Below are 144,179 nucleotides of genomic sequence, written 5' to 3'. Positions count from 1 at the left end.
GAGAAATGGAGAAAGGAAGGAAAGGAGAAATGGAGGAATGGAGAAAAGGAGAATTGGAGGAATGCAGAAATAGAGAAATGGAGAAATAATGGAGAAATGGAGGAATGGAGGAATGGAGAAATAATGGAGCAATGGAGAAATAATGGAACAATGGAGAAATGGAGAAATAATGGAGAAATGAAGAAATGGAGAAATGGAGTAAAGGAGAAATAATGGAGGAATGGAGAAATGGAGAAATAAAGAAATAGAGAAAAGGAGAAATCGGGAAATGGAGAAATGGAGAAATAATGGAGAAAACGAGAAATGGAAGAAAGGAAAAATGGAGAAATGAAGAAATGGAGAAAGGGAGGAAAGGAGAAATGGAGAAAAGGAGGAATGGAGGAATGGAGAAAGAAATGGAGAAATGGAGACAATTCCAACAATCCTGGAGCTTTCCTCTCCCTGCTCACAGGAGACTGGGGACAGAGAGGGCAAGAAATCCTCCTGAGGAAATTCCTTAATTTTTAATGTAAACCCGGTGCAGAAGAGTTTAAAACCAGTGCAGCACTTCCATTTCTAATTAGGAGGCATTCGAGTGATGATGGGAGGAACCGTTCCAACCATCCCGTATTTCCAGAACCTCCTTGGCAGCTTCAAAACCTTTCCTATGGTGTGGGGCAACAAGGGCAGCACCAAAGGACACCACAAGGAGAATCTAAACCCCACAGTTTTGCTGTTTCCTGGAATTCCAAAATTCCAGGAAATTTCAAAATTCCTGGATTTGAAGGGACCTTGAAGCCCATCTCATTCCACCCCATTCCATGGGCAGGGACACTTCCACCTTTGTCCTTGTCCTCCAAGAACGTGGAACCTTCTGTTATCACGGATAGCATTAAATATAAAAATAAGGAATATAAATGAAATATTAAAATAAAGAATTTGGTTCCTTCAGAAGCTGATGGATGTACGAGGGAGTGACACCAGGAACTCTGGATTTTGGGAGCTCAGTCTCCCCAGGAATAAATCTCCACCTCAGCTCCTGTTTTTCTGAATTTGGGTGATGGCTGTGCTCATGCTCTGATCCTCCTACCCTGTCAAGGCTGGGGGAGCTCCAGGATGAAGGTTGAGGGAGGAATGTCATTTGGAAATGTTTCTGTCACTGTTTCTTCTCTAAAAAAATAAAAAAAAAAAAAAAGGAAAAAAAGGCAAATAACAAAAAAACCCAACCCACACAGCCTCTTCTCCTCCTCCCAACTCATTGGAAGGAGATATCAAAAATAGGAAAGTTTTGGTGAAGAGGTGCCATCAGTCACCTCCAGTCCCCAGATGGGAACATTTCAGTTCCAAGACACTCCAGCCTCTCACCCAGGCAGAGCTGAACTCTGAGTTAACAAACACGCAGAGTTTCCTTCAGATCAGGTGGAAAAAACCCCAATTAAATTATTTCCTTTTCCCCTTCTCCTTGCCTGAAAAACATGGAGCAGTATCTAAATGTGGATCTGGCTCAGGCTGAGCAAAAATTCTATTTTTCTCCTATTTTTCCCCCTATTTTTCTCCTATTTTTTCTCCTATTTTTTTCTCCTATTTTCCCCTCAACCTTTCCCTGCCTCTTGCAGCAAAGTGGGATGGTGGCTGTGCTGGGCCAGGCTGAAGGTGCAGAGACCCCAAGGTCACCCCTCAGTCTGGGTGGATGTTTTAGGGAAAAACACAACCATGGATTCCTTCTTTCCAATTTCCATAGAAACAGCGATGTGTAGCTTTTCCAAACCAGAAGATCTCACACTATCAGCTGTGTTTATTGTCCCTCGAGGCTGTTCTTTTGGAAGTGCATCTTATTTTCTCGCCGAAATAACTTCAATTTTTGCCCTCTCCAACGCCCTGTGGCAACGAGCTCCGCCGCTGGATAACACAGGGAAAAATAACCCCAAAACTTCCTTTTTTTATTTTTTTATTTTTCTTTATTTTTATAACCTGCTGATGAGCTTTAAAAGACCACTGCACCAGGCCCTGCAGGTTTGATAGAGGAATAAGTGCCAAATCATCATTCCTACCTGTGGGGCCGAATTTGAGTCAGTTCAGACTTAATTTCCATAAAACTGCACCGGTGTTGTTTTTCCTTAAGTGCCACTTCCAGAAGGAAGAAAGAGCTGATAATGGATCAATTTGTGCTGTGGTATCAACGTAAATCCACAGCAATCCCATCACCTTGTTAAACCATAAATTTAACCAGGCATTAGTTGGAATAAATTTGGGGTTTTGCAGCTCATTGGGTTCTGCCTTCCAAACCCTCTCCATGTTTTCCAGGAGCATCTCCTGTTTTATAACCAGATTATTTACCTGCAGATGCACGTGATGGGTTTCACCATGGAATTATGGACTGAAAGTTTTATTTCTGAAAGTTTACAGTGTAAAGGAAAAGGCAGCAAAAGCCTAAAGAAACTGAAATTTGCCTTTTAAGCACCCCCATCCAGGCAAAACCACCACCAAAAAGAGAGGAATTTTAAACTGAATAATGTTTATTACAATATTTATAAACAATATTTATAAACAATCTGAATAATGCCACTGGTTTTCATTGTTTTACCTTCCTGGTTCCTAACCTTGTATTTCCTAAAGATGCCCAAGGAGAAAACTCTTTTCGATTTCTGTTCCCACTCTTCCAGGTAAGAATTCCATGGGGTTTTGACCATGTTAAATTCCCAGGCAAGATTTTATGATTCAGGTTCTCCCCATGGCCATTCCTCTGCCATCTCCCAAAGGACACAACATCAATAAAAATGATGATAAAAATGGGATAAAAATGAATCCAGAGTTAACAAACACACCGAGTTTCCTTCAAATAACGTGAAAAAAAAAAATTAAATTATTTCCTTTTCTCCTTCTTGCCTGAAAAACATGGAGCATTATCTAAATGTGGATCTGGCTCAGGCAGAGCAAAAATTTCAATTTTTCTCCTATTCAACTGATTTCTATTTTTCTCTGATTAAACTGAGACCCCCCCATAAGATATTACAGGTGTGAATCCATGCTCTGTAAATCCAGGAGAAATTCAAAGCGCCCATGGGGACAACCAGAATTCTGAATTCTCATTTCAGAACCCACCGGGTGTTTTTATATCCCAAAGACATCACTGGGGAGGGCTGCTGGCTCTGAGGCTGGAAAAGTCATTTTAGTGTCAATTCCGCCACGAAATACAGCTCCTCCTGTTAGCAGGGGGGTCAGGAGAAGTGTTTTCATAAAATATTCCTTTCTGCTGACACCATCCCTGGTCAAGTGCTGGGGCTGATCTCAGCGTTCCCTCCTTGGGTTGGTGGCTGGGACGTGACAAGCTCATAAAAAATTCTAAAGGTCAGGCCTGAGCTCCAAGGAACCCATGAGCGAGGAGCTCAGGGCTGAGCTAAATCACAAGTGGCTGCACAAACATTAAATATGAAATGAATGCTGAGCAGCTGTGTCTGCACGGAGACGAGCCACGCCAAGGTGACCCATTCCAGGAGATGAACACTTCCCACCTCCCTCCTCTTCTCCCTCCTTTTCTCCCTCCTCAAGGCATCACTGTGGCCTCTGGGTGCTGCTGCCATCAACAGCTGGAGGCAATTCCGAGATGATAATTAAGAAAAAATTAATTTTTGGAATTGCCAAAAAGTATTTAAGGCTTAGATTAACACCGCTGTCCTGTAACTGGCTAATTCTACTTTATTTCATCCCGGGGATGCTGCTGATCTTGTTTTGGATCTGAAATCCCACCCTGATTCAGAGTTACACACTCAGCTTTAAGTGACTTCTGCCTCGTGCGGAGTCGGAGATGATTTGTCTGAGTGTTTCAACAAGTGCCTCAGATCCAACATCCATCCTCTGTGGTATCAAAGGGCTCTGAGCTCCCTGCAAGCTTTGGATGAAGACAAAAAGGAAGCCCCACAAAGCCACAACAGCCTCCCCAACCTTTGCTCTGCCACTACCCCGTCCTTATTCGCTGGCCCCAAGGGTCTCATCCCACCCGTGGTCCGTGAGAAGGATCTGAGAGCAGGGTCAGCCTCATTACTGCATCCTCCACGAGCATCTCCTGCCCTCCAAGGTCAGCCAGGTTCTCCTTGTTGTGGCTCTCCACAGTTTATTGGGATGAGGCTGAGGAGGAGCACAAAAGCCACACAAAAAACCGACCCAAGGGCGTGTTGTGCTCTCTCCTCTGAAGTGACAACCCTCAGAACCTCAACTTTCAGGTTCTCTCTGTTGTGGCCTCTTCAAGGCCTCTTTTTGGGCCTTTTCATCCAAGTCAGACAGTCACAGCTCCTTGTGTGGGTGGCTTTGAAGGCTCTGCTGAAGCAGGAGGAAAAGCTCCCCTTCTTCAGGCCCTGTTTCATTTATTGTGCCTGGGAACAGCAGCACAGCACCCAGTTTTGTCAGGCAGGTCAGGAGGTTAAGGAAAAGGTCCAAGGAAAAAAACTTAACCTCCCCAAGATAGAAATTAGTGCTCACAAAGACGAGTGGGGGAAAAGGAATATTGGAGGATAAAAGTGGCCACTTGTATTCCAAGGGCTGCTTTTAGTACAAGACTCACTGCAACTGAATTAGGAGTCCATGACCTGAAGAAAAGGCAAGAGTTTGCCTTTAAATAGTGAAAGTGGGGACTAAAATCAGCACAACCCATAAACATGATCTCCAACACAACAGAAAAAAGCATACTTCTTTTTGTACAAGGCACACTGCAACTGAATTAGGATTCCACAAACCTGAAGAAAAGGCAAGAATTTGCAATTTAAATAGTGAAAGTGGGGACTAAAATCAGCACAACCCATAAACATGACCTCCAACAAAACAGAAAACAGCAGATCTTGGGGAGGAAACCAAAGATGCTGGGTTGGGATGTAGCAAAAGTCATCCTGAGTACCCAGAGTGACTCACAACGACTTCTGTGGGCTTCAGTCTGACTGAGCATTATCCCCATTTCTAAAATAAACTTATTCCTTCATCCCCTATCCTTATATCCTTATCCTCTTTTCTATGGTGTGGGCAACAAGGGCAGCACCGAAGGATACCACAAGGAAAATCCAAACCCCACAGTTTTGCTGTTTCCTGGAATCCCAAAATTGGATTTGAAGGGACTTTGAAGCCCATCCCATTCCACCCCATTCCATGGGCAGGGACACTTCCACCTTTGTCCTTGTCCTCCAAGAACGTGGCTGCACTGTTATCAGAGCATTAAATATAAAAATACAGAATATAAATCTAATATAAAAATAAGGAATTTGGTTCCTTCAGAAGCTGATGGACATACAAGGGAGTAACACCAGGAACTCTGGAGTTTGGGAGATCATTCTCTCCAGGAATAAATCTCCACCTCAGCCCCTGTTTTTCTGAAGTTTGTGTTCATATCCTCTGGTCCTCCTACCCTGTCAAGGCTGGGGGAGCTCCAGGATGAAGCTGAGGGAGGAATGTCATTTGGAAATGTTTCTGTCACCGTTTCTTCTCCAAAAAACGCAGCAAAAAAAGGCAAATAACAAAAAAACCCCATGTAGCAAAAAGCATCCCGAGTGCCCAGAGTGACTCACCTACAACTTCTGAGGGCTTCACTCTGACTGAGCATTACCCCCATCTCTAAAACAAAGTTATTAATTCACTCCCCTATCCTCATCCCTGCAAATGATTCATCCAGGCACCTAAAAATCAAGATTTTAGGCCTCGTTTCCCTCAGTCCCTGCTCTCCACCTGGTGCTTCCTTTCAGGCCGCGCCAGCGCCCGAGGCCTCGCTGCTCGGAAAAGGTCAGGCAGGATTTACAGAGCCTGAACACAGCCCTGGAGGCACAGCCCTCCCCAAACCTCTGAGAAGCTCCAGCTGCAGCACAAACCAGCAGCAGCAGCGCTGGAAATCAGGTCAGACTTGTAGAGCCTGAGAGTTGTGAGCAGGTTGCAGAGTGAGAGAGGGAGAGAGGAGCTCTGCTGAAGGGCTCGCACATCAAGATGAATTAATTTCCTCCAGCTTTGCCATGTTGGGGCTGGTGTTACAGCCCTGGGAGCAATCCCTTCTTTTCAGGGCTCTGGGGGATGGCAGGAGGTCATTTTTTGTCACTTTTCCTCCTTTTCATGTGGCAGCAGCTCTGTGGAATGTTAATGCTGGCAGACACTCGGTTCCTGGGAACTTCAGTGAGGCGCTGGGTGAGGAGGATCAAGCGCTGCTGCTCTGCAAGTGACAAGGAGCCCAGGTTGACACGCAGGGATTACAACCCCAGGCACTGATTCCTGGCGTGGAAATCAGCTCTGAGATCAGATGTGTGACAGAGACAGCTTGGAAAATGTGAGATACCAGAGCAGGAGGGGAAGTGTGGCGGTGCTCACAGGGGTTCTTGGAGTGGAGAAGAGACGAGGATCTGACTCCGTGTTTCTGAAGGCTTGATTTATTATTTTATGATATATATTACATTAAAACTATACTAAAAGAATAGAAGAAAAGGTTTCACAGAAGGCTGGATAAGAATAGAAAAAGAAAGAATTATAACAAAGGTTTGTGACTCGGACTCTCTGTCTGAGCCAGCTGACTGTGGTTGGCCATTAATTAGAAACAACCCCATGAGACCAATCACAGATGCACCTGTTGCATCCCACAGCAGCAGATAACCATTGTTTGCATTTTGTTCCTGAGGCCTCCCAGCTTCTCAAGAGGAAAAATCCTGAGGAAAGGATTTTCCATAAAAGATGTCTGCGACAGGGAAGAAAGGGGCATCAGGGGAGATAAAAATTCAGTGCCACAGCACAAATACAGATTTCACCACGAGGATCCTACTTAACTTTTTGTCTTGGCCACAGTGAGGGTTGTGTTCTCTGTATGGCCAGCCGTGCTGAAAACGAGGAGGCAGGAGAAGAATTCATTCATAACCAGGAGACCACTCGCCCCATCTGCTGCTGCCTCTCCTGCCCAGGCTCTGGCAGAAGCTGAGCACAGGAGGGGAGATGAAATCCTGCTCTCTCCCAGCCCGGTCCAAGAGTGAAACCATCTGCAGCAGCAGCAGCAGCAGCAATCACAGCTTGCCTTTAACTTCTTGTGTGCCAAGGGCTCCGTTTATTCGGGCATCGCTACCACATCAGCCTGAAGGAGCCCAAAAGGGTTTGGGGAAGGGGTGGAAGAGCATGAGAGGGGATTAAAATGTCCATATTTTAACAGATCTTTCATTATCTGCACCCTCTGAGGTGCAGTGAAGCTGTGAGGGTTGCAGGGATTGAGGATTAACCTGGCTGCTGATAGGAATCAGCCAGGTGCAACATTTCCAACTGCAGCAGCCCCAAAATTTCTGTAAAAACACGGGAGAGCCACAGCAGCCACAGAGGCAGCTGAGGAGGTGACATGGGGCTGTCAAAATTCAGCTTACAGCAGGTCAAAGAGTCACAGAACTCAATTTATTTGAGTCTAACTACAGCCACGGACGTGATGCTTGCCCATATTTACACAAGAGAATGTTGCACGGGAGAGCTCAAGGCTCAAATAATCAAAACTGGCTGAATTCCCCTTGGATCTGACAAAACGTGATTGTTTAATAAACCCAGAGATGGTTTTGGAAGGTGTTACTCTGCATCCACAATGCAGGTACGCAAAATTCCACTTGGCCAAAGGATCTTTCCTGAAAATTCCAGCCTTTAAATCAAACTAAACTAAGGCTGGTTCCCAATCTACAAATCCCATGTTCCACACAATGGATAGGGATGAGTTTTAGGGGGATTTTAAAGGCATCTAAAAATTGATTCTGAACTCTGCAGCAATTCCCAAGTTTTTTCTTGGAGGGGTTGAAGTTTGGTGCTTTGTTTTCAGACACACTTGTAGAAAGCTTGAAGATTATGAGGAGAAGGGGGATTTAAAATCCAGCTGTGCCCAGCTCAAACACACAGCCCAGTGACTGCAGGGGCAGAAAATACACAGAGAGGAGGAGCAGGGCTTGTGTGGGCTCTGTGTGTTTAAATCTGGTGGGAAAAGCAAGAGTAAGATATATAAAATATAAAATATAAAATATAAAATATAATATATAATATATAATATATAATATATTATATATAATATATTATATAATATATTATATATATAATATTATATTATATATAATATATATGTTATGTTATGTTATGTTATGTTATGTTATGTTATGTTATATTATATTATATTATATTATATTATATTATATTATATTATATTATATTATATTATATTATATTGTATTATATTATATTATGAAATGCTATACTAAGAGACAACTTCACTGGGATGGGAATGGTGGGAGGAGCTCCTGCAGCAAGAGAAGGAGTTTTCCCCTCAATTTTTTAAAATAATAATAATAATTATTATTATTACTATTACTATTATTACTATTTAAAAGATCAGGAGGTCTTACCTCAAAACACTCCAATTAAAATTTCCCTCCAGGCCTTTTGGGTGCAGAAGTTCTGGGGAAAGAAGGGACTAAAATACAGTCTGGTTAAAGTGACACTGATTGCAGTAATTTGATTTTTGGGGGTGAAGAGGTTGGAGGAAACAACAGTAAAATATTTTATTTGGACAAGTGCAATTGAGATATCCCAGCGTTTTTCCTTTAAGTTCTTTTTAACTGCATTAGAAGAAATCAAACACGACAAAACTACAGAAATATGGTTTTGCTTTTTATTTTATGTGGAAAAATAGCAAATAAAGCAAATATTTTGCTTTTAATTTTATGAGAAAAAACAGCAAATAAAGCAAATATTTTGCTTTTTTTAAATGAGAAAAATATCAATTTTCCTTGTTTGCTCCCAAAATGTGTTTCTGAGAGGCAAGCCCTGTGCACCAGCAGGTTTTGTGTTGGGAAAAGGAAAACACCTCCCTGGGTGTGTGAGGATGTGCACAGGAGACAGCAAAACTCCCTCTAAAAGCCCTGGGAAAGACTCAGGGAACATCTCAAGGCATCCGAGGCCAAACACCTCCAGCTCCCAGCAAAATTTATCACAAGTGAGAACGCGGCAAGAGCCAAAATTTGCTTTGCAAGGCGGCAATTTATAGCCGGGCTGGGGCCCGGGCGCCGAGTTTCGCACATTCCCCGTGCCCCAGGCGCTCCTTCCCCTTCCCCACCTGAGGATTCCTGTCTGCCACCTCCCACCCACACGGAAAAAACAAAATTTCCCTGCTGCAAATCCCTCCCAGACTGTTGTGTAAGCAGAGCTGAAGCACAGAAATTGCTGAGCTCCCTCAGTGGAGGAATGACAGGGTGGGATGGTTGGGATGTCTCAGGTTGCTGTGGTTGAGATGATCTCCAAGGCATTAAAAAAACCCTCTTTTTTCCTAGCCCTTAGACCAAAGAAGAAGTCAAGGCAATTTTATATCTTGAAATAAACTTATAAAATTTTTTATATTTAAAAAAATAAACCTCCAAATAACCTGCTTTTCAAGGTTTATTTTTTAAAATATATTTTTATTATATGTTTATTAAAAAATATTATTTATAATATATAATTATATTTATAATTTTATCTATAAATATATATTATTTATTAAAATATTTAATACCTTTATTAAAAATAAAATGTTTATTTTCTCTTATCTATTACATTTTTTCCCTGACGTGCTGACATCTGTCCAGCAGGTCGGGTTGTGGCACAGCCCCTGCCCTTTGGGTGATGTTGGCTTTTTATACTAAGAACTATGTTTAAGTTTATTCACAATATGACTAAATTTATTTTATTTAAATTTATTTTGTTTAAATTTATTTTATTTAAATTTATTTACAATACTACTAAATTTATTTACAATAATTTTCCAAAACCTATCACCTGTGTTAGACAGTCTGTCTCTATTCTAAACCAATCCAGAAGTGTCACCATCACAGCAGAAGATGGAGGACAAGAAGAAGGAGAAGGAGGATAGGACACACCAGATTCCTCCATCTTGCCTCTTGAACCCCCATTCTAAAACCCCAAAATTCTACTTTTTCACCCTGTGATAAATTCACTCTCATCCTACTCAAACTCTTGTGGCTTGTAAATCTCCACACAAAGTTGGTAATTGTTTCCATGGGTTAAAATCAAAGGCACAGGTGGTTTTGGTGTTTTTGATTCCATGCCAAGGTCTCTGAGCTCCCTCCAGGGTCTGGAATCACCCAGGGCAGCCAGAGGAATGTTCTGGGTCTCGACAGGGACAAATGGAGATGAGAGATTTTTGAATCCAGGTTGTGGAATTTGGGGTTTATTGCAAAGGGCCTGGGTGCAGGGCCCTGTTGGGAGCTGCCAGCCACAGCTCAGAGGAGGCCCAAAAGAATTAAGAGAGTGGTAAAGAGAAAGAAGGCAAGAGAGTGGTAAAGAGGAGGAGAGTGAGGTTCCCGTTACAATATAATAAATCTTCTTCTGGTCGTGGAATTTGGGGTTTATTGCAAAGGGCCAAGTGCAGGGGCCTTGTTTGGAGTTGCAGCCACAGCTCAGAGCAGGCCCAAAAGAAGTAAAGAGTAAATGTCAGAATCCAGGACAATATTCTAATTCTCACTAACCAATCTAGTACAAGATACAAATCCTACAGCATTTACATACAGCCTATAAGAATCATTACATTCCCATCCTGTGTTACATTTTGAACCCTACAAACTCCTCTTTGGGCCCTTCTGCCAAGCTGTAGGGTCTGCTCTGAGCCTTGGAGCTGTCTGCAAGCAGAGGGTGTTGTTCCATCAAAAGGGGATCACCTCCAGCCAGCCACACCATTGTTTTCCAGTTGTTCAGTATCTGAGGGATCTCAAAGCTTGCTTTCATTTCAACCTCACTTATAGTTTCCATATTCTCCAAATCTTTTGCCAGGCAATCATATTTATATGTCATATTTATCTTTCCTGTTTCATTTTCCCCAACCCTGCAGTCCTGGAGCCTCCATCCCAAATCCTGGGATATTCCCAGAGCAGCCCTGCCAGGCTGGCTCTGCAGGCACACACCCACTGCTGCACAGAGCCCTCCAAGCTGCTCTAATCCAATTTATGCCCACTCTGTGTTTGCCACCAGCTCTGCAAACCCACAGCACCTCCTCCCTGCTCCCACACACATCTGGTCACCAGCACTTCCCTTCCCAAACAAATTCCAGCCAGCAAAGCCAACTTTCCCAGCTTTTGGGGTTTATTTATTGATTTTTCCTGCCATCTCTGTGCTCCAGCTGCCTCATATCCCCAAAATTGTGGCACTTCCACTGTGGGATTTGCCCTGTCAGGGGTAGGAAGTGCTCCTGAGGGCTCAGCAGGGCTCAGCCTCTGTGTTTGGCACTGGATTCCCACCCCAAACCTGTGGCAGCTTCAATGAACCCCCACTCCAGCTCCAAAGGGAATCCCAGGCCCTTGCAGGATACACACACCAAGGGGATTTAAGGAGTTACCAGCCGAAAACGGAACTGGGAAAGCAGCAGCTCACACTGAGTATGGAATTCAGAGTTACACACTAAAGAACTGCAGGATTACAAATAAATGGAAAATAGAAAAGCTGAAATTCTAAGAAATCACTGGCCCCAATATTCCTAAATCCCCTCCACGATGCAGCTCCAGTGTCTTTGGCAGGATCAGCCCCTGGAGGGAAACAAATGTTTGGTCCAACCCCATAAATGTTTGGTCCTGAGAGGAATATTGGATTTGTCTTTCCAAACCAGCTGGGAGATAAAACCAGCACTGGGAGATAAAAGAAACCATGGGAAGGATTCCACTGATTGATGAATGGAAGAAGATATTTGCTTTTACAAATGATGTTTAAGGCTGATGATAAATGAAATTAGACATTGAGAGATGAAAGAAACAATGGGGAAGAAAACCCCCTAAATTCCATAAGAATTAAAAATTAAAAGAGAGGGTTATACCTTAGAGGGGAATCTTTGGGATCAGGTGTTCTGGGGAGTCTGGACCTCTCAAGTACCTCAGAAATGGGGAAAGAGAGAAGGGAAATGTGGCTGGAAATTGGGATAAAAAGGGAGGCTGCATCCTTCAAAAATTGGAGAGACCCCAGGGGAATGCCTTGATTGGAATAAAATAAAAAATTACTCCTTTGTCTCCTTTTTAGACATAAGCCTCTGGTGTTTGTGGATTAATTTTCCTGGGAGTCCCAACCCCGTAAATGTTTGCTCCAACCCCATAAATCTGCACGTGGATGTTCCAGCCTCCCCTCGGGGTGCTCACGTTGGTGTCCCAGCAGTGCCAAAGCCCCTCAGCTCTGCACCACGAGGATCAAGAGATTCTCAGATGACAATTCTTGTGACCATCCACTGCAGGGAGGTGGGTGAATGTTATCAGCCTCTCTTCCACACACAAAATGTGCTGGGATTTCTTATCAGCTCTCATTTTTTGCTCTCTGCTTGTGCAAAAATACTGGATTCCATCAAGCCCTAGCTTCTGTGGGAAACCTCGCCTAAAAATCCCAACCAAGCACTCAATAACAGTTGTGAAAACTGAAAACCACCCTAAATTCATTTTGAGCAAGAGCTACAAGTGCAGAGCTCGCCCTCGGAGACAGCGGGCAGGCGAAAACCAGAAAAGGGACATGGGGAAAACTAAATGGATTTGGAGTGATCATAAAATCACTTTATCAAGCCTTGGCCTGTGGGGTTTAGCTGCTGTCAGGTTGGTCACAGAGCTCTGCTGTGTGGGAGGGTGGGATTTTATTTCACCTGCTCGTTGCAGGTGTTTTTAGAGCCTGGTCAACATCAAAGCTGAGACAGATGTGGGGTTCCAACAAAAACAATTCCATCATGGGTAACCAACAAATCCCCGGAGTTTTTTGGGGGAAAATCCCTCCTCTGTCCAGGTACAGCATCAAACACAAGCACAGAGTCACAGGGAATTTAATCAGTGCCATTTCTGCAGCACAACAGCCCTGAGGGGTGGGAGGGGATGGGAGGCACATTTGGTGCACCCAAAGCACAGCAATTGCTGTTTATAATTCCTGTGCCCCTCAGTGAGCACCAGGGGAATGCTCAGCACAGCAGAAGGAATGAGGAAAGGCCCAAGCCCAGGCTTATCTCTGCTTTTGAGAGCAACCCCACTGATTTCAGAGTCAAATCTGCGTGGCTGTGTCATCAACATTCCTAAAAAGCCAGGCTGGGTACAGAACTGAACCTGCACACCCCAAAAATCCCAAAGCCCTGGAATTATGGTTTATGCAGCACCACAGGCTGTGGCACGGCAACTCAACCCTGAACTCCAGTGGTTTTTCTACCAGAATCAGCCCAGTTCCTCTTCTTTGGGTGCTGCTCTTGCATTTCTGGGGCTGACCAGGGTGTGCAGATGAGCCTTGTGCCCACCCCACTGATCTCTTGGTGATTTGGGGCTGACCAGGGGTTTCAGGAGGCGCACACAACTCTTGTGCCAACCCCACTGATCCCAAACCTTTGGCTTATCTCTCCTTTTGAGAGCAACCCCACTGATTTCAGAGTCAAATCTTCCTGGTTGTGTCATCAACATCCCTAAAAATCCAGGTTGGGTACAGAACTGAGCTGTTTAACCCCTGCACACCCCAAAAATCCCAAAGCCCTGGAATGATGGTTTAAATCCCCTCCTACATCATTTCTCTCCCCCTCCTCAGAACCCAAACCTCCCACAGTTCTAAATTTAGGCACAACTCACCCCGTGTCAGCGTCCTGAGCAGCCCAGCAGTGTCACCAAAGGCTCCAGCTGAGCCCTGTGGGTGCCATCCCCACTTTGTTTTCCAGGAATTCAACATTCCCAGGCAAACGCTTCCCTCCCAAAGCACTCCCTGTGCTCTCCAGGGCTATGGAAACGCTTCCCTCCAGGGAGCAGGTGCCATATGGGTGTGTAGGCTCAATTAGCACATGCTGACAGATAGCAAGACACTTCAAAAAAAAAAAAAAAGAGAAAAAAATATCTCGAGCCTTGGCAAGCTGGGAAAGTTTCTGTATTGATTATGTCATGTTGCATCTTGTGGTGCCTTAACTTAAGAGTTTTGCTGGGAAGGAAAGGGAAAAGAAATCAGAGAGAAGGAAAGGAAAAGATGGAGAGGGCTCCTGAAGGAGGCAGAGGGATGGTGACACCAGCCAGGGGCTGTGTACAAATCCCAAACAGGACAGGCCTGCTGGGAACGTGCCTTGAGCTGTTTGATTTTCCAACATCAGCTTCATTCCATGGTTATTGCAATGGGAAGATGCCAGCAGCTCACATCTCAGCCAGCAGACCAAGAATTTATGTCACAACTCACTTTATAAGTTTTTTGACCGATCACACAAAGCAAAAGCACGTTGACAGTATTTATATCTGTATATTTATATTCTATATTGACAGTAGTTCCATCCAACCACTAGAAGCACAGGTACCTTTGGTTAAACAAGGCTTGCATATTTCAAATACAATTCCTGCTTGTAAGCCTTAAAACACAACGCACAGAGCTCCATTATTAAGCTTCAAACTTCCTAATATCTCTCTAGATAAACTTTCTGCAGCTTAGGGAGTTATTCTAGACAAGCATTAATACGCAGGCCATTGTTCTATTTGTCCTTGCTTTTCTACTTTTTAAATAATTTTTCTGCTGACCAATCTCATGGCTGCTGCTCGGCTCTGCTCACAGTTCTGCTGTCTCTGAGGCCTTGTGCAGCTTTCCCAAACCCTCTGATTTTGTGGATTCCCACAGATGGGAAGGAGCAGCAAAGCTGGGGAGGAGCTCCTTGCCAGGCTCCCCTGCCAAGGGTGGGCAAAGGCCCTCCTGGAGCAGACGTTTCATTACTCACACGTCTCTGACTGCCCAAAGTGATCCTGAAGCGCTCTGGCACGTCCCGAGGGTCCTCAGGGATGGCTTCCTCCCTGCAGCCACAATGGAACAGCTCTGAACCCAAATTAAACCGGAATGGCTTACTGGCTTCTGAAAATTGACAGATCTGAAGGAGCTGGTTTCTTATTCCCCTCCTGCCTGTGTGATTAGAACAGGATGAAAACAGCAAAGTTTTCTCTCTGAAGTGCTGAGGAAACATCATAACTTCTCCAGGAGGCAGAAAAGAGCAGAATCCCCTCCCTGCATCCTCCGAAAATTTGAGAGACTCCAGGGGCCCCTCCCTTTATTGGAATAAAGTAAAAGGACTCCTCTGTCTCCTCTTTGGACATAAACCTCTGGTGTTTGTGGATTAATTTTCCTAACAAGAATTAGAAATTAAAAGAAGGGTTTTACAGTAGAGGGGAATCTTCGGTATCAGGTGGATCGGGAGGTCTGAACCTCTCAAGTACCTCAGAAATGGGGAAAAAAATTAAAAGGGAGGGTTAAGAATTAGAGGGAAATCTTTGGGATCAGGTGTATTGGGAAGTTTCAACCTCTCAAGTACCTCAGAAACGGGGAAAGAGAGAAGGGAAATGTGGCTGGAAATTGGGATAAAAACGAGGCTGCATCCTCCAAAACTTGGAGACGCCCCAGGGGATGTCCCATGGCCTCTGCCTTGATTGGAATAAAGTCAAAGGATTCCTCTGTCTCCTTTTTGGACATAAACCTCTGGTGTTTGTGGATTAATTTTCGTGACAATGTGAATTCAGAGTTGGTGGGCAGGGAGCAGCTGATGCAGGGCAGAGCACGGGCACTGCAGAGCTCAGGGCTCTGCATTCCTGACTCATCCAGCGCAGCAAATGGAGGAACTCACTGTGAGCACCCAGGAGCAATCAAACACCCGGCAGTGATCTGACAGGCACAGCTTCCCTTCCCTTCCCTTCCCTTCCCTTCCCTTCCCTTCCCTTCCCTTCCCTTCCCTTCCCTTCCCTTCCCTTCCCTTCCCTTCCCTTCCCTTCCCTTCCCTTCCCTTCCCTTCCCTTCCCTTCCCTTCCCTTCCCTTCCCTTCCCTTCCCTTCCCTTCCCTTCCCTTCTCCATCCCCAGGGTTTTTCCATGGAATCTGCTCCTGCTCTGTCCACACCACACGTGGCACCTGCACAGGTGAGAATTGGAGGGTGACTGTCACAGACACATTTTATGAAAAATCCTTTTGTTAGGATTTTTTTCTCCTGAGAAGCTGAGGTGCCTCAGAAATGAAATTTACTAATTACAATAATTATCTGCAGCTGTGGAATGCAACAGGTGCATCTGTGATTTGTCTATGTTAGTTGTTTCTCATTAATGGCCAATCACAGGCCAGCTGTGTCAGACTCTCTGAGAGTCACAAGATTTTATTATCATTCCTTTCTCTTTCTTTCAAGCCTTCTGATGAAATCCTTTCTTCTATTCTTTTAGTATAGTTTTAATATATAATTTTTATAGTTTTAATACATAATTTTCTTTCAATATAATATATATCATAAAAGAATAAATCAGCCTTCTGAAACATGGAGTCAAAATTCTTTTTTCTTCCCTGTCCTGAGACCCCTGACAACACAACCACAGGTGACAAAAATCATTTTCCACTCCTGCCTCTCTGTCAAAATTAAAGGATGAAACCCATGCTGGCCATGGAAATGCTGAACGTGCCTAGGAAGGAAAACAACAGCCCTGGCTGGCCCATACTGTGGTGCAGAGCCTGCAGGGGCTGGGAAATGCCAGAATAAATAAACAAACACTCGGAGGTGTTCATGGCCTTGTGTGCAGCACAAGGGAGCACGGGGGGATTTGGATGTGGGAGAGGCACGTGCAGCCTCTTGTGAAAAACACGTTCACTCTGCTGTGAAAATTTAAAGAGTTTAATAAAGGGCAATGGGAGACAAGGACAGCAAAGCAAAGATTATGATCCTGTTTGCCCCATAGATGCTGAAATCCTGCCCCACACATTCCTTCTGCCCCATAGATCCTGCCCTATAGATCTCCTGTGCCCCATAGATCCCGAAGAGATTCAGAGGCAGAAGCTGACACTGCCCAGACAGAATCCTGTGTTTGAATGGAATTTATGCATCATGGATGAGGTGTATGAATATGCAACAGGCTGTTGCTTTTAAGGGTTAATCCTCTGTTAACGTGGGTCCTTTTTCGGGCTTATTTTGCCCAGAAAGAGGTACCTGGACTGTCCCTAAATCTTTGTTTTTATTGTCTCATATTGTCCTAATCCAAATTGTCCAAATTGTTATTATTCTAATCATATCACTATTTTTACAACTATTTTATTATTATTAAACCTCTAAAATTCTAAAAACAAGTGATTGGTGTTTTTCACATGCCAGAAGCTCTCCCACCTGGTGCTCACCCCCTTCCCTGCTGCCTCACTGCTGGGAAATGCTCAGACTGGAGCAGTTGTTTGTCCCTGAGCCTGGATTCCCTGGCAGCTCCTTCCCCCTGTGGTTTCCGTGCTGCACAGATGTTCCAGGGACGCCTCTTTGCCTCCTCGAGTGCCTCTGTGCACAGCTGGTCCCCGCATGGGCTCTGTCCCCAGGCTCTCCTGCTGTCACCAGCACAAGGGGCCTGCTCTCCTTCTCACCCACTCAATGCCAAACTCCCAAAATTAAAGTTATTTAATGCCAAATTCTCAAAATTAAGGTGATTTTCCTCCTGGTCCCTGCATGGGCTTTGTCCCCTGATTCTCCTGTTCTCCTTTTCACCCACTTAATGCCAAATTCCCAAAATTAAAGTTATTTCCCTCCTGGTCCCTGCATGGGCTTTGTCCCCCAGCTCTCCTGTTCTCCTCACCCACTTAATGTCAAACACTCAAAATTAAGGTTATTTCCCTCCCTCCCCTGTCTCTGTGGGGTTTTTTTGCCCCACATTTCCCACACAGACGGCAGAGCCTTCACCCCATTCCTGCTGGTGCAAACTCCATCGATTTCAAAAAACAGAACAAAAAAAAATTCCAAAAAAGCTCCGAAGTTCCAAAAATTCCAAAATTAAAAAAATTCCAAAATTCAAACTCCCCCCCCCAAAAAATAATCCCCCAAAAAACCAAACAAACAACAAAAAAAAAGCCCCCAAGAAACCAAACAAAAACCAAAAACAAACCCAGAACAAAATCATTAAATATGGAGTGGAAAACAACAGTTTTAGACTAATACGGAGAAAAGAGAACACAATGATTGCTTTGTTTTTGATGAAGACACAAGTTGTTGAAAGCAAACCCAAATCTCCTAAAACCCTAATATTCTCTTTATACCCTTTTTAGTTTCTCCAGTAAATTTATCATGTTGTTATTTTGATTGTAATGATGTTTTATTATTCCATTGAGTTAATTAAGAAAATCTTTCTGTTAAGATTGATTTTTGTTTTGTCGATTCCACTCGCCCGGAGAGGCTGGGGGGAGAAACTTCCAGAAGATTTTGGGGGAGAAACTTCCAGAAGATTTTGGGGGAAAAACTTCCAGAAGATTTTGGTGCAACGGCCTGGAGTAAAACTCCATCAGGGCTGAGATGCAGCAGAACACCGGAATTCCAGTGATTTCCATAAAAAAACAGCCATGGGGAGCTCAGCAAGCACCAAGGAGATAATTCACCTCCTCCTGCTAGGTCTGACCTGAAACACTTCAAAAACTGATGTCAAACCAAACCAAGTTTGGATGGGATCAATTGTTTCCTTTCCCTGGGAGAATGTTAACTGAGATGTAAAGTGAAATTGTTGATTTAAGCAGCTGTGAGCAAACCTTTGTGCTCTGCTGCAGCAGAAACTCTGGGATAAACCTCTGCCACATTCAGTTACATTTCAATCATATCCCCAAAATACCAAATTCCTTCAATTTGATTACAATTGAAGAGAAATCTGTAACAGAGAGGTATTTTTCTGACATTCAGTTCCAGGGTAGTAGATTTTTTAATGGATTTAATTATTCCAGCTCCTCATCACAGAACAAAATGTTTTTTTGTTTTGATTTCTTTTAGGGATGTAATTATTCCAGTTCCTCATCACACAAATCCAACCTTCAAAACTTATCCCAGCACAAGGCTCATGGAATCCAGCTGATATTAAAGATCAGCAGGGCTCCATTATCAGTTTTTGGATCTGAACATGGTAATATCAGCAATTCTTCTTTTATATTAAAGCTGGATCTTCGGGAGAGAATTCCTCCCCTTGGCAACGCTGGTAAATGTGAACTCCCTGGAATTTTTCAGTCCCACATCCATAATGGATGAGATTATTATCAACAATAACAGGGAAAACCAGAGAGAGACACAAAAAGATTTGTTTTGGGGAAAGACTTCTTGTTCTCAGGGAAAAAAACACACAATAGATATGAAAAATTATACTTGGAATAACACATCAAGCCATCTTCCATGGGATGCAAGAATCTGGTTTGGTTTTTAGGGAAGAACTGAATTTTTGCACAGCAAAACAACACCAAAATATTCCTGATTTGCGTACCTGTGAGCAGCCCTCCCTTGAAAAATGTAAATTATAAATTTCCCTGCTTTCCCAGCAAGCAGAGTTCTGTAAACCAGGCTCACCTTCGGCTTTAAATGAATGTTTACATTGATAAGTAAATTGAAAATTACATCTCCTGCATGCATTACCCACGCTAATTCCACAGCCCTGGCTGCAAATATTGACAGAGCTCGAGCTCATTCATTAGCCCAGATACTTACAAATCATTTGGATACTCCCAGTTTATGTCAGCTCCATTTTCCACGCTGGGATCAGGCACAAAAGGGCAGCAAAACACCAAAACTTCACATTTCTGCCTCAGATTCCCAGGGCAGGAAGGTGGTTGTGGGTGTTAAGGCTGAAGATGGAGATTTAACTAATTCTGGCAGGTTTTGGAGCTGCTGTTTTCTACCTTCCCCTAAAGCAGCTGCTCCTTCCCATTGCTGGCCTTTCCCCAGTGCATTTGCAGCTGGATTCACCAGCGGGGAGCACAAACAGGGAATTTGGGGCAATACACTGGGAAATTGCTTGGTTTAGGCTGGGGTTTGTATTCAATTCCCACCTGTTAGAGGTGGGGCAGATTTCTGTTCTTCGGGCAGTTTTATTTATCTCGTCCTTACCCAATCCTCACTCCAGATCTCTGCTGTTAATGAGCCATTAATTATTAATTATCTCCTGTTCATGGCCAGTGAGTGTCCCTGCATGGCTGATAAAATCCCATAATCCCATGGGGAGATGCTCCACCCAGGGGGAGGAGCCAAACATTCCTGCCTGGATACAATCTGAGGTTTCAAACATTCCTACCTGGATACAATCTGAGGTTTCAAACATTCCTACCTGGATACAATCTGAGGTTTCAAACATTCCTGCCTGGATACAATCTGAGGTTTCAAACATTCCTACCTGGATACAATCTGAGGTTTCAAACATTCCTACCCGGATATAATCTGAGGTTTCAAACATTGCTACCCGGATACAATCTGAGCTTTGGGAACACCCCAGCAGCCTTTGCCCACTGCATTCCCAGAGGAGCAGCTTTCTTTTCTTCTCCTCTGCATTCCCAGAGGAATTCCAGGCCCATCTCCAGCAGCCCTGGAGCTGCAGAGGAAAACTCCCCCCTTGTGCAGGATCCCTGCTCCAGCAGAACCACAGCTGGCACTGCAGGAGGGCTGAGCCACCATGGCATGGGGCTGTGCCACCACCCTGGCACACAGGGGGGCAGCTCCTCTTCTGACTCTCTCAGTGGTTTATTTTCTTTTTTTGTACTATTACATCTGCATTTTTAATTTTCCAACTGTTATTCCTACTCCCATATCTTTGCCTGAGGGCCCCTTAATTTCAAAATTATAATAATTCAGAGGGAGGGGGTTTGCATTTTCCATTTCAAGGAAGACTCCTGCCTTCCTTAGCAGACACCTGGATTATCAAACCAACACAAGCACAAACCAGGAACAGATCCAGCTCTGGACAGAACCAGGACTGTGAACACCCAGGCCTGGCCCCAACCTGAGCAGGAATTCCAGCCCAAGCCCCTTGAGCCTGGGGCTGGAGAGAAAGTGAACTGTAAATCATTCCCAAGGCACTTGCAGATAAGGCCTAAACTAATTAATATCAGAATTATTGATGCACAGCAAATATTTTGCAACGAATTTATCTGAAACTCTGCCACCACTTCCCCATTCCCAGCATTGATTTATAAATCATTGAACAAACAGTGGCATGTCCAATAAATACTTTATGAATGTTTGCCAGCCATTTATCTTACATAATATGATATAAATACATTGCAAATACCACAATGTTTGAGGAGACTGTTTATAAATTACAACTTGAATATCATCAACAGTTTATTGGAGTGCTGCTCCCTTTGTCCAACACGAGGAATTTAAACGGGATTTTCTAACCCAGGCCCTTTCTAGGATTTTATGACAAGGTTTTATGATGTATTTTGCTCTAAATTATTGTGACCACATTTTCCATCCCAGCGGGACCCTGACATCACTGTATTTTCCAACCTGCCCTCTCTTTCAACCCTAAATTCCCAGAAGGATTTGGGAGGAAAATGCTTTCTTTTCCCTCCCTCATCAGGCTCTCAAGATCCTTGGATCCTGCTGTTCTGAGCACACCCTTTTAGCAACGAGAGCCCTCCAGAGCACTGGGGAGCCCGAGGAGCTGATTGAAAGTCACGAGCTGCTGCAGTTTGTGCCTTATCAACTTGATTTTCCTCTGCCTTTTTAGTACACAAAATATCACTGGGGGGTAGCAGGGGAGGGTGAGGCGGGGACCGAGTCCTGGTTTGACTTTGTCACTGATTTTTGTCTTATTCACACCAAAAGCTGAGAGCGAGCTTGCAAAGAGCTGGGTTTAATCACGGAATGACCAGGTTGGAAGAGACCTTCAAGATCATCCAGTCCAACTCAACACCACAACCAAACCATGGCACCCACGGGGAAAAAAGGGGGGAGAAAAAGGAAAAAGGCTTTTTTTTGCCATGTAAATGAATCCCATTTCTGGCACTGAATTAAGAGAATTCACAGAATTCACAAAATCAGAGAATTCACAGAATTCACAGAGCCACTGGGTTGGAAGAGTCCTTCAAGATCATGGAGTCCAACCCAAGCCCCAACACCTCAACTCAACCATGGCACCCAAGGGGAAAAAAGGGGGGAGAAAAAGGCTTTTTTTGGCATGTAAATGAATCCCATTTTTGGCACTGAATTCACAGAACCAGAGAGTTGGAAGAGACCTTCAAGACCACGGAGTCCAATCCAAGCCACAACATCTCAACTGAACCCTGACACCCAGTGCCACATCCAGGCTTTGTTAAACACACCCAGGGATGGTGACTCCACCACCTCCCCAGGCAGAACATTCCAGAATTTTATCCGCCTTTCTGTAAAAAACCTTTTCCTAATATCCAACCTATATTTTTTCCTAATATCCTGATTAGGTTTTTCCTAATATCTTATAGGATAGGATCTCACCGACTTCCTAATATCCAATCTATATTTTTTTCTGCTTAACTCTTTTACAGAATGGGGTCAGGCTGGGGAGCTTTTATCAGAGAATTATGGAATGGTTTTTAATCAGAGAATTATGGAATGGTTTGGGTTGGAAGGGGCCTGAAAAATCCATTTCCAGCACCTTGTAGGGACACCTGTCACTGTCCCAGGTTGCTCCAAACCCCACCCAACCTGGCCTTGGACACTTCCAGGCATGGGCCAGCCACAGCTTCTCCTCCAAAAGAGGCAGATTTATTCTTATTTTTAATTTATTCTTATCTTTATCATGTCACTTTTTAAAATCAAGATAATCAAACCTCATCTCAGTGATGAGCAGGATGTCTGGGGATCAGAACATTTCCTGCTCCTGCCCTGAGGAATGGGTGGTCTGTCCCTGAAATTTGCTTTCCTCCATTTTCTGGGGATCAAGGAAGGTTTTTCATTCCTGCCCTCCAACAAACCCAAACTCCAAGTCAGTCTGAGCCTTCTTTATTGCTCTCACCCTTATGAGGAAGGCATTAATATCAGGCAGGTAATTTATTTTTCTTAATTTAAGGCAAGGTTCCAGCTTGATGGACTCACCAATCCCCCCCTTCCTTTCTACAGCTTTAAAAAAGTGACAAGTGACATTTAAAGGAGCCAAAACCACCTAAAAATTAATAACTTTCAATACACACTACATTAGAGCCTTAAATCTTCATGCAGCTTGAAAATATCTATAAAAGCACTAGATTTGCCATGGCCATCGTGCCAAATTCCTTCAGGGACTTTTTTCCAGTGGGGATGAAATTGTGTTTATCAATCTTGGGAACACTTGCAATTCATTACTGAAAAGGGCAGCTCGTTCCAAAAAGATTTTTTAAAATCTCACAGCAAAATATTGCCAGCCTTGGAAATAACTGGGAGCAGGAGAAGTGCTGGGATGGGCTGTGGGATGCAGATCCCACCCCAGCATTCCCAGGATGGGGGAATTTCACCTCCTCATGGACATCCGAAAGGTGAATATGAGCCAGGGAGAAAAGCAGCATCTGGTTTTCCCCAAAATCTTGGAGAATCTGTTATTTAGACCCATCAGTTTTTGGTTTTTTTGTTGGGTTTTTTTGCAGAGCACGAAGTTCACAGCTTTGGTTGGAAGCTCAGCAGCTCCAAGATGCCACCAAGGCCACCATTCACTAACGAGGTCCTTTCATTAATGCTCCTTTTCTGGGAGAGGAATCCCTGGGAACACCATCAACGTTTAAATTTTTAATTTTTGGGTCTTACCTGGAAAGCTGTTGAGTTTCTCCACTCTCCCTTGCAGAGCAGGAACTTCACTCACCAGAAATGTGTGAAGAGGAGCAGAAAGGCCTGGACTAAAGATAGTCACAGTCTGAGGCTGAAGGTGCAACAGAATCACCTGTGAATGCAGGAACTGAGACTTCAAAAAGAGCACAACAAATATAAAACTCATAACAAAAGGCTGGGGATCAACACATTAATCATGGTTTCCGGTATTATGAATGGAGAGCAAAATTTACATAAATTTAATGTAAATTTTATATAAATTTTATATAAATGTTATAAATTTTATAGAAATTTATTTGGCTTTAATTGCAGGCAGGAGAATAAAAATTCTGATTTTTGTAAAATCTGGAGCCCCACATCACCTTGCAAAGAGACCTTTTGGCCTGATCACTTGAGCTGAGCCCAATATCTTCTGCTTTGGTCCAAAGCAATCCAAATTTTTTGCTCTTCCAGACCTTTAGCACTTGAGGAAGGTTTAACTTCATGCCATCATTCTTGGAGCATTTTCTCCTTTATTTTTAAGGATGCAAACAGAAATTTTGGGCTTCTTATCCAGACTGGCATCAGGGTATAAACAGAGGAAACCCAGCAACATTTCAGGCAGAAAAACAGGAATTTACCCAGAGATTGTGCCCACAGGAGTTTATTTTGTTCCCACAATTCCCACTAATTGCCAAGAAAATCTGTAATCTAATGTCAGTTCCAAACACCCTCCAAATCAATGCTAAAATTAGGTTATTTTGAAATAAGGAAATAAAGAAGGGGGAGTTTGTTTAATTTTACCTTCTCTTTCAGTAGCTTTTCCCAGAGCACAGGAGGAAGTTGCATTCAAGACGATTATAAATGAAATTTAAAAAAATAAACAATATATTCTCCAATATCCACATGCCCAGCAGGTGGAGGGGCTAAGGAAAAAAAACAAACCAAGACAAGAAATATTTCTGGGTGACATTTCCTTTTTCAGTCCTGGCAGACGCAGAGTGATCCTCTCAAAAATGACACCAGGATTATTAAATTGCCATTAACGATCCTTAAAATAAAAATACTTCCATCCTCATCCTTCAGGAGCACGGGAATGTTGTTCCACTCTGGATTTTTTTTGGAATATTTTTTCTGGATATTTTTTTGTTCTTCGACTCTGGATATTTTTTGGAATATTTGTTCTGGATAGTTTTGTTGCTCCACTCTGGATATTTTTTGGAATGCATCCTCCTGCTGACCTGGAGCTGACAGGAATATCTGGGAGCTCTTCCATTTTCAACTTCTTGGGTCAGTGTTTTAAACTCGTTGCTTTTTCCCTCCATCCATGGCTCTGCCAAGGCTGACAGATCTCAGGAGATCTGATCTGGAAACTCCTCACCTGGATTTTCACTCCATTTTCTTTTCATTTCCTGCCCAACACTTAATTCTAAATGCATTACCTTCCGTGCTTCGGGTTCATTCTCTGTGTCCACGTTTCCCTGCCTAGCCCAGCACATCCATCCCCATCCTTCCCTGCCTTCCAGGGAAAAATAAATCAGTTTTCCAGGTGAGAAACGCAGGAGACAATAGAACAGTGTGTCTGTGAGACAGCACTCAGCACTTGCAGGAATTCATTAAGCCTTGTGGCCAAGATTTTGCATAACACACCCAAATAAATACCAAATTCATTCTGCCTAAACTTTGTCAATGTGTCATTCCCCCTCCAGATAAAAACTCATCCCTTGTGTTCTAATCAGAGCTGCTTTAGCTCCAGCTCAATTTTGCAGATGAAAAACCTCCCTTCTGATTAAAACCCAACTTTTAGTTTAAAAAAAACATTGTTTTCCCTTTTTCCCCCTCCCCTAGCCCCCAAACCACCTCTTTTTTTAGCCAAACCAAATAAACTGAGCTTCTTCAGACTCAGGTTGTTTAAATTTAGAACAATTCCCTGATTTCCTTCCAAGAGGGGAGGAACAGGACCCAGCATTGTCCCCGTGTCACACACCCAGAGAAATCATTCAAACAGTGCCGTGGCTGTGGTGTCCCAACCACAAAATAATATGTTTATTTTTTTTTCCACCACTTCTTTTTTTTTTTTTCTGTTTGTTTGTTGTTGTCATTTTATTGATAAAAACTACACAAAAACTAACTGATCATAATAATTAATAAAAAAACAAAACCAAAACCCAAACCAAAAAAACAACGTTACACATTCTGCCGTGTTTTAGAAATTGTGTCAGCCAGTGAGTTGCACTAAATGCTCTTTAAAAGATTCTCCTTCTGATCCATTTCAAGCACTTCGCTTCCATTTTGGTTCCCAAACGTCCACGAATTTTGTTTAACAAGCACCACTGGCCTGGAAATCTGAGTTGTGATTCCATTGCAGTATTTCCCCCCTTTTTTTTTTTGTTTTAGAGCCCAAAAAGGAATTAGAGTGTCAACAATGAAGCACAATGAAGATAAAAAAAATCAAAAGCCCCCTCCATAGTGTACAGCCTGTGTCTTAAATGTACATGCACCCAAGTTTCTTTGTTTCTGCTGCATCAATTGCCAAGGTCCTTTTGGTTCAACATAAGCTTTAATGCCCATGTCTGAAGGTTGAAATATTAATGCTCAACCACTTAAAAAACAACCCCCCCAAAAAAAATAACCCAACCCCCAAAAGGAAAAAAAGAAAATATAGAGCTATATTTTGTTGGTTTAAAAAGAACAAAAATAGTCAACGGATCTTTGTAATAAACACTTAATAAGGGAACATGGCTGACCCTCCCCAGAGCCTCGCCCTCCCCACCCCATTTATTTTTTACCTGTGGTTCTCCTTCCCTGGAACCGTGCAATGTAGAAAAATCAAATATACAAACAAAACTCTTAATCCATCCCTTTATGTAGCTAGAGTGAAATCTATTTGTTGTCGCCGCCGTCGCTGTCGTTCTTTTTAATAAGAACTCGACAATCTCTCTCTCTCTCTCTCTCTTTAATATTTACACCGAGGAATTTGTTTGAAAGTTTAAAGCGAAGGGAAAAAATCCTGAAGTTTCTCCGCGCCGCGAGTTCCGCGCCGCCACCTCCTTGCCCTCGGGAGCGTTTCCCCGCTGGAACGGCGGCGTTGGAACAACCTTGCCTGGTCTCCCGCAGGACCAAAGGTCCCTCCCAGAGCTGTCCCCAAGAGGCGGTTGGCCAACGTTAGTTGGGTATTCTCTCGATGTAGATGGCGGGGGCGGCGGAGCGCGCGATGGTGGCGATGAAGCTGTGCTCGCGGCCCAGGTCCAGCGTGGAGGGCTCCGCCGGCTCCCTGGACACCGTCTCGTAGCCCTTGTTGACGTGGAGGGGCTTGTGGGCCTGGCAGTAGCCGATCACGGGCTGGTCGTAGCTGTAGTAGGGTAAGGTCTTCATGTGGTGAGGGACCTGCATGAGGAACGGGAGCAAAGAGCAGCAGATGAGCATCGTGGTGGTGCAGCATCACCAGAAATCCCAACGCGGCCCCAGCCACCAGAAATCCCAACGCGGCCCCAGCCACCAGAAATCCCAACGCGGCCTCAGTCACCAGAAATCACAACGCGGCCTCAGTCACCAGAAATCCCAACGCGGCCTCAGTCACCAGAAATCCCAACGCGGCCTCAGTCACCAGAAATCCCAACGCAGCCCCAGTCACCAGAAATCCCAACGCGGCCTCAGTCACCAGAAATCCCAACGCGGCCTCAAACCCCCTGGGATCAGCCCACAGGAGAAAGCCCTGAGGGCTCCCAGCTCCCTGCAGCACCTTCAGGTCCCTCTGGGGCAGCGCTGCCAGGCTGGGAGAGCTGTGGGAGGAGGAAATGCTCCAGGGGGATCTGAGAGCCTCTCTTAGAGTGATAAAAGGGAAGGAGAAGGATTTTTTATATGGACAGTGGTTTTGCACTGCCTGAGGGATATTGGGATGGAATTACTTCCTGGGATGGAATTCCCAGAGCAGCTGTGGCTGCCCCTGGATCCCTGGAAGTGCCCAAGGCCAGTCTGGAGCACCCTGGTCTATGGAAGGTGTGGGACCCATGGTGGGCCTGGATGGGCTTTGAGGTCTCCTCCAACCCCAAACCATTCCCGGATTCCCTGGGCTGGTTTGGATGGGATTTTGAGAAGAAATATTGGGAGAGGGGCTGGGATGGAATTCCCAGAGGAGCTTGAGATCTCTGGCAGTGCCCAAGGCCAGGTTGGAGCCACCTGGGACAGTGGAAAGTGTGGGACCCGTGGTGGCGCTGGAATGGGATGATTTTAAGGTCCCTCCCACCCCAAACAATTCCAGGATTCCATGAGTGTCCCCCCTCCTGGATGCATCCTGCCTGGCAGTGCTGGAGCCAGAGCAGAGGGAGCTGCTCTCCCTCCCTCCCTCTCTCCCTTTCCCCAGTTTGTGGGCAGATGCTCAAACTGCTCCGTTCTGGCTCTTCTGGATGACCCAGCTCTGAAAAAACAAACCAAGGGGTTTGTAAACCCAGCAGCTTCCAAAAGCGCCTGGAAAGGTGCTGAGTGTTTCCAGAGCAGCCTGGGAATGTGAAAGGCAGAGGCAGCTGGCAGCAGGGGTGGTGCCAGCACAGCTGGAACATCTGTTTCTTGCTTCCAGGACAAAGCTGCTCACCCAAGGTCACGGTTCCCCGCGTTCTTTATCTCCCAACCTCCCCAAGATAAACCCTGTCAAAGCAGCTCCACTGCTGCTCACCAGAGCTGAGCACCTCCACACCCTGTACAAATGGATTTCCAAACCCTGAATGCCAACTCTTCCTTATGTAAATCCTCAGAAACTGCCAGCTCCCCACCTGCTTTTTTTGATTTTTTTCTTCTTTTTTTTTTTTCCCCTTCCATAAATATTCCACGCTTGCAAATGTTAATCCTACGACTAAATATGATTTATGGCACAACATCAGATACAAATCTTTGCAGATAATTTTATCATCTGCAAGAGATGAGCTGATCAAGTCGAAAGAAATATGCTCTGAGGGAGAAAAACACATGTGGCAGGAGAGAGAGAGAGGCGAGAGTTGATTCTAACGCTGCCAGCAAACCTGAGCTCATTATAGCTGCAGATATCCTACACATAATCCAATCTTGGAACAAATGCCTTTTGATTTTCCAGGCTGAACTTTAAGTGAAGACCAGCAGAGCTAATTTCTCCGAAATTTTCATTGCTCCGTGCACTTCATCCCCCAAAAACCAGCATGGAAAAAGCAAAGGCGTTAAAGCTAATTGGGAAACTTTGCAGGGTCAGAGTTCCTCTTGATGTGGATCCCCTGCAGAAGGCTGGAGAGATCCCAAAAACCCTTCCAAGAGCTGGAATTCAGTTGCAGATTTGATCTGACGCGGCAGCTGAGTGGCAGGGACGCAGAGGACAAGCTGCCGGGTGGAATTTGATGGGACAACTGAGCTCACTTGTGGAGCCACAGGAACACAGATCTCCCCTGGATAGAGCAATATCCGTGCCAGTCCCTGTCTCAGCTTTAAGGCAGCTTTTTATGATCCCATAAAAGCCAAGGACTGTTTGTGTTCCGGAGAGCTGAGGGATGGAGGTCCTGGCTGCAATAACGCACAGCTCATTGAGCACCTGAGGCCGGGCTGCAGGCTCCAAACTGAGGCAGGGTGTTGCAGATATAAATTACAATGTTGGCTTTTTGCAAATATTAACATGGATTTTCTGTGCGTGGTGTTCAAGGGACTTTGTTACAGAGATATAGTTTTTATTTCAGATATATATGTATCTGAAATAGATATATATTTAAGGTATATTATAGTTATATTTATTATCTGAAATATATATCTATTTCAGATATATATTATAATATGCAGATATATATTATAATATTGGCTTTTTGCAAATATGGAAATGGATCTTATGTGTGTGGTGTTAAATAACTTTGTTATGGAGATATAGTTTTTATGTCAGATATATATATATGAAATATATATATATTTCAGTTATACTATATTTATATTTATTATCTGAAATATATATATTTAAGATATATTGTATTTATTATCTGAAATATATATATATTTCAGATATATATTATAATATTGGCTCATCGGAAATATTAAAATAGATTTTATGTGCGTGGTGTTAAAGTGACTTTGTTATAGAGATATAGTTTTTATTTCAGATATATATATCTGAAAAACATATATATTTATATATTATATATATTTATATATATATAATATATATATTATATATTTATATTTATCATCATTATCTGAAATATATATATTCAATATACATTATATTTATATGTATTATCTGAAATATAGATATATATTTCAGATATATATTTCTGAAATATATATATATTTAAGATATATTACATTTACATTTACATTTACAGTTAAATGTGTATATTTATATTTATAACCTGAAATATCTATATATTTCAGATATATATATTATAATATTGGCTTTTTGCAAATATGGAAATGGATTTTATGTGCGTGGTGTTAAAGTGACTCTGTTATAGAGATATAGTTTTTATTTCTGTTGTTAATTAAGCTTAGACATCGTGGTGGAATGGCTGTTTGTGTTAAAATTCCTGCTGGGATGGGATAACACCCAATGGACACAGGATGAGCACACCTGCACAGATCTGCCATCAGCACCCACCCTCTGAAGGCAGCGTGCACAAAGGCCCAAAAACTGGAGGTGATAATAAAAAATGCACTAAAACCTGTCCTTGCCTGGAGAACAGCTCTGCATTTGCTGGGACACACAAGGGCTCAGTTTTTATTTACTCTGAGGTGACTCCAGGTGACACCTGAGCCCCAAAAAGCCTTTCCAGGACACAGCCTTGCTGCAGTTGTGGGGACAATTGTGCCAGCACTCATCCAGGAAAATGATGGAAAACACTGGGGATGCTGTTCACAGCACAGAAAGCTGTTACTATTCTGTTTTTACAGATCCAGAGATCAACAAAACACATTCAATATCATCTAAGTTGCAGAGAATTAATTTTAGAAGTGTTTTTGTTCTAGGTTCTGAGGTAATTTATTTTTTTTTCCCCACTCCTGCTATGGAACTAATACCTGAGATGCTCAGATATAACCTTGCACAAGTCATTTTATGAGCTGTAAAATGAGAAGCTTCAGCCCTGCCCCTGCTTGTCCTTGGAGTCTGGAGCTCTTTGAGGTGAGGACTGTTTGTGCAGAGACTGAAACAACCCAGCTGTGACCTGAGCTGGGCCTGTTCAGCTGCTTTGGCCTCCAAGAAGACAAAAAATTAAAAAAAAAAAAATCAGAACAAATTCCAGTCAGGTAAAATTTTAAAAAATCCAGACAAATAAATACAGCCCTGGGATCGTGGGGCTGGAGTCTCCATCCCTGGGGGGATTTAAAATGGAATCATGGAATGGTTTGGGTTGAAAAGGACCTTAAAGTCCATCCAGTGCCATGGGCAGGGACATTTTCCACTGTCCCAGGTGGCTCCAACCTGGCCTTGGGTACTGCCAGAGATGGGGCAGTCACAATGCTCTGATTTGTTGTGATCCTGCACAGCATTTTCTGAAAAATTTCTCTTTAATTTTTCTCTTTTCATTTCCCTTTTCATTTCTAAAACCAGCACTGCTCAATTCTTACCTGAAGCCCTGAAAATTTTTGCAGCAGGAAAACAGAAATCAGCAGGAGAACGAGCCCCAGAATCAGACTCACAATGAACATTTTGGGTTTGGACCTTATGGTAGAACTCTCATCCTCCCTGGGAGGGTGGAGAGGGGCTGGGATGGAATTCCCAGGGGATCTGGGGCTGCCCTGGATCCCTGGAAATGTCCAAGTCCAGGTTGAAGAACCTTGGGACACTGGGACATGTCCTTGTCATGGCAGGGGTTGCACTCGATGGGCTTTGAGGTCTTTTCCCGCCCAAACCATTCCATGGAGATTTCATTATTCTATCCAAAATTATTTCATTATTCTATCGAAAATTGCAACCAGCTAATTAAGCAAAGCTTGGAGCTGTTCCCCTGTGAGAGGTGGAAGTTTTCAGCAAGTTTAGGCCTGGATTAGTTTCCCAGTACTGAGTTCTCAAGCCCACACCCCACAGATCTCCGCTCTAAACGTAATAAATGTTGCACCCAAGCAGCCACACACTTCAAACAGGGCTCCTGCGAGGAGCACAATTTACACAAATCCCCAGCTACAGGAGGAAGACAAAAGGTTTAGCGGTGGGAGTTTAAGGAATGCAAATCCTCCTTGTCAAAGCCCAAGTGACACTGGAGAGGTTCCCAGCTCAGCAGCTTTGCTGCAGCACAAGTGCTCCCCTCAAAAACAGCTGGAGCAGCTGGAGATGCCCAAAATTCAGGGAGATTCTGGCCTGAATGAAAAGGTGTTAACCAAAATTCAGGTTGATTCTGGCCTGCATTGAAAAGATGTTACCTGAAATTGAGGGAGAATGTGGCCTATATAAAAAAGGTGTTACCCAAAATTCAGGGAGATTCTGGCCTACAAGAAAAGGTGTTAACCAAAATTCAGGGAGAATCTGGCCTGCATGAAAAGGTGTTACCTGGAATTTAGGGAGAATCTGGCCTGCATCAAAATGGTGCTACCCAAAATTCAGGTTGATTTGGACCTGCATTGAAAAGCTGTTACCTGAAATTTAGGGAGATTCTGACTTGAATGAAAAGCTGCTACCCAAAATTCAGGTTGATTCTGTTCTGCATTGAAAAGGTGTTACCCAAAATTCCAAATGGTGTTACCCAAAATCCAGGTTGATTTGGGCCTACATCAAAAAGGTGCTACCCAAAACTCAGGTTCATTCAGGCCGCCATTGAAAAGCTGTTACCTGAAATTTAAGGAGATTCTGGCCTGAATGAAAAGGTGTTAACCAAAATTTAGGGAGAATCTGTTCTGCACTGAAAGGTGTTACCTGAAATTCAGGTTGATTTGGGCCTAAATGAAAAGGTGTTACCCAAAATTCAAAATGGTGTTACCCAAAATTCAGGTTGATTCTGGCTGGCATCAAAATGGTGTCACCCAAAATTCAGGTTCATTCAAGCCTGCATGAAAAGGTGTTACCCAAAATTCAGGTTGATTTGGGCCTGCATGACAAAGGTGTTACCCAAAATTCAAAATGGTGTTACCCAAAATTCAGGTTGATTCTGTTCTGTATTGAAAAGGTGTTACCCAAAATTCCAAATGGTGTTACCCAAAATTCAGGTTGATTCTGGCCTGCATTCAAAGGTGTTTTCCAGCATGCCCTGCCCACCTGTCCTCTGACAGCCTCCACTGATGTTCAGCTCAACCCTCAGGCATCCAAACATGCAAATGCAGGGACCCACACTGCAATCTGCATTCTTTGTCTTGTATGTTTCTTTGACACAACACTGAATTCCATCAGCTTTACTTAGGTTGAAAATGTCTGGGAGTGTGATTACCACACATAAAAGTTCTATTAAAAATAGTCAGAGTTTAGAATTCAGCCTGGACTTCTGTTTGTTGTAGGTGCAGCCATCAAAACCTAGATTTTTAGCCAAACATCAGTAAAAATCCTTATTCTGGAACTTGGGAAGCACAGAAGTATTACAGGGATGTAACCTCTCCATATTCCCACTGGATTCAGGGAGCTTTCAAGGATTTGGACTGGGGTCTGAGTGATGCTGAGTGACCTCATTTCCAGAGTGCTTTTCTCTCTCTCTCTCACCTCTCCTGTGTTGTTAAACACTCACACATTCTTAATTCCTTGCTCTGCCTCCCAACAGGACACCTCAGACAAGCTGGAATCCAGCCCAACACGATCTCCAGGATGTGACACCTCCCTACCAAGCAATTCCAGGAGGGAAATACCAACTTCTGTGCCCAGCTGCAGCTCCTGCTCGGGTATTTCCCTCTGTGCTCACAGCAGCAGCCTCATTGCAGGGCATCAGGCAGGCACGACCTCTTTCCTTCACTTCAATCAGATGAAATCACCCATTCTTAGCTTGAAACGATTCCCTGGAGTTTGTTAAATCAAACTTTGGCTGCCCAGGTTTTGGGAACACGTTGTATTTTGTTGGAAATATGATGAGTTTGTTCTTTGTGCTCATTTTGGAGGATGGATTTCTCAGCATCCATCATCCAGCAGAGCAGGAAAACTCCTTGTGGAGGCTCAGGAATGGCCGTGGCTGTCTGGGTGACTCAGTGCCAGAATTCCCAACACTGCCAGAATTCCCAATAGGAGACAGGGATGGAATCTGTGGAGGGGATCAGGCAGGCACGACCTCCCTGACTCACTTCAACCAGATGAAATCACCCATTCTCAGGTTGAAACAATTCCCTGGAGTTTTTTAAATCAAACTTTGGCCACCCAGATTTTGGGAACAGGTCTGAATTGTGCTGGAAATACGATGAGTTTGTTCTTTGTGCTCATTTTCCCTCAGCATCCATCATCCTGCAGAGCAGGAAAAGTCCTTGTGGAGGCTCAGGAATGGCCGTGGCTGTCTGGGTGACTCAGCGCCAGAATTCCCAACAGGAGACAGGGAAATGGAATCCATGGAAGGACTGGCAAGCCCAGCAGTCTCTGGGGAGAAGTTTGGATGGAGTGGAGTTTGTTTTATCCCTGAAAGGAGACGGTGCAAAGGCTGACGCTGTCACTGGAGCCACAGACAAATGACTGCTCCAGAAGGAGCCTAAACCCGGATCCTGGCAGGGAAAATGATGCATTTCTGAGTCCCAGGCTGTCTCAGCTGCCTCAGTCTGGACACCTGGACTTTATCCAGGCACTGTTCAGACACTGCAGCTCAACTCCTTCCATTCTGGTGTCTCTGTTTTCCAAGAGGAGGAACACCCTGGTTTGAAATCTCAACACCTGCTCTGTCCCTGCTGATGGAGACTGTCAGGGCACAACTAGCCCTGCCCTGCAGGGGACATATTTCCCTTTTTAAACAATAAAAACACAGCATGAACATTGCCTGGTAGTTGAACATCATCTGGTTTGACATTTGCTGGTAATCTCTAATCCAGGTAAACTGATTCTTGTGGAAATGCTTGCCCAGTTAATGATTAGATGAATTAATTACACACAACTTTAGGAGCTATGGAAATTCAGAGTTGCTAAACATGGCAGCGATGTTTTCTCATTAGCGCTAATATTTAGCATCATGACTTCATTGGTGAATTAGGGGGACACATTTCCCTTTATAAACAATAAAAACTCAGCATGAATATTCCTGGTAGCTGAACATCATCTGGTTTGACATTTGCTGGTAAACTGATTCTTGTGGAAATGCTTGTCCCGTTAATGATTCCATGAATTAATTACACCCAACTTTAGGACCTGTGGAAACTCAGGGTTACAAAATGTGGCAGCGATTTTCTCTTTAATGCTAATATTTAGTCTCAGAGCACCATGACTTCATTGGTGAATTAGAGGGATACATTTCCCCCTTTAAACAGCATGAATATTCCCTGGTAGCTCAACATCATCTGGTTTGACATTTGCTGGTAATCTGTAATCCAGGTAAACTGATTCTTGTGGAAATGCTTGCCCAGTTAATGATTCGATGAATTAATTACCCACAACTTCAGGAGCTGTGGAAACTCGGAGTTACAAAACGTGGAAGCGATGTTTTCTCATTAGCGCTAATATTTAGTCTCAGAGCACCATGACTTCATTGGTGAATTAGCATCGGAGCTGTTGATAAATCAAATTCAGAGTTCATTTCCAAGCCGATCATAATTTAGAGTAAAAATAAGCAAGATGTTCTGTGGTAGCGCGGTGATTAGCGGAGCACGCGGCTTCACCTCAGAGACAGATTGATTGGGCACATTAGGCAGACAGAGCTGGGATAAACAATTCCAGCGCATTTCATGCCGCTGAAAAATCACAGGCAACGGCCCTGGAACATCCCTTTGGAGGCAGAGCAGAAAAATATCCCTATTCAGGAAAATGCCCCATCAAACATTCCCATCAAACACGTTCCGAAGGACAAGCGCGGGCGCTGAGCTCAGCGCTGAAATATGAGCAGGTCTGCGTGCTCTGCTTCCACTTGGAACAGACACAAAAGTGCCTGGCTGCTGTTTGGAGCAGGCCTTTTGTTCTGCAGTTCATGTTTCCTCAGGTAATTCTCATTGATTAAAACAAAAGAATCCAAAATCTCGTTTATTAAAACATTTAGCGCGTGCTTGGCTCTGAGGAGGGTTGGTGAGCTCTGCTGTCACTGAGCTGGGCCCTGGGGCACCTGAGCAGCTCAGGAAAGAAGCAAAAGGAAATCTACCAGCTGCAGTTTTGCAGTTTTAGGTGAAGGTCTTCAAGGTCCTTAATTAGCCCAGGATTTCTGAGAGTTGCAGATCCCACTGGGCTTGGTGCCTCTGTTAGGCCAGAATCTCCCTGAATTTCGGGTAACCCCAAAAGCTGGGCTTGGAGGTGCAATTCCCACAGTCAGTCTCCTGCAATTTCAGTAAATTTCCAATTTACTTCCCACTGTAGACAGAATCCATCCTAGATTCTCTCTTCTTTCCTCCCAAATCACATCCATGGTCTTATCAGCTGTCCTCAGGGTTGAGGGAGGAGTTGGCAGCCTCAGGCTGGAGGAAAGGTCCCACAGGGCATTGAGCCACTGCCCCAAAATCAGGAGTTCCAGAAAAAAACCCACCAACTATCTGTTGGTTTTCTGCAGGAAATCCAGGACAACCTGCTGAACATCCACCAAGGGCTGGCATTCCATGGGGATGTGGCAGATTTGGATCCTAAATTCTACAAAATTATCATTCTACAAAATTATAATTAATCTTGTTAATTCTTGTATTTCTATGGGAATGGGACCCCAAAATTGGCATGGACTGACAGAAGAGAGGTCTTGGTATGAAAAATGTAGAGAAACATTTTCTCTGTATGGGACAAAGATGCTGCAGCCCCCAGTTCCTTCTCCAGATCCTGTTAGAAGTCTATTTGTAGCTCATAAAAAGCCAACTGATAATTAGTAACTACAGGAATTAAACAAACATCATTGTGTTAGATGTGATTAGAGGCACATTAACCTAAGAAATTGCACATCTTGGTAATAAGCAATTTAGGAATCTATGGGATTATATAATACTGCATAGAATTGGTCAATTTAATACAAACAGAATTAAAATACAGCTATTAATTTCTAATTTGAGATGAAAGCATTCACCGACTTCTAAACCATCCTCAGGCCAGCCTGGGTGCAGCAAAGAGAGAACTTTTATGATTTATTGGGTCGCCCTTGCCGAGTGCATCCCAGGTTTTAAAGCCCTGTAACATCACACTGACAGTTCCACTGACACTGTGAACTGAATTTGAAGATTTCCTCGCCTTCCCTACAGATAAATTCCTAATCCTTCTCTCCAATCACACAAATGCCTTCCCCTTTAAAGCAGAACCTCTCCACGGACTCTTTAGCTGAGTGTGTTTTTCTAGAGATCAGGAGAAAAATCATCCACACCCCACTGCTCCCTCCATGGGCAGATTTGATCTTTCAATCAGGAAATGAAAAGGTTTCCCTAAAGGAAACTCCCAGAAAGAAGAAAAAGCCTTCTAAGCCTTGTTATTGTTCCTTGGGCAAAATATTTCTTTTAAATGGCTTGATCTGTTTTTTTATGACGTGTCTGGCTCCTGAAGAAAAGCCCCACTGATGAAAAACTCGGCATGAGATGCACAGGAACCTTTGATTTTCTGCCTTGGAGGGCTGATCAAATAAACAAATCATCTAGATATTCTAATTAGAAAGCCATTAATAATTGCTTTGAGTGCTCCTGGGATTGTTTCCTCTGGAAGTCGATAGGGATGGAAGCCTGGGGATGAAACAAAGAACGAGTCCCTCAAACACAGCACAGTCCTTTGGAGTAGTTCCTTATCCACAGGTAGAAAAACCCCATTGGGAGTCTCTCCATATCTTTGGGTGCACAGACTTTCCAAAATTTTAGTCAGCACATCTTTTCTTTATTCACTTAAAGCTCAATTTTTTCCCCAGGAATTTGTGCTCCTCACTCATGGCAGAGCTGCAGACTGAATTGGGTTTGAGCTCAACCTCTCAGGCCAGGCCTAAGGCGCCTCCAGCCCAAAGGATCACAAAGAAAAAGCAGAAAAAGGGTCAAAAATCCCATAATGACTCCTCCAGAGCCTTCTTCTGACCTCCAGCGCTCCCAGCTTGCTGAATTCCTGCTGTTTCAGCCCCAAAATTCCATGGACCTGGACCTTCCAAGGTATTCCAGGGCCCGTGTGGAAGGCCCAGCTCCATGGAACTTTGGGCCTGCAGCACAGACTTTCCAAAATTTTAGTCAACTCAGCTTTAATTTAGACACTTAAAGCTCTTTTTTTCCCCAGGGATTTGTGCTCCCCACTCGTACCAGACTGAAGGGTGTTTGAACTCAACCTCTCAGGCCAGGCCAAATATGCCACAAAGAAAGAGCAAAAAAATGGGCAAAGATCCCATAATGACTCCCCCAGACCCTCAGCACTCCCAGCTTGCTGAATTCCTGCTGTTTCAGGCCCAAAATTCCATGGAGCTGGACCTTCCATGATATTCCAGAACATCATGTAGGGAATGGGGCACATTCTTCAAAAAAAAAAAAAAAAAAAAAAATAGAATTATGGCAATAAAGGAAAAGGTACAGTTGCTCTTCCATGTGGTGATCCAAAAGATGGCAACTGCTCCCTCCATTAGTCCCAACAAATAAATCCAGGATTTAATAGGAACATCTGATCCTGCTGCTGCCACGGTGACAGATGAAGGAGCTGCAGAATGAGGGGAATAAGTCTCTGTCTCATATTCAAACTCTGCTTTTCATTAGATCTGCCCAGAATTGATGGGCTGCAAAAGAGCTCTCCAGGAATTGATGGCTTCTCCAAAGGTTTTTAAATACTGTTTCAAGTTGTGCATTGATCCTGTGCATCAAGAGAACAAAAACTGTGTTTCCTAAAGCAGGAGGAGCACGGCTCAAATTGTAAAATATTTTGTCCTAAAGATATGAGAGGATATAAACAAAACACTGGGGATCAAAAAACACCAGTGTGAGAAGAAAGGGATTAAAAAAAGGGAAATTTTCCTGCATTGTTACCTATTTATCCTAGACCCAAAATATTTTGGCTGCAATCAGGTGAATCTAGACCCATTTTGATCAAAAAATTGCTTAGAACCACATTTGTAATTGGAATATTTTTAACTGGCACCAATTCCATTTAATAGGACAATATTAAAAATATAAATGATATCCAGCTCCTGCAACCCCAGTAAACTCTAAGAGGACAAAGTCCATAATTTGAAATTCAATGCTCAATGCTGGCCTAAGAGAGCAGATAATTTGGGGTTTTTCAGTCATCTCAAGGGGTCGTTCTTTACAGAAAATGGGTGTCCAAGGAAGGGATGAGAGGAGGAGAAATGAGAGAGATGGAGGAAAAAGGAGAGAGATGGAGAAAGGAGAGAGATAGAGGAGAAATGAGAGAGATGGAGGAAAAAGGAGAGAGATGGAGAAAGGAGAGAGATAGAGGAGAAATGAGAGAGATGGAGGGAAAGTGAGAGAGATGGAGGATAAATATATATATAAAGTATATATTAAAATATATAGGTATATATAAAAATATATATACATATAAATTTATATATGTAATATATTTTAAAATACACATATAATAATATATATGTACGTATACATATATAAATATATATATAACATAAACATTTATAAAATACATATTTTATATAATATATATGTATAATATATAAAAAGAAATATATATAAAATATATAAAATATATATGTATGTATACATATATTAGGAAAATATACAAATATACATATATATACATACACATATATATTCATATATATACATATACATATACATTTAATATATATTCATAGATAATTTTAAATATATATATATATATATATGTATATGCCTGATTAATTTTCTTCTTTTCCCCACTGCCCAGCCTGCATAGCAAGCAAATATCCCAGACAGAATGGACCAATAAGAGATTTCTAAACCATTGGCTTTAGAGATCTCCAAGCTTGCATTACTATACATGAATACAATCCTGTCCAGGACAGATCATCCCCGGGTGTCAGGCTGCCCCTGGAGCAGCTGCCAGGAGCCAAATCTGCCCTTTGCACACAGAGATGTGAGAATTTCTCTGGAAAAGCAGAGTTCAGTCCCATCCAGAGGGAAGGAAGCGATTTCCCCGCCCAGCTGAGCGCTCTTGGATGCAGCCAGGAGAGGGCTGCAGAGCACCTGAGTCACTGCAGGACGCGAAACAACACAAACACTGCTGCAGTTCTCGAGGTGCAAAAGGGAACTTTATCTCCTGACTCCCACATTTATAGATTGGCAAAAGTGGCAGTGGATTGGAGGGTGAATGTGGTGTTCTCAGGGGTCCCAGGATGAGGGAAGAGATGAGAATCTTGAGTCCATGTTTCAAAAGCTGATTTATTATTTTATGATATATATTATTTTAAAAGAAAATTATATATTAAAACTATACTAAAGAATAGAAGAAAGGATTTAATCAGAAAGGAATGGAATGATAATAAAATCTCGTGACTGACCAGAGAGTCTGACCCAGCTGACTGTGATGGGCCATTAATTAGAAACAACCACATGAGACCAATCACAGATGCACCTGTTGCATCCCACAGCAGCAGATAACCATTGTTTACATTTCATTTCTGAAGCCTCTCAGCTTCTCAGGAGAAAAAATCCCAACAAAAAGATTTTTCATGAAATGTGTCTGTGACAGGGTGACAGCGCCACCCCTCCAATGACACTGGACAAACCAACAGTCCATCAAATTTCTCTTTCTCTGTAAAAGAATGCAAACCAATAAGTTATTTACAGAAAGTGAGTTGGCAAAAGCAAAGGGAACTTTGAAAATTAGACCTGGATTGCAAGAAGATTCAATCAAACGGGTTCACTGGAAAAAGAAAATCCCAATAAACTCAGGGATCCTTGATGAGGCTGCTCCAGGTCTTGTCCAGCCTGGACTTGGGCACTTCCAGAGATCCAGGGGCAGCCACAGCAAATCTGGGAATTCCATCCCAGCCCATCCTCACCCTCACAGTGAGGAATTCCTTTCCCTTTCCTGTCTCTACACCCACCTGGAACAATCACCCAACGATTGCTTCACCAGTAAAATCCAGTTGCTATCCCCTCCAAAACACTGGGAGGAGAAATCTGAAGATAAATAAACCTCTCATCATCCAAAATCTGCTGTTTGCTGTGCCCAGAGGCCTCGACAAGAGCTGGAGCTGCTCCTGGTACTCGACGCTTGCGAGCCCTTGCCCTGCAGAGCTTGTGCTCCAGACAGGAGTGACAGATGAAGGGTGGGAGAAAGGAAAATAGCAAACAAGAAAAAAAGATCTCGCACAGATTGAGGGACAGATTTTTCCACGAGCTCAACACATGAATACAGAGCTTTTATCCCCAAATGACTCCCCCTGTCATGTGGCCGTGGCATCTCTGTGTGTGTGTGTATGCTGGGGAGTGGAGGCAGCCCAGGAGGAGCAGATCTGTGGAGAACAGGAGTTGGTGGTGGGTACGCGGTGTCGCAGACATCTTTTATGAAAAATCCTTTTCCTTGGGGTTTTACCTCGTGAGAAGCTGGGAGGCCTCAGGAACAAAATGCAAACAATGGTTATCTGCTGCTGTGGGATGCAACAGGTGCATCTGTGATTGGTCTCATGTGGTTGTTGCTAATTAATGGCCAATCACAGTCAGCTGGCTCAGAATCTCTGTCCAAGCCACAAATCTTTGTTATCATTCCTTTCTATTCTTAGCCAGCCTTCTGATGAAATCCTTTTTTCTATTCTTTTAGTATAGTTTTAATGTAATATATCACAAGAAGGAATCCATAAAAAAAAATTCCAAACATCCTTGGAAGGTGCTTATCAAAACCTCAGGGGTGTGTAGTGCAAGAGTGTTAAAAAGGGATCTTGGCTATGAATTGATTCCATGGCTGGATGAATGTCGCAGACACCTTTTCATGAAAAATCCTTTCCTTAAGATTTGTCCTCCTGAGAAGCTGGAGGCCTCAGGAACAAAATGTAAACAATGGTTATCTGCTGCTGTGGGATGCAACAGGTGCATCTGTGATTGGTCTCATGTGGCTGTTTCTAATTAACGGCCCATCACAGTCAGCTGGCTGGAACTTTCTGCGAGCCACAAACCTTTGTGTTCACTCCTTTCTATTCTCAGCTAAGCCTTCTGATGAGAACCTTTTCTTTTATTCTTTTAGTATAGTTTTAATGTAATATATATCATAAAATAATCAATCAAGCCTTCTGAAACACGGAGTCAGATCCTCGTCTCTTCCCTCAACCTGAGACCCCTGTGAACACGGTCACACACACGGTGTCCCCACATCCCCACTGCCAGGACTGACACCAAACAGGCTCCCAGCACCCCTCAGCAGCACCACAACGGGGCCTTGATGCTCCCCCAGCATGAAAGAGATAAAATCAAAATAAATCTTTCCTGTATTTAATATTTCTGTGTTTCCCTGAGTTTCCTGCTGGAGTTTTGGCTGAGACTGATGCTAATGGAATCCCTTGGATGGTGACCCCAGTGCAGTCACTCAAGGACCACAGGGACAAAAGACCAGAAGGAGCTTTAGAACCCTCAGGATCTCAAATTCTTGCCCCAGTGTTGCAAATCAAGGGCCATCAAATCCATTTGAAAAACTCCTCCAGTTCAGAAAAGTGAAATAATTAACTTGTTTCTGCAGCCCAACACAATTTTATTTTATAAAAATTTATAATTTTTTTATTATAATATAGAATAAATTAATGTATAAAGATATTAAATATAAAATAAATAAATAAATAAATAAATTTATATTATAAGTAATATATTTAATATAATTAATATAAAATTATTATTATTAACATAAAAACATACATATATAATTAATATATAATTAAATACATATATAAATAAATATGAAACAAATATATTAAACATAAAATAAAGCACCCCTGAGTGTCCTTTTCTCCAGGCTGAACACCCCCAGGATGATGCAATTAAGCGCAGATTTGGTAATTTCGTGCCTAAGAACCCTTTTAGCTGTGCTGTCCATGCCAGAATCCAGCAGCAGGAGGTTTTGGGAGGGTTTGGAGCACAGCTGCAGGAGCTGAGCTCTCATCTTCAAAGGCAGATCTGACCTCACCAAGCTCAGCTCGTTCCCACCAACTGTTTGCCTCCCACCAAAGCTTCTTCCTGTTAATTTGTGTTCTTTTGATGTTGTCAGATCCCAAACCTCCCAGCTGTCCCCCAGCTCCTTCACCTGGGTCTCCCTGCGTCCCTCTCAGAGCCCCTTCGCACGTCTGCACCCCAGATTAACGCTCTCCATCTTTTCCAAATAAATCCACATCTTGGGAATGGGGCTTCTGCTCTTTTTCCTGAATTCTTCCAGCCAGCGCTTGATCCAAATTCAAGGAAATAAAAAATGAGCAAAGGAACTGCAGCCCAAGCACCCTCAACAAGCTCAAAAGAGATTTTAGGTTTGAGAACTAATGGAGATTGGCAGGTAAATGTGAGTGGAACAGGATTTATGTGAAGCCTTTCCAAAGGCTGGGATCCTTGGAAACCTTTCCAAGCAGCAGCCCCAGCAGAGCTCAGGGAGCAGCAAATGTGGGTCTGGCAGGGGCTGGGAATGAGAGCAACGTTTTTGAGCAGCTCTTTTCCTGCTGGTGCCATGGGAACCAGGGGTGGATCCACCAGCCCTTCTCCCAGGGAAGGATCCATCAATCCTCCTCCTTCTCTCACGCATGGATCTGAGCTCATGGAATCCCCAGGGGTGGATCCATCAATCCTCCTCCTTCTCTCACACATGGATCTGAGCTCATGGAATCCCCAGGGGTGGATCCATCAATCCTCCTCCTTCTCTCACACATGGATCTGAGCTCATGGAACCCCCAGGGGTGGATCCATCAATCCTCCTCCTTCTCTCATGCATGGATCTGAGCTCATGGAATCCCCAGGGGTGGATCCATCAATCCTCCTCCTTCTCTCACGCATGGATCTGAGCTCATGGAATCCCCAGGGGTGGATCCATCAATCCTCCTCCTTCTCTCACGCATGGATCTGAGCTCATGGAATCCCCAGGGGTGGATCCATCAATCCTTCTCCCAGGGAAGGATCTCAACTAATGGAATCCAGAGACGGATCCATCAATCCTTCTCCTTCTCCCAGCGATGGATCTCAGCTCATGGAGTGGATTTTCCAGGAGTGGATCCATCAGTCCTTCTCCCAGGGATGGATCCATCAATCCTTCTCCCAAGGGTGGATTTCAGTTCTTGGGATCCAGGGATGGATCTCAGCTCATGGAATCCAGGAGTGGATCCATCAACCCTTCTCCCAACTGTGGATTTCAAGTCATGGGATCCAGGGATGGATCTATCAGTCCTTCTTCTCCGAGGGATGGATCTCAGCTCATGGAATCCCCAGGGGTGGATCCATCAATCCTTTTCCCAGGGATGGATCTCAGCTCTTGGGATCCAAGGATGGGTCTCAGCTCATGAAATCCAGGGTGTATCCATCAATCCTTCTCCCAGGGTGGATCCATCAATCCTTCTCCCAAGGATGGATCTCAGCTCATGAGATCCAGAGATGAATCCATCAATCCTTCTCCCAGGGATGGATCCATGAATCCTTCTCCTGGAGATGGATCTCAGCTCATGGAATCCAGCTCATGGGATCCATCAATCCTTCTCCCAGGGATGGATTTCAGGTCATGGGATCCAGGGTGGATCCACCAATCCTTATCCCAGAGTGGATCCACCAATCCTTATCCCAGGGTGGACCCATCAGTCCTTCTCCCAGGGTGGACCCATCAGTCCTTCTCCCAAGGGTGGATCTCAGCTCATGGAATCCAGGGATGGATCCATCAATCCTTCTCCCAGGATTGGATCCATCAATCCTCCTCCTTCTCCCAGGGACGGGATCTCAGCTCATGGAATCCAAGATTTCCCTGAGATTTCTGCTGCCTCCTCCACAGCCTGAACCCCTCCAGGGAAAATCCATTCCTCTATCCCCAACCCAGCAATGGGGAGCAGGAAGGAATTGCCTTGGTTGGACTTTCCTGCAGCTCACTTGGAGGGAGATTTAAGCGGGATTCCTGAGCCAGGCAAGGAAAGCTTCCCAAGAAAAACTTTGGCTGGAAACCGCTCTGTGTCAATGAGGCAAAACACGACTAATTTGGTGCTCCTGAAGTTTTATTGCGCAATTCTAAAGGAATTTCTCCTCTTCTGTAGCTAAAGCTGGTGAGTAAACAGTTCCTCATAGCTGCCTTTAGTTCATTTACTGCATAGATGGGAAATGTGTTTTTCAGGAAATAAACCCAAACCAGTCACCTATTTCAACCTATGGAAAAGTTACTGCCACCATTAGGAGCTCACAGGCTCTTCCGGGGAAATATGGCCAGGACAGAAAAATGTGCAGTGCATTTTTGGAATATCAGAATTATTCTTTTTTTTTTTTCAGAACTCTCCTGAAATTAAAAGGAGCAGGGTAAAACTTGAAGAATATCAAAATGATTCTTTTTTTTTTTTTTTTTTTTTCAGAAATCTCCTGAAATTAAAAGGAGCAGGGTGAAATTTGAGGGGGTAATACTTAAAAATTCAAGGCCATTTTGAATCTGTGCTCCAAATCATTAAAGGGTTCAGTGATTCCTGCTTAAATCAAGGAGCTGTTGCGAGGCTCAGGCAGCACAGAAATGACCAGAACATGTTCCAGATGGCAGGGCCACATCACACAGCCCAAAAGCCAAGATGAGCAGCCTCAGCATCCTTTAATCATCGGGATGTTGTTTTCTAGGGAATGACAACCCAGATGGAGCTCAGGGTGGTCTCATCCAGGGGGTTTCCTACACCTCAAATCCCTGATTTTTCAATCCAAGCACCCTCTGGGGAAGCTGCTCCTTGTAAAAACCTTTTGGGATTTGTGGAATCTGAGCGTGGAACAACTTGTCTGCTCCCCCCAAAGGCTCCCTGCAGCCCAACGTTCATTCCAGGGGCACATCCTCCCACCCAACAATGGCTTTTCGCTGAACAATCTCCCAACAACAACCACTTTGAGCATAATTAAGTAATTAATTATATTTTCTAATCTATTAAGCCTTGATTGCTTATCAAAGCATTCAGCTGCATCATTTTCCTCTTGTCATTTCCAATTAACTTTTTTTCTTTTTATTTTTTTTTGTGTTAAGCAAAGGGAAAAGTCTCTCAAACTTCCCAGGGCATCAGGAGCTTCACTGGAGCAGAAAGAGGAATTGCTGATTTTTTTTCCCCTCCACTTTTGGCTTACTAAGGAGGGATTGCTTTCCAATAAAAAGGTTCTGTTCACACCCAGGCTGATTCCACCTGGCTGCCCCCAGCCCTTCTTCACCCTGGTGCCACCCCAAGCATTCCAGAATTTGGATTCTTTCCCACCTTGTGTGATCCCAGGAATCATTCACAAGTCACAAAAACACTGCAAGTTTTCCCCTCAGACTGGCCATTTCCTGAGCCCCCAGGCCATCTCCCAACTCAACACCCAGACAAAGCTCTCAGTGACACCCATTTTCTGCTCTAAATGGCTCATTACACGTCCTTAATTAACCTATTTATTTTTAAGCTTATGTGTTAAAGTATAATTATTTTATGTATTCATTAATATATTAATACATAATATATTATGGATATCCTAAAGAGTGCTGCAAGATTTAAATCTCTTCAATTAAGACTTGGGCAATGATGAACTTTTTCCACTTCACTGTGGGCTTCAAGTGGCTGGGAAGGAGAACAATGGGCCTGGAATGGGCAGGACAGGGCAAACTCATGGATGGACAAATTCCATGAGTTTTCCCAGGGGTAAAATCACCTGAGAGAAAGGAAAGAAAGGGGCAGACCCGGGGATTTTCCCTTTTAATTTCTTTCACCAGCCCAGGTGAAATTCCAGCCATGAATTCCAGCCCAACACGGAATTCCACACCCTGTGATGGATGGGATGGAAGCCAAAAGTTTTCCCAGGTCAACATGGAAAAACCAGAGCTGTGCTGGGAGACAGCAGGGCCCTGTGCTCCCCTGGCCCGGAAAAAGCAAAAATCCAAATGGTTTTGCCCAAATTTCTGTCTTTCCCCCCAGACAGGTTTCCCTCATTCTTTCCACATGGGAACAACTTTCCCCTCAAGTGCCAGTTCCAATTTTGCCTGTTAATGACCCCAAGATCTAAAAAAAAATTGAATTATTTTAAACCCCATCTTCCAACAACAATCAAACAGGAAAACTTTCTCAAGAAAAAAAAAATCATCAAAATCCGCGGGATTCAACTCGGAGGGGAAATTCATCTCTCTGTCAATACAGCACAAACAGGTTTGTTCATCCTTCTCCTGGGGCATCGAAAGCCATTCATTCCAGAGCAGATCCATGGATGTGCTGCCATTTCCAGCTGCTGAAACAACGCTCCAGACAGGCACTAAACTCACTCTGGGCAGTAAATAAATTTCCTGCCTTATTGACTGAGGTGAATACAAAGAGATGAAGCACTAAATCCTGCCCACGGCACGCCAGCTCTAATCTCAACTTGTCATGCCAGCAAAAATTATATCCAGCTCAGGCCAAGGCAGTTCTGCCTCCAAAACATCCTTAATAAACATGTTGGGGGAGATTTGGTTATTTTTGAAATCTGGGGGAAGTTTCAGCTCTCTGAGAGGATTTTGAGGTGAGGTGGGGTTGGTTTCAAGTGACAGAAAGAGAGGAAATGGCCCCAAAACTGTGACAGGGAGGCTCAGGTTGGATTTTGGAAATGGATTTTCCAGTGGAAAAGGTGTCAGGCCTTGGAAAAACTTGCCCCATGAAATTGGTGGGGTCAGTGTCTCTGGATGTGGCACTTGGGGAGAATTTTTAGGGCTGGTGCTGGAGCTGCTGGGGTAACTGGAAGATCTTGAAGGTCTCTTCCAATCTTGGTAATTCTGTGAACCTGCAGACCTTAAACACCAATCTGTATCCAGAATTTTTTAATTTTTAAAATTTAAATTAATTTGTTTAATTTTAAAAATTTAAATTAACTTAATTTTTAAAATTTTTTAATCCAGCATTTTTCCATCCTGGAGAATCCCACTGAGCAGCTTACAAGGAACATTTCAGCCTCAGAGGAGAACCTGTGTAACTCTCAGTGTCCCACCTAAAAATTCAGTTTGAAATGTGGTTTGGGAGCATTAAAACCCCAAATAAACAAATAGTGAGCACTTCCATCCCTGCTGTGTCCCTCAATAATTTCATCCCACAGAGACAGCTCAGGCAGCAGATGAACCAAAAATTTCCCATATTTCCACCCCTTTTTAGAGCTTTACCCAGAAACCAAGTAAACTTTTTTTTCCCTTTTGTTGCTCTGCTGAAAACAGGGAGAGAACTTTGAGAATTCAGGCACTTGAGCCACAAAGAATTTGAAGTCTAAAAACCTGACAAATAAAAGAAGAAAGTGACAAATAAACAGGAAAATTTGGGTATTTTAGGTGGCTGTAAAATACAACAGCTCCAGATCCAAATGCTTTTCTCTCCTCCCCACTTCCCACACTGTTGTTCATCAGGAGGTGCAATTTGAGTTTTTTCCCTTCCTTTCATTAAAAAGAATTAATTAAAAAATAAATCAAGACATAAAAACATTTAGACTTTAAAGAGACTGGACCTGCTCCTGGCCGGCCTTTGGGGCTTTATTGGGATTTATGTAGTGGAATGGCAGAGTTTTTCAATCACATCAGCTAAGAGCTGGAGATAAGATAGAGCCAGAAAAGGAATTACATGGGATATAACCTGTATAATTTGGCTTTCTGGCTGGGGAGAATAAAAAATAAAAAAAAAATCCAAGGCAGTCACTGAAAGACTGAGTGATTTTAAGATTTCAGCTTTAAAACAATTTATTTACCGAGGGACAAAATTGGGATAAGGATTCAAAAAGCGTCTCTGTGGCTTCTAAACCTGGGTCTGGTTGTCAGACCTGCCTTAAGCTCTCCAAGCCCAGTTTAAAATTTGAGTGCCCGCGAGCATGAAAGCAGCTGGGGTTGTCTGGGGGTTTTGGGGTTGTTTGGGGGTTTTGGGGTTGTTTGGGGGGTTTGGGGTTGTTTGCGGGTTTTGGGGTGTTTGGGGCTGGTTTTTATGAAGGAAGGTGACCCCACAGCTGGGAGGGAATGGTTTGGGTGGGAAAGGACCTCAAAGTCACCGAGTGCCACCCCTGCCGTGGACAGGGACATTTCCCACTGTCCCAGGTGGCTCCAGCCTGGCCTTGGGCACTTCACTCTCCAATTCACTGTCACTTTTGGAAATCTATAAATGTTGGAGTCAGGAAATAAACTTCCCTTCTTTTTACCTTGCAGTTCCAGTGTCCAGGTTGTTTTATTTCATGTTCTATTGCGACAACTATGTTGCCCTGATTTTTAAAGATTTTCTAAGCCTTCTGATGTTCACATTCTTGTAACAAACTTTCTCACACACTTTATGTAAATAACTTATTGTTTTACATTCTTTTATGCGAGAGGAGAAATTTGATGGACTGTTGGTTTGCCCAGTGTCATTGGAGAGGTGGCACTGTCACCCTCCAATCCACTGTCACTTTTGGAAATCTATAAATGTTGGAATCAGAAAATGAATTTCCCTTTTTACCTCAAGAACAGCAGCGTGTCCATGTTGAGTTATTTTGTGCAGTTATTTCATGTCTTATAACAACACCCCTGCCCCTCACGACCTGGCTCCTTTCCTCTTCTCCGTTCCTCTAATTAAAAAAATGCCCCAGCTCCGTGCAGGCTGCGGAGCGCGCCCGCCGTCCCCAAACCCAATTCCACACAATGACAGCCTAATTAATCTTCTTCTTTTGTTTTCCCCGCCATCATCCCGCGCTCTGCTCGGCCGCGGAATGTGGGGGAATCTTGCTGAGAGCGCATCTGCCAGGATTGCAGCGCGGAGGAAGGGATCCGGCAGGCTTTGGGGTGATTATTTCTGTATTTATGGAGCTCTGCTCTCCCAGACGCACGTAGGATGGGACAATCCATCCTGTAATGTCCCCGAATTTCCAGAAACACCTGCGATCCCAGACACCAGAGCAGCAGAATGCAGCAGGAAAGGCATTGCCCAGGGAGACATCATCACTCCCACACACGGCTCTCAGGTAAAGAGAGATGGTGTGACTCGGCCAAGGTCACCCAAAAACAGTGACAAAGCTGGGAGCTCAGCCAGCTCCTCACGCCCTCAGCTTAACTCCTGCAACTCTTTGTTTTCCAAAGTCTGTGTCCCCTCCACTCCTCCAGGGCTGGAATTGTGCTGACTGACCCCTCTTTAGCTCTCGTGGCTGGTGTGGGACTGGAAATCCAAATTCTGGCAAGATCCTTCTGGAAGCACCAGAACATGGAGACACCTGGAGATGGCAAAGTTCCACTGTCCTGAATGGAACCAAACCCAAGCTTTTGGTTGGATCTCCATCGCCCTTTTGTTGGATATCTCATCCTCGATGTCCCCATCATCCTCATTGTCCCCATCATTTCCACCACCCTCATCCTCCCCCATCATTGTCACCATCATCATCCTCATTGTCCCCATCATGGCCACCAGCCTCATCCACACCCATCATTATCACTATCATTGTCCCCATCATCATCCTCATTGTCCCCATCATTTCCACCACCCTCATCCTCACCCATCATTGTCACCATCAACGTCCCCAACACTGTCACCAGCAGCATCCCCATCATCGTCCCCATCATCATCCTCATTGTCTCCATCATCACCATCACCCTCATCCTCACTCGTCATTGTCCCCATCATTGCCACCATCAATGTCCCCATCATCATCCCCCTTGGGTGCCCAGGGCCTGTGCCAGCTGTGCACCCTCTGCCCCGGTGAAAAGGTAGATAAAAAGATCTACCTGGAGATGGCAAAGTTCCACTGTCCTGAATGGAACCAAACCCAAGCTTTTGGTTGGATCTCCATCGCCCTTTTGTTGGATATCTCATCCTCGATGTCCCCATCATCCTCATTGTCCCCATCATTTCCACCACCCTCATCCTCCCCCATCATTGTCACCATCATCATCCTCATTGTCCCCATCATGGCCACCAGCCTCATCCACACCCATCATTATCACTATCATTGTCCCCATCATCATCCTCATTGTCCCCATCATTTCCACCACCCTCATCCTCACCCATCATTGTCACCATCAACGTCCCCAACACTGTCACCAGCAGCATCCCCATCATCGTCCCCATCATCATCCTCATTGTCTCCATCATCACCATCACCCTCATCCTCACTCGTCATTGTCCCCATCATTGCCACCATCAATGTCCCCATCATCATCCCCCTTGGGTGCCCAGGGCCTGTGCCAGCTGTGCACCCTCTGCCCCGGTGAAAAGGTAGATAAAAAGATCTAAAGGGTTAAAAAGATGAAAAGATTTGGGGATAAAACCTCCCTAATCCTTCATTCCTGTGGGAAACATCGTCCCAACCTGAGCCACCTCCTGGCACAGCTGGGGTTGTCCTCTCAGAATATTCGGTTTTGTTCTTCATATTTCAGTGCCTGACACTGTGAAATGGCAAGGTTGCCACAATTTTCACTGAGTTGCAAGTTCTGAGACCTTTCACCTCAGATATGAACACGAAGCAGAGCCTCAAGAGCTCCACAAAAATTCTGGGCTCACACAAAATGTGTTCCCTGGTGTTCTGATGGGGGCTGGAGGCTGGGTTTGACCGCCTGGGCTTGTCAGGGCCGAGCTGAAATTACTTCAGCACAAAATAATGAAAGGTCACAGGATTTCAATCAGGATCCTGGGCCTGTGTAAATCTCCTCTCTCCGTGGAAAGCTCCTGGTGCTGGGTAGGCTCAGGCCTGCTAAAGCCAGGCTCAATTTATAGCTTCAATATCAATCAATAAAATTTGGTGTCCGGGTTTTAAACGAGAGCTAAATTTGTCTCTGCTTCAAGGGAATGCAGCTACATCAGTGCAGCTTCTCACAGTTACACCAACAGAGCTGGAGCTGCACCTGAGAATTTTCCAAAGGCAAAACTTTGCGGTGTTTTTTTCCAAATTGGCTCCCTAAATTTCTGATAATTGCTAAAGAAAGTATTTGGCTAATGAGCAGCTATACCAACCACTTCCATTGGGAGCCACAGTGATAATTAGGAAGACAAAAAGAGGGGGAAGGGAGGAGGAAGAAGCTCCAAGTTCCTTGGGATAATTATAATTTGTGTCAGGGAAGACAAATATTTCATTTTGGGGCAACAGGTAGCTGAGGAATACGACGTGGGCTGTTCCAGTCACAACATGTCAGGGGAAGTGGTGTGATCCCATTGCTGCAGTCGTGCAATTAAAGCTGGCATGTGGTAATTAGCAAGGCAGGTGCACCGCACACATCCTCCAGGGCTCTGCACGAGCTCCTGGCTCCCATCATCCCACCCCTGGGTAAGTGATCCTGGAGACAGAAGGGAATGATACCCCCAAGGATGCAAAACAGAGGCTGGGGAAGTTTATTTGTGGAGAGCGGTGAGAAGGGATGGAGAGGAATTGGGGTGGAATTGGGAAATCTCTCTGTAACAAGCTCCCAGTCAGGAGCAAGATATTGGAACTCAACTTCATGTGAGCTTGAGGAGGACATTTACAAAAAAATACAGAATTATGCCATCCAAGGTGTTTTTCAAATTCAGTTATCAGCCTGGAAGTGGGGAATGCAAAACAGAGGCTGGGGAAGTTTATTTATGGAGAGTGGTTAGAAGGGAAGGAGAGGAATTGGGGTGGAATTGGGAATCTCTCTGTAACAAGCTCCCAGTCAAGAGCAGGATATTGGAAGCCAACTTCATATGAGCTTGAGGAGGACATTTACAGAAAAATACGGAATTATCCCATCCAAGGTGTTTTTCAAATTCAGTTATCAGCCTGGAAGCAGGGAATGATCCACAGAATATTATTATGATGCCAGGAACAGATGATGTTTTGATGTTATGATACCAGAATATTGTTATGATACCAGGGTACCTGGGATGTTTGGGGTCCCTGCAAGGGTTAAAAAGGGAGTGGAGCAGGCACTTCACAGTGTGGGACTTTCCAATGTGGTGGGATTCAAAAGTTGGATTGGTGGTCTTGGAGGTTGTTCCAGCTCCAACAATTCCCTGACTCTGTGTGTGTCCCACCCAAGCACAATTCCAAAAACAAAATCCCTCAGGAATAAAAGCAACAAAACCAAAAGGAATTGTCCTTTTGGAGCTGTGCCTCAGATCCTGCCTCGATTTTATTTGTGCAGAGAGAAAATTCAAGTTTTTATAAACCTTTGTGGATAGAAAACTCTGAACACCACAAGCATATCTCCTGAAATTCTGCTGCCTGAGAACCCCTAAAAAACCACTGTTAACAGGAATAAACATCCCAGAGGAAATTCCTGCTCCAGGAGCTCCCCGGCAGAGTTAATGAGAGCTGCGGCCCATGGCAGAGCACAGGAAAACAATTAAGAGTTGTTCCTTTCTTCCTAAATACCAATATTGATAAAGCTGTGGGACTTAAACGACCGTGAGACGTTTTTACGGCTCCTGAGAACTTCCTGAGATATATGAAGTGGGCTAAGGAGTTAAAAAGGAGCATAAACTCCCCAGCTCCAGGCCAACAACAAAGTGCTCCGAGGCAGGAAGGAGATGTCACCTCTGGAACGGCTCAGGAGATAATTAATTGTCTGGAAGAGCATTTTTTATCATCTCCAGCACTAACGAACTCCTCACACAATTCAGCTCATTCAAAACGCTCCCTTTTATGCCTCCCACTAAAAGGGAAGATTTTTCAAAACTACCCAGGGGCATTTGGGTGCTAAATTTTCATTAAAATTAATGGGAGCTGAGCCTCCCAATTCCCCCCAGTGCCTCTGAGAGGCTCGGACCAGGCACACACAAAATCCTGATCATTCTGAAGGCTCCTGATGCTTTTGGAGCATTCCTGGTTCTATCCAGAGGTTTCCCTGGGATGGAGCTGCCTCTTTCCACCTGTGTCACCTCCTCTCTCTTCCCCGTGTCACCTCCTGACCCTTCTGCAAAATTTTCTGTATTTTCACAAACAAAATCCCATTTTTTGCCGACACAAACCCAAAGAAGGTGTTGCCCATGTGCAATTCTGGGTGAGCATTTGGAGCATCCCGAACGGGATGAGCTTTTTTCACGACACCAGGAATTACAATAATCCCAGCCACAATTTCTCATTTTCAGACCATTTTGGGTCCTCTCTGGAACACTGAAATTGGTGCTTGCAGCCCTGACAGCAAAGGACAAACGCCTTGGCAGGACATAATGCTTCCCTAAGAATAATTAAATCCAAACGTGGTGTAAATCCCAAGGGTGCCTCTCCTTTGGTAGTATTTCTATCAAAGAATCTTCAAAACCTTAAATCCAATATTTGGAATTTATGGGTTTCCCCTGTGGTTTCAAGGTGAGAGGCAGCTGTAGCAATGCTTTGGCAGAACCTGTCCCACCTTTTATTTAGGCCAGGAAAGAAAGAGAAGAGAACAAAATGCTGCCTTGAATGCCATGGCACAGATAATTCCTGTCTGAACAAACACAATTAAAGGGTTTTCAATAAAAAAAAAAGTCCCCCTAAGCCACATGGGTAAACAGAAATACAGTGGGAACAGAATTGTTTACATTGCAGCCTGAATGTTACGGAAATGTTGGCCCCAGGCAAGGTCAGAACAGGGATTAGGAGACAACACAGACAGGTAGAACAAAATTCTCATTATCTTTGCTTAAAAATAGGTACCCAATGCACGAAAACATTCAGTAAATTGCCCCAAATTATTCAGGTTTCTGCCAGAGAAGTACCAAGAGCTGCAGCTCAACACTCCCTGCTCAAACTCCCATCAAATGTAATTGAGGACAAGCAGAGACACGAGAAAAGAGACAAACTTATTGATCCTCCCAGCTGCATCAACAAGCAAGAAAAGAGCAAGCCTACCTCAAAAGAAAAGGAAAGAACATTTCTAGCTCATCAAAGGAAGGGGTAAAGGGTAATTTCATGGGGAATGGCACAAGGTTCCTTCAATCATTCTGCTTCCAACCCTGGGAGTTCATTAATGGCCTGCAGGGTTGTGGTGTCAGTGTTTGATCTGGGGCAGTCCAGTATCTACCACAAAAATCCCAATGTTTGGGGTCAGTGCGGTGTCCACCACAAAAATCTCAATGTTTTGGGTCAATCCAAAGTCCACCATAAAAATCCCAATGTTTCGGGTCAATCCAAAGTCCACCACAAGGATTCCAATGTTTGGGGTCAGTGCAGTGTGCACCCCAAAAATTCCAATGTTTTGGGTCAATCCAAAGTCCACCACAAAGATCTCCATGAAAACATTGAAATAAAGCAAATATCACTGGGAGAAAGAAGTTCCTGGTTTAAACCTGACCTCACCAGAGTCAAGTGAGAAAAGGCAGGAGCAGAAATAAAGCAAATATCATTGGGGGAAAGACGTTCCTGATTTAAATCTCACTAGAGCCAGGGGAGAAAAGGAGGGAGCAGAAATAAAGGTAATATCATTGGGAGAAGGAGGTTCCTGGTTTAAACCTCACCAGAATTGATGAAGAAAAAGAGGGGGCAGAAATAAAGCAAATATCATCAGGGAAAAGAGGTTCCCGGGTTAAACTTCACCAGAGTTGAGGGAGAAAAGGAGGGAGCACGAATAAAGCCAGAGCAGGCACCTGGTTTGGAATATCCAGGGGAAGATCCTGTGGTAAATTAAATCAGAGCGCACTCAGCGCCACGGAATGCTGAACGAGCTGGGAGGAATAAATGAGAGATCAGATTTGCAACTACTTAGCAGACACAGCGAGACAATTACAGCTGGTACATCATTCTGCCTTTGCACAGGGCCATAAATTGGTAATTTGACTCGGGAAAGCTCTTTGGGATGGCTTGGGGTTGGGAAGTGATATTGGAGAAGGAATCTCAGTGTCCACGGGGCTTGTTCTGCTGCAGCAGAAACCATTTCGCGCCTTCCTCTGTGGATTTGCTCTGCAGTGCAGTGAGGAGGAGGCTGTAAATGAGAGGTTGGCAACTCCTTGCACTCATTTTTTGGAATAGAAAATGTTGTTATTATCTGGGCAAAAAGTTCTGGGAGCTGCTGCCACCATCCCAGACATTCTGAGGGCCAGAGGCTCAGCTCTGAAATTATCTCGAAAGGTCACATGGAGGGAGAGACAACTCTGCTAGACAATGCAATAAATAACATTTGGAATGTCAAGCCTAAAGTAAACTTCCAAAAGACTTCTCATGAGGGATGCTGAACGAGGATGAGCTGACATGGGATGGAACAGCAAATAATGTGCCAGTGGTGGGGAAAGGATCTGCTTTCAGGATGGCTAAAATGCATCAAAATTGTCATCACGAGAAGGAATCCATAAAAAAAAAATCCAGACATCCTTGGAAGGTGCTTATCAAAACCTCAGGGGTGTGTAGTGCAAGCGTGTTAAAAAGGGAACTTGGCTATGAATTGATTCCATGGCTGGATGAATGTCGCAGACATCTTTTCATGAAAAATCCTTTCCTTAAGGTTTTTCCTCCTGAGAAGCAGAGGCCTCAGGAACAAACAAATGTGAACAATGGTTATCTGCTGCTGTGGAATGCAACAGGTGCATCTGTGATTGGTCTCATGGGGTTGTTTCTAATTAATGGCCAATCACAGCTGGCTCGGGCTCTCTGTCCAAGACAGAAGCTTTTGTTATTCATTCCTTTTTATTCTTAGCTAGCCTTCTGATGAAACATTTCCTTCTATTCTTTTAGTATAGTTTTAATGTCATATAAGAAAATAATGTATCATAATATATATCATATCATATCATATCATAAAATAATAAATATTATTATAAATTAATATTATAATAGATATAATAAAGCATATAATTTATTATAATATATATTATAATTTTATATATTATAATAATATAATAATATATAAATATATAAAATATATTATATAATAAAGTCGTATATAATAATATAATAATATACAAAATATATAATATAATATAATATAATATAATATAATATAATATAATATAATATAATATAATATAATATAATATAATATAATATAGTATAATATAATATATATAATATAATATATAATATATATTTAGATATTATTATAGTATAATATTATATATAAATATATATTTATTATATATATTAATCATATATATAAAAGAATAAAATAAAATAATAAATCAAGCCTTCTGAAACATGGAGTCAACATTCTCGTCTCTTCCCTCATCCTCTGTGGACACCGTCACAGATGATCAGATAAAACATTAACCCAGAAACAGCTTTAATTACCGACCCCTCCAACACCACACCCACCTCCAACCGACACCTTGTAATTTATTCAAAGCACCTAATGATCACCAGCTCGGCTCTCAGATCCTATAAATAGCTGACCCCGCAGAGCATGGGATCCCAAAACCCAGATAATGAATTCCTCGGGGGCCCTGCTGCAGTTCTGCCTCTGAGCTCTCTGTTAATATTCAGCTCATTTTCCCCTCCTCACATCGAAAATTTTGGTAAAAAGCAGAGGCTTGGTCCAGAGCTCACTGTGGAAATCAAGGGGCATTTTTTGATTCTCTTTAGTACTGGGAGGGTTGGAGCAGAGATTGATGGAGAACATTATCGTGCTGTGAGATGAAAAAGGCATCGCAGGGCTCTGATGTCTCTTTTCAAAGGGAGAGAGCCTTTGCGGGAGAACTTCTGGGTTGCTGCAGCTCTGGAGCAGTCAGGAGGCCAGGGCAGCAGGAGGAGGGGATGTCTCTGGGTCAGGCTGCCCCTTGATGCCTTTTTGGGACTGCCTAAAAACAGAGGGCAGACAAAATTAGGGGAATAAAAAGCATTTCTATTTATTGAAAGGCCTTCAGGTGCATTTAGGGCTGACAAAGCCTCCCCAGGTGCTACACCCTCAAATGGAAAATGAGTCACGGGTTTTTACACTTTTTTGGTCCATTTACATATTGGGGTTAATATTCCATATACAGCTTTAGGTAATGAAGCCATTCACCCCAAGTTTGCTGCCCCAAACTGACTTTTGTTTCCATCTCTGGGCCCTGAGACAGTGAGGTGTCCTTGGTTGCCAGGCCTGGAGAGGAATTGTTGTGTCTGCCCAAAATGGGAGAGCAGCAGCTCACACGGAGTGTGGAGTTTGGAGTTATGGACTAAAGAACTGCAGGATTATAAATGTATGGAAAATATAAAACTTGAAACTTTGGAGAGGAATTGCTGTGTCTGCCCAAAATGGGAGAGCAGCAGCTCACAGTGAGTGTGGAGTGTACACACTCAAGAACTGCAGGATTATAAATAAATAAATAAATAAATCCTTTTATTTAACTTTTATTTAACTCCTCAATGGCTGAGCCCCAGCCCCTGCTCTGCTCCAGCTTTTATTTAACCCTCAGAGAGTTCATTCTCTCTTTGTTGCTCCAACAGGAAGGAACCAGGACAGAGCTGTCACCGCTGCCCCCTGTGACATGCCACCACTGCCCTCCTGTCCTTGGGGACACCCAGCCATGGTCACCTTGTCACCAGCAGCAGCTCTGACAGCAAAACCTCTCAGCGCAGCTCAGCAGGGCCCAGGGGAGGCTGCAAATGGAGCAGGAGATCCAGGGCTCCAAAAAACGTCCCCCAGCAGCTCCGTCCTGTCCCACCATCCCTTTTCCCAGTCCTCATCCTGCCTTCTTTCATAATTCCATTCAAATTTCATAATTCCATTCAAATTTCACAATATCTCCCTCCCAGCTTTAGCATTTGGAGTTAATTTGTTGGACATCATTAACTGTAAACTTTTCCAACACCTCCTTTCCCTGGATGTTTGGAAGTCCAGCAATTAACTCCTCTCATCTCCCTCCTTCTGCTGCCACCTCTCTGTGCTCCCAGTTCTGTTATTTCACTTTTTTTTCAACTGGCATTTGTTAGTTCCTGACAGCCACTGGCACCGTGTGAATGATTGTCTCTCATTAATTAATAGCTTTACATTAGGAAAAAAAAAAAAAGAAAGGATGAGCATCTGGGGGGAAAAATGCAGAGCACAAAAACTAAAAATACAGCTTTGACTGTCTCCTTGTCAATGGATGGGGTGATGAAATATTGCTGGTAGTAGACAGCTAATTAAAAAATGTGAGTTTGGAATGAAATAAATCATCAGCTGCTCTTATTTTCGTGGAGATCAAACCCCAAGCTGTGCTCAGAGCTCCATAAGGTCATGGGGGATGGATTTCATGGCAGGACGAAAGGAAGGAATCGTGGGATATCATGGAATAACCCACAGGGATTAGCAAAGTCCAGATTCTGTCCCTGCACAGGACACCCCAAGAATCTCACCAGGTGAGAATGCTGGGGGAAGGAAAATGATGAAAAAACATCAATTTATTAAAAAAAAAAAAGGGATGGTTTGGGTTGGAGGGACTTCACAGCCATTCCTGCCATGGACACCTCCCTCTCTCCAAGGATTCTCCAACCCTGTTCAAACCTGGCCTTGGGCATTTCCAGGGATGCAGGGGCAGCCACAGCAAATCTGGGAATTCCATCCCTGCCCCTCATCACCCTCAGAGGGAGGAATTCCTTTCCAAACCCACCCAAACCCACTCCCCAGGCTGGCACAAAGCTGTGCCCTGCAGATGATGCTCGGCGGGGACACCAGGTACTCCCTGTGAGGAAAACCATCATCAAACCCCACCTTCACCACTTCAGCCTCCTCTCAGAACATTCAGCCATCCTCAGAGGGAAGATTAACAGGAAAAAGTTATCCCAACCCTTTCCAGGCCCCGTTTTATGGAGCAGAGGCTGGAGCAAAACTGGGAAATCGGGAGAGGAAGGAAATGGATGAATCCATGAGCACACAGGGCCGTGCTGTGGGATACTCCCAGTTTTCCTGCAGGAACCACTTGGACAGCCAGGAATCCATGGATTGAGTCCCTCAGATCCCATTTTGGTAGCACAGCCCATACCTGAATGCCTGACTGTCAATGCCAGGTAGAAAACAAACCCGGAGTTACGTTGGAGAAGAATTAATTAACAAAAAGATAAAAATGAGCTGCTGGATTCAGCCATAGTTTACAAGGACATAAAATGATAAATTAACCGAGTTTGAAACGGAAATTGCACATGGTAATTACATGATTTATATTACACAAATAATGAATTAATATTAATTAATTCCAGAGATCTGGATTCTATTCTCCTGGCAGCACAGTCGCTGTGCCAAAAAGACCTTCATCATTCCATCTTGGTTTGTTCAAACAACTTTCCTTTAATCCTCTCCTTATCGGGACCGTTCAGATTTGCAAACTCTTCAGGAGAATTCAATTTTTCTTATATCCCAATTCCAAATATTTAGAAAGCACCTTGAGACAATCTCAGAAGAACAGATGCTTGAAATTCAGAACCTGTGAGGGTTTGAGGTGGCTCTGCTTCATTTTCTCTTCCTAGAAAAAGGCATTAAAGAGGCAAGCATAGCTCTCAAATCCACGAGTCCAGTGCACCCTAGTGGATTTCCCTGGCTCCATTTTCCCATGGATTGATCCCTGGATGGGTTGTTCACTCAAGGGTTGTGGGTTCCTCCCAACTTGCAATATTCTGTGATTCCATGATCCTCATTAAAGGATTGCCAGTTGGATCACTGGGACAAAATTTTTTTTCCTAATATCCAACCTATCCCTTCCCTGCCGTAGCTTGAGGCTGTGTCCTCTGGTTCTGTCAGTGCTGCCTGGTGGGAGAGACCAATAGGTTGGATATTAGGAAAAAAAATTTCACCAAAAGAATAATAAAGTACTGGGATGCTCTTCCCAGGGAGGTGGTGGAATCACCATCTCTGGATGTGTTTATAAAAAGCCTGGACATGGCACTGGGTGCTATGGTCTGGGTGAGGTGTTGGGGCACAGGTTGGACTCGATGATCTCAGAGGTCTCTTCCCACCTCATCATTCTGGGATTTTGTGATTCTGGCATTCTGGGATTTTGTGATTCTGGGATTCTGGGATCCTGCGATTCTGGGATTCTGTGATACCTTCCCTGCCATAACTTGAGGCTGTGTCTTCTGGTTCTGTCAGAGACCAACCCCAGCTGTCTCCAACCTCCCTTCAGGAAGCTGCAGAGAGCAATAAGGGCACCTCTGAGCCTCCTCTTCTCCAGCCTAAACATCCCCGGCTGAAAAGTGTGAAAGCCATGACATTTTCCAAATTCCTTCTCTTCCTTTGCTCAGAAATGAATTTTTAGGGGCCAATTGTAGAAGAACCACAGCCCCACATCCTGAGCTGGGTGGGCATAACCCTGAATGAGCAGGGCAGTGACAGGCAGGGAACCAGGAGGGAGAGCAGGACAGCAGGGAAATGTGTTCCCTGCAGCTCCCAGTGCCCCTGGGAGCAGATGACAGTGATTTATCAGGCACTATTAAAGTGTCACCGTGTACCTGTCACTGCTGCTGCTCCCAGAGCTGCTCTGCGCCCGCTGCACGCAGAGCCCGAGCTCAGAACGCTCTGCTGGGGGAGTGCAATGGGATCTGACACTCTTTGTTCCTCGCAGCACCAGCACAAGGCAGAAATGAAACTTTCCGTGACACCGCCGCTGTAATTTGGGAGGCAATTTTTGTCGGGAGAGTGTTTGGAGCGGGGTTTATGTAAGGAGTGGGCACGGAAGGGAGGGAGGGAGGGATGAGAACAAGGAGCTGTTTGCAGCTCTGGCAGGAAAAAAACAGCTAGCCCAGTGTGTTCTGATAGTCAGAGAGGCAATAACCAAATTACAGAGCTTCTCAGTGGCTTCTTCCCCAAAAAAGCCCTAATCCTACCCAAATCCTGACACCTCTGTACTCCTGGGTGGGGAAAGGGCAGTGACCAGGCTCTGCTGAAGCCCCAGGACAGAGGGACAGAAAAGGGAACCCTTGGTTTGCTTCTCTCAAAATCTGTGCTAGAAATGGACTTTTGAGGTCCAGGCTTACAAGGAATAGTGGAAAACATCAGCGTGGAATTTCAGTGTGGAATCAGAGCCTGGATCCCATCCCATCCCATCCCATCACATGGATCCCGTCCCATCCTATGGATCCTGTCCCAACCCATCCCACAAGGCCAGGCTGGATGGGGCTCAGAGCACCCTGGGACAGTGGAATTCCCATTCTGGAATTCTGATTTTCTGGAAAACCCCATTCCAGACAGATTATCCATGAGCTTTGTCCATCGGTTTTCCAAGAGAGCACAAGAGTCCCGCACCTGAGGTCAAGCACCCCATGACAGCAAATTCCTCACTGGGTCTGGGAAGTTGTGACTCCACTCCCCAGTTTTTGGGGAGCTCACAGGAAGAGTTTTGCCATAAATCACAGAATTCCAGAATGGTTTGGAATGGAATTGTCCTCAAAGCCCACCCAGTGCCACCCCTGCCATGGCAGGGCCACCTCCCACTGTCCCAGGTGGCTCCAACCTGGCCTTGGACACTTCCAGGGATCCCCTGGGCATCCTAAACTCCAGCAGGACACAGAATCTCCTTATTACCAATCTAATTCCCCCTTTTTTTCTGAGGATTACAGTATTTTAGCAAGACTACAAAAGAATATTTGCATGTACTCCACTCCTCAAATTCGTGCAACTTTAATCTGGGAAGATTAGGCCCGTTCCGCTTCGGATGTTTAATAAAACAGATGGGGGAAAAAAAATCCTTAAGTAACCAGTGTGGAGTTAATTTTCTCATTAAAAAGCTCTAATTTCCACTGCTTTTTTCCATTTTATGGAGGATTTACAGTGATACAGCCATGCGCTCATGTATATCCAAGGGATAGCTTTGGAGATAAAAAAAAAAAAAATCCTATAACCCGTGGGAGATTTATTTTCCTAAGGAAGAATGTAAATTTGGCAGAGAAAAGCAGAATCAGGAGGATGTTGACAGCTGCCTGAAAAGAATTATTGGAGGAAATCTAATTTTACCACTGGAAGCAGATCCCAGCAATGAGATGAATAACGGGGAAAACAATTTTCCATTAAAAACACTTCCATGGGGTAGTTTTCAAGCAGCTGAAGGATGGCTCCACATATGTGTGGATAAATTCATAAATCAAGGAGCTGCAGACAAATAACAAGGAGGAAATTCAATCTAACCCTGTATTATGTCCACATCAGCACTTATTGATGAATAGACACCAATTCTGGAAATATTTTGCTTCTGGTGAGGACTTTTGAGGGAAATATTTTCTGCTTGCATCTAAATCAGGATTGATGTTTATTTTATGAAGAAAAATGCTTCTTTCCAGTGAATAGTGGGCTTTTAAAGAGTTGTCTGTCCTAAAAAATCAAACACAGGTTGACTTTTCAGCCGTTCAAATGTGTCTGGGCCTAAGAGTGGTGGTGTTGGGTATTTAATTTTTTATTTCTGTGGTCACAAATGTACATCTGGTAATTTTTTACTGTTTAAACCACTTAATGTGCCACTTAAAGTCTGTGTAACAAGAAATGGTATCAGCTGAAAGTTTGTAAAAGAGAAACTGAGTGGATTTACAGAGCAGGTTCCAACCTTGAGCAGCAGGAAAGTCCAGGCCCTCATCCAAAGGAATTTTTATCAATGACAGCATTTCTCCAAAATTCATCTGCTTGGCTTCACTGCATTCATGAGGTTTTGGCACTAAATGACACAAGGGAGTGACTAAAAACAGAGGAAAGAATTTCTGTTTTCTGAGCTTGAATTATCAGAGTTTACTCCTCCTTACAGGAAGCCCCTTTGGATGAGGGCCTGGACAAGAGGGAATGTCCAGGACATTCCTCTTGGAATGGCTTCCAGTGCCAGAGGCAGGTTTGGGTGGGATAATGGGATGGAATTCCTTCCTCTGAGGGCGATGAGGGGCTGGGATGGAATTCCCAGATTTGCTGTGGCTGCCCCTGGATCCCTGGAAGTGCCCAAGGCCAGGCTGGAGCACCCTGGGATAGAGGGAGGTGTCCCTGCCCATGGCACAGGGTGGAATTTGGTGAATTTTTATTTATTTTCCAACCCAACACATTTAATTATATTATTTAGTCCTCTTCTGGACTTAGCCCCCTCTAACCAACTCCCACAAAAAACACCTTTCTCCTCTGGGAATGGGAAATAAAAAGATGTCACTATTTGACGTCATGATGTGACTGAACAGATCTTTTTCACCTTTCTGAATACAGAGACAAAACCCAGATTTCCATTTTTTTTTTCCTCCTTTGTTTCCCAGTTTGAATTCCTTTGCCTGATAGAAATGAGAAGGAAGCTGGGAAGTAAATCCATCATGGAGAAGAATAGTGAGAAGTAAGTTATAATACAGGTGTCACACATGATTTAGGGGATTCTGGCCCCAGAACTAAACAGCAAAGCTCCTCATGCAGATTCATTGATACCACCCTAATTTATGTGACAGCATTTAAAGGAGAAAAAAAAAATTATGAAGCAGGAATACACAAAAATAAATTTCCTTCAACACAGCCTAAATTTAATAAAGCAATCTAGCAACTGCCAGCGAGAGCAGGGCAACTCCAGAGTGATTAAATAAGGAGGAGCATGAATTATGCAAGGCAGTTAATCAGCGTGGAGCTGCTCTGTGCAGCACCCACTGCACCCCTCCATCCCCTGAGCCCCCCATTCCCTTGGCTCAACATTCCTATCTCCCATTCCATGAGGATTTTCCCCCTACTCATTCATTTTGGGGTTGTGCTGGAGGTCAGGTTCTCTCTGTTTATTTCAATGCACAAAAAGGATTTTTTTTAAAAATTTGAATGCGCAAAAAGGATTTCCTTCCCCACCTTCTGCTCATTTGGGAAGATTAGGGTGAATCTGAACAGTGTCCCAGTGGAAATCTGGGATTTATTTTCCATCCTGGCTCCTTCCAGTGAAAAGCAGTAGTTTGAATTTACATTTCTCCCTCTGTTTAGCATCACTGGCTGGATCTATTAATAGCTTTCTTTCCCAGTTCCTAATGTTAACAGAAGTTTCTCTGCATCCACACTTGCACAGTTTTCCTTTGCCATTTCAAAGGCATGAATTTATGCTGGCAAACCCAAATGCATTTAAAGGGTGTTAAAATGGCATTTCCATGAGAGGAGCAGCTCAGTCTCTCCATCACCCACCTGAGCTGAGGGACCAAATTTGGGTTTTTTGTACCCAAAGCTTTGATTTGGATCCCTCACCCAAGCCCTTCTGTTCAAGTTATTCCCTTGGGAATAACTTCCACTTGGGAAATGTTGGGATTTATGTAATTACAACCCTTCAAAAATCTGGAAACTTGGAAGTTTCTCTCCCTCTGCACCTCACTTTAGTCATCTTTAAAACTCCTGTAAGTGAGCCCTCAACTCATGGAGATAATGAGGGATGAGCAGGGTGGAAATCATGAGGTGTCAGGATAATTTTAATTTAGCTGAGACTGACAACTGTCAGGCTCTTTTGAAAGTCAGAGTTTATTTTTAAACTCTGTATTATGAACAATTCCGGATGGGAAGAAATCAGAGCATTATAAACAAAGGCCTTGTGTTCTATTAATTGATCCTGAGCCACTGCCATTAACAGACAGGATGGAAATATCTTAGATTCAAAGCAGTATCAATTTTTAAGCCTTTAATTAATGGATTCTTATTTTTTAGAAATATTTTCCCCCTCCTTTAATTCAGTCTTAAAAATCTCCAAAGCAGAGCAGGAATTCAGACTTGTGGTCTGCTCAGCTCTGGGTTCTTGCTCAAGAAACGTCCCCACTCCACCACAGTGCCAAGACTTTCTACCTGAACAGGCAAAACCAATTTTCCTTCTTTCAGCAGGACCAGAAAATGGATTTTCTTATAAAAATGCAGGGACACCTTACACTGGAGTAACCCCAGACAAAAACAAGGTGACAGCAGAGGGAAGGAGATGCATCCACAGAACCCCAGAGTCCCTGAGGTGGGAAAAGCCCTCCCAGACCCTCGAGTCCAAGCTATGACCAGACCCCAGCTTGTCACCCAGCCCAGAGCACTGAGTGCCACCTCCAGGCCTTCCCTGGCCACCTCCAGGGCTGGGACAGGACACCAAGAAGTCCCTGGCAGGGAAGGAGCAGCTTTAGCTCAGGTGTCCTGAGCTCAAACCTCTCCTCTCCCTGGGACAACTCAGGCATCAGGACACAGGGACAGGCTCCATGACACAGGGACAGACTTTAGGACACAGGGACCGGATCCAGCACCCAGGGATGGGCTCCAGGACAGAGGGACAGGAACCAGGACACAGGAAAATGTTCCATGGCACAAGAAAAGGCTCCATGGCACAGGGACAGGTTTCAGGACAGAGGGACAGGCCCTAGGACACAGGGACAGGCTCCAGGACAGAGGAACAGCACCCAGAGACAGCTTCAGGGCACAGGGACAGGATCCAGCACCCAGGGATGGGCTCCAGGACACAGGGACAGCTCCATGGCACAGGAAAATGCTCCAGGACACAGGGACAGGCCCCAGGACACAGGAGAATGCTGAATGGCACAAGAAAAGGCTCCATGGCATAGGGACAGGCTCCAGTGTGCTGAAGCCATGCCCACACCCAATTAAAATGCTAAACCAGGCTTGATGCCCTTGTTTCTAGCAGGATCCATCACCTCCCTGGCTGATAGCACTCCTTATCTCTGGGCTGCTCCGAGCAGGGCCTGAACATCATCCACACAACAGGGCCGCGGTCCCAGGACACCTCAGCATTCCTGCCATATAAATAACAATTTGTGAGTGCAAAGATTAGATAAACACCTTTTCCATAACCCTGGCAGCACATCTGCTGCTCTGGGAGAGCTGAGATTCCTTGGAGCTGCTCCAGAGGTGAATTTGATCCTTTTACACGGATTCCCTTTGGAGTCTCCTCATCCTTTCCTGTTCATGCACACTTTTAACACTTGCTTCTGAATTTTATCCCAGCACAAGCTGGCTCAGGTAATTTTCCACCTATTTAATTGTAATTTTTGCCTCAAATACCTCCACAGGAAACCCTTCATTTCACCGAGGGCTTTTTAATTTTTCACCCTTGTAAATAAAGATGAAATCCGTCACATCCAAAGTGTGTAAGAGATCCAAGATCCTGAGCCCTCAGCACACTTGTTGAGATGATGCTGGGTTAAGGATCTGAGCTAAATTTCCTTGAAGAAAGTGTCTGGAGTGATATTTATCCTCACCAGACTTGTGAGAAGTCCACAGAGAGGTGTGAGGGAGTGAAGGAGCCCTTTGCACTCCTTATGATCATCCCCAGGTCACATTCCCCGCACAAATCCCGCTGAAGCGAAAAAAGAAAAAAGAAATGAAAGAAAAGGCAAGTGGGAAAATAAAAAAAGGATTCACAAGGAAAGCCAGAGGCCCAATTTAACAGCAGCTTTTCATGTGCTTAATCAAGCTTTAGGTTTTTGTGTTTATCTTTGATGTTTCTCCAGCAGCTTCAAACCGCCAGAGGTGTGAGTGCAAAGCAAATCCTGAGCAGCTGCTGGATTTGGGATCAGCCCTCAGAAATTCCATGTGAGACCTGGCTCCTGTGCGGCTGGAGCTCTCTCAGGACTTCTGCTGCTCACAGTGACCCCAAGATGTGTTAGAAATTCTCTTTTCCCAGCCTGAAGAAGGAGTCAGAGCTCTTCAGTTCTCGGTCTCAAGGTTGTTTATTGTTTCTTATCTATAAAATTCTTTCTCCTGTCCAGCCAAGATCTGCTCAGCAGGACGGACAGAGGCACACTGACACCCTCAGGGCGGTGTTATCTTTTTATACTAAAAACTATATGTAAATTATTTACAATAACTTCCCAAAACCTATCACCTATGTTAGACAATGAGCTTCTACGCTAACTCAATCCAAAAGTGCCACCATTACAGCGGGAGATGGAAGCCAAGAACAAGCAGAAGGACAGGACATGTCCAGATTCCTCCATCTTGTGCCTGAACCCCCATTCTAAAAATCCCCCAAAAATTCTATTTTTCACCCTGTGATAAGTTCACTCTCATTCTAATCAAACTTTCATGGCTTGCAGATCCTCATAAAAGGTTGGTAATTTTTTCCAAGGGCTAAATCAAAGTCACAGGAGTCCTGGACTCTGTCCTGGATTGCTCAAACCCCTGCCAGCACCAAGGCTTTTTATTTTGCTGCAGATTCACAGAGATTTTCATAATTCCTTGCTATTAAACCCAGCTAATGATAACCCTTCGTCCTCGTCTTCCATCAAAATATTTCAGGGATTATTTACAGACAGAGAGAGATTTGCTTTGCCTGCTGCCTGTTTGAACCCTTGGGTGAGCAGGGAAAAAATCAAACACAAATTATTTCCATGCCTGTGCAGCTTCCCTTGGAAAAGCTGAAGGAACAAACTGCATGGAATTCATGCTGTACTTTGGGGTTTTTTGGAACAATTTCTCAGCTCCTCAAAGAGAAATGCCAGGAACTGTAATTTGGAGTCCTGCCTGGATCATCTCCACCCCAAAATGTGTGGATTGGCAATGTGCTCCCAGTTCCCTCAGGAGAGCAAGAATAATCTGACTTTTAATAGGAAATTTGGACCCAGCAAAGGAGATTTGAGATCTGATTTTACCTCAGTGGTTCAGGCACAGCGTGGGCACCACAGAAATAAAGGAGTCAGAGCTGAGGGAGAAATAGCAGAAATAAAACAGAACTGGGATTGGGATTTGTTCCCACTGAGCCCCCATTCCTAATTCAGGACCTGAATTTCCTAAAGCACCCTCAGAAAGCAAATCTGATCCATTCACTGATAAATTCCCATGATTAGAGTGACAATATTCCTAATTTTAATCCTTTCATTAAATAAGAACCCAGAGTTTCATTAAACACATAAAATTCAGCTCATTCTGGCATTAAAAACAACTAAAAAAAGCGCAAATAAATACACAGAACATTGTGATTTTTTTCTTTTAATTCACTATTTTTCAGGGTTGTTTTTTTTACCACTAGCAGCTGGTAATTCTGACAAGTTTGGGATCGGCACTGCTGGGAAAGGATGTGGGTTTTTTTTTTATTTTGTGCTCTCCAAAATCCTTCAGCAGCAATTGTGAGCTAACCCAGGGACTCCTCCAGCACCAGGCTGCTGCCAACCAGCTGATTCCCAGGCAGCTGCCTGATCTCCCTCAAAATTATTCACAGCTTGGGGATGGAAAAAGATAATAAACATATGGAATAAGATGGTGAGAGGCTGGAGAAGAGAGGGGGATAAATAAAGGTTCAAAATCTGCCAGCTGGGGAAATATGAGCCAGTAGGTAGAAAGCAGGAGAAAAATGAAGTCTTGTCAAAGAGACAAGAGTGATTTGGTCAATTTTGGGAATGAAAATCCCTCTGTAATGAAGAAAATGAATGGAACAGCCACCAGTCCCAGGCAGCAGTGACATTTTCAAGCAATACTGGTGTAAGTAGTGAGCTGAAAATTTCATTTTTAGGGACCTGCCAACTGCCAATCCAAAAGACAAATCTCAATACAAGAATGTGTTCTGTGCCAGAGTTACTTTGAAAAATCAGATTTCACAGGATCCTGGGATGGTTTGGGCGGGAAGGACCTTAAATCCCATCCAGCCATGGGCAGGGACATCTCCCACTGTCCCTGGTGGCTCCAAACTTTCATTAAATGAGAACCCAGAGTTTCATTAAACGTGTAAAATTCAGGTCATCCTGGCTTTAAAAACAACTAAAAAAGAAAATAAATACACAGAACGCTGTGCCCATCCCCATTTTGCCCTCAGTGACACCAAGATCCTATCCACGGCACAAATAATCCCCATTGATTCTGTGCCCATCCCTATTTTCCCCTCAGTGACACCAAAACCCCACAGCTCCATGTCCATTGGCACAAATAATCCCCATTAATTTTGTGCCCATGCCCATTTTCCCCTCAGTGACACCAAAACCCCATCTCTCCATGTCCATTGCCTCAAATAATCCCCATTAATTTTGTGCCCATCCCCATTTTCCCCTCAGTGACACCAAAACCCCACAACTCCATGTCCATTGCCACAAATAATCCCCATTAATTTTGTGCCCATCCCCATTTTCCCCTCAGTGACACCAAAACCCCACAGCTCCTTGTCCATTGTCACAAATAATCCCAATTAAAGCTCTGTCCATCCACATTTTCCCCTCAGTGATACCAAACCCCATCCATTGGCACAAATAATCCCCATTAATTTAGTTCCCATCCCCATTTTCCCCTCAGTGACACCAAAACCCCATAGTTCCATGTCCATTGGCATGAATAATCCTCATTAAAGCTCTGTCCATCCACATTTTCCCCTCAGTGACACCAAACCCCATCCGTTGGCACAAATAATCCCCATTAATTTAGTTCCCATCCCCATTTTCCCCTCAGTGACACCAAGACCCCTTGGTTCCATGTCCATTGGCACAAATAATCCCCATTAATTTAGTTCCCATCCCTGTTCTCCGCGCTCCCCTCCCAACTCCCACCCACTCTCCCTGAGCCAAAAAAGTCACAGGATCCCTCTCCAGCATCTCTGGCTCATTTGCTGCTCCCAAAATGAGGATTTTCTCTTTCCCCCAGTGCTCTGAATGGAAAACTTGGATGCAAATATGCCCAGCCCCTCCCTCCTGGAGAGAAATATGGACAAATCCAGTTATTAATTCCCCATTGTTGTTCTGACTTTAAACTGCTCTTTAAAGCCACTGCCATCCCTTTCAAAGAGTGGAGGAAAAAGAACTCTTTAATCACTAAAAGTGCATTAAAAATTCAGCACTTGAATCCTGCCTAATAGATTGATATTTCCCATGAGCTGGCAGGGGAAGATTAGCTATTAAAAATTCCCCTGTCCACTGGCATGTTAAATCCACCTGAAACTGGGCCCTGCTTGTTGTGCTTGTTTGTTTTTCTGCTTAAAGAGACACTTAAATTCTGACCTCTTCACACTTTAAATAAATCAGGGAAATTTATTTCTGTGTTTTTACAGGGTTTTTAAGGCTGGCTTCCATTTCCACGCTGGATCTTGCCTGTGCTTCCCAGATTCCCAAGGCTGCCTCGATGTTTGGAGGATGCTCTGGATGAATTTAAATCCAGGTGTCATAAACTCTGCAAATTCTGCTTTGTCACCCCAAACCTCTCCATTAGCTGGGTTAAGGATTAAGATAAAAAAGACACAAACACTGCAGAGAATCAGGAAATGGAGTGAAAGATTAAATCAGCCCTTGGAAACGCAAATTCCTCTCCAATGATGGATTTAGGGGACATAGGGAGGAGTTTATTCCCAGCTTAAAACCAGGCAAAATCCTCAGCTCCTTCCTCAGTCCTTCATTCCTCCCATCCACCCCTTCAGGGATCTGCAAGTTTTGGGGTTTTTTGCTGTCTTTTTTTTTAGTTTAAAATTCCAGGTCTTGGGAGTTTCAGCTGTCCTGAATTGATCAGAAATTCAGGAGATTTTCTTTGTGTCCTGTGGGACAGCTGTTGATCCCAGAATTCCATTAAAAACATAAAATTTTCACCTTTCTCTCTTAAGGCCCAGATCCTCCCACCTCTCTTGAGCTGAACTGGGCAGGGAGGGTAGTTAAAATGGGATTTTTTTGGGATAAATATCTGGTAATACTCTAAACCCACAGTGGAATTCTTAAAAATTAAACCTTAAAAATAAACTAAAATTCTTAATAATAACAACAACTCAAATGACTTGAATTTGACCGATGCCGAACACATCAGATTTTTATGGCCACAAAAAAAAAAAAGTGATTTTTAGGCAAATCCACCCTGTCTGTGGCAGCTGAGAGAATTCTTGCTCTGACAAGATCCTGTAGATAAATTTCTGTTTCATTTCATGGTATTTCTTCCAGCCTGATATTCCAACCAGAAACCACACTGGGAACAATTTGGGATGGAATAGAAAATGATAATGTCTAGACAGCAATGCTGCCTGAAGTATTTTCAGGGAATATTAAAAAAAAAACAAGCATTAGCAGCAGCTCTAATAGCTACAAGTTAATAATGACAATGTTAATTTTAATTTTAATGGTTCGAGGTGGGCACTTAAAAACAAAAAACCAAAACAAACCACAAAACAAAATCAATGAGCTGGGATAGGAATTTTAATTTGGAAAGCTGGACAATTATTAATCATTTGTATTATTCAATTAATAGTGACTTTTCTAATTAATAGGATGGTTTATGTCCCCATCTGGCATTTCAAGGCATCATTCATTTTTATTCTTGGGAAATATAAACAGCTGCAAAGGGGCTTGATGCACTAATGGAGAGAGAAATTAAACACTGAACAGGCCAAGTGGGAACTTGAACACAAACATCACCACAGCCCATGGAAATTTTCACTTTCTCCATCTCCTGTTCCCTTTCCAGGACTCCTGAACCAAAATCGGCATTTTTACCAAGATTTCCATGGGTTTGTCCCTTTCCCATCTCAGGTGCCACAATGCCAGTGCCACCAAGCCCCAAATAAACTGATTTTTCCAGATATTCAGAAGACCCCCCCTTAAAAAGAAAGAAATAATTAAACAGAATGAGCTGTTGGAAGGGCGATGGATGCAAATTCAATATCTCCTGATTTTATTCCGGGCTTTTGCCAGTGACTTAATGAACAATCACAGACAAGCCACTTCATGTTGTTTCTCAATACATTAATTAGGAATAACAACACTCATCTCCCAGGCAGCTCCACAGCTGAAGGTGGCAACGATTTCCTTTTTATTGTGTTTAAAAAAACCCAGCCCCACTCGGAGATGGAAACAATTTGCCAGAAATTTCCACATCAAAACAAACAGAATGCCACGAGCAAGAACAACAAAGCTCTGTGCACACCCAGGGGCGCTGCTCAGGATCCAAATCCATTTGCCATGAAAAACTGCAGATTTAGGGTCATGCTCCACTAAATAAAAGGCAAAAAGCTCAGGGAATTTTGTAGCAGTTTTTTTTTTTTTTTTTTTTCCCATGCCTAACAATCCTATTTGGAAGAATCTATCATATATATTTAGAAAAATAGATTTTCAAGCTGTCAAGGCTCCCAATTCTTGCTGAATTTGCTTTCCAGATGTTTTGGAGATGCCAGAGGAAGGGGAGGAGAAGCTGAGGCATCAGGACATTGCTGTGTCCACCCTTCTGGAGTGGAAAACTCAGCAGCAGATCCTGTCCCACAGCTGGGATTCACCAGGACACAAATGATTTAATTAATTTAATTAATTCAATGTCCCAACAGCTGGGAGAAGGAAAGGTTCTGCCGTGATTCCCTACAGATGATGGGAGGCACAGAAAAATGGCTTCAATTTCCACATTAGACACACAACACCTGGGACTGGCTTTGGAATTAAAATCCAGAATGGTTTGGGTTGGAAACACCCAAATCCAGAAAGGTTTGGATTGGAAAGGACCTTTGGAATTGGAACACCTGGGACTGGCTTTGGAATTAAAATCCAGAATGGTTTGGGTTGGAATTAAAATCCAGAAAGGTTTGGGTTGGAATTAAAATCCGGAATGGTTTGGATTGGAAACACCCAAATCCAGAAAGGTTTGGATTGGAAAGGACCTCTGGAATTGGAACACCTGGGATTGGCTTTGGAATTAAAATCCAAAATGGTTTGGGTTGGAAAAGACCTTGATGCTCATCTGGATCCAACCCCCTGCCACGGACAGGGAATGATTTTGCATTTGGTTTTCTGTTTTACAGACAAAGCAAAGATGATTTCGCTGTTGTCACGTTGTTTTGGGTGCTGAACTCTCGGATTCTGTCTCTGCTGGAAATTCAGGAATAGCACAGCCATGGCTGAGTTGGCTCAGCACGGTGACAGCTGCAGAGTCTGCACTGAAAATCCCATTTTTTTCATTGATATTTTAGAATTCCAAACTTTCATGGACTCACACTGGGTCACAATCCAGATCTGAGAGCTCCAGCCAAGGACAATGCCAATATTTGCATCAGCTCCCAAAGAGCCAGGCGAGATGGTGACACATTTCTGCTAAAAAAGGGAAATTTGGGTAACTCTGAAAAGGAAAATCTGAGTAATTTGGGTAACTTTGAGGAATTTGAGTAACTTGAGTAACCCTCAACACCTGTGAGAGCCACCAGGTCACAGGAAGGTCTGGCCACCCCCAGGTCTCACCTTGACTGCAGGGGTGTGGAATCAGAGAGATAATGACCTTAAAATGTCTCACAGAAATGATGGAAAGAGCCCGAGTTTAATCTTAAAAGTCATCATTGATCATTTTAAGGGCTCTTTGACATCCCTCTCTTGAAACAATGTAATTGTCTGTAATTATCCCTGCAATCTGGGAGTTTGGCACACGCTGGGAGCCCCTGGGATAACTGCTGAACTGAATTCCCTGTGCTCTGCTGGATTTTGGGATAATAATTATAAATATAAAAATAAAATATAAATATATATTATATATATTAATATAAATACATAAATAGATAAAAGATATATTAAAATCTATATAAATCTATATAAAATATAAATATAAATATAAATATAAATATAAATATAACTTTTTTTGCAGGTGCAATTTTGATTGGTCCCATGTGAATTGTTTTTTCTTAATGATCAATCACAGTCCAACTGTGTCAGACTCTGTGGTCAGCCACAAGATTTTATTATTCATTCCTTTTTAGCTTTCTGATGTCTCCTTTCTCTATTATTTTAGTATAGTTTTAGTATATAATTTTATTTTAATATAAGAATGTAATAATATAATAATGTGATGTAATGTAATGTAATGTAATGTAATGATATAATATAATATAATATAATATAATATAATATAATATAATATAATATAATATAATATAATATAATATAATATAATATAATATAATATAATATAATATAATATAATATAATATAATATAATATAATATAATATAATATAATATAACATAACATAATACAATACAATACAATACAATATAATATAATATAATATAATATAATATAATATAATATAATATAATATAATATAATATAATATAATATAATATAATATAATATAATATAATACCCTTTGCCTTCTCACCCACCTGGATTTTAGGAAAACGATGGAAATTGTTCCTTTCCTAAAATCCAAGTAGACATTTCCCTCCCTCCCTCACTCAGCAATTACCTGGCTGAGATAATTATTCCCCTCTTTCAGGTCGTTCAAAGCAGATTTATTAATTGTATGGGAAAGAAAGGCGTCTACAATGTCTTCCATATTTCCTTTATTAATTTTTAATTATTTTCTCTTCATTATTAGGACCCGCTCTGCAATGTCCTGGATGAGTGCTCATAATTAAAGTTCAAGTATTTGCTCTAAATTAAATCTGATCTCAGCTCTTGGGCAGAGGGAGGTGTGTGGGGGGATTTTTTTTTTTTCCCCTTTTAAACATGGAAAATTGAGGAAACACATTTGTTTCTGCCATCCACGGACGAGCTGCTTCTCTAGCAGACAAATATTCCCCCAAGTTAATCTGGGGGTGGTTACATAATGCGGAATATCAATTTTTGGGGTGGCATATGGGCAGAACAACAATTCCAAAGCAGCTCTGGAGTGCCAGTGACCATCACTGCTCCACAAAGAACCTCCCTGGGACCTCGTGTTCATTCCATTCCCTGCCAAAAAAAACCCCCAAAAATGAGAAATTATTCCCATTTTCCCACATAAATACTTCCCTTAAGGCCACAATCCCTCACCTCCTGCCATGGCTCCAATTTATGAATCCAGCCCCACTGAAATGAAAAAGAAAATTCTGTTGTGGGCACCACAAAGTCCCTTTTCCTCTGCCCCATCCAGCAGTTTCCAGAAAAAAATTGGGGTGAACACCATGAAATGCAGCCCTGAAAACTCCTCACTCCCGTTTTCATACTCAGTTTCTGCAGCCCAAAGACTGCTTGCAAACAAATCCTGAAAATTCCCAATCCAAGGGAAACAAATCCTGGAAATTCCCAATCCAAGGAGCACAAATCCTGAAAATTTCTGATCCAAGGGAAAGAATTTCTGAAAATTCCCAATCCCAGGGAAGCAAGTGCTGGAAATTCCTGATCCAAGGGAAACAGATCCTGGAAATTCCTAATTCAAGGGAAACAAATCCGGGAAATTCCTGATCCGAGGGAAATAAACCCTGAAAATTCCTAATCCCAGGAGCTTTTTTGTGCTCCTGTTGGATCCCTTTTGGTTGGACAGGTTTGTGCTTTAATCCCATCAGATTTTTAGTCAGTTTTCCCAGGGATGTCAATGGAATTAAAGAGAATTCCATTGGTTTTAGTGAGGCTAAAAAGTGTCCAGGAGAATGAATAGATAGAAATAAAAATTTAAAAAATTAAAATAAAATTAAGAAAATATAAATATATAAATAAAAATATAAAAACTTGCTGCTTGGGCTGCCCAAGAAGGAACACACAATTTCCATGTCTGGGCTTAGCAGTGGAACTCTGAGCTTCAGAAAAGCAAGAAACCACCCAAATTCATCATTTCATGTAAAAATTCAATTTTCTGCCATCCTTTCTTGTTCCTATCTCACGTGAAATTCTCTTACACAGGCGTCTGACACCCACATTACTTCTCAGAGACCTCCCACAGCACGAGGGCCCCACAGTGTTTTGAAAACAATGGGAAATGTGGAAAAACAATCCCAAATCAGATTGTTGAAACCAAAACTGCTCTGGGGGAGATTATCCAGAGTTAGATAAATGCAGGACTTTCTCCATGCTCCCTCCGAGCATCATTCCTGACATTTCTGGGAACTATTTTCAGCATTTGATCTGTGCTGGCGTCAGTTGTTGCTACCCAGAGTAATCTCCTTTCGCAGGGAAATAAAAAGTGAGATTATGTAAAGGCAGCCAGGAATAGCAGGGACTAAAAATACCCAGGATGGAGGGGCTGGGAGCAGCCAGACACGGGGGATCTTTGGGCAGCCCCAACCTCTGGGTGCCTCCAGCAGGAGCTCGCCTGGTGGGGTCACCAAATGTTGGGGTGTTGGGGGTCCCTAGGATGAGGTGGGAGATGAGAATTGACTCCAAGTTATCAGAAGGTTGATATTATATATCGTATTATATTGTATTATTGCATTAGATCACATTATAGATTAATATTATATATCACTATATTATATATTATTATATATCATTATACATTATATTATATTACATTATATTACATTACATTACATCATATTATACTACATTATATCATATTATATCACATTTTATTACATTATGTTGTTATATTACATTACATTACATTACATTACACTATATTATATGAAAATTGTATACTAAAACTACACTAAAGAAAGAGAAAGGAGACATCAGAAAGCTTAACAAGAAATTAATAATAAAAACTTGTGATAGACTCAGAGAGTCCAACACAGCTGGACTGTGATTGGCCATTAATTAAAAACAATTTACATGGAACCAATCAAAGATGAACCTGTTGGTGAGCAACCTCCAGCCCACATTCCAAACATTCAGATAATTTACATTTATTTTCTGAGGCTGAACTGAAATAAATTTCAGGGAACTGAAATAAATTTATCTGATATTCACATGTGTCTGTTTCATCCATTTATATCAGCAAAGGCTTCCGAGCCCCTTATTAAGAAAGCACAGCTAATGACAGAAGGGAAATGCTAATTTTGCTTGGTGGCTCTTCCTCCATTCGAGTTCACTGATCGGGCAGACAGATTAAGAAAGATTGTGAGCTGATCCAGGAGCCATTTGGGAGTGGACAAAACCAAGGAGACTTTGCCCGGAAAACAACGAGGGAATCACAGCAGTGCCAGGGAGGGAAATCTCAATTTCAGCCCAAAAAAGCCCCCAGTGAGCCAAACCCCACCAGCACTGAGATGAGGATCTGCTCTGCACCTCTGGAGATGATTCAGGGAACTGAAATAAATTTATCTGAAATTCACGTGTGTCTGTTTCATCCATTTGTATCAGCACGGCTTCCGAGCCCCTTATTAAGAAAGCACAGCTAATGACAGAAGGCAAATGCTAATTTTGCTTGGTGGCTCTTCCTGCATTCAGGTTCACTGATCAGGCAGACAGATTAAGAAAGATTGTGAGCTGATCCAGGAGCCATTTGTTCGACATCTCCCCGAATCAGCGCCCGACACAGCCGAGCGTCTTCGTGCAGCGGAATTTTATTTGTCATGTTGGGCCAGGAGCAGCAGTTAATAATTCACTGCACAGCTCCACGGAGCTCCCTCGCTCTCTTTCACACAACCTTGCAGTTTCACAGGGCTCTTGTTAGGGAGCAGCTTAAAATAGTTCTGCTATCAGAGCTGTGGTGGCTGTCAGAGCCCCGGCAGAGGCACCGCTGTGATCCTTCTGACAGGGGAACAAAACAAACAAGCCGGGAACTTCGGGAAGGACATGGACACGTGGAGTTCATCCCCACAGGATGGCTGCTCCAGAGCTCAGAGCCAGAGAGATGGGGGAAAAAAAGGGAAAATCACCAACCCAGCTGCTCTTCTTGTCACGGGAACCATGGAATGCTTTGGGCTGGAAGGGACCTTCAATCCCACCCAATCCCACCAAATCATCTGCCATGGGAAGGGACACTGGAACAGAGCTGGCTGCTCCAAAACTTATCCAACCTGACCTTGGAGCCATTTCTGGTTCAGATTTGGATTTTCTGGTTCAGTTTTGGATTTTCTGGCTCAGATTTGGATTTTCTGCTTCCCCACACATCATCACCTGCTCATGGTGCCTGAGGTCAGAACAGTCAGGCTCAGGTTCAGGTGCCTGGAAATGGAGAACACAAGCCAGGCTTGGTGATCTCTGCTCACCACAGAAACCACAAAATCAGTGAAAAAAACCCCTCAAATAAGAGGAGCAGATCAGAAATGGTGCCACCTCTGAGTCCAACACAGTGTGCAGGGTCAGGACATTTCCCATCCTCAATCTCCAATCCCCCTGCCATGGGAAGGGACACTGCACCACAGCTGGTTTCTCCAAGCCCCATTCAACCTGGCTTTGGAGCCATTTCTGGTTCAGATTTGGATTTTCTGGCTCAGATTTGGATTTTCTGGCTCAGATTTGGATTTTCTGGCTCAGATTTGGATTTTCTGCTTCCCCTCACAGAATCACCTGCTCATGGTGCCTGAGGTCAGAACAGTCAGGCTCAGGTTCAGGTGCCTGGAAATAACAGAGTGGAGAACACAAGCCAGGAGCAACACAATGGAAACACTCCATAAACACTTTATTTTTGGTGGAATGTCCCCAATTTAAGTTTTAGCCACTGGTTTTATCTCTTTTTTTTTTTTTGGAAAAAAATAAGGAATAATTGATTGGATGCTGTGGGAAGTCAGGAGGAGCTTGGGGAAGAGCTCAGGGCTGCATCCAGGGTTAACCAGGGAAATATTGCAGGGAGAGAGGAGAAATACTCCATGGACACCTTATTTTTGGTGGAACGTCCCAAATTTAAGTTTTAGCCGCCGGTTTTATCTCTTTTCTGGAAAAATATGGAATAACTGATTGGATGATGGGGTGTGGGAAGTCAGAAGCAGTTTGGGGAAGAGCTCAGGGCTGCATCCAGGGTTAACCAGGGAAATATTGCAGGGAGAGAGGAGCCTAAAGTGGATTATCTGGAGGTTCCTTCTGGCTTTGCAAGCAGACAAATGGAATCTGTGAGCCCGCTGATTATCCCACTGTCCTCAGCCTGAACCCGGGGCCACCCAGGGGACAATGCCACACCAAGGGAAAAGGAAAAACAGGAATGAAACGAGGTGCAAAAGGTTCCTAATTATTTATTTTGACCCCTGGAGATAAATTCTGTCCTTAGGGAATGATGCACATTTCTGCTTGCTGCCCATCCCATGGCTGACAGCAAAATCCCACAGGTTTGGAGAAATCACCCATCAGATCCCATTGAATTTTAGGCAATTTATGATTAAAAATAATTTTAATGATTTTTAATTTATGATTAAAAATTTAATTTATTATTTAATTTTTTAAAATTTATTATTAAAAAAATCTGCCAAAACCCATTTACCCTTCATGCACAACCACCTGGTTTTAGGTCTTTTCCTAATTATTTCTTTTGGCCCCTGACAGCAAAATCCCACAGGTTTAGAGCAGAAATCGCCCAGATTCTGATCATTGATCTTTGGGCAATTTATGATTTAAAAATTCAATTTAAATCAAATAATTAATTGATTTAAAATTGAATTTTGAATCAATTTATGATTTAAAAACCCATTAATCCTTCATGCACAACCACCTGATTTTAGGTTTTTAAGCAGCTGGATGTTTGTTATTGCTCTCTGATGTTTCTGGATACAAAATTCTGGCAAAGGAGCACCAATTTCACATCCTTGGAGCACCAAATCCCAGGAAAACACCCTGGAAAACAGGGGACAGCACACAGTGTCACCTCTCTGGTGACAGCTCCCTGACACTGATGCAAATATTCCAACAAATTCAGCGCCAAAAGAGGAAGGAAAGGGAAAATAATTCCACCAGACACAAACACAGCCATGCCTAAATTGAAATATAAAGCCCAAGCAGGCTTAGAGAATATCCTGATTAGCCTTGAAAAACTGTTGTGTATTAAAGGGACCCTAGAATATATTTCATTTTATTTTTGTTTCTTTCAGCCCAGCAGAGGAACCCACTGATGCTCTGCCATTTGTTCATTTACAACAAATATTAACATGGGGCCCAATTTTCTGCCTGGCAAAAACCATTTTAATTTTTTAGCAAGACGAATGTTTGGAAGGGCGAGGAATAATTAAATCATTTTCTACTCCAAAAGAAGCCCTCACGGTCTCGTCGCGGGGTTCCAGCGTTTTGTAAATCATCTAATGATTTTCTGCTCGTTTAAATATCGCCTCCCCATCCCAAACTGATTAGCCAAGGGGGAAATAAATACAGGGTGGAGGGAAAAAGTTCCTAAATCATCCAAATATTTCTTGGTCCTGGGAAAACCCTTTGGTCTGGGAGATGGAATAATCAGAGGGGAAATTTTGGAGCACGAAAACCCTGAGCAGGACATCCAAACACCAACCTGAACCTGCCACAGGTGGGTGGAAAAAGGAAATTCATGTTTGGAACTCAAAATGAGCTGATTCCTTTCAAAAGCCAACAAATGGCACCAGAGATTCCTCCAGCGCCAATTTAAAGATTTCTTCTTCTTCTTGCCATAACGAATCTGGAATTCTCCTCTGCTCAATGACAGGAAATCAAGTTTTAAAAGTACGAGGCTCATATGGAGACAGAGATTTTAAAGGAATTGAGGGTTTTTTTTTTAAGGGGGGAAGGAAGAATATGACAAGTTAACAATGGTTGCAAATTATATTAAAATCTTATTGAAAAGAAAGGAAGATTCGCTTGCTCCTACAGGCAGCGAAGCTGTAACCTTCCAAAAGCATCATTATTCTGCTGTTAAAATGACAAAAAAATAACCCTCTGCCCCCAGAGATAATGCAATTTATTAGTATTTCAGTGCTGAATGCACTTGTCAAATATTTAATCATCCGATTCTTTACATTGGAAACTCTGCAGAGGGAGTCTGCCACCGGGGAATTGCAACAATCCACAGGAGTGGGAATAGGATTGGAGGATACTCGTGGAGAAAAACTGGAAATATCAGTGGGGAAGGAGGTTCTGCTGCTGTTGTGCTCTGAGGAAAACCTCGAGAGGGGATGGGAATGGGAAATGTGGGAACAGCAGGGCTCGTCCTGATGCCTTTTGGGACTGCCTAAAAACGGAGTCGGACAAAATTGAGGGAATGAAAATTTCTAAGAACAGAGGGCAGACAAAATTAAGGGAATAAAAATGACTATTTTTAACATCAAATTTATGAGGAGGCTTTAATATAAATTAAAAGAAATTTTATTATAAAATTAAATATTAATATATTAAATATAAATAAATATTAAAAAAATATATAGAAATATAAATACAAATGGAGCTCCAGAGGGTGGTGGAGCTCCAGAGTCTGGTGGAGCTCCTGAGGTCAGTGGAACTCCTGAGACTTGTGGAGCTCCAGATGCTGGAGGAGCTCCTGAGGCCAGTGGAGCTCCAGCAGCCAGTGCAGCTCCTGAGGTTGGTGGAGCTCCAGGGGCTGGTGGAGCTGCTGAGGCTGGTGGAGGTCTAGAGGCTGGTGGAGCTCCAGGGGCCAGTGGAGCTTCAGGGGCTGGTGGAGCTCCAGAGGCCGGTGCAGGTCCTGAATCTCGTGGAGCTCCAGAGCCTGGTGGAGCTCCAGAAGCTGTTGGACCTCCAGGGGCTGGTGGAACTCCAGAGGCTGGTGGAGCTCCAGAGACTGGTACAGCTCTTGAGGCCGGTGAAGCTCCAGAGGCTATTGCAGCTCCAGGGACTGGTGGAGCTCCAGAAACTGGTGGAGCTCCAGAAGCTGGTGGAGCTCCTGAGCCCAGTGGAGCTCCTGAGGCCAGTGGAGATCCAGAGTCTGGTAGAGATCCAGAGGCTGGTGGAGCTCCTCAGGCTGGTGGTGCTCCAGAGCCAGCCCTGATAGACAGGGTGAGGTGCTGGAGGCTGGGGACAAGACAGTATAGGACAGGACAGGACAGGACAGGACAGGACAGGACAGAACCTCAGTCTCAGTCCTGGATTTTCCTCTGCCTCCCTGAGCACCGAGGCCTGAGCTGACAGAGGGATCAGCACTGAGTTTAACTCAGAGTTTACCACAGCCGGCTCAGCTTCCTTAACCTCCGCCAGCCTCTGGCTCCTTCCTGCCCGATTCCCTCCACTCTCTGTTCTCACCGCTCCTCCCCAGCTGCCTCCCCTCCCTGTCCGCCTCTCGGTGTAAATCAGGAGTGCACAGCAAATCTCCATGATAAAACACCTGCTCCCCTCAGAACAATCCCCAATCCTGACAAGTGACCTTTCCATCAAACTCCATCCACTGGTGCCAGGGAGAATTTCAAATCTGTCTCGAGCTCGGAGCTCGGGTGCTTTAACCTGCAGAGATTTATGGCTCCAGAGAATATTTAACTTATGAATAAGCTGATTGCTGTTGGCCTCACTTTGTAACAGAGCGTTTGAGTCAGCAGTGTGGCTGAGTGAAGCCTTCCTGCAGGTGAAATGTGTTTCCATCAGTCATTCCCAGCAATCCAGCTCAGCATTTCCAGCAGAACCCCTGCCCTGCTCCATTTCTCACCCTCCCCATGTCCCTGTGGGGAGATGGACACAGCACAGAGCTGATTCCGTGACCCAGAGCTGATATTCCCAACACAAATGCCAAAAACCAGACCAGGGAATGCATGGATATACATCCCAGCAAGAGCTGCCCTCCAAAAATGGAAATTCTCTCCCAGGAAAACTGCTGTTCCCAATTCACCACACTGGGATTGTCACGTGCAATTTATTCCCTTAAAAATCGATTGACTCATCCTGCCTCCTCCCAAAACTCAGCTCCTCTTGCAAAATAATCCGATTTTATCTCTTAAACTTAAATTTATTGGGTGGGGCTCTGGTGGAAGGTGTCCCTGCCCATGGCATGGGGAGAACGAGATGAGTTTTAGGGTTTGTCCCAACCCAAACTGTTCTGGGATTATAAATGATAAATTATAAATTATTCTGGGATTATAAATTATAAATTCTAGAGTCCCTCACTGAACTGAATGTGGAACTGAATATGGAGCTCCTTCCTTCCCAATTCACCACACCTGGATTGTCACACGCAATTTATTTCCTAAAAAATCGAAGATTAAAGAGCCACAAGTGTAGAATAAAAAGGGACAAGGAAAAGAAAGGATTGTTGTCTCCATATGGAAAATGAAATGGCGATATTAATATTAAAATTAATATTAACTGAACCTGAGTCACTTTGCGGAGTTGCTGAGCAGGGTGTGGGGGAGGCAGCGAGGGGAATGAAAAGTGACAATAAAAGCCCCAGTAAATCTGAGCTCTCAGAGGCTGGCCCTGCAGGGGAGAAGTCACACATTTCTTGTCCATATTTACTTTACCAAATCACGGTTTGCTCTCTGCCACTGACATTTGCTGCGCTGAAGGGCCCTTAAAGCTCACCTGGCAAATTCCAAATTCCCGTTCCCAGCCTGATCCCTGTGCTGGGGGCACGGGAGATAATTAACCTCATCCTCGTTAGCCTCGCCCAGCACAGCCCATCCTCCCTCACAGAACACAACTTCTGTCACAGAGCTTTGAAGAAAATGTTCCTGAGCAAATCCATTCCTTCAGCTGCCCTTGGAATCACAAAACCCTGGAATTATTTGGGTAGGAAGGACCTTAAATCCCATCCAGTCCCACCATGGGACACCTCCCGCCATCCCAGGCTGCTCCAACCTGGCCTTGGGCACTTCCAGGGATCCAGGGGCAGCCACAGCTTCTCTGGGAATTCCATCCCAGCCCCTCTCCCAATATTCCTTCCCCAAATCCCATCCAAACCTGCCCATGGAATCCTGGAATGGTTTGGGTTGGAGGAGACCTCAAAGCCCATCCAGTCCCACCACAGGTCCCACACTTTCCATGTACCAGGCTGCTCCAACCTGGCCTTGGGCACTTCCAGGGATTTCAGCTCCTCTGGGAATTCCATCCCAGCCCCTCCTGACCATCCCAGCCAGGAATTCCTTCCCAAAATCCCATTTAAATCTCCCCTTTCCCAGTCTGAAGCCATTCCCTGTGTCCTGTCCCTCCATCCCTTGTCCCCAGTCCCTCTCCAGCTTTCCTGAAGCACCTTCAGGTCCTGGAATGTTCTGGAAGCTCTCCTTGCTCCTTCCCTTCTCCAGGTGAACCCATTCAGCTCTCCCAGCCCAGCTCCATTGGGCACACAAAATATAAGGAATTCCCTAGGAGTTAAAACTTTCAAACTTAGAATAAAAATAAGAAAAAAAATAAAAAAATCTAACTTTCAAGTTGTTCCGGGGGTTTGTTGAGTCCGACTCAGCAAGTCCTAGCTTTGCAAGGGGAGGTGGGAGAAGCCACATGCAAGCTGTCAAATCCCATCTCTCTGAGGGCTAAAATCTCAATTGAGAGCTTGCAGAGCCTGTCAGGAGAATTAATTAGCCTCTTGATTTAAGGAGTTCATTGCTGTCCCCACGGACAAAGGCAGCATTTAACCATTAAAATCTTACATTGGCCGACAAGTGACAGCAGCTCCCAACACAGCCAGAGGCACCACAGGGCAGATTTTAAATAGCCATCCCCAGTGCTTTATCCCTTTTGTGATTTAATTGAGTTTTAGCCAAATTTCCCTCAAAAATTTGCCGTCAACTCGTTGGAGTCATCATTTTATTGCCTCGGAGCAGAGATTTGCAACCTGAGCTTTCTGTGGCATCAGGATACGACAAAAATTAACGAAAAAAAATTCCAGATTATGTGGGAAATGCTTAAGTGGCCCCAGAATGCAGCCACTCCATGCCCGGCTCAGGGGGATGCTGCTAAAAAAGAAGAAATTCAGGATTTGCTTCCTCCCACATTATTCCCTTGTGTCCAGAAAGTTCCCCAGGAAAAGGGAGCCCAGTGAGCAAAAGGTTCAGTGCAAGACACTGGCCAGGCAGAAGCTTGGAAATGAAACAGAGATCCTGAGATAAAACAGGTTTTTAATGAGAAAAATGGGTTTAAGTGGGTCCAAAATCTTGGATTTATTTTGGAATAAATAATTCCAAGATTTTGGACCCATTTAAACCCATTATAAGTATTAAAACAGGTTTTTGATGAGAAAAATGGGTTTAAATGGGTCCAAAATCTTGGATTTATTTTGGAATAAATAAATCCAAGATTTTGGATGCATTTAAACCCGTTATAAGCATTATAAACCTAAAATAAGTATTTTTTACCAATCCCCATCAACTGATTGAGTGGTGGTTAAATTAACTCAGTGGACACCTTTACAATGGGAAAATAATAATAGTAATAATAATAATAATAATAATAATAATAATAATAATAATAATAATAATAATAATAATAATAATAATAATAATAATAGTTTACAAGGAAGATAAAGTCACTTCAGGGAAAATCCAAGCTGGGAATTCAACTGGTGGCTGTTGTGTCCCTGTTTTGTGCTCTGCCCGCTGTGGCAGACACCAGGAATACTCAGATTACCCAAATCCTGTGGGTTTTGGTGCTCTCCCAGCTCTGTCTGAGTCACCTCCTTATTGACTTCTCTAAAGGGGGTTGGAAAACACACAGCAAACCCAAACAACTCAAACACACAGAACAATCCCAGAGAGCTGAACTCCAACCCCAGCTCAGGAAAACGTTCTTCTCCTCTTAAATTTCTTTTCAGTTTCTCTTGAAAGGGAGAAAGCCACATAATGGCTCTGACTTTAAAATCTGCATAAATAGCCTGAATAATTGATGAGTTTTGCACTTTATCACCATTCTGCACTGAATGTGAATTATTCTTTAAAAATAAAAATCTGAATAAAGTTGATGAAAATAAAGGGTACATAAGGAGCGTTTTTGGAGGGTGAGAAACAGAATTGGCATAGAAATGTGGAATGGCTTGGGTTGGAAAGATCTTAAATCCCATCCAGTGACAGGGACACCTCTCACTGTCCCAGGTGGCTGCAACCTGGCCTTGGGCACTGCCAGGGATCCAGGGGCAGCCACAGCTGCTCTGGGAATTCCATCCCAGCCCCTCTCCCAATATTCCTTCCCCAAATCCCATCCGAACCTGCCCATGGAATCCTGGAATGGTTTTGGGTTGGAGGAGACCCCAAAGCTCCTGTGGTCCCACCATGGGTCCCACACCTCCCCATGTCCCAGGTGGCTCCAGCCTGGCCTTGGGCACTTCCAGGGATCCACAGCTGCTCTGGAAATTCCATCACCCTCGAAACCAGGAATTCCTTCCCAAAATCCCATCAAATCCTAATCTCCATAGCATTCCAGACTGCCAGGCAATTCCAGGGTAAATACCACACATTTCTGCTGCTGCCACGAATCCCTGATGTCCAAACACCTCCTGCTGAAAGGACCCAGCTCCAGCTCCAAGGATCCTTCAATCCTGAGGAACATCCTTCAGCCAGAGGGCTCCCAATCCCTGGATCATTACACCCGTGAATATTTAACCCATGGAAGAGCAACGAATCCTAAACAAGGAGCTGAAAACCCTTCAATTTAAGCGCTCACCCATTTAGTTTTATTGTTTTTTAACCACAATTTTTTTTCATTAGACCATTTTTCCCCTCTCTTCCCCCCACCCAGCCCCTGGCAGAGATTTTATTGTTGGAGGATGTCACCGGCGCCGTTTCAGATCTGTCAGAAATAATTTTCTCATCTGCCAGCTCCTCCTGGGGAGGAGATGAGCTCATGTTCCGAGTGACAAGAATGTGCTGAAGAGCCCGGGCTCCTCGGAGCCTGTGAGAAGCTCAACTCCCCCCAGTTGTGAGAATCCTGTCAGAGTTTGGCCCCGCAATTTCCCTAATGACAGCTGCTGTCAGCCGAGGAGGGGAAATTATTCTGTTCAGCTGGGAAGGGCTGACAGGAGCTGCAGGAATGGCCTGGGTGCTGGAGGGAAGAAAAAAGGGGCCAGGTATCTGAGGGAAGGTGCAGGAAATTCACAAAAAAAAAAAAAACTCAACTCGAGGTATTTTCAGCTTTCTTCCAAATATCCTGGGGAGTTGTTTACTCTGGCAAGAAAGGAGCGACATAAAATTAAATAAACCAGCTCGGGAATAATGTTTGAGACAGGCAGCCAAGTGTGTTTTGGTGTCAGTAATTGCACATTTTAACACCATTTCCAAGGGCATGATGTAATCAAGATTGTCCAGCTCCCACACGCTTTCAGGAGGAGATCTGAAATTATCTGAGATCATTTTTAAGTAATTAAAAAAGCTTCATTAGGTGGATTTTTGGCAGCCTGTTTCCACTCTTTCCTATTGTAAAGGGGACTCAATATAGAAATTTTGCAATTTATTCCTTGCCCTACAGCCAGAGATCCAAACACATTTTTGTGGAGATGCCACAGGTCCAGCAACACCTGGGATTCCAACAGGCTTTCTGCTGAGGGTGCCCAGGTGAAAACACAGCTCTGTTGCTGAGAAAAGGGAGAAAACCAAACCCAGGAAGAAAAAAAAATACAATGACAATTCAAAATTCATCATCTCCTAAGGAAGAGATTAAATGTGTTACAAGCTGGAAACTCTTTTCCCAAATGGGGAAGGAGACTCAAGTGCAGTAGCCTGAGGTTCCAGACTTGTATTTGTTATGCAAAACTAACTAAAACTAGCTAAAAACAGCCCTCAAAAATCCACATGATCACGAAGTCTGGAGTGATTTTTATCTCCTAAACAGTTTTCCAGCTGTTGCACTTGTAATTAACACCATAACAGCTTTTTTGCCTTTCTAATTTCTGCTTCCAGGGGGAAGAAAAGATAAATCAAGAAATGAGAAAGGGAAGCTTTGCTGGACAATTAAGAGCAGCCAAACCAAACAAAACCCCTGCAAATTATTCCCAGCTTAAAACCTTGTCAGTGTCTCGGCGGCTTTAAATCCTATTCAGGTGATTAGTCAGTTCCACTGTCAGAAAGATTAAGAGATTGAGCTTTGAGGAGGATTAGAAGAAGATTTCAGTAATTTTTCTAGGCACAATGCGCACTCTTAGTGGGAAGTTTCCCCTCCTGGACCTGGCTGTGGTCTCATTGGGGATAATTCTGTTCCTTCTCTCCTTTCACAGCCTCCTCTGTGGATGATCAGGTGACAGAGAACTTAGAAAACATCTGAGATAAACCCAATGGATGTGGTGGTGGTGGGGAGAACAAGGAGGAGCAGCTGATCTGGTGGGAGCAGCCAGTTCTCCATGAGCCACAATTTAGGGAGCTCTGTGTTGTGAAGGACAAAACCGGGGTGATGTTTGTGCTCAGTCCTTAAAGATCCTGCAAAGGTGGGGCTTCTGCAGCAGAAACTGTGGGGGATGGTCCCACCAGCAGGGTGGGAGCGCCCTAAATCAAGGCAGGCTGCCAGGAGCTGCAAGAAAGCATCAGTCCTAGGCATTATAATTCCATAATAATACAGTTATAATTATTATATATATTAATATATTATTTAAAATTATATATTGTATATATACATTTATATATGTATATATATATGTATATATATGTATATATATATGTGTTGATATATGTGTGTATATCTATGTGTACATGTGTATTTATATATAATATTAGAAATATAATTTTTAATATTATAGAAACTATATACATTATTTTATATTATGTTAATATAATAGAAAGCAAATAATAGATTATATCATATTTCTAACAAATTATATTTATCAGAATATGTATATTCTAATGAATTATATTTATTAGAAATATATATGTATATATATGTATATATGTATATATATATGTGTGTGTGTGTATATATGTATATATAATGTATATATGTATATATGTATATATGTATATATGTATATATGTGTGTGTATATATATATGTATATATTATATGTATAGATATAATATACACATATATATATATAATATTAGAAATATAATTTCCATTCCTACTAGTTCTTTCACATCATTTTGCCCATTTTGCCATGACTGCCCCTGGATCCCTGCAAGTGTCCAAGACCAGGCTGGACAGGCTTTGGAGCACCCTGGGATAGAGGAAGGTGTTCCTGCCCATGGAACCCTCTGTCAGAGACGCAAACCTTTGTTATTCATCCTTTCTTTTTCTATTCTTAGCCAGCCTTCTGATGAAATCCTTTCTTCTATTCTTTTAGTACAGTTTTAATGTAATATATGTCATAAAATAATAAATCAAGCCTTCTGAAACATGGAGTCAGATCCTCGTCTCTTCCCTCATCCTGGGACCCCTGTGAACACGGTCACACCTCCCTGCTCCACAAACCTGATTTTCAGAAGTTTTCACCAGATCCCAGCTCTCCTTATCCATCACCAGGGGCTGGAATGCAGGACAGAGAGGAACATCTCTCCCTCCATCCCCAAGGGCTGCTTTGAATTCCCCCAGACACAGCTTTGGCTCCTCCACTGCATCCCTGGAGGTTTTGAGCTCCCCAGAGGAGTTCAGCTTTTCCCCAGCCCTATTTTTGTTGTGTTTTCAGTAATTGTGGTCAAGGGGGTGATGGAGAACATCCAGCTCTGAGCAGAACCTCCCTCATTATCTGGTGCCTCGTCTCTTGATTTTAATTCCTCACCCCACTTCCTTTGTGGCTTTTGAACACCGTAACAAAGCCTTTGAGGTTTCACTCCCCATAATTTCAGCGTTTCATACCAAATAACATCATTTCAATGCAGTTTGGAGTGTTCTCAGCACCACATTATTTGCGTTTCCGCCCAATCAGAAGCACAAAGCAAACAGCTTTATTTTCTTGCACCACCCACTGCCTGCTACAGGGTAATTCCAGGCACTGAAAGCTCCAAATGGATGAAACACCACTTTCTGAAGCATCCACTGTGCTTAAAATTTCTGGTTAGGCCAAAAAATCTCATTTATTTCCCACCCAGGGACCTTTATAGAGAGAAGGGGAAGGCCATGGCCTGAAGGGAACCCTCTTCCCACCCTCACTGGTGAAGAGAAACATCACAGAGGAATTGTTCCATTTGATTCCTATAAAAGATCCTTTAACTTTGTTGTAGCATCTGCATGAAGCCTTTGACTTCTGGCTCAGAATTTACCAGCTCTGCATTTTGTATTTTTTTTTCTTAATTCTGTACTTTCAGAAGCTGTGAGGAATTCCCTGTTTGTTCTCCCCGAGTCTATATTTTCTTTTTTCTTTCAATTCACTGAATAATGATTGTATAAAGAGAAGAAAGGAGTGGGTGAGAAGGATCAGAATTGGGATTTTTGAGCTCCCTCCCTGCCCATTTGCCTGAGCATCACATGGGGCAGCGATTTAATTTAGAGCAAGATCAACAAACAACATCCAGACCACTGAGAATTGTCAACTGCAGGCAGAGGAGATCAGCCAAGTGGGATTTTGGAAATCCCATCTTCAATATCTGCACCAGGATGCTTTGGCATCTTCTGGAAGTGTGGAGAACATTTAATTAAAGCTGATTCACCTCGGAGCTCCCAGATGTGGAAGGCAGTTGATTGAGGCAAAAAATTGTTAATTAAAGGCCCCTGTCCAGACAGCTTTCAACAACTTGCTCTCAGAAGAGGAAAGCAAAAAGTTGCAAGAAGAGATTCTTATAATGAATTTCCTGGGCAACCCAGGGGAGCAGCAGGTTCCAGGGCTCACCGCAGCTTTGGTCCCACTGGATCGGAATGTGGGTCTGAATCTGGATCTGAATGTGGATCTGGATCTGAATCTGGATCTGAATCTGGATCTGAATGTGGATCTGAATGTGACTCTGAACGTGGATCTGAATCTGATTCCAAATCTGGATCTGGATCTAAACTGGGATCCAAATCTGGATCTAAATCCGGATCTGGATCTAAATTGGGATCTGAATTTGGATCTGGATCTAAATTGGGATCTAAATTTGCATCTGGATCTGAATGTGGATCTGAATCAGAATTTGAATATGGATCTGAATCTAAATCTGGATCTAAATCTGGATCTGAATGTGGATCTGAACGTGACTCTGAATGTGGATCTGAATCTAAACCTGGATCTGAATCTGGATCTAAATCTGGATCTGAGTCTGGATCTGGATCTAAATCTGGATTGGATCTGGATCTAAATATGGATCTGAATCTGTATCTGAATCTGGATCTAAATCTGGAAAATGATCCCCATCCATGAGGGGATGGAAAAATTATCCCAATACATGAGGGAATGGAAAGAAATGGGAAAATTATCTGAGGACAGGATGGCAAACCCGTGCAGGAAGGAGGTGACACCAGTACCCACCTGTCCAACCTGAGTGCCACCAGTGCCCAACCTGAGATAAACCAGTGACCATCTACCCAATCTGAGTGACACCAGTTCCCAACCTGAGTGACACCAGTGCCCACCGGCTCAATCTGAGAAAAAACCAGTGCCCACATGTCTGATCTGACATCAGTGTCCAATCTGAGTGTCACCAGTGTCCCCCTGCCCAGTTTGATGCCACCAGTGCCCCCGCCCCAGCTCCTCAGCCACCCCCAGCCCCAGAGCTGAGCTCATCCCTGGATCAGCGCCATGACCCCTCCTCCAGAGCAGCTCCTTGTGTAAAACTCTGAACCTCCACAGACACCCCCAGAGCCACAGTGATGATCCAAACTCAGAACAAAAAAGGGGAAAATGATGAAGATTAAACTTCCCAACTGCTGCTGAGCATTTAGCAGAAGTTCCTGGCTACCAAACCAGTATAAAGGGATTTTTACTGGGCAGACTGGAGTAAGCTGAAGTGACAGGAGTGGGAACGAGCTGCTGCTCAATAGGAAGTGACAGTGAGAACACCCAAGGGTTGCTGCTTTACTCACTTACTGTGATTAACAATGTTGTCCACAAAGATTGAAACTTAATTAACATTTTTAAATTGTGCTTTGACATTTTTAGCTGCTCCTATCAAAGCACTTGAGCAGCTGTGTGGGTAAAGCAGAACTTTAACTGTTTGAAGCCCTCACCCTCTGGAGGCCGATTGTGTTTGACTCCTGACAACAAAACCACCCAAAATCCAGATGGAACCAACGTTCCAAGACCTGCTCCCAGCTCCTGCAGTGATTTGGTGCCTGGGATCAGAGCCCTCCTCCTCAAAACAGGATTAAAACCCTCACAAAACGTTCCATTAACTTTGGTAAAAGAGTTTTGCTCGAATGGGATCTTGGAGCAGAGGATTACAGTAAGCTTGACCCCGGTGAGTTGATAACACCACTATCTTTGGGTGAAAAAAAAATAAGAAATTCAAGCTTCAGCAAGAACTCTTTGTGCGCTGCTCCCACTGAATTTCCAAAGTGAGATTCCCCATTAAAGCAGAGCAGCAAAGAAGATGGAAAGGGACGGAAATATTTAATTTCCTTGTGAAAGGGCAGGGGCTGCAGGAGAAAACTCAGAACTATTATTATTATTATTATTATTATTATTATTATTATTATTATTATACTTATGAATTAGAGTAATGAGTTAAATAACTTATGAGTTAAAGAACTCATAATAAAAATAATTATTATAATAATTATTATTATGATAATTATTATTACTATTTTCATTATTATTATTTTCATTATTTTTTCATTATTATTTTCATTATTATTATTATTTGCATTATTTGGGGTGCTGAAATCAGAGTTCCTCAAACATTCCCAGTCTCCCAAGAGTTTATCCTCTTTTCCAGGCCACTCCTTGGCTGTTTCACAGGTTTGATCCAAGGACAATCAATATTTCTCTTTGAATATTAAGAAATAGGACAGAAGGAGTCTGGAAAAATAAGGAAAAACAATTTTCTGAGAATTATGATTCTGTTAAATCAGTCAAAGAAAAAATATGTGGGAAAGTGGGGAAAGAAGGAAAATTTTTTCAGAGTTCTGGTAGGAAATCCACATCCCCTTGAAGTCTCCCACACGCACCAGAGAACAGATCTCATCTTTCGAGTGGGAAAACAAAGGATTTAATAAAATTCACTCTGCTGGGCAAGGAAATGTAAATATGTGGAGTTATATAAACACTGCAGCAGGGCAGTGTGGATGTGGCCAGCCAGGGCAGGCTGCAGTGAATAACTCTCCTGTGCTCCACGGAATATTTAACAGCTTTATTTAGGAAATCAGAGCTGCTTCACCTCCTCGGTGTGCACCAGGTGTCAGGACACAATCACACATCAATCCATTCAAATCAACCCCAAACCAGAGCCTCTCGGAGAGAAAACACAATGCAATTAGAAGGAAATGGTCAGCTCAATATTGGCCCAGTAATGAGAACTGCCTCGATGAAATGACTAAATTCATTTAATTAAAAAGCCCATTATGGACCCCGTTCCAAGTGCTGCTCACTGAACTCTTTCATATCAATCTCGTTTGTGTTTGCAGCATGTTTGGGGCATTATGGTGATTTGTGCAAGCAGGTTCTGGAGAACAAAGTCTTGGGGAAGAAGCACTTGGCCCCTCATGAAAGGGTTTTACGAGAGACAAATGTATATTTAGATAAATACGAGCACTAATGGTTGTTTTCTAAACTACCTGCAGCTCTGGTGCAGGAGTAGGAGGGATGTAGTAATTCCCAACCCGGAGTACAGCTCAACTCCACGTGCAGCAGTTGCTGAATCACCACAAATTTCACTCAGGTGGTGCCACAGTCACATTTTCTGGAAAAATCCTCTTTGCCCAGGATTTTCTCCAGGGAAGCTGAGAAGCCTCAGAGAAAAATTAAAACAATAACTTTCTCATTTGCTTCTCCTGTGTTTTGCTGCTTTGGAGATTGTTTATCCAACAGCTGAATGTCTCATTGATTTCTGGGAATTGTTTTGACTTATTGGCCAATCAGGGCCAAGCCAGGTTTGAGGGGCTCAATGCCAGGGTTGAAATGTTCAGTTCCAGGGATGAAATACTCAATTCTAGAGCAGAGGTTCTCAATTCCAGGACGGAGGCTGAATTCCAGACCTGAGGGGCTCAATCCCAGGGCTGAAATCTCTCAATTTTGGAGTGGAAATCCTCAATTCCAGGGCTGAAATCTCTCTTCCAGGGCTGAGTGTCTCAATTCCAGGGCTGAGTGTCTCAATTCTAGGGTGCAAATCCTCACTTCTGGAGCTGAAATCCTGAATCCTGGAGCTGAAATCCTCAATTCCAGGGCTGAGTGTCTCAATCCCAGGGCTGAAATACTCAATTCCAGGGCTCATGGGGCTCACTTCCAGGACCAAAATCCTCAGTTCTGGAGCTGAAATCCTGAATTCCAGGGCTGGAAATCCTCAGTTCCGGAGCTGAAATCCTCAATTCCAGGGTTGAAATACTCAATTCTGGAGCTGAAATCCTGAATTCCAGGGCTGGAAATCCTCAGTTCCGGAGCTGAAATCCTCAATTCCAGGGCTGAAATCCTCAATTCTGGAGCTGAAATCCTGAATTCTGGAGCTGAACTCTCTCTTCCAGGGCTGAGTATCTCAATTCCAGGGCCGAGTGTCTCAGTTGCAGGGCTGACCCTGCTGTTCACATTTCGCTGAGGCCCAGCCGTGCCAGCCCTTGAATTATGGATGTGGTTGCCAAGGTTGAGGCTCGGCGTTTCCAGGGGAGGCCTCGTGCCCCGGCCTCTGGCACTGGAGCTGCTGCTGCTGAGGGCCTGCGGTGCCAGCGGCCTCCATCCCTGCTCCATCCCTGCTCCATCCCTGCTCCATCCCTGCTCCATCCCTGCTCCGTCCCTGCTCCAGCTCCAGGGGAGCCCTCTGGGCATGGAAACCACGGGCTGGCTCTGCTTCCAGACTCTGGAATTCAGAGTTTTGCCTGTGCTTCCAGACTCTGGAATTCACAGGGCTCTGCCTGTGTTTGCACCTCCTGGAATTCACAGAGCCCTGCTGGAATTCACAGGGCTCTGCCTGTGCTTCCAGGCCCTGGAATTCACAGCGCTCTGTCCATATCTTCAGCCTCTGGAATTCACAGTGTTTGCATCCTCCTGGAATTCACAGGGCTCTGTCTGTTCTTCCAGCCTCTGGAATTCACAGAGCTCTGTCCATATTTCCAATCTTTTGGAATTCACAGAGCTCTGTGTTTGCATCCTCCTGGAATTCACAGAGCTCTGTTCATGTTTCCACCCTCTGCGATTCGCAGAGCTTTGCCTGTGCTTCCTTCTCCCGTAATTTCCAGAGATCTGTCCATGTTTCCAGCCCCTGAAATTCCCAGAGCTCTGCCCCATGTTTGCATCCTCCTGGAATTCCCAGAGCTCTGTCCATGCTTCCACCTCCTGGAATTACCAGAGCTCTGCCCCTGTTTGCACCCTCTGGAATTCCCAGAACTCTGGGAATTTTACAAGGTAGAAAAGAGAAGTTTAATTTTGACTCCAGCATTTATAGATTTCCAAAAGTGACAGTGCCACCTCTCCAATGACACTGGACAAACCAACACTCCGTCAAATTTCTCCTCTTCTATAAAAGAATGCAAAACAATGAGTTATTTACAGAAAGTGTGTGAGAAAGTTCATCACAAGAATCTAAACATGAAAAGGTTTAGAAAATCTTAATAAATCAGGGCACACATGTGCTGTGTGTGCCCTGGGAGGTGCCACCTTGTCCCCAGAGGACAGACAGACAATTCAGAGCACTCCTGGAGGTTATTCCAGGCGTTTCCAGCTCTGTGCTCTCTCTGCCACACAAAAGGCTGAAAGAACAATGTAATTATCCCCATGAATCAGCAGCACCTCGTTATGACAATATCAGAGCCTAACGAAAGCAGCTCCTTTCTGTGTCACTGCAGAGCTGCAGCAGGTTTGGAGTTTGGGAGAGAGCAGCTGAGAGATATTCAACATTCTTCTGCTCTCCTTTCCAGAACCAGGAGATAACACTTTGAGCTTCCACTCGCAGCAGAAATTAAAAGGCTGGCATTAAATTAACACACTGCAAGGCACACTGCTATTTTGTTCAAATATGCTTTTGAAAAACCCTCCTGGAACTCTGAATTTTTGGCACAAACATGGCCTGGACTAAAGGAGGAGCTGCCCCAAAGCCTCCGTCTGTCACTGAGTCTCCCATTCTGAAATGTTCCATCCTTTAAATCTTGCAGGATTTCAGTTTATGGAAGGAAATTTCTTTATTCTGGAACTTCTCTGGGTTTTGTTTATTCTGGCGGGTGTAAATCACTGGTGCAAATCTCACATCTCACAGCACTGGTGCAAATCTCACATCACAGGTGAGCAAAGAGCTGGTTTGAGTTCTCCCCCTGCAAACTGAGACATCAACAGGAGAAATTCAGGAAAAATTGAGGAAAACAACCTCACCCCTCCTGTGCAGATGAAATTGAGCTCTGTTTCTTCACATAAATAACATTGTGCTGGATTCCGCCAACAGATTTGCATCACAATTTCACTAAGAGCTGCCACGCAGGCATTAAAGAGTTCTCTTTGCTAATATTGGTTCTTAATTTGTCATTTCTGAGCTGGATTGAGGTTATTCTGCCCCTCACCCTCGATTCCTGGAGCTTAATGCCAGCAGCAACTTTTTCATCCACTTAAGTGATGACATGTTCATTATAAACAGAAATTAATCCCCAGCAAAAACCAGGAGTTGGTGAAGAGTTAAATCAGAAATCACCAGCTCCTGGGAACAACAAACACGGATTTTTTTTTCTGAGATTTTTTTCTGAGCTTGCCCAAAAATAAAGCACAAGGCAGGGCTGAAACTGAACCAAGCCTAAGCCTAAATAAATCAACCTGTTGTTAAGAAGATCCAGAGCACAGCCTGTTAATAAATCCATCCCTGACCACACAAAAGGTGCTGTTGAAGCCCAGCATTTTATGATGCTCCAGAATAGAAACGTTTTTCTTTAACAACACCAACAGATTCCCTCAACCCTCAACCCGTGATCCTGCCAATAAACAGCTCATTATCAGCCTTGGCCTTATGGCTCATTAATTTTTTAAAAAAAGGGGGAAAGAAATGGAGAAAACAAGGGGGATCAGTGGGGTCTGATCCTTCTCCCACAGCATTTTAGTTATATAAAAATTGGCTTTTTTCTGTTTGCTTAAAAAGCTGTTATGAATTCAAATTTATACTTTTCTTCATGTAAAATATATAGCTGTTAACTAGCTTTTGGTAAGCATTTATTTTTATGTCCTCCATGAAAAGAAAGCAAATTCACATAATGGGAAGGCTATTTTTAATATATAATATTAATTAATTAATTAATGATATTATATATAATATTAATATAATATATAATATATAATATATAATATATAATATATAATATATAATATATAATATATAATATATAATATATAATATATAATATATAATATATAATATATAATATATAATATATAATATATAATATACAATATACAATATATAATATATAATATATAATATATAATATATAATATATAATATATAATATATAATATATAATATATAATATATAATATATAATACAATGTAATATAATATAATATAATATAATATAATATAATATAATATAATATAATATAATATAATATAATATAATATAATATAATATAATATAATATAATATAATATAATATAATATAATATAATGTAATATAATATAATATAATATAATATAATATAATATAATATAATATAATATTATATTATATTATATTATATTATATTATATTATATTATATTACATTACATTACATTACATTATATTGTATTAATATATAATAGCTGATATATAATAATATATATTTAATTAATTAAATATATTATTAATATAGTATTAATATATATTTTTATATAATCTATAATATGTATAATATAATATTAGTATATAATATTAATAAATGAATCAGTGGGATCTGATGAGGATTAAAGGGAGTGATGGCTCCTTCCCCCTGTGCCTCCTGTTTGTCCTTCCTGCTCCAACCTCAGCATCATTCCTGGCCTGGGAGAGGGCAAAACACCACAAATAAAATGTGATCCTGTGTCTGAACTGGATTCTTTTGAAAAACAAACTTCTCTGGGAGTTCTGTGGAGCAAAGGATGCAAAAAAATGGGGTGTGAGGAAGGGAATCTGTGTTTGAATTAATAAGAAAATCGTACCCCCAATTTGTGAGCACTTGTATCTTTAAAATCCTCATCTCAGTTCTCCTGAGACAACTCCAGAGCAAAAAACACACTTTGGAAAGGTTTTCGACTATTTAATTCCCTTCTATCAACTAAATTAAAAATGCCATTTGGGGTTTTTCCACCATTTACCCATTTGCTTCCATAGGAACAAACCTGCTGGAGCAGCAAAGGCTTTCTGGAGGTTTCAGGCTGAAAATCCAGAATTCCCAAAGCTCCTGCAGTGAGTGGGAGCTGCTCTGCACTCCTGGCAGATCAGATTATCCAGGGTTCATCCTCCTGGGGGAACGTGGGGCTGATCCTGATGAGTTATTGCTGCTTTCTGTGTCATTGTCCAACCCTTTTGTTCACAGGGAAGAGCTCTATTTACATAAAAAATTAAAACATTTAAAAATATAAACTTAAAATAATTACTGTGTCCCAGTCCATCCCTTTTGTTCACAGGGAAGAGCTCTATTTACACAAAAAAAATAAAATAATTAAAAATAAGATTAATTAAAAATAATTTAAAAAATAAAATTGAAATAATTAAAAATAAAAATTGAAATAATTAAAAATATAAACTTAAAATAATGACTGTGTCCTCCTGCACCTCAAAGCCTGGCGATCCAAGTTCACCATCCATGACCTCCTCCAGCATTTCTGGGATGGCTAAAATTGAGGCCAGCACAAAAAGTGAGGGGAAAAGTTTAAAACCCATCCCAAACTGTGGTTGCTGACATTCTGGTCGGAGGGAGACAACCAGATAAACTAAACTTTCCCACACCCAAATCCCTCCGTCTTGGCTTCTGAACCCCCATTCTAAAAACCCAAAATTCTACTTTTTCACCCAAAATTCACTATCATTCTACTTAAACTCTCATGGCTTGTAAATCTTCATTTGTCACCTGGGGCATCCAGGACATTTGTGGCCTGCTGGGATCCACTGGATTTTGTGTGAGCTCCACTGTTGCAGTGTCTGTTTATAAATCTGGGAGAAAAATGCATTTTCCTGAGCTGCAGCTATGGCAACGAGAGGCTGGATATTGAGCTGGGTTGCAGGGGGTGGTAGCCAAAGGATTTGGGTTGTTTTGGGTTTTTTTTTGGTTAATTTGTGAAATAATTTATTGGAAAATCCGGCACAATTAGAAGTGCTGGCCACAGTATGGATGGGTTTTGTATTCTGCAGTGTTGTCTGATAAAAACTCAATTTTTTTTGCTTTGTTTCTCAGAGCATCTGTTTTATTGAAAAAGAAAAAATGAAAATAAGAACCCCAAACTGACCCACCCCAAACTTGAAATTCTGAACTTTTGTTCAGCAAGATGTCTGAAAATCTGGGATTTCACAATTGGCCCTAAAGTTTCCAATTCTTCCAGAAATGAGACACTTGGAATTTGGAATTTGGGGATATCTGTAACTGTCAATTCTTTTGACACCCTTGTGTGTCAGCTGCTCCTGAATTACAGCAAAGAGGGGTATAAAAATTTAGGCCTTAAACCTGTGCTTTTAATAAATACAGCTCTGAAAATGGCTATTTTGGGACTAAATATTTGAAATATCCAACTGCTGGCACCAATGTTTCAATTAAGCACATCCCTGGTATCGCCTGCTCACATATTCTCAGGGTGTTGTCATCTGAATTTGTCACTTTATGGGGAAACCAGTCATTTTTGTGCTGCTTTAAGAGATAAATTAAATCATCGCCACAAATTAGGAGTAGGTGTTTTTTGGCCAAGGAGGGACACTTGATATTTGCGGCTAAAATCAAATCAATCCATGCCTCAATGTGGTTTTGTTTTGTTTTGTTTTTTTTAGGCAAGGAAAACAGCCCTGCTTTTGTTGTGAAATACTTTGAGATTCATCAAGGAAAGGTGGATATTATTGGCAATGCCCAGCTGGATCCCGAATCCCCGTGTGCGTCTCCTGCAGGTCCAAGAAGCCATAAAATAATTGAGGAACCATCTGCACACAAACGACCAAATAATGGACTCCGAACCCTTGAATTTTCCTTTGATTTCCTCCCAAAACTCCTGCAAAAAGCGCAACCTTTCCCTCCTGGTGTCAGGCCTCTCCCCCAGCCTGTGTTTGCCCTCAGAGCTGTTGCCACAGCTGCTGGGAACGTGCTCATCAAAGGAGCAGCTCGTCTAAATTATTAAGGAAACAGCACAATTGATGTTCCTCTAATTCACAGAATTCCCCATCCGAGCCTTGAAATCAATTATGGAAAGCATCAGGCTCCTCTGCCTGCCTTTGGAGCAGTTTCAAGATCCGCTGTTTTATCCTCATTTGTTCCAACCTCATAATTGGCCGTTGGCTTTGATGAGGCGCTTGAGCTCCGCTTCTCTTTGCAGGGGATTCCACCCCTTCCCCTCACTTTTTATTGCAGCTGAGTTGGTTATTTCCAACCTATTTTCTGTAATTTCCCTCCCATAAATCCCTTTCCCCCTTTTATTCCAGGTTTTAGGGACTATTCTTCATTAGGGTTCTTATCCTGCTTACAAAGTTTGCGTTGGAAGCTCAACCAAACCTGGAGGTTCTCAACTGCTGGGTTGTTGGATTTTGGGCAGGATTCCTCATTCCTTTCACCAAATTACCACAATCCTTGGAATTCTCTGCAAAATGATCACTTTTCTTTGAAATTAAGGAGTTTGTCTGGAATTAATTCAGTGTCTTAAATTGCCATCTCATCACTGAGAGCTCCACGCCCTTGTTCCACCTGGATGTCAGGACAAAAAGAGGCTGGGCTGAAAACCAGGCTCCAAAATTTTGGGATCACCTGGGAATGTTTTTGCCTCTCTTGGTTTCTGCCCCTGGTTGGACAAAAATGACAATTTAAATGCCATAAGAAAAGGTGTATTTTTAAAGCATCCCACCATACAAAGCTCAAAGTGCTGTGACACTGAAATGTGGCTGAATGTCCCTGATTTCACTGTTTCACTGGAGGGGGCAGAATCTGGATTTTACGCAAAAGAAAGGATTTTATGAAAAATCCTTTCCTTAGGATTTTTTTCCTCCTGAGAAGCTGAGAGGCCTCAGGAACAAAATGTAAACAATGGTTATCTGCTGCTGTGGAATGCAACAGGTGCAGCCGTGATTAGCCGATGTTGGTTGTTTCTAATTAATGGCCAACCACAGCCCAGCTGTCCAAGCCACAAGCCTTTGTTATCATTCCTTCTTTTTCTATTCTTAGCTGGCCTTCTGATGAAATCCTTTCTTCTCTTCTTTTAGTATAGTTTTAATGTAATATATATCATAAAATAATAAATCAGCCTTCTGAAACATGGAGTCAGATCCTCGTCTCTTCCCTCATCCTCAGACCCCTGCGAACACCATCACAAAAATCCACCAGGGATCAGGCAGGAGCTGTCCTGTGTTTGACTATTAATCCTGATAGAAAGGATTGGTAAATAATGAATTTTGACAACACCAGGCAGAGCCTTGCCTGACTTTTCCCTCGAATCCCTGGCTCGAAGGACAGCAAATCACCTCTGCCCATCTCCCCAGCCCCATCCAACCCCCATTTCCACCCCTCTGCCTGGAAAGATTTGTATTAGAGCAACGAGCAGTGCAAGCAATGCCCTTTTTTTAGCACAGAAAACAACCCAGATGAACCTCCTGAACCCTGACAGCACCCTGGGGCTTTCACCACTTGCCCTGCAAAACGTTTCCTTTCAGCCTGGATGAGCACCACGAGTCCCACAAGGGGGCCCCGAGTCCGGCATCTGCTTGACCTGGCTGCCTCCATCTGCCAGGTATTTAAGCATGAACTTCAAACTAAACCCCGGGGGATGTTTGGTGCATGCTGAGGAACTCGCTCAGTGACCAGAACTCTGCCCACACCACAATTCTCCGTTCCAAACCAATTAAATCCGTCAGATTTCGGTGGGGCGGATGAATTGCGCCAAGGAGCGGAGGAGAGGAGGGAAGGGCGGGTTTGGAGGGTGTGGAAAAAGTGAGGTTAGAACACAAGACTGGGCTCGTGTGGTGAATTTCACCAAAAAGCAGAAGAAAGGAGGGAGGGGAAGGTTTGGAGGGTGTTTTGGGTCTGAAGGTGTGGAAAAGTTGAGGTTAGAGCCCAAAACTGTGCTTGTGTTGAGGTTAGAGCCCAAAACTGTGAATTTCACCAAGGAGCAGAAGAAAGGAAGGAAGGAAGGGCAGCTTTGGAGGGTGTGGAAAAGTTGAGGTTAGAGCCCAAAACTGGGCTCGTGTGGTGCTGACGGAGCTGGAGTTTGGGATGGATATTGTTTAACTTCCCTAAAAACCAGCCCTAAAAACTTCCCTACAAACCATTCCCAGCTGCTGCTGGGAATGAATTCTGGCCACTGGGATCAGGGCAGGTTTAAAGTCATTATCACTCAGGCAGAAAGTCCACTATCCATTCAGCCATTTGGGCCTCCTCTCCTTTTTTTTCCCTTTCTTTTCCCCTTCCCTGCACATCAGCTGACGGTATTGACTCATCCTCCTGCAAAAAATAAACATTCTTGGATGTTGAAAGAATATTTGAAATCAATTCTTGACTCACTGCAGAAATCCAGGTCCTTGGGCTCGTTTGGCTCCTTCCTGAACTGGAAGGCAGAGCTCTCGTTAGAGACAAATTGCTCCCATAAATAAAACAAATCCCTGAGACCCTGCGAGGTCCCACAGAGGGATTTTCCTTTGGAACGGTCAAAGCACTGGACAAGAAAAGCCAATATTGGGTTATTTTGTCAAGGATTTCGCACGGCAGCTTCCTGAAAAAAAAGCAGGGAGGAATTGCAGTGGCACAGGCAGGAACAGGGAATGGGTTTATCTGAGGAGAAAGCGGGGTGTGAAATATAAATCCTGAGCTGCTCCTCGACCTTTACACCTGTTTGGAGACCCAGAATTACACGGCTGAGATGTCCAGCTTTGTGCTGCAATCCACACAGGGGTTTGGAAATTGGGGTGAATTCAGCAAAACAGCCAAAAAAATGAGTGGTAGGCTTGGAAAAAACCTCCTTGAGAACGAGATTTTAAATCCTCAGTCTATTTATGCCACTGCAAAGGAGTGAGCAGCTTATCCTGTGTACATAACTCCTGAGGAAGCAAATAGTAGCAAAGAGAGTTTTAAAACCCAAATTTGAAAAAAGTTTAAAGTAGCCAAAGGAGCAGCAGCCAGGCATGAAATCCCAGAGAGACAAAAAAGGAGGAGTCAGCATGAATTCCATTATGTATGCAGAGAAGATTTTTTGTGCTGAGGGAAGGGGAGGCACCGTTGTTTTCTGGGTGCCCCAATCAAACCTGAATGGCTTAATTAATTAAATTAATTAATTTGACACAAATGAGGGAAAGCTGACACACCCTTCAAGCAGGTTTTTCTATCCCAGCAGGTGTTTTTAAAACTTTTAATGGATCTCTGTCCACTGTAGCCTGATGGAGTGATCACCCCAGTGGAATGGGAACCCATTTTCTGTCTCATTTGATTCCCACTGCCAGAGGGCAGGGATGGGTGGGACATTGGGAAGGAATTCCTGGTTTGAGCATGGAGAGGGGCTGGGATGGAATTCCCAGAGCAGCTGTGAATCCCTGGAAGTGCCCAAGACCAGGCTGGAGCGACCTGAATCTGTGGAAATTGTGGGACCCATGGTGGGGCTGGATGGGCTTTGAGGTCTCCTCCACCCCAAATCATTCCACAGTTCCATGTTTAGATGAGATTTTGGGAAGAAATTCTCACCTCAGGGTGAGGAGGGGTTGGGATGGAATTCCCAGAGGAGCTGTGGATCCCTGGAAGTGTCCAAGGCCAGATTGGAGCCACCTGGGACAGTGGGAGGTGTGGGACTGGATGGGCTTTGGAGTCTCCTCCAACCCAAATCATTCCAGGATTCCACGGGCAGGTTTGGATGGAATTTTGGGAAGAGATATTGGGAGAGGGGCTGGGATGGAATTCCCAGAGCAGCTGTGGCTGCCCCTGGATCCCTGGCAGTGCCCAAGGCCAGGTTGGAGCCACCAGGGACAGTGGGAGGTGTCCTTGCCATGGCAGGGGTGACCCTGGGTGACTTTTAGGGCCCCTTCCAACACAAATCATTCCAGACTTGCAAGAATTGCCCAACCTGGAGAACCTCTGTGTCCCATTTGGGTCTGGATCCCTGGCAGTGCCCAAGGCCTGGTTGGAGCCACCAGGGACAGTGGGAGGTGTCCCTGCCCATGGCAGGGGTGGCACTGGGCAACTTTTACGGCCCCTTCCAACCCAAAATAATTCCAGAATTCCAACAATTGCCCAGACTGCAGAACCACTGTGTCCCATTTGGGTCTGGATGCCTGGCAGTGCCCCGAGGCCTGGTTGGATCCACATGGAACAGTGGGAGGTGGCACTGGGTGAGTTTAAGGTCCCTTCCAACACAAATAATTCTGAAATTTTAATAATTTCCCAGCCTGGAGAACCTCTGTGTCCCATTTGGATCTCCCTGAGCCCCCTGGTCCCCCTGGCTGTGGTTTGGAGCCCCTTGCTCTTTGCTCCCCTCCTTTCCCACCCTCAGAGGAGCAGAGGAAATCCCACTTGTCCTCTTTGCCCTCTGCAGGAGCCATCAGCCAGTAAATTCCAGCGAAAAGGATCCTTTTCATTTGCAGTTCTATTAGTGGAAGGCACGGTTAACAATTCCAATCCAGGATAATTGTGGGAGCTGATTGCCAGCCATCCTCCCGGTGTTGACTCACAGGGCACAACGAGGGAGAGTGAGAAAGAGAAGCTAAAATTACAGCCCGAGCTCTCTGGGGAATATTAATGTAATAGTTTTAACATGATCCCGCTCACATTTCAGCAAGGAATGTTAATAACCAGGAGGGCAAAGCTCTGATAATTTTTTTTTGGTTTTTTTTTTTTTGCCGCTTTCCTCTTTCTTTGGAATAATTGGGACACAATGCTCGCTTTGCAAACTTGTACAGCTGGGAATGGTTTTGCCTTATTTTTTTTGTAATTTTTTTTTTATTATTCAGGTGCAGCCTGTACTTGTGGGGATGTGCACTGTGGAATGTTAATCTTGTTTGCTGAAATATTGACGTGTGCTGAGCCTCGCAGGCTCCTCACAGCCAGGGATCCTTCCCTGCGGAACACATTGCCATGAAATCCCTGGGATGGCTCCCAGCAGCTCCTTGGCCGTGCAGAGTGGGGTGGTTTGGGGTGTGAAAAATGCCTGTTTTATGATTGGTTATTCGCAAATATTCAAATGAATATTATATGTGTTGTGTTAGAAAGTGATGCTGTATTAATTCTCTTAACTAGTGTGTTAAATACAGTTTTAGGTTATAACAAAATGTTAAAATAGAAACAATGCTATATAGGATACTTTTTTCTAAAGAAAGGACTCGCACCGAGATAGCAGCTACAGCAGATTCAGATACCTGAATCTTTCAGAGAAAATGAATTTATTGCTCTCTTATCAGAAGAACCAAACTTCTTCTTGCCTTGCTCAGCCCTGAAGACACCGTCAGGATTCAGAGGAAGAAGCTGACACTGCCAAGACAGAATCCTGTGTTTGAATGGAATTTATGCATCATGGATGAGGTGTATGAATATGCAACATGTTATTATTTTTAAGGGTTAATCCTCTGTTAATGTGGGTCCTTTTTCGGGCTTATTTTGCCCAGAAAGAGGCACCTGGACTGTCCCTAACACTTTGTTTTTATTGTCTCATATTGTCCTAATCCAAATTGTCCAAATGATTATTACTCTAATTATATTGCTATTTTTATAACCATTTTATTACTATTAAACTTTTAAAATTTTAAAACCAAGTGATTGAGGTTAATTCAAGTATCCAATTCTCATGGTGGCCCCAGTCAAGGCTCTGGGCCCTGCCCTGGCACCAAGCACAAACCCCTTGATGCCTTTGCTCTTCCAAACCTTTTTATTCAGAATTCTTCTTCTACAATCCCCTGCTCCTCCCCGTTTCCCTAAATTTAAGCAAACCGAAATCCAAACCCAAAATGCTTTTCATTCTCATCAAAACTTTTCAGCAGAGAGAGGAAAAATAACTTCCTTTTTCCCCCCCACCTCGTTTCATTTTCTGCTAGGCTCTCATCAGCATTCCACATGCTAAACTCCTTTGAAAATCCAGGGTGGAATTATAAGATTTAAAACAAGCAAGCCCCCTTTGCTTTCAGTGGTTGTTATCCTGGAGATACTTTTCTCTTTGGAAAATCCGGTGCATAATGGCTCAAAATTATCTTTCCTTGCTGCTGTTTGGCTCCTTAATGCTCATCTCTTTCAATCCCTCTGCCTGCTCCCTGGAAAATTCCATCTATTTTGGATTATTCTCCTCATAATCTTTCAGTTCCTACGCCAGAGCATGGATGGAATTTTGTATCCAGAAAAAGGAGCTGGTGTTTCCCAGATTTTCTCATTATTCCTGAAATGAAGAACTGATTGTTTTATCCCTTGGATGAATCTCCACAACCAAGGTCCAACCACAGAAGGAAAGGAAAGGAAAGGAAAGGAAAGGAAAGGAAAGGAAAGGAAAGGAAAGGAAAGGAAAGGAAAGGAAAGGAAAGGAAAGGAAAGGAAAGGAAAGGAAAGGAAAGGAAAGGAAAGGAAAGGAAAGGAAAGGAAAGGAAAGGAAAGGAAAGGAAAGGAAAGGAAAGGAAAGGAAAGGAAAGGAAAAAGGAAAGGAAAAAGGAAAGGAAAAAGGAAAGGAAAAAGGAAAGGAAAAAGGAAAGGAAAAAGGAAAGGAAAAAGGAAAGGAAAAAGGAAAGGAAAAAGGAAAGGAAAGGGGAATCTTTCATCCACCAGAAGCACCTCGTGATCCAGAGCTTCCCAGGAATGCATTCCATGGGAAATCCTCTCTCTGCAGCATAATGCACTCATCAAACCTCCTGAGACAGGGAAGAAAACGTTTCCTTTTTCTATGTCAAAATTTATATTTATCCAGCTCTCTTAGGAAGGAGAGGTGAATCCTTCAGACCTGCTGATATTTACAGCAGGAATTTTGTTGGAGTCAGAATTTTAACATCTTTCCTTGAGGGTTTTCAGGGAGAAGAGGGCAGGCAGTGACCCAGAACTCCAAAAATAAGCAGAAATTATGACAATTTTACACTTCAGGTGCCACATGAAGGAACCTGGGGGCTGTAGCACCATTTCTGAGCAGGAAAATGGGAATTGCAATGAGCTGAGCAGCCCTGATGGGCTGGAGATAGAACCGAGTTTTCCAAGGCTGGGTTTTCCAATTCCTGCTCCAGTCAGACACAGCCTCCGAGCAAATCAAAGTTGTTTTCCCTGGAAAATGGGTTATTATTTTTCCATCATCTCCCAGGTGCTCAAACACTCCAGTCCTTGATGTTATGGAGATATTTGCATTCCCTCCCAATCCCATCTGGCTGCGATTTCCCCGCTCCCTCACCTGTGCAGGGTCTGTCTCCCATGGAAACATCGCTCAGAAAATCATGGAAACGACTCCCCAGACTCCCTGGTTCCAACAACTCCAGGCAGGAGCAAAAAGGAGTTGCCTGAGGATATCAAAGTCCTACAAAAGCAAAATCTTCCCTCTTTTTCCAATCCTTCTCTGTCCCAGGCCTGTGATCCACAGGGTGGCCTCAGGAAATTGGGGTTTCCTGTTGTGGTTTGTGCTGCAAAAGCCCCAAAACTTGCACTGTTTAAGGGCTGTTTATTTATTTTATTCACCATTCTCACTCAAGACACGGCTCCCCAGGTTAATTTGGCTAATTTTCCTTAATTTGCTTCATTTTGATCCCCAAATTCCTATTTTAGCATTAAAATTGTATTAATTATAATCAACTATTAGTCTGAAATGAGCATCTTTACCATTTTTTATTAATGTTTTTCCTTAATTATCTTTTTGTTGGTCAGGGCAACCATTCCAGCTCAGCTATTACACCTGAATCCTGCCCAAATCCTTCCTGCAGCTCCATCCCGAGCCTCCTGTGCTGTTTTTTAGCATTTTTACCATTTTTATGAATGTTTTTCCTTTATTTTCTCTGTACGTTGGTCAGAGCAACTATTCCAGCTCACCTGAATCCTGCCCAAATCCTGACTTTCCTGCCCAAATCCTTCCTTCAGGACCATCCTGAGCCTCCTGTGCCATTTCTCGGCTTTGTGCCATGGCTGCAGAGAAGGACGGAGCCTCTCCCAGTGTGACCCAGTGCCACCATCCCCAGGCAGACACATTCCAGCGGTCGCTGGGTCTGGAACATCCCTTTTCCCCTCCATTTTTCAGGATAACCCCCAGGTCAGGATTCCCTGATTAATTTCCATTAAAATCCCATCAACGTCTCACTGAATTTCATCACCCAAACCCCACTGGGCTCGCTCAGGATCTCAGAACAGCCCTAAAATTCAACATTACCCTAAATCCTGCCTTGAAGAGGAACAACTTCCCTCATCTGCTCCATGAAAACTCAGGATTGCCCTCAGAAATCTTTGCTTTTCAAAAGACTTCCCGAAACTTTTCAGTGTGAAAAGCACTTTGAACTCCCCAGCTGGAAGGTCCTGGGAGGATTTATGCCATCCCTGTCTCCCTGCAGAAGCTGATTAGGTGACATTAATACCTTGCAAAGAATCTTCCCCCACCAAAATCTTCTCTGCGCTGCCAGAAAGTGCCAACGTCAAGCATTTCATTTTCCCACTAATAACATTTCCCTATTATGGCTTCAAAAAAGAAATCCCAATCTGTTTAGCACTTGCTGCATTTCAGGCCTCCCATCACTCCTCTGCTTCTCATGTGTGAAGAGGGAAAAGAGGGAAAAAAAAATAATAAATTCCACGGAGTCACCTTGAGAATGTGTTTGAAATTTGGAAGAGTGCAAATTAAAGTGAGGGGTGGGAAGGGCTGTGAAGGTGCCACATTTTTTAGGGGGTCCATCCAATCAAACAGCAATTAAGAAAGATTAAATTATCTCTGGGGGAAGGGGTTTTGTTGTGTTTATCTTCCCAAGGATCCTGCTCTTCACCTTCCCCAGAGGGATGTGCCTGTGCTGGTGCCTCATCATGGAGGGCTGAGCAATAATCAGAATTTCCCGATGGGGAATTGTGCTGCTGGGAGATTTACAGCAGCCCAGATGGCCGAGAGTGCCACAAAGATTCCAGCACCTGACAGCTCTGCAGAGTAAATTCGAGCTTTCCCTCAGTGACCTGACACAGGGGAGAGGATTTCGGGATAATTATCAGCATAATTATTGGGATAATTATGGGGATTTTGGGTGTGTTTTGAAAACCACCTGCGAAATCCCTCAGGGCTCTGTGTGAGCCACCTCAGGGACAGGGACTCCTCTTATGGCAAGTTATTTGGCAAATTATTTGGGAACAATTCCAAGGAATGTTTGTTTTTCAGGCTCAGGGCCTGTGGAGGTGGTTGGGTGGTGAGGTGTCCTGGATTGTAAAATAAATGTGTATTTTATTTAATCTGTTAGAGGCGGGGAAGTTCTCTTCTGTTCATTGGGCAGTTTTATTTATCTCTTCACACCCAATCCTCCCTCCAGGATATACTCTATCAATAGTCCATTAATTATTAAGTATCTTCTGTTAATAGACCATTAACTATTAATTATCTTCAGTTCATGGGTTTGAGTGTCCCTGCATGGCTGATAAAATCCCATCATCCCATGGGGAGATGCTCCGCCCAGGGGGAGGAGCCAAGCATTCCTACCAGGATACAATCTGAGGTTTCAAACATTCCTACCAGGATACAATCTGAGGTTTCAAACATTCCTACCAGGATACAATCTGAGGTTTCAAACATTCCTGCCTGGATACAATCTGAGGTTTCAAACCTTCCTACCAGGATACAATCTGAGGTTTCAAACATTCCTACCCGGATACAATCTGAGGTTTCAAACATTCCTACCTGGATACAATCTGAGATTTCAAACATTCCTACCTGGATACAATCTGAGGTTTCAAACCTTCCTACCAGGATACAATCTGAGATTTCAAACATTCCTGCCTGGATACAATCTGAGGTTTCAAACATTCCTACCCGGATACAATCTGAGCTTTGGGACACCCCAGCAGCCTTTGCCCACTGCATTCCCAGAGAAGCAGCTTTCTCCTCCTCTGCATTCCCAGAGGAATTCCAGGCCCATCTCCAGCAGCCCTGGAGCTCCAGAGGAAAATTCCACGCTTGTGCAGGATCCCTGCTCCAGCAGAACCACAGCTGGCACTGCAGGAGGGCTGCAAGTTTTACCCAAATAGAGAATGAGAGACTTGGAAAGAGTCTCATTCCAATCTCATCCTCTGCTGTGGTTCATTAAAAAGAGTCTGGGACAATTAAAGGTGCCCCTCTGAGTAATGAGAAGTTTGAATTTATGAAAAACTGCTTTTCTCAAAATTTGAGTTTCCTGACTGGCTGCAATTTCAAATCCTTCCAAGCAGGGACTCTCCAGTTGTGTCCAGGATATAATTCCAGGAGTTCTCGTTCTCTGGAGGTTTTAATTGTCCAACAAATAACAACAAAAGCAGATGAATGAATAAATTTAACCCTCAGAACAGCCTGAAATAATAAAGCAGCTGCTGAGGTGGATTAGCACCATCCAAACAGCTGCCAACAGGAACCTGCCACGCTAAGAGAGGCACTCAGGATAATCCCAGGCTCCTTGGAAAAAACCATCCAGACATGAAAAAAATACTTCAGGAGTAAAAAAAAAATTAACACGAGAAAAGGCTTCAGGACTTAATTGTGCCACTTGATGCCACGTTAATTAGGGGACCCTTGGACAAGTTCTGTGGTCTTTTCATTTGTTCTCAGTCACAACACGACACAAAAAGAACTCCAGTTGTTCCTTTTCCTCCTGATTTTTACTTTAAATGCTCATTTTCAGCTGCTCCAGCATTGAGCTGGTTTGTTTCCAGCTTCCCCTCTCTGGGCATTATCTGCTTTCTTTTTTTTCTGCTGTTGCCATAAAAAAAATATGTGAGTCAGAAAAAAAAAATTAAAAAAAGGCGACATTTTATATCAGCCTGCAGTACAAAATAATTACAGCATCCCCTGCTGAGTGATTGGCTCTCACAGAAGCCTGGAGGTTTTAATCCCATCTAATTCCAGGAGCTTCCCAACAACCGGTGCTGCTGTGTCCACCTCCAGCATCCCAGGGGTTCCAACTCTTCCCATGGCCTGGAAGGACTGGTGGCCGTCGGGGAGTGGTGAAAACATCAAAATTTTAATTTCATTTTAATGCTGCAGCTCATCTAATGACAGGAGATCAGTGAGGAAAAGCAGGAGAAGCTGCTCCCCAGGAAAACCTCTGGGATTTGGTCCCTGCATAATGATTGCTTTTGTTTTTCACACAAACCCAGAAAGAAACAGGTGCAGGTTCATAATTTACATATTTATGGGATCCTGCAGTGGTTTGGGTGGGGAGGGACCTTAAATCTCACCCAGTGCCACTCCTGCCATGGCAGGGACACCTCCCACTCTCCCAGATGGCTCCAGCCTGGCCTTGGCACTGCCAGGGATCCAGGGGCATCCACAGCTGCTCTGGGAATTCCATCCCAGCCCCTCTCCCAATATTTCTTCCCAAAATCCCATCCAAACCTGCCCATGGAATCCTGGAATGGTTGGGGTTGGAGGGATCTCAAAGCCCATCCAGTCCCACAACTCCCACTGCCCCAGGTGGCTCCAACCTGGCCTTGGACACTTCCAGGGATCCCAGCTGCTCTGGGAATTCCATCCCAGATCCTCACAGCCTCCCAGCCAGGAATTCCTTCCCCAAAAAAGGCACAGGAGCCCTGCAGCTCCCGCTGTCCCCTCCCAAAACAGGACAGGCTCTCAGCCAAGACGTAGAGTGAGGAACATCCCAAATTCCAGCAGGAGCTGCAGCAGGTCCAGCAAGCACAGAAATCCCACATTTCCATGCCCTGGAACGAGCCCTTAGGCCCCTTCACCCCTGCACAGCCCTTGTCAAACACTGGGGACATCCCAAACCTCCCATCCCTTTTTGCTCCCTCACCATCCCAAACGTTCCCAGCAGGAGCACAAACATCCCTGGGTCCTGCACAGCCTCTGCCTCCAGCCCCAACTCCTTTTTAAGGCCGAAAAGAGGATTTTTGGAACTTTAACCTCCCTAAACCATCCTGGCTTTTCCGGCCCCTTTCCCACTTGTCAGCATCACATTCACCCTGTCTGAGCAGGGAATTTTCAGCAAGACGAACAAACCGGGTTTTTTGTGCAAGTTTTATGCATATCAGAGTTTTCTCCCCCCCAGCACGAAAAGCCTTCATTCTTCTCCTGAAAGCTCTGCCAAACTTAGGTGCTATTTCTGGTGAGCAATTAGCAAAAGAATCAGTCCCAAAAATACTGCGGTTACCAGGCAGCAGGCTTGGGGAGAGGGGAAAAAAACCAAGGGAAAAGGAAAAAAAAAATTATAAAAAAAAGGAACACATGGTGGAGCCCAATGGCATCTGATATTCCTGGGGAGCATGAGCAGGGTGGGATTTAATTGGAGAATTCTCTTTAATTGGGGGCTCCTTTTGCTCTGCACCACGATCCTGTCTCGTTGTGTGTTTGGAGCTGTCCCATTCCTGTCCCTGGCACATCCAAGCACCTGCAGCTGCCACCAGCTGGGCCCTGGGGTGATGGAATGTCTGTTCCTAAAGTTCAGCTGCCTGTCTGAGCCTGCCCTGATGAGAGGGGAGGGAATTCTCATCTTCCCCATCACAAGGACGGCCTGTTGCTGTCGCTGTCACAGCACTTCATGGCCAAAATCAGCATTATTATCCCCACTTCTGAAGGGTTTCTGAAGGGATAGAATCACCCACGCGAGATCAGGGGCTCAAAAACCTTGGATTTCTGAGGAGGAAGATTTCTGAAGGAATAGAATCAGGGGCTCAGACGCCCCAGAACCCCAAGGAGAAGGATTTATGAAGGTTTGGAATCACCCATGTGGGATCAGGGGCTCAAACAACCTGGATCCCTGGGGAGGAGGATTTCTGAAGGTTTGGAATCACCCACATGAGGTCAGGGGCGCAAACCTTCAGAAATCCTTCTCCAGAACCCCAAGGAGAAGGATTTATGAAGGTTTGGAATCACCCACACAAAGTCAGGGGCTCAAACACCCTGGATTCCCGAGGAGGAAAATTTCTGAAGGAATAGAATCACCCACATGGGATCAGGGGCTCAGACACCCCAAATCCCTGAGGAGAAGGATTCCTGAAGGTTTGGAATCACCCAGGTGAGGTCAAGATGGATACCAGGAACCCCTTTTGTGACTCTCTGCGTGCTCCTCCACACCCCAAATCCTGGTGCCCCTGGCTCTGTCCCAGGGCAGGGTTGTGTTGCAGCCACAGCCCCAAAAAACATTTTTGTGGTTTTATATTGAAGTGCAGAGTGAGCTGACGCAGAGAAATATTCCCAGGACAAACAGAGCCTCTTCTAAGCAGCTTCTTGCAGAAATTTGGGGTCAAAGTCCCAGGTTTTCTGTCTGGTTGGGAGAATGAAGTGTTTCCAGCAAACAAATTCAGGAAAAACAGGATTGTGCCTCCATGAGGGGCTTCCAGCACAGAAATTCAGGAAAAACAGGATTGTGCCTCTGTGAAGTGTTTCCAGCACATGAATTCAGGAAAACCAGGATTGTTCCTCCATATCTGCCCAGAAACTCAGGTTTCAACTGCAGGGAATAAAGGAGATTTCCCAAAGAGCTGCACCAGCAGAGAGCACCCAGAGATCTTCAGAACCTGGTGGAAATTGAAAATGTGGCCCAGAACTCCCAGCTGGGGCCACCAGAAGAGATCCCAATCAACCTCAACCTCCATCACTGAACCCCTTCAGCTCCTCCTCACCTTCCCAGCCACTCATCCCGAGGAATTGTCCCCAAACTTGGGAGCTCAGCAGAAATGAGAGTTTTCCCAGCGCCATCAGGTGGAATTGGCTCGGCCCAGCTGCCGCACGTGGACTGCAGAGATTTTTCCTCCATGAAAAGCAGAGGGTGGGGAGAGGCAGAGCCTGGGATCTGCCAGGCACTGTAATTTTAGTTGTTTTTGCTGGAGAAAGGGGGGGCTGGGGAGGGAAATAGAATTAATTTAAAGGTTGGTATTTTAGGCTTTGCGTTGCTGCGCATGAATCTGAGCGCGGCCCTCTAAAAATAAGCTGGTGCAGAAGAAATGAAAAGAACAAAAAGCAAGGTTGGAGGTGTGCTGGAGTGACTAATGCTCTATAATAAGTGAGCAGTTCAGTGCTTGCCCTCAGAGTGTGTTGGGATGGCATTTTTGAGAGCCCAAAACCAGTTATTCCTTTGATGCTCAAAACTGGCCCTTGTTCAGGTATTTTATTTTTTATTTTATTTTATTTTATTTTATTTTATTTTATTTTATTTTATTTTATTTTATTTTATTTTATTTTATTTTATTTTATTTTATTTTATTTTATTTTATTTTATTTTATTTTACTTTATTTTACTTTATTTTACTTTATTTTACTTTATTTTTGTTGCCAGCGTCACGGTGAGTACAAATTGTTGTTGTGATATCCCATATCCATCCAGAAGTCCTGACTCAGAGTCCTGCAAACATTTATTTAATGGATAAAATCCACATCCCTGGAGTCTCGGTGTGCTGGGAGGTTTTCAGTGAGAAGTTCTCCTGCCCATGGCAAGGACTGGATGGGATTTAAGGTCCCTCCAACCCAAACCCCTCTGGAATTCCATGGTTCCATTCTACACCACTCCATCCCAGCTGTGCATTTTGAAGAACATCAGGAAAAACTCCAGAGTTTCATCCCAAGCTGATAAAATACAGATTGATAAAAAAATCTGCATTTCCAGGGGATGTGTGACTTCCTCTTCTGGCAGTGACATTTAGTGTGACACAAACTGCCCGGCTTTCCCTTGCCCAAAAAATCCACGAGAGGACAAATCCAAGGCTTTGAGCTCTTGGATTGTGACTTTAATGGGATCAGAGGAGAGCACCAGAACTGAACACCAGAGAGGAGCACAGGAGCAGTGCAGGTATAAATCCACAGGTATCATTAATAGGGGAGGTAACTCCAACACTACTCAACATTTCCAACCAGTCTTGGACCACTTGTTTATGTCCTTGAATTTAAGATTTTTCATCCCCACCAAAAATCCAGAATTCTAACCCTGAATATCCTCATTAACCACACAGCTGCCCTTTGAAAATGCATTTATTTCACTCACTTTGAGTCCTTGAACTTAAGAATTTGCATCTCCACCAAAAATCCAGAATTCTAACCCTGAATATCCTCATTAGCCACAAAACTGCCATTTGAAATTTAATTTATTTCACCCCTTGGTGCTCTGGATCTCGAAGCCATCTTGGAGTTGTGAGCTCCAAGGAATGACTTTATGTTACATAAGCTGAAAAAAAGCTTTTGTTTTGAACGTTTCCTTCAGCTCCTCGAAAGGTCCCATTATTCTTTGGGCTGTGAAGTGAAATTTGGGTTCTCTGGGATGCTTTTCCTGCATCCCGGAGAGCCGTCCTTAATCCAGAGCATCCCAAGTTCCATTCAGTTCATGTGAGACCCGACAAATTCCCATTTTTACAGCAAATCAGAGCATGCAGAGCCTTTATGGAGCTGTCTGGACTTTCCACCCCCTCGGTGCTGTTGTCTGAATGATTGACCACAATTAGCAGCTGGAATTTGTTGAATATTCCAGAGGCCGGGAGCGGGAGCTGTCCCTGGTGCTGAGCTGCTGTGACAGCAAAGCCTCATCTTTAATTTATTGCTGAGTTAGGAATGGCTTTGTGTGCTGGGCTGGAAAGGAGCAAATTCCCTCATTCCAGATCCATGCCTGAGCTCCAGTCACACAGAACAACTTAAAAAAAATCTTTTTTAAAAACAATTTTGGGCAGCCACAGCTGGTTTTACCCCCATCGTGCTGTTGCTGTGTTTAGGGGGTGAGAAGGGATCACTCCCAGCCCTCCAGCCCTGGTAAAACTGGGGACAAACTGGGGCAAAGGAGTGGAAAGAATTAATTCAATAATCAGATTATTCCCCCCCAGGCACTGCCTCTGTCTGAAGCCAGACACAACTTCAGTCCCTGCCTCAAAAGCTCCAGGTAATTTATTTAAATAACGAGGGAAAGAAAAAATATAAAAAAAAATCCTCTTTGATGAAGGGTTTTGAAGAAGTCAGAAAGATTCCTGCAATCCCATTCCCTGACCATTCACAGGGAATTATCTCCTCAGCTTCCTTGGCGCCTCTGAGGAATCAGCAATAATTCCTGGGAGCACAGGCTGTCCCTGTGCCACACCACGGGTGGCACAAAGTCCCCCTGGGTTTGGTGTCCTTGTCACCCTCACGCCAGGGAAGCTGTCCTGGGGGGAATTTCCAGTTTAACAATTTCCATTTCTCCCCAGGAGGGAATGGTTTATCCATGAGCTGGACTTCAAACGGCTCCACAGCAACCCCAGCCCTGCAATTTTCCATATTAAACATGGAATATGTCATGCAATGTGAATCATTTCATATCTATGTGAGATAAATACAATTTCAGATGTATAATATATATATATATTCCTGTATTTTACATATGAATATAAATAAATATAATATATTTATCAAAGGGAAACTGAGGGGGAAATCAAGGGGAAACTGAGGGGAAAATCATGGTAAATCAATATTATATTATATTACGTTATATTATACTATATTATAATATATATATTATATTATGTTATATTATATTATACTATATAGATTATAATATATTATTACTGTATAATAATATAATTATTATATATTATAATACATAAATTATAAATAAATAAATAAAATAAAAATTATATAATAATAATATAGCATAATGTAATGTAATGTAATATAATATAATATAATATAATATAAATACAATAATATAATAATATAATAATATAATAATATAATAATATAATAATATAATAATATAATAATATAATAATATAATAATATAATAATATAATAATATAATAATATAATAATATAATAATATAATAATATAATACTTGCAGGGTTGGGCATGGGCCCAGAGTTCCCCACCACTGCTTCCCAACACCTTGGGGAGAACATCAGCACTGCAAGCTGCCAGCTCAGGGAGCTCAGCAATTTTCCCAACAAATTTAAACATTTTTAGCCCTTTTGGAGAAGGTCAGACACCCACAGGGCATTATCAGTCCCAAAATACACACACAATTTCCTCTCCCACTTGGATAACTCCAAGTGCTGGAAGACATTCCCTGCATCACCACTTTTCCTTCTGGATGCCATCAGAATTCTGAATTTTCCTATAAATTTTTTTTTCATTTTAATTTTCTTTTAAATTTCCCTATAAAATCAAATTTTCTTTTTCTTAATTTTCCTATAATTTTTTTTTTTTTTTTTATTTCCACTGCTCTGGAAAGAGACGGCTCCTCCCCAAACCAAAATTCCAGCTGTCACATATTTTTTTCATTTCCTTTGAATTAATTGGAGCCAGGACTTGACCTTGATGATCCCTGTGGCTCCCTTCCCACTCAGGACATCCCTGATTTCTCTGACTAATTACTTCCTCTTGCTTAAGTGGATTTCCCATCCCACCTTTTATCTCCATCATTAATTAAAGGAGGGCTGAAAACCTCAATCTGCACCGTGTGGTCAAAACTTCCTGGTGCTTTGATCCATGTGGAAAATTCCCTTTGATGCTGCAGCTCCGTGGCACCACGGGACAGATCTGCAGATCTTCCCAGGGAGCTGAACAGCAGATCTTTTTCTTCCAGAATAGAAAACCTGCTCTGCCTCTGCTCAGATGGCTTTCTCGGGGAGTGAAGAGGGAAGGGTAATTCTGAGAGCTGATTTAATTCACTTCAACCTTCAAAAGGACCTCAAGACCCCTATGGGAAAAAAAAAATTAAAAAAATTCCTTGCAATCCATTAAATGGCATTAAATAAATCACTTATTCCTCCTGAATACTTTGAGTGAAAAAAACCAAATTATATTGGGCCTAAAGAAGATTCCAGGAGCAAAACCCCAACATTTTGCAGCGTTTTGCGAGCTTGGATATTCCCAATTAACTGTGATAAATCCTCTCTCGGAGCCTCTTCTCATTTCAGAGTCAGAACATATGGAAAGCTCAGCCCATGGAGCTGGAGGATGGTGCTGAACAGATTTCTCCCAAAGCTGTCTCAGGGTTTCTTTCTGCCCATCCCCAAGAGCAGAGCTGTGAGCAGGCAAAGCTCTGGCAGGAATGATGATGATGATGATGATGATGGTGTTCCCAAAGCCATCCCCAGGCTGGATCTGCACATCTGCAGCTCCTGGAACTCAGCTCAGATTTACAGAGGGGCCTCCTCGCTGGGGTTTTTTCTGCTTTTAAAGAGAAAAGGAATTCTCAGTGTTCTCGGCAGGAATTTACAATTTGTGTGCTTTTAACAGCTCTCCTCCCCCAGGCTGGGAGAAGGAACCGAATCCAGAGCCTGCACTGGCACAGAACCATCTCCCCAACACCTTCTGCCTCTTCCCTGGTGGAATTCCTCTCCGCCTTCCTCCTTGCAAAGACCCTGGAATTCTGCAGTGCCCGCCAGCGCAGAGTCCTGCAATGTTTATAAACCGTAGCACAAAATAATAACTACACCAATTATATCTAAAATAAATTATACATTTATCACAAATTATAATTTTGTGGGGGCCATTGTGGGATGATTTGCCTGTTTTAGCAGAGTCCTGCCATGTTGATAAAATATAACACAAAATAACAATGATGTCAATTATATATAAAATAAATTATACATTTATAAAAAATTATAATTTTATAGGGTGATTTGCCTGTTTTAGTAGAGTCTTGCAATGTTGATAAACTATAGCACAAATTAATAACTATGCTAATTGTATCTATAATAAATGATACATTTATCACAAATTATAGTTTTGTGGGGACCATTGTGGGGTGATTTGCCTGTTCTAGCAGAGTCCTGCCATGTTGATAAACTATAACACAAAATAGCCACTATGCCAATTGTATCTTTAATAAATTATACATTTATAAAAAAATATCATTTTGAGGGGGTCATTATGGGGTGATTTGCCTGTTTGAGCAGAGTCCTGCAATGCTGATAAACTATAGCACAGAATAATAATAATGATGCCAATGGTATCTATAATAAATAATACATTTATCACAAATTATATTTTTGTGGGGGCCATTACGGGGTGATTTAGCCCCCGTGCCTGTGCAGGTTCTTGGGGTCACCAAGGATTGGGAGGGTTGAGGGAAATTTGGGCTCAAGTGGTTCCGTTTCTCTCTCTGGGACACCTCCATGTTCTCCAGTAGGTTTGGGATGTTTGGGCTCATTTTTCCCTTGGTTTGTTTTTTTTTTTTTTTTAAAGGTGTCTGATGTAATTAATACAAGATAATTTGGCTCAAGCTTAGAACAAAACTTATCAAAAACCAACACAGGCAGAACCCCAAGGTGGAAAAGAAATGGGACCACAAAGGACATAAAGGGATTTAACCCCTCCGAGCCACCACCCCACCAAATCTGTGCTCCAGAGCTCTGTTTTAATAGCAACACAGAAAATTAAAATACCTGAAAATGACTAAAACTGAGAGAATTAAAATACCCGAGGCCTAAATCCTGAAGCCTCTCTTCAAAAACCCTTGAGGATTTTGGCCTCTTCATTCAGCTGAGGTGAAGCCTTGGCTGCAGTCCCTGCTGCCACAGAGGAGCAGCAGCTCAGATAATATCTTATTTATTTATTTATTTTATTCATGTTATTCATTGCCCTCAGCCTCGGAGAGCTCTGGTTCAGAGCTGGGGAAACAGGATGCTCATCATTATCTTCCTGACAGAACATGAATTTCACGCCTCTTTTTGTCCCGTGGAAAGGACTGCACACAGAGCTGGGGAAAACAAGGAATGTTTCATCTACCAGATGGGTTTGAGTGGATTTAGGGTGGCTTTTGGGGACAGAACCATGACAGGGCCGTGGGGTCAAGTGTTGAACCCAGAGCTGTGAGAGGAACCACAAATTCTGGTCAAGGAGCAGCAGGAAAAGACGGGAGAAGGGAAAAGCGTGAAGTCGCTGCTAAAAAAAAAAATAAAAAAATTGTTGTGCAGCTTCACATTCTTTTCAAGTCTAAATAAATTCCCTCAGAGCAGGTTTTGAACTCCGGTTTTTGATCTGGATTAAAGCGAAACCCGAGTCAAGAGCGAGCGCTAATGACAAGAGCTGGAACATAAATAATTAATGACTCTGCAGGGGGAAACCCTCATCTCCCTCCTGCCTGTCCAGGTCCCTCTGCTGAGCCCTCCAGAAGATCCACACCTGCTCCAGCTTGGTGCCATCTCCAAATCTGAGAATCATGAGGGTTCTGGAATGGTTTGGGTTGGAAAGGAGCAGTTCCAAGCCCTGGACACCTTCATCTGCAGAATTGTGGTGTCATAGAATGGTTTGGGTTTGAGAATCGTGGAATCATGGAATGGTTTGGGATGGTAAGGGCCAGTTTGAACCTCTGGACACCTTCATCTGCAGAACTGTGGAGTCATGGAATTGTTTGGGTTGGAAACGACCAGTTCCAATGCCTGGACACCTTAATTTCCAAATCTGTGAATCATGGAGTCACAGAATGGTTTGGGTTTGAGAATCATGGAACCATGGAATGGTTTGGGTTGGAAAGGACCAGTTCCAACCTCTGGACACCTCTCAGGACTTCTGATGCTCAGAGTGACCCCGAGATGTGTTAGAAAATCTCTTTTCCCGGCCTGGAAGTTGAAGAAGGAGTCAGAGCTCTTCATTTCTCAGTCTCAAGGTTTTTTGTTGTTCCTTATCTATAAAATTCTTTCTCCTGCCCAGCCAAGGTCTGTTCAGGTGTTCCCTCACCACTCAGCCTGCCCCTGGGGCAGTGTTATCTTTTTATACTAAAAACTACATGTACAATATTTACAATTCCTTCCCAATACCTATCACCTATGTTAGACAGTGAGCTTCTACTCTAAACCAATCTAAAAATGCCACCATCACAGCAGAAGATGGAGGCCAAGAAGAAGAAGGAGAAAGGCTGGACACACCCAGATTCCTCCATCTTGCCCCCTGAGCCCCCATGCTAAAAACCCCAAAAATCTATTTTTCACCCTGTGATAAATTCACTATCATTCTACTTAAACTTTCGTGGCTTGCAGATCCTCATGTAAGGTTTGTAATTTTTTCCATGGGTCATAACCAAAGTCACAGGGGTTTTGGGCTCTGTGTCAGGGTCTCTGAGCTCCTTGGAAGGGGTTTGGGCAATCCAGGACAGCCAGAGGGATGTCCTGAATTCCTGAATTCCCACAGACACCTTCCACCATCCCAGGGTGCTCCAAGCCCCATCCAACCTGGCTTTGGACACTTAAGGGATCCTCTGGGAATTCCATCCCCAATTCTCTCCCAATATTCAATTATTTCTCTCTCAGGTTGAAGCCATTCCCTCTGTCCTGCTCTGTGTGCTCAGGTCTCCTGGGTTCTGCTGTTGGTGGCAGCTCCGGGGTTATTTTTGTGTTCTGTGATTTGATCTGAGGCAGGGCCCTGCAGTGTTAACACAATATCTGCCATAATTTCCCCACACAGCAAATGAGACTCGGCCCAGCTCTCAGCAAGACAAATCTCTTTTTGTTGTTGTCACGCACATTATTCCTCTCTCTCCCACTTAAGACAGATGCTTTTGTGCTGGTTTGTGCTCTGAGTTTGTAAATGTTCATCCTTTTAGTGATGTTTGCCTGATAACAGAGCGAGGGAATAAAACAGAATCTGCAATGAAATCAATGGAATGTGAGCTCCAACAGCAACGGGAACACGCAGAAATGATGCTCTGGCCAGCAGCTGCAGTCAGCAATGAGGAATTGCATCCAGGACACATTTTTGGGAGGTAAACATGTTAACTTGCTCCTCCAGCTCCCCAAATGTACCTCATTTATCACCAGAGCAGCTCCAGAGTTTTGGCTTTGGCGCTCCAGGACTCTCCATGCAAATGAAGATTTATGTCCCCAGCCACGGGCTGCTCCAGTGCCGCCCTCAGAGCAGATTTCAGGGAAATAAAAGAAACTTTTGTGTCTCTTCATCTAAAAGAGGCAAACGCAGCTGAGCTCACCCCACAGGTATTGGCTGCTGTTTCAGAACCAGCAAGAATTCTCTCTGTGAGTGGAGGACGGGCAGGAAATCGATTCCCTTCCACACAAATTCCCTTCACGGAATTCCCTGCTGGACTATTGCTGCTCCTCTGCTCGCTTCAAATGGAATCCTGGCTCACTTCAAACCGGCAGCAAAAACTTCTTGGGTGCCTGATTTCAATCCACCCCTGAAAAACACACCCAGGCGAGGCTTCCAAAGGGAGAGGAGCCTCTGCTCAGAATCCTGACGTGAAAGGTGTCGCAGACACGTTTAATGAAAAATCCTTTCTTCAGGATTTTTCCTCCTGAGGAGCTGAGAGGCCTCAGAGGAAAAGAAAAACATTGATTATCTGCTGCTGTGGAATGCAACAGGTGCATCTGTGCTTGACCCATGTTGGGTATTTCTAATTAATGGCCAATCACAGTCAGCTGGCTCGGACAGAGAGTCCAAGTCACAAACCTCTGTTATCATTCCATTTCTATTCTTAGCCAGCCTTCTGATGAAATCCTTTCTTCTATTCTTTTAGTATAGTTTCAATACAATATATATCATAAAATAATAAATCAGCCTTCTAAAACATGGAGTCAGATCCTCGTCTCTTGCCTTGTTGGGATTGCCTGAAAATTCCACAGTAAAACACAGGTGATAGGTATTGGAAAATTATCGTAAAAATAAAATTATTGTAAAAAGTAAAATTATTGTAAATAGAAAACTATTGTAAATAAAGCACAGGTAATTTTTAACATAAAAAGTTAACACCAACCCAATGGCTGGGACTGTGCCACAACCCGACCTGCTGGACAGATCTCAGCAGGTCAGAGAAAGAATGGGATAGATAGGAGAAAATAAATATATTATTTTAAATAAATATACTAAATCTATTAATAAATAATATATAATTATAAATATAATTATATATTATAAATACATATTATAAATATATATTATATTATATTATATTATATTATATTATATTATATTATATTATATTATATTATATTATATTATAGGCATAAAATATATTGTATATTATATTATTTTATAATATATTGTTTTACAGTATATTTTAATAATTTATAATATAGTAAAATTATAAATATTTTAATAAACATGTCATAAAAATGGATTAAGATAAATAAACCTTGAAAAGCAGAACTGATGAATCTCAACTTCTTTGGTCATAGGGCAGGGAAAAAAACACTTTTTAATACCTTAGGATAATCTCAACCACAGAAACTGAGATGGAGGTTTGGAGCAGCCCTTTGTGACATCCCTTGGATAATTCTGGGGGGAGAAAGGAGCCAGGCGTGGCATCTCTGAGAATCCAGGCTGGTTTTTATTTGGCATTAATTAGCACCCACTTGGCTTTGATGGCTCCAAGAAGCACAAAACCACCAAAAAAAAAGGAAATTTAGGTTTAGACAGGCCTGGAGAGTCAGTGCAAAGCTGAGGCTCAGCTCTCCAATATCCCATTCCTTGGGAAATTTGGCAGCAGGTTATAAACTGTGCTCGATCCTAAAAATATTTATCAATTGACCAATCATTTGTTAGGCTGTGGTTGTCAGGGAAACAGGCATTTAGGAACATCATCTCCAGGGACACGGAGCCAGAGCAGCTGGGCTGGGATGCAGGAGAGTGATGCCTTTTTGGGACTGCCTAAAAACAGAGGCAGACAGAATCGAGGCAATAAAAAGCATTTTATTTATTGAAGGGCCTTCAGGTACTTTTAAAGCAGAGAAATCCCTCAGGGGCTACACCCAAAATGGACAAAGGGATTTTCACGCTTTAATAGTGTGGTTCATTTGAATTTTGGGGGTTAATCTAATTAAAGCTTTGGGTAATGAAGTAATTTACCCCAAGTTTGCTGCCCCCAACTCACTTTTGTTTAATTTCTGGGCCCTGAGGCAGTGAGGTGTCCTTGGTTGCCAGGCCTGGAGAGGAATTGTTGTGTCTGCCCAAAACTGAAATTTTGGAGGGGAATTGTTGTGTCTGCCCCAAATGGGAGAGCAGGAGCTCAGACTGAGTGTTGAGTTTGGGGTTATACACTGAAAAACTGCAGAATTATAAATGTATGGAAAATATAAAACTGAAATTTTGGAGAGGAATTGTTGTGTCTGCCCAAAATGGGGAAGAAGCAACTCAGACTGGGTGTGGAGTTTGGAGTTATGAACTAAAGAACTGCAGGATTACAAATATATGAAAATAAAAAAGCTGAAATCCTAAAGAATCGAGAGCAGCAGCCCCAGCCCACCTGGAATCTCCCCCAGTGAACCCCACTCAAAGAATCATCGAAAGGATCAAAGAATCATAAAATCATGGAATGGTTTGGGTTGGAAGGGGCCTTGAAGCTCATCCTTGGTCATGGGCAAGAGATTCCAGGTGTTGCTCCTTGGGCCTGGGGAAGGAATATTCCCAGGCACTGGAATCCTGCCCCAGCATCCCTCACCAGACCTGCTTTAATTAATCCTAAAAGTGCACAAAACCCACTCCATTAATGACTTTTCTTCTTGGAAATCCTTTGAAGATCAACCAGCCAAGCACACCTGGATGAGCTGAACACAGAGATCAGAAAAATTCCTACCTGAGACACGAGTGGTCCTTCCTTTTATTTCCTCAGTAAAACCTTTTAACAACTCTTTTATTTTTAACCGGAACACAATTAAAACCACTACAGGGACCAGTTCTGGGAAGCAGGTATTTATAATTTCCCCTCTTTTGGCAAAAAAAAGTGGCATTTTCTGAATATTTTTGGGCAAAAAGTGGCATTTTCTGAATCCCCTCCTAGTTGCTGTGGTTACCTGGAGGATGCTGTGCCCACCACAGTGATCCCAGAGCTCTCCCAGACTAACAGGCTGCATTTAGCCCAGATTTGTGTTTTCACCTCCTCTTCTTTAAAAAAAACGAGGCAAGGAGAGACTTCCCCTGCAGCTCTTCCCCTCCTCAGCCTTCTGCTCCATCCAGGAGATGGTGGGGTGGAATTTTTAGAGCAGCAGACCAAAATCCGAGCAACTGTTAACAAAAAGTGTGAATATGGCAGACAGGAGAGGAGTTCCATAAGGGATGCGCTCCTTGGGGTGTTTTCTGGGGAGGGAGAGCCTCGTTTCACCCAAAGGAACATTTCAGATCCGGGCACTTTTCAGCTCCCTCAGAGCAGCCAAAAGAGACAGCCAGAGGAATAAAAATAATTTCCCAGATGAGAAAAGTCATCTTTTTCCTCATGATCTGAGGCTGGTTTAAACTCCAAGAATGAAATTTTATATAATAAATCATTTCATGGAGTGGTTTGGGGTGGAAAGGAACTTTTCAGACCCTCTCATTCCATGGGCAGGGAGGTGTGCACTGCAAGCTGGGAATAGTTCTTCGAATATTTACAAACATTTCATAAAATATCTTTGCATGTTTTCTAAAATATCTTTAAATATCTTGAAAGTTAAACTCAAAGAATGAAATTTTATATAATAAATCATCATTTCATGATGTTATTTGGGGTAGAAAGAACTTTTAAGACCTTGTCATTCCATGGGCAGGGAGTTGACCACTACAAACTGGGAATAAATCTTTGAATACGTACAGAAATTTCATAAAATATCTCTACATGTTTTCTAAAATATCTCTACGTATCTTGAAAGTTAAACTCAAAGAATGAAATTTTGTATCATAAATCATCATTTCATGGAGTGGTTTGGGGTGGAAAGAACTTTTAAGACCCTCTCATTCCAACTCCTACCATGAGCAGGGAGGCGTCCTTTGCAAGCTGCAAATAATTCTTTGAATAGGTACTGACATTTCATTAAATATCTCTACATGTTTTCTAAAATCTCTACAATCTCTAAAATATCTCTACATGTTTTCTAAAATATATTTATATATTTTGAAAGCATCACCCAATGGATTTTCAGTTGCTCCTACCCAGTTCTTTTTGAAGCCAGGAAATCTCAGCCTGTGGACATCTCATGTCTGTGACTCCCCCAGATTTATTTCTCTATAAAGAAAAGTATTTTTTCCTGATTTAGTTTTTTTTTCTCCCATCTTTCAGTTTCACTATCTCCTAATTTCTGAGCAGCAAGACAGAGAGGAGCTCCAAATAACTCTCATTGAAATCAGCCATTATTGAGAATTCTTCAATCATGCCTCATCTTCAGTCGTGTCTGTTCCAAGATTAAACACTTCCAATCTCCCTCCTGCTCCTAAAAGTGCTGGGAAAGCAACAATTAAACAGCAAATCTGAGTGCACAGACATTTGCAGAAGAAGCAGTGACAGACTGCACTTCCCTCCTGATAGAAACCTATTTATAGATAAATATCTCTCTATAGATATCTATATTATATACAGAGATATATATACAGCTTTTCATTACATTAAATTCCAAATAACCAACCAGAATGGATTGGGTCCTTAGTGGGATTTGGATGTTTTATTCCATTTTTCTGCATGCATTTCCCTACCCACCACTTTGCCCCTGAAAATTGATAACAGTCAATAACAATTTCCTGGGATTATTGGGGTTGGAAAAGCCCTCCAAGAGAATTCAGCCATGAATTCCCACCCAGGGTTGTAAAGGGGATGCTGTGGGGCCTGACTCACCTGAACCTGCAGAGAATGGGACAAGAAAAATCCCAAAATAAGTAATAGTCAACAATTGATAACAATTGGTAACAATTTCTGGGATTATTGGGGTTGGAAAAGCCCTCCAAGAGAATTCAGCCATGAATTCCCACTAAGGGTTGCTCTGGGGGCCTGACTCACCTGAACCTGCAGAAAATGAGAAAACAAAAATCCCAAAATAAATGATAATCCCAAAATTAACAACAGCCCCCAAACCAGACCTGGGGGTTGGAGCTGGATGATTTTAAGATTCCTCCCGACCCATTCAGGGATCAAACAAAAAGGGGAAGCGATGGCTCAGAATCCCAAAGGGATTTTACTCCCACTGGAGCAGCTACAACCACACCTGGGAATATTTTGCAAACAGATCCACGACAGGAAAAGGGGGTAAAAAAAAAAGGCAAAAAGTGTGGGGTAAATTGTTCTCAATGAATAATTCCTCCAGCTCTGATAGCAATGCATAATTACAGTGCATAATAGGATGTATTAGTTGGGGGTACTAATTAGTTCATGTTTGTACAGCTCCTGTGAGGTGTAATGAGCTCAGGCATTATCATTAACTCATTAACTAAGCAGAGCCTTCAGGTTGAAATCCTTTTTACCATAACTCGGAGCAGGATCACTACACCCCTTCAGATCCATTCAAGGTGGTACCTGCTGATCTCATCGGGGAGCAAAATTCACAAATTGGGGCCCGGGAGGAAGCACAGGGTGATTAAAAGGAGAGGAATTATGGGCACTTTGCAGGGTCCTGCTTTGGAGCCGAGGCAGGGCTGGTGAGCTCAGGAGGCAGCAGATGAATTTTGCCGGGTAAGATCAGTCAGAATCTTGATCTGACAGAAAATCAGAAGCTCCTCTGGGCTTTCGAGTGTTTCTCAGCACCTCTGAACAGCGGATAATAAAGTCCTGAAGCTGTGAGGGTTCCTTATATCAACATGAATTAGCCCAGAAGAGCCAAAAGCCATTGGGTGCTTGCCCAACCCTGGTCAACTTTGTGCTTCACTGCTGCAGAAAGGAAGGAAAAAAAAACCACAAAACCCACCCAAAAATTCAAATCTTCAGTAAACCAAAATTTAGAAATAATTTATAAATTTATAATTATGTTTATACCTTAATGCAATATATAATTTGTACTAATATAATATAATATAATATAATATAATATAATATAATATAATATAATATAACATTATATTATATTATATTATATTATATTATATTATATTATATTATATTATATTATATTATATTATATTATATTATATTATATTATATTATATTATATTATATTATATTATATTATATTATATTATATTATATATAACATATAATATAAATATATATTATATATTATATTAAATTATAATATATGTTTATTATAATAAATATATATCTCAGGGTAATATATATCTCAGGGTATTCATTATATATTAATATAATAGACTATTGTGTTGTATTATATTACATATAATACGTATATTAAATATAATATATCATATAAATATATATCTATGATATTAAATTATAATATATATAATTATAATATATATAATAATAAATCTGTATATAAAGGTATTCATTATATATTAATATAATCGACTATTATTATAATTTTTTATAATAAATACATTAATAAAATTTATAAATAATTATTAATATCATATATTTATATAATAAATACTCTGTGATTGAGAATGAGGACTGGCCCAGAGGTCCCACAGTTCCCACTCTTAATCTCAGAATATTTATTATATTAATATATAATGATAATAATAATAATAATAATATATATTATAATATATAGTAAAATATTATATATTATAATATTATATATACAGTCCCCACTCTCAATCTCAGCTCCCACTCAGCTCCACCCCATTATTTTTTCCCTGAATTCTTCATCCTGATGCCCCTGGATGGGGGGAAATTTTTTTTTTTTGAAGTCTTTTTCCTTTTCTGAGGGCTTTATTTGCTTTCTGACTGCAGCTGGTGCCAGGCAGTTTGTAAACAGCTCTCCAGAATGAATAAAAAATTAATACACCGCTGTAAGAAATGATCAGAAATCACATGTGACCTCTTATTTATGTGCTTATCCTGCTTTAAAATTCATCAATGTTTAACCAGTACTCCTTAAACCACTTACAGAATGTACACACAGCCACTAATTAATTGCTGCTCTCAGTTTGAATTGAGGCCAGCCCCTGCCTTGTCTTACCTGGCCATGAGGTCAGGATGAAAAATAACAGCCAGAGATTGAGTGTAAAAACCATAAAATTACAAAAAAAAATGGGGTAGGGGAAAAGTTATGGGGTTTTCTATGAGTTTTGTTTATAATTTATTTGATTTCCTTTGACCTGAATTGAGCTGTAGGCTGCTAATTTGGGTTAATACTGATAATTACTCAAAAGAGTGAACGTGGAATAGTTCAATCACTCAAAGGCTTTTCCTTTTTTTTGAATAGCTGAGATTAAACCTGTCCTGCCACTCCCCAACCCCCTGGTGAAAAAGGGATTTAACTCTTGCTGGGAATGGAGAAAAATCCATTCAATTTTTTTTTATCTGACACACTTTCAAAGGGAATAATATTTTTCTTCCCTATTGGATCTTGGTTTTTCTCCTTAGTAGTGATTTAACCTGCTGTTGTAGCTCGAAGTAAAAGGCAGATTTCAGGTGACTCTCTGGAGGCACCTTTTAGAAACAGTGGTGGTGGAAAAAGCAAAATTTGTCATTTGGGTGGCCCTGGATGGACAAGGTGGGGAAATTCCTCTTCTCCACTTCCATTTTTTATGTAGACTCAGAAAATCCTGGAATTGTTTGGGTTGGGAAGGACTTTAAAGCCCACCCAGTGCCATTGCCTTGCCATGGACAGAGACGCCTTCACTACACCAATACTTTTATGAAACTCATGGCAAAATATCAGGGAAATATGAAATTTCTCCTCTACTTTTCCTTATCACCTGCATGGAAAACGGATTGAGGCAACATTAATTCCAGTCACTCACCTTTTACAGCAAAACAACGGCGTCCAGACCTCACTCTCGAAAATTAATAGAATAAATTTGGGAGCTAATCATAACTAGAGAGAGGTTAATCAATTCCTCAGATTGCTGAGGAATTTATACACACTGGGGCCCTTAATATATTCAACAACGCAATGGCACCAAAGAAAATACCCATAGATTTTGTTTTCAAATACAAATTTCTCATAATTCAAAACCGCCGGTGGGCTCCTTCCTTTCCTGATTTGTACAATTTGTGCTCCCACTGCAGAGCGACCAAGCTCTGCCTTCATTTGCCTTCACAAGTGACATTGATGTGGCTTTTAAAGCCAGCAGCCCAACGTGTGATTTAAGAGGCTCTGAGAAGGAAAATTATAACTCTGGGGGGAAGAAACGGCGGCGAAATTTCCATTGAAATCGTTCGATTTCACTCCGGGGATGAGGCAGCACCTGAGCGGCTCCAAGTCAGTCTGTCTCGCATCTGAATATGGGATGGAGGTTTAAAAGGCACTAAACAGCCTTGTGCTAATGCCTCCCCAAGACAAAGCAGAGCTCTTCAGGCTGGCTTTGATGGCAGGAACAAAACAGGCGCAGCTGGAGGCCCCCGAGGCTCCAGACAATTCTGCTTTTGCCTTTCATGCAGCAGCAGCAGCAGCCAAAGCCCAGCCCTGCTCCAGAGAAAGGCAGGGCACCCCTCTAAGTGGAGGGGAGGGCAGGGACAGACAGACAGGAGGGATCTTCAAAGGTTCAAGGGCTGGTTGCAGTGCTCGGGTTCTGATGAAAGTCAACGCGACCTTGCTTTGATTTTCTTCTTTTGGAGAGCAGCTGAGACATAAACTTTAAGGGATTTAGAGATGTGGCTGCCCCTGGATTCCTGGAAGTGTCCAAGGCCAGGTTGGAGCCACCTGGGACAGTGGGAGCTGTGGGACCCATGGTGGGGCTGGATGGGCTTTGAGGTCTCCTCCAACCCAAACCATTCCAGGATTCCATGGGCAGGTTTGGATGGGGTTTGGGGAAGGAATATTGGGAGAGGGGCTGGGATGGAATTCCCAGAGCAGCTGTGGCTGCCCCTGGATCCCTGGAAGTGCCCAAGGCCAGGCTAGTTGGATGGGGCTTGGAGCACCTGGGATAGTGGAAAGTGTGGGACCCATGGTTGGACCAGATGAGCTTTGGGGTCTTCTCCAACCCAAAACCATTCCAGGATTCCATGTGCTGGTTTGGATGGGATTTTGGGAAGGAATTCCTGGCTGGGATGGAATTCCCAGAGCAGCTGTGGATCCCTGGAAGTGTCCAAGGCCAGGTTGGAGGGACAGCGGGAGGTGTCCCTGACAATGGATGGGAATTAAGGTCCCTTCCCACCCAAACCATTCCATGGCAGCAACAGAAGAAAACAAAGCTCAGAACACCAAGAGCAGAGATTTTGTGTTCTATTTCCACAAAATCTTGGACAAGGCAGGATAGATGGGGGTGAAACCATGACTAAAATATCTCTGTGTTTATTCAGAGCGTCCCGTATGCGGAACCTCTGCCCTGACCTCGGAGCTCCTGACCTCCCCTCCCACTAAATTAACGGGATAATGATGGAAAGCACTTCTCTCCTCGTCCAGCAATGTGAGAAGCGTCTGGCAATTAAGCAGCCTTTGAGGATGACACCGCTGATTATTTCAGGACAATCCAGAAATGGGGTTGGAACGGGAAGAGCAGTGTCAGAGGCACAGTTAAACAATGCCTGGCTTGCCCATCATTCCCACCAATTATTGCGGGATGAGGGGAGAAGGAAAACTATTTATAACCTGTCAGTCTCCAGAAACCACAATTATGATGATTTAATTAACACATGGAAAGGTTTTGAGGCAATCACGTCGTTCTAAATTTAAGAAGCAGCACATTTCAGGCCCAGGATGATTTAGGAATGCTGGTTGAGCCGGGGCAGGGCTTTGATGGCCGTGTTGGTTCCTTTTAAAGCATCCATCATGTTCCAAGATAATCCACATGTGGCAGTGAGGGATGGGGGGAATCAGCAGGGCTCTCAGGGGCCATCCCACAGAAGGAAAAGCTGATTTTTTAATGAGGACGGACTGAAAATGAGCAAAACCACAGAACTCAAGTCTCTTCGTCAAAGACAGCATTGGTGTGGTGGAAAAACCTGGAAAAATGGGGATTGGGTGGATGAGAGTGGAAGGACCTGCTTGGCACTGAGTGTCCTGGGCATGGTGGCCTGGAGGCCCAACCTTGGCCTAACCTCGGCCTAACCTTGGCATAACCTTGGCCTAACCATGGCATAACCTTGGCCTAACCATGGCATAACCTTGGCTTAACCTTGTCTTAACCTTGGGTTAACCTTGGCCTAACCTTGGCCCAACCTTGGCCTAACTTTGGGCTGAACCATTCCACCCCTGGGCTGAGAGCTGGAGCACCCAAACCCAGGATATTGCCAAAGAATTCCCAAATTCTGGGAATTCCTGAGGCTGCCCCACTGCCCTGGCCAGCTCCTCCAAGGAAATCACACCTCAGGTCTCATTTCCTCTCTCTGGCTGAGATTATTTGCTGTGTCTTGTTCTCCCAAACACAAAAAATTATTCCTCTGGTGTTTCCATGCAGTGATTAAACCTGGGAGCTGTCAGCTGCTGCCCAAACACAAATAATTCCTGCCTTCTTTCACCATCTATTGTTTTTTAAATGGATTAACACACAAATAACATAAAGGAAAATCCCACTTCTTCCATATTTCACCATCAATTGCTCCTTGATTGGATCAACACACAACATAAAGGAAAATCTTAACCACAGTTTACATGGGGAAAAATAAAAATTACAAAGAACCTCCTGCTCTATAAGTGCTGGAAGTTCCCACCAGGGCAGACTGAGAATTCCAAGGGGCAAATCCATGCAAAGATGGGGCCTGAACCACAATTCCAAATTCCTGCTGAGCTCCTCTCTCAGCCAGGCGCCAGAGGAAGCACCGAGTAAGAGTTTCACAAGTGTTCCACATCCTCCTGCATTTCCTTTTCCAATTTTTTTTTTCCCAAATCTGCAGCCCTCAATTGCTGCAGGAGGCACAGCTGGCTCGGCTCCGCCGGAAACGCGGCCGCTCCATTTTGGGAACGTCTTTTTGGGAACTCTCGCACACAGAATTTCGCAGGGAAATTTTGCCCCTGTGCATTTTCTTGCTGCCTCAGCGGCGCCTCTCCATCACACCTCTCCTTAGTCTGGGGTTATATTTGCAATGCCAAGGGCAAAAAAGCCCCCAGGGTGCCCCGTTTAATGCTGAGTCAGAGAAATGGAACTGGAACTTCACCCTCAACCCTCTCTGGAAACTGTTCTGGTTTATCCTCTTGTTCCAAGCAGCACCACGGTGTTTAAGAAATAAATAAATTAATAAATAAATAATAGAAAACCAGCATGTCAAGACCATGGTGCTTAATAAATAAATAAATTATAAAAACCAGCATGTCAAGACCATGGTGCTTAATAAATAAATAAATTATAAAAACCAGCATGTCAAGACCATGGTGTTTAATAGATAAATAATAAAACCAACGTGTCAATATTTCCCTTAAATTAGGCTCAGCTGATGACCAAAGGAAACCCAACCGCTGCTCTTTTAAGAGTTTTTAAAAGTGTAAAATTTTTACATTAATGTTAAATTAATTTACATAATGTAAAATTTCCATTTTACAATTTAAAATGGAACTGGAACCTCACCATCAACCCTCTCTGGAGATAGAAACTATTCTGGTTTATCCTTTTCCTTCAAGCAGCACCATGATGTTTAATAAATAAATAATAGAAACCAGCATGTCAACACCATGATGTTTAATAAATAAATAATAAAAACCAGCATGTCAACATTTCCCTTAAATTAGGCTCAGCAGAAGCTCTGCAGCAGCCCCACCAAGCCTGCGTATCTTTAATTCAATTTATCAATTATTTCTTTATTTATAAATTACATTTATATTTTTATTATATTTATATACATATTACATTTGCATTTTCCCCATTTATTTATTTATTTATAAACTGTAAATTTGTTCAATTTATCAATGCATTTCCTCCCAATGGAGAGAGGGGAAAGGAGCAGATTTCCTCGCTGAGTGCCTGATTTAAAAGCTGTGAGCGCAGGTGACACCCAGCCCTGTGGAGAGCACAGCAGAGCCGTCCCTGTGAGTTTAACAAATAAATATATAATAAAAACAGGTGGCTGCTTATCCACTGTGGGGTACGGCCAGACATGGAGAGGGAGAGGTGTAAAAAGCGACCTCACAGCGCTCAGTTCACACAGAAAAGCTCAGTTCGCACAAAAAAGCTCAGTTCACACAGAAAATCTGTTCACCTGTCTGCCTCTTGTTTGTTCTGTCCCTGCCAGCCTGGGAAAGGGGACAGCAATGACCTTCCAGGAGACGGAAACATTTAAACATTTTCCTTCTCCCCACAGCACCTTCCCAGCCATTCTGTGAGTGTGACATGCACGAAGCGCACAGCGCCGTGGCTGGCTTTGTGAAATCCCTTTTCACAGCTTCCAGATCTCCAGAAAAAGCACAAAATAAATGGGAAAATGAGAGGGAGGGAGATGCACAAAGCAAACCCCAGGCTGGGGGAGCAGCACTCTGCTAAACTGCATGGCCAGAGCCCAAATTGGGAGCATCCAGTCATTTCAGCCAGCCCTGCCAAGAGACTGAGCAGAGAGCCCAGGTGTCAGTGATTGTAATCCCAGCGCTGCCAAAGCCACTCCTGCCTGCAGCCAGCCTGCCTTGGGCTCCCATTCCCAGCACAGGGAAGCATTCCTGGGGCAGGGAATGGGAAATGCAGCCCCACAAAGCTGCTCCCACCTCTGGATGCTCCAAACCTCATAGAATTTTAAAGCAGCACCATCCCTGGGGCTGCTGTGGAGAAAAGAGCTGTGGAAATGCCTCAGTGCATCATTCCCAGGCCAGTTCTGCCTTGGAAAATCAGTGTTTTGTGGATGAGATGAGCTGGATTCTTCCACTCCTTTTCTGCCTTGGAAAATCAGTGTTTTATGGATAACATGAGCTGGATGCTCCCACACCCCAACTGATCCCTGTGAAGGTCCCAGCTTGGCTCACCCGACCCCAAACCCCACCCCAGGATCCAACACTTTTTTAATAAGGCTTAATTATTCAAAATAATCATCATCCCTTCCCTGCCTGTTGTCATTTAACACCAGAGAACCTTCTACAGAGCAAACTCCGACGCAGGCAAAAAACCAAACCCCAAAAACCCAAAATCTCATCAATCTTTCCCTTCCCTTTCCCACTCCAAATGGAGCTGATCCATCACCTTTTTCCAATCCCACACCATTCCTGGACCCTCAGCACAGGGAGTGAACCCAGGAAAGCAGAAAATGCTTTGGAAAATCTTGCTAAAAGAGGTAAAATCAATCAATCAATGAGTCCTGGAGCCTGCCTGCCCTCACACAGGGATCCAGGCACTCCTCTCCCCTCTGAGGGCTTCTATTTTTGGGAGAAAGCTGAGGCTGAGCACAGGGAATGAGGGATGGGCCTGAGCTGCATCACACCTGCACAAAATAATAGTTTTTCCACAAGCACGGGTAAATTACGAAATAAAGAGAGGTTCCATTTCCTATTTTTTTTTTCCTTCCACCAAACACAAACCCTTTCCACTGCTGAAGACTCTACAAGGGATTTTTTTTTAAACCATTTTTAAGTGCTGTACATTGAATATCTCTCCTCTTACAAGTGGAACCTTGTAGCTATGGAGACGCAGAATGTCAAATCCAAGCTGAAGACAGGATTTCAGTGGGGGCTTTGGGTTGCTACATGTGCCTTCAATGATCTGCTTTCCACCTCCTGAAGTCTTTATCATCCTCCAGATTTTATTGGTGTGCAAAGAACCGCTGGAAGCTCAAGAAGGACACAGAGTGACCTGTTAGAGACAGCTCTGGGGTGTCCCAAACAGTTTGATTTACAGCACAAACCCCCCTCAGTCCATTAATTAATATTTAATTTAACCCCAATTAATCCATTGTTGTTTAATTTAACCCAAATTAAAAACCAGAAATTGTTGTCATCAGCGTAATTTAATCCAAATTAAAACCCAGGAACTGTTCTGGTGCTGCCACAGCGCCTGGAATCCAGGTGAGCTGGGGTCCCCTGGTGTTTAATGCTGTGTGTAACAACCACAAACACCTGGGGGAATTACACCAGGCTGGCCCCACGTTACAGCACCTCCTGGACCTTGAAATTGCCTGCTGTAATCTGAATTATCCAAATTCCAGCCTGCCAAACATCGTGCCTGTGTTCTGGGATCCAAAACGCATCGGGGTTGGTGGTGGCATTTCCTGGATTCTCATTTACCACGTGCACATTCACATTCATCTGTTTCCCACCAAACTAAACAACATTTATTCAAGATAATGAAACTTCAGGGGTGTTGAACCTGAGTGTGAAGGGGGCAGAGCCTCCCAGACCAGGTGTGACAGACAGGGGGAATTCAAAATGACTTGAACATCACTCATTTTCCACTTGTGCTGTAAAAGTGAGTAAAGCAAACCTCACACCTCCAATTCTGCATTTTCCTGGAGCAATGACAGGAACATGGCAAGTGGTTTTCTGTTCTGAAGACAACAAGCTCCAGAGAAAGCAACCCCAAATCATGGCATTTTTATTCCTCATCACTGCATTTTTAGTCCTTCCCCTTAAACTCCACAGTCCAAAACCACCTGGGGACTCCAGGTGCCAAATATGAAACCTCTCACATTATCAGAGAATTGGGTTCAAAATTCAAAATTCATCTCAAAACACTGGGTTTGAACAATAATCCAGATCCCAGAACTGCAGATCACAACCCCAACCTGCACAAAAACTCCAACAGGCACATGAGTGGAGCTGATCCATCACCAACAGGCACGTGGAAAGTGGTTTTCTGTTCTGAAGACAGCACTGCACCAGAGGAAGCAACCCCAAATCACGGCATTTTTATTCCTTCCCCTTAAACTCCACAGTCCAAAACCACCTGGGGACTCCAGGTGCCAAATATGAAACCTCTCACATTGTCAGAGAATTGGGTTCAAAATTCAAAATTCAATTCAAAACATCGGGGTTTGAACTATCCAGATCCCATCCTGCTCATCCTCACCACACCCAGGTGCCAAATCCAGGGCTCACAATTCCCACAACCAACCCCAACCTGTGGGTAATAAACTCCAACAGGCACACAAAACACCCTCAGGTAGAACATCCACGACCAAGGAAGCCAAGCCCACCTGGTGCCACATCACAATCAGGATTAAGTGAGCAGGACTGCAGTGAAATTGTGCAAATCCTCCTTTGCCAGCTCCAAACAAACAGCATCATCCCAAGCAAACCCATCCCCTGCATCCACAGCAGTGGAGCAACACAGCAATTTGGAATTTCCTTGCCAAGCTGGACAGCAGAAGAGAAGAGAGCTGAGAGCTTTTCCTGATTGCGTTTCCCCGTGTTGCTGAGTCAAATCAAGATTGTGGGAATCAGCTCCAGCAGGGCTGTCTAAGCCTCCACTGATCACTGAAATGCAATTAAACCCTCCAAGAATCCCCTTCTCCCAACCCAAACGTGCTGTTTGACAAAGGCTCAAGTCCAGAGGAGCCTCTGTGTTCCTGCTGGCTCCAGGAAAACAACTCCAAGATCCTGCTGCAGTCCTGTTGTCCCCTGGTTTGCTCCTGGACCAGACCAAAAATGCAGGAAATCTTTGGCTTTATCATTAAATAGGCCACAATCCCCTCAAGATTTGATGTGGCGTCTGGAGAAAAGAGGTTTCCATATTTAATTTTAAACCAGAAAAGGCTCTTAAGCTCCTCTGCATCTACCAGTCCATTAAAAATAGGATTCTGTTGTAGCCACAGCTCATCAAATGGGTGCAAACAGGGGGAGAACAACACTCCAGATGCCTTTATCACAGTTGTTGACTCCAACTTAATCGCTTTTTTAATAAGTCTTAATTATTCAAAATAATCACCATCCCTTCCCTGCCTGTTGTCATTTAACACCAGAGAACCTTCCACAGAGCAAACCCCGACGCAGGCAAGAAAAAAAAAAACCCCCAAAACCCCAAAATCTCATCAATCTTTCTCACATTCAGAGACACCTCAAGAGCTTCGAAACATTTACCTCTCCTTCCCAGCAGCTGAAATGGTTTTAGGAGGATTCATGGTTCATACCTCGCATTCCCTGGAGCCAGAGATGGTGTAGGTGCAGGGCCCAGATCCATTAACGGATACATCCATGGTCTCAGAGTTTGTTGGCTTGTAGTCCACGTAATATTCCTGCAAAGGGGAGTTCATTTGCCTCTCTGACTCCCGCGCCTTTTTCCTGCGCCTCTTCATCAGCGTGTGCTGCTGCAGCTGCTTCATGCTGGCGGGGTAACGCTTCCAGGACACGTAGATGACCAGCAGGATCATGGCCACCGAGAGGAAGAGGGCCACGCTCCCCGCGATGATCTTGTGGAAGGACACGTGCTCGTATTCCGGCTCCACCGCGGGCGTCGGGATGTCCGCGGAAGGGCTCGGCGTCGCCGGCGTCGGCTGGTGGCTCTCCAGTTTGGACACGGTGGGTTTGGGGATGAACACGGGTCTCTGGGGGGTTCTGGGGGCCTGGTAGGACCTCTCAGTGGCCACCACCTGGATTTCGGCGCAGATGTTGTAGGTTTCCACGGCGTCGCTCACCTTCTCGCCCTGGATGTGCTTGGGGCCCGCGCAGATCATGGTGCTCTCCTTGTTTCCCTTGAAATTCTTAAGCCAATTAAACAGGGGGCAAATGCTCCGCGTACATTCCCACATATTCCCGGACAGGGTGATGGAGATGAGTGAGATCCACGTGTTGATGGTCTCCTGGGAGATGTTGGTGAGTTTGTTGGAATCCAGGTTCAGCTTCTGCAGGTTGGGCAGGCACTGGAAGGTGCCGGGCTCCACGCCCGCGATGTCGTTGCCCGATAAATCCAAGTTGTGCAAGGAACTCCAGGTCCACGTCAAGCCCTGGCTGATGGAGCGGATCCTATTCCACTGCAGGTAGATGGAGCGCAGGTTGAAGAGCCTCGGGAAGTGGGCGAAATTGATCTTGGAGAACTGGTTGTGCTCCAAGTGGAGCTCCGTCAGCTTCAGCAGGCCGGCGAAGGCGTTGCGGGACAAGCTCCGCAGGCGGTTGTAGCCCAAATCCAGGAAGTCGAGGTTGCGGCAGTCCTGGAAAACGCGGATGGGCACCGTTTTCAGCGAGTTGGACCTCAGGTGCAGGATCAGCAGCTTGCGGAGCCCCTTGAACTGCTCCGCCTGCAGCACCTGCAGCTTGTTGTAGGACAGGTCCAGGTTGCGGAGGTTGGGCACGGGGTGGAAGGTCTTGTTGTGCAGGTGGGTGATTTTGTTGGAGCTCAGGATCAGCTCCTTCAGCCGGCGGATGCCCTGGAAGGCGTCCTCGTCCACGGAGCTGATGTAGTTGTGGTCGAGGTAGAGCCATATGAGCTGGTTGAGGCCGGCGAACTGGTGGGATTTGAGCTTCTGGATGCTGTTGTAGCGCAGGGACAGGCCCTGGGAGCCGCTGGAGATGTTGTGGGGGATGTCGCGGAAGGCGTGCGACTCGCAGTACACGATCTTGCCGTCGCAGCGGCAGCTCTTGGGGCAGGCTCGCTGCGCGCCCGCCAGCCCCGCCAGCAGCGCCAGGGGCAGCAGCCCCAGCAGCGCCCTGGAGCCTCCCCGCTGCTTGGTCACGTGGAAACCTGCAAGAGCCAAAGGGAAAAAGGGCTGTTGGAAAGGCTTGGAGACAAATTACCAGATCACCATGCTGTTGGAAAGGCTTGCAGATAAATTACCGGGTTATCATGCCGTTGGAAAGCCTTGCAGATGTATGACCAGATGGAAAGGCTTGCAGATAAATGACCAGATCACCACGCCTTTCTTGGAAAGGCTTGGAGATAAATGGCCAGATTACCACACCATAAATGACCAGATTACCACACCATTGGAAAGCCTGGCAGGCAAATTACCAGATTACCACACAGTTGAAAAACCTTGCAGATAAATAACCAGATCACCACGTCATAGATTACCAGATCACCAGACCACTGGAAAGCCTTTCAGATAAATGACCAGATCACCACAGCACTGGAAAGCTTTGCAGATAAATTACCAGATCACTATGCCATTGGAAAGCCTTAGAAATAAATTATCAGATTACCACATCGTTGAAAAGCCTTGCAGATAAATGACCAGATCCCCACACTGTTGGAAAGACTTGAAAATAAATTACCAGATCACCACACCATTGGAAAGCCTTGAAGATAAAATACCAGATTACCACACTCTCGGAAAACCTTGCAGATAAATGACCAGATCACCACGCCATTGGAAAACCTTGCAAATAAATTACCAGGTTATCACACTGTTGGAAAGCCTTGCAGACAAATTATCAGATCACCACACCATTAGAAAGCCTTGCAGATAAATGACCAGATCACCACTCCATTGGAAAGCCTTGAAAATAAATTACCAGGTCACCACACCATGAGAAAGCCTTGCAGATAAATGAGCAGATCACCATCTGGTTGGAAAACCTTGCAGATAAATGACCAGATGACCACGTCATAAATGACCAGATGACCGCGTCACTGGGGACAGCCTGAGCCCAGCTGGGATTTGGGGATTTGGGAGACACAAACCTGTTTGCCTCCTGCCTCATCTCTTTGTGGTGCAAATCTCCATCCTCGGAGTGCCTGCCTGGCCTCCTCTCATCTGGTGGCCCTCACTACCACCAGACTCCCCTGGTTGTTTTTCACGCACCCAGTTTGTTAGAGGAGGAGCAGGGGATGAGGTTTCCAGCCTTTTCTTTCCTTCTTTTCCTCTGGATCTGTTGCCTCCCTGTTGGAGAATGTTCAGCTTCTCCTGAATGTTAAAGAGAGCATCTTTCTGCTGTTCAATCTGGTAAAATTCCTCCGTACAGCCTGCAGCTTCTCCAGAATGAGGGCTGAGATTTCCAGACCCCTGACCCAGGAGTAGACCCAGGTATGGAAAATCCTGAGTTGGGTGGGAAATGGGAGGATATGGGGCGAATCCTGAAGGATTCTCTGACCCTATAGCCTGGGATTTTCCCCATTAACAAATTCAGGACTCAGCTGAGGTGGGGAAATGAAAGAGAAGCACCATGATGACCCTGAGGGTTCTCCAGGAGCTCCAGGAGCCTGTTCCTCCCCTCTGTGCTCCTGTCCTCCAGCTCTCCGAGGAGCTGGGGTGTCCTCAGTGCTCTGTGCTGAGCTCTGAACAATAAACATATTTGTCAAGTCACTGTGCTGGATGCTCCAGAGTGCTGGAGAGGAAATGAGCCAGAGCTCCTGCTCCTACGTGCTCCCCAAGGAAAGCAACTGCAAATCCAATCCCCCCAAAATTACCTCAGAAACAGGGAAATCTACTTCTCCTGAAGTTTTGATCCACCTTTGTAACCTGTATTTATTGTAAAACGAGGCACTAAGTGAAGGTTTTTACTTTTTGCACTGAGTGATTCAGGTTCAGGAGTAGGTTTAAGTAAAACTCGTGAGTTTTATGTACCTAAAATACAGAAATAGATGCAGAGAAACAAAGTTTGTCCATGCAGAGAAGTGCACCAGGAATGTTGTCACAGGACCCCAATGCCAGGTAAAGGTAGGAGACATATTCCTTTCAAATGAGCCTTAACCCATTAAACTTCATTTAATTCATTAGGTGAATACCTAAACAGTTATTAATTTGAATTAATCCAGCAGATGATGAAAATACCCACCCCAACACTTCCAGAGAGCAGCAAACCCAGAAAGTTTAAAGGAGGATTTTTATTTCTCTTTCAATTCCCCTCTCCTGACTGATTTTAAGGGTTTGCCTTTAAGATGTCATGTTTGTCATGCAGCAGCGCTGGATGTGAGGACATATGTAATAATTGAATCTATGGAATCCTGAATAATTATGAGAGGGCGTGGAGGGGGTGTCAGAACCCCCAACACCCATCTGCACGCCTGGAATAATTTTAGGGCTGCTGCCTCCCAGAGTTGCAGCCTTGCTGAGAATGAAAATGCATTCTTCCAACAGGAAATATTTCAGAGGCTCATATCTCCTTGATAAATAATCACTTTATTATTTGTCACACACACTCACAGAGAACCAACCCAGTGCTGCAGGTCTTTAATCCAATTTTAAACCTGCAAAAACAATTCCTGATCTAGAATGCCTTACAGTTTAATGGGTAGATTTGTAATTTAAATTCTATATTTTTTTTTTTTGGCTCCTTCTTTTTGCCAGCAGCAGCCAGCTAGAAAGAAATATGTTCTGGCTGTTACAGACTCGGGGGTTGGGGATGGGGAAGGAAGGAAGGAGGGGAATAAACCTGTCACACTCCAAAAAAACCCCGACTGCCAAATGACTGCTGGAGATGTAGCAGAGGTACCGGGGGCATCTTTTCAGCCTCTTCAAAACCCACCTAAGCAAACAGCTCCCCTTCGCTTCCCACATCCTGCCAAGTGCTAAACCCAGCCCGAACGGTGCCGGGGGGGGTGTGAAGCCGGCAGGGATTTTTGGGGGGGGGTCGGGACCCCAAAGGTGCCCTGCAGGTGCGGGGGTGGGATTTGAGGAAGCCGCCCGTGGGTGCCACTGCGGGAGGAAAGGTGTGTGGGTGTCTCTGTGTTTGTGTGCCCGGAGGGGGGGGGGGGGGGGGGGACAAGGGCTAAAAAGGCGATTTTTCAGTGCCGTGAGTCACCTGGCACAGCGGAATGCGCCGCTGGCTGCTGCCCCCCCCCCCTCCCCGCCGCCGCCGCCACCACCGAATAATCCAGCTGCAAAATCCACCCCACAGCTGCAGCTGTGCCAGCCAGCAAACCACAAAAAGTTCACTCACCCATCCTTTTGTCATCAATAGCGTCCTCCTTCGCCTTCCTCCAGATGTTTTCTCCTCTCTCTTCCCCCTTTTTAAAAATTTTTTCGGCTTTTTCCCCCTCGCCTCCTTCTCTCCCCTCTTTAAACCATCAGCATCCTCACGTCGCTGCCGCTCGCCCCGCCGCCATCCAGCCCTGCCCGCCAGGAACCCCACAAAGTTCCCCGGAGAGGAGCAGCCGGAATTTTTTGGGGGACGAGGGGAAGGGAAAAGAGGAGAAGGGAAGGGGTTGGGGGTGGGGAAGACAGGACGAAGGATGGGGGGAGTGTGGGGGGGGTAGGGAGGGACTCTAAGCTCTGAGAGCCATTGTGGAAGTCATCAGAGGAGCGGCGGCGTTAAGTGGCGATTTTTTGGAAAGAAAAGCCGGAGCAGGCGATGGAGACGAACCAACTTCTGCGGGAGGAAGGAGCGATGCTCTGGCGGTGCCTGGCATCCCTCATTGTGCCGCTGCTGCCTCTTGCCATGGCCGGGCACCGCGATCCATCCTCCGCAGGGCCTCCCGTGCTGTGCCAGAGCCCGGCTCGGCAGCCCCGCAGGCTCGGTTTATTCCATTCAGCTGGTCGGGTTTAAAGTGTTTTGTAGCTGTGCTGAGAGGCAGCTCTCGTCTAATTCCGAGGCTTTCCAGAGAGCGATGATGCTCCGGAGCTGGCGGGTGCCGAGGATGGAGTTTGCGGAGCGCCGAGTGCCCTCCACTGGAGAAAACCCAGCGCGCATTAAAGGCTGAACAAGTGAGGCTGTCATGGCTCTGCAGACTTCGCTTCCCTCTCGGAAAAGAAAATTAAAGACACAGCATTGCCTTTGCCCACCGTCCGTCCCCTGCCCGGCTCCCTCCGTCCGCCCTGGATTATGGGATGTTCATGGCGTGGGATTTTCGGGAAGGGACGCCAAACAAAACATCTGCTCCCCTTTGGGATTTGCCAACCTGAGCTTGCTCTAATCCACCTGACCCGTGTGTTTGGCTTGGGCAAATTCTAAACTGCTCTTCTTTTCTTTTTTTAAATTTTTTTCCCCTGTATTCCCGTGGGAGGGGAGGCAGGAAAAGGAAGGTTTGCAGGTTAAAAGTGAGATCTTGGTGCAGGGGCTGTGATCACACCGATCATCCCCACAAAAGGCGTTTGATTTGACTGCAGGCAGCAACTCCAAATGTAAACACTCTGCGTCCTGCTGCGGCTGGGACAGGGTTAATCCCCTGCCTCGCAGCCTGTAATTTTTTTCTTTTTAAATCCAAGTGCCTTTTAGTCAGAAAAACACCGACTTTGATAAAGAGGGCAGGAGTGAGGATGCAGAATCAGTGACACCTCGTTCCTCCTGAGCTCCTCTCATCGCAGCAGGGGCTGGGATCCTGCAGGGTCCAGCCCAGAGCCAGGGTGGGACCTGGGCTGTGCCAGCTCCCAGGTGTCATCTCCCAGGTCACCAGGGCTGGAATTCCCAGTTCATCAGGGCTGGGTTCATTCCCAGTTCACCAGGACTGATTTAATTCCCTGTTCACCAGGGCTGGGCCAATTCCCACCCATGAATGGCTTAATTCGCAGTTCACCGGGGCTGGGTTGATTCCCCAGGACTGGGTTCATTCCCAGTTCACCGGCACTGGGGCAATTCCGAGTTCATCAGGACTGGGTTGATTCCCCAGGGCTGGATTAATTCCCAGTTCATCAGAGCTGGGTTAATTCCCAGTTCACCAGAGCTGATTTTATTCCCAGTTCATCAGGGCGGGGTCAATTCGCCAGGGCTGGTTTCATTCCCAGTTTACCAAGGCTGGGTTAATTCCCAGTTCACCAGTGCTGGATTATTCCCAGTTCATCAGGACTGGGTTGATTCCCCAGGGTTGGTTTCATTCCCAGTTCACCAGGGT

At 43.6% G+C, this 144,179-nt stretch overlaps 1 protein-coding gene across 2 annotated transcripts; it reads right to left on the bottom strand.

The window, feature by feature from the left end:
• Positions 1-26,102: 26,102 nt before the first annotated feature.
• Positions 26,103-143,363, bottom strand: LRRTM4 (leucine rich repeat transmembrane neuronal 4). Of its 2 annotated transcripts, none has more exons than XM_063175250.1 (3): positions 142,292-143,291; positions 137,608-139,154; positions 26,103-26,841 (listed from the first exon to the last, which is right to left on the bottom strand). In XM_063175250.1, exons 1-3 carry the CDS (start codon positions 142,293-142,295, stop codon positions 26,620-26,622), a joined length of 1,773 nt encoding a protein of 590 aa, XP_063031320.1. In that variant the 5' UTR covers positions 142,296-143,291; the 3' UTR covers positions 26,103-26,619. The 2 variants fall into 2 exon arrangements, with proteins under 2 accessions (XP_063031320.1, XP_063031321.1); XM_063175251.1 differs by having other exon boundaries at positions 26,738-26,841; positions 137,558-139,154; positions 142,292-143,363.
• Between the last annotated feature and the right edge of the window lie 816 nt (positions 143,364-144,179).

This window comes from Melospiza melodia, chromosome 23 (assembly GCF_035770615.1).
Source record: "Melospiza melodia melodia isolate bMelMel2 chromosome 23, bMelMel2.pri, whole genome shotgun sequence".
Taxonomy (NCBI): domain Eukaryota; kingdom Metazoa; phylum Chordata; class Aves; order Passeriformes; family Passerellidae; genus Melospiza; species Melospiza melodia.
The sequence above is the reverse complement of the archived record's forward strand: the minus strand, read 5'-3'. Positions and strand labels throughout refer to the sequence as shown.

Excerpts from the sequence above, each read along its gene's own strand:
- LRRTM4 (XM_063175250.1), bottom strand. Across the intron at positions 26,842-137,607 it reads CTGGCTCCAGGGAATGCGAG|GTCCCTCACCACATGAAGAC; the intron begins GTATGAACCATG and ends TTCCTCATGCAG.